The sequence below is a fragment of the Siniperca chuatsi genome, linkage group LG4, assembly GCF_020085105.1.
Source record: "Siniperca chuatsi isolate FFG_IHB_CAS linkage group LG4, ASM2008510v1, whole genome shotgun sequence".
NCBI lineage: Eukaryota > Metazoa > Chordata > Actinopteri > Centrarchiformes > Sinipercidae > Siniperca > Siniperca chuatsi.
Window position 1 is genome coordinate 17446995 of NC_058045.1, and position 112657 is coordinate 17559651.

At 40.3% G+C, this 112657-nt stretch overlaps 4 protein-coding genes across 6 annotated transcripts; 2 read left to right on the plus strand and 2 right to left on the minus strand.

The window, feature by feature from the left end:
* The first annotated feature begins 2356 nt into the window (after positions 1–2356).
* cd44b (CD44 molecule (Indian blood group) b) lies at positions 2357–17062 on the plus strand. The gene is made up of 8 exons (XM_044193308.1): positions 2357–2781; positions 10774–10939; positions 11586–11728; positions 11899–11949; positions 13198–13620; positions 14582–14671; positions 14839–14917; positions 15103–17062. The coding sequence occupies exons 1-8, from the start codon at positions 2715–2717 to the stop codon at positions 15314–15316; spliced, it is 1233 nt and encodes a 410-aa protein (XP_044049243.1). The 5' UTR covers positions 2357–2714; the 3' UTR covers positions 15317–17062.
* Positions 17063–18403: 1341 nt separating this feature from the next.
* slc1a2b (solute carrier family 1 member 2b) lies at positions 18404–49577 on the minus strand. 3 transcript variants are annotated; one of them, XM_044193306.1, is made up of 11 exons: positions 49327–49577; positions 30930–31069; positions 28790–28942; positions 28102–28352; positions 27812–27959; positions 26870–26996; positions 26414–26647; positions 26130–26324; positions 25145–25279; positions 24708–24978; positions 18404–22790 (listed from the first exon to the last, which is right to left on the minus strand). In XM_044193306.1, exons 2-11 carry the CDS (start codon positions 31057–31059, stop codon positions 22719–22721), a joined length of 1716 nt encoding a protein of 571 aa, XP_044049241.1. In that variant the 5' UTR covers positions 31060–31069; positions 49327–49577; the 3' UTR covers positions 18404–22718. The 3 variants fall into 3 exon arrangements, with proteins under 3 accessions (XP_044049241.1, XP_044049240.1, XP_044049242.1); XM_044193305.1 differs by lacking the exon at positions 49327–49577 and adding an exon at positions 33876–34151; XM_044193307.1 differs by lacking the exon at positions 49327–49577 and adding an exon at positions 33876–34149 and having other exon boundaries at positions 24790–24978.
* Positions 49578–62518: 12941 nt separating this feature from the next.
* pamr1b (peptidase domain containing associated with muscle regeneration 1b) lies at positions 62519–86198 on the minus strand. Its single transcript, XM_044193842.1, has 15 exons — positions 85966–86198; positions 78416–78592; positions 77386–77511; positions 75447–75561; positions 72287–72504; positions 71507–71614; positions 68905–69075; positions 68535–68726; positions 67521–68293; positions 67425–67479; positions 67158–67334; positions 65928–65994; positions 65499–65728; positions 63669–64027; positions 62519–63589 (listed from the first exon to the last, which is right to left on the minus strand). The coding sequence occupies exons 1-15, from the start codon at positions 86117–86119 to the stop codon at positions 63008–63010; spliced, it is 3504 nt and encodes a 1167-aa protein (XP_044049777.1). The 5' UTR covers positions 86120–86198; the 3' UTR covers positions 62519–63007.
* A 15824-nt stretch (positions 86199–102022) lies between these two features.
* Positions 102023–104388, plus strand: fjx1 (four-jointed box kinase 1). Its single transcript, XM_044194229.1, has one exon. It carries the CDS (start codon positions 102467–102469, stop codon positions 103748–103750), a length of 1284 nt encoding a protein of 427 aa, XP_044050164.1. The 5' UTR covers positions 102023–102466; the 3' UTR covers positions 103751–104388.
* The last annotated feature ends 8269 nt before the right edge of the window (positions 104389–112657 follow it).

A 112657-nucleotide genomic window follows, 5' to 3' on the forward strand; every position in this document is an offset into this window, starting at 1 on the left:
GAGTAACCATCAAGGAAATGTTTTTTCTTTGTTGGATGCGTATTGGCTGACTCAGCTGTCTGATGTTTAATTTAGAGTTCAGTCATGCCCAGTATACAGCTGTTCTCCTCCGGTGTTTTTCTTTTTTGTGCTGCTGTAACTTCATAAAGAAAAGATAACAACAACCAGATAACAACCCTGTAGTTTTGGTTAACTGTTAACACTTCACACTTAAATGAGAAATACTTAGGTCACGTTCATGTTCACACAAGCTCCTAAACATGATGAGTTCAACTAAGGTGAACAAGTTTATTTAACTTCTATAGACTGACATTGATTGAGAGTTTTGTGCATTCCATCATGCTCAAGTGTTGACCAAGATACTCACAGCAAATGTTACACATTGACCCAACTATTCATTAAAGGAGTGTATCGTCTTTGCAGTTTGTGTGTTGTTTCTCCAGAGAGAGAAACTAGGACAGACATTGTTCTGGGAGGGAAACAAACATTTGTCTTTAGAGTCTCTCTGTCACTCTTTCTCTTACACTATTTTTCATTATCTTATCTGTCTAGATTTCCCTGTCATTGTTTTACTGTTTTTTTTCCACTTGTACCTTATTAGATTGGAAATCACTTTTAATTTAGACATATTTACACATTAGTTTTCATATCACAGAAAAGTATTTATCATAGTAAACTTTATTTATGTAGCTCATGTCATACAATTAGGAAAAATTCAATGTGGTTTACATGAAAAAAACAAAACTATGAACCAAGTACAATCTCACATGGTTTTTCTTATATGATGTAAATATGTTGTTTTTACTTCAGATGAACTATAAACAAGTGTCACTACGGCAACAGCTAAAACAGGAAGTGGCTTGTATCTGTAAGGTATACGTGTGAATCGTTCACTGATGCTTTTCTTTTTGACCTTTATTTCTTGGGTGAAATCATGGGTGGGTGTGAAGTCATCAGAAAAGATAAATGTGTTTCAATCTGTGTGAGAAATCAAAGCCAACAATAATGATTAACTGCATCTGTTGTATGTTCTCCAAACAAAATCTAAACATTTGCCAATTAAATTAGTCTTTGCATTTACCCAAAGACCATCAATATATCAGTAAAGGCTGGAGGAAGTCTAGGGGCTTGTCCTAGTGATCCATTGGGAGTACATTGTTATCATTGTTCCACTTATTCTTTTTCTTGCATGTTTATTTATGGATTGTTATTAGCTGTGTGATGGGGATTATGTTTGGAGCTCTGATGGCAGTCTTTGTCTTCAGGTTTATTCTGGTATTTTTTGCCATGCTAGGGATGGCAATGTCGCTCTGCTGGTCAGTCGGTTGGTCCACCACTTTGGTCCAGACTGAAATATCTCAACAACTATTTAATGGATTGCCATGAAATTTTGTACAGACATTAATGGTTCCCAGATGATGTATCCTAACGATATTGGTGATCCCCTGACTCCAGCGCCACAATGAAGTTGACATTTGTGGTTTCGAGTGAAATAGCCACTCTCTGAATTGTAATCATTTTAGTGATCCAATTTTGAGCATGTTAGCATGTTGATGTAAGCATGGCTGTAGATGCTCTGTCTGTAAAGTCTAATTTACACTTCCTGTGCTTCACAGCTGTAGCTTGTAAGAAGTTTCCGGTTGAGAAGCACATCTATGTTTAAGTAGCTATTGCAAGTTATCTGTGTTTATGAGGTCTTTAGTTTTACCCCAAATTTGTTTGTCATGCTTACTGGCCATGCCAAGGAAGTCACAGAATTACAGACCAACAGTTATGCATTCTTATCAGTGTTGGGTTTATTTGAGATATTGCACAATCACATGCAATAGTAGACAGAGGTTTAAATAAGTAGCGCTCTACTATTTTTGTATGTTGGCCAATCAGTGCAATGAGGTCATGGTAGGTAAAAGCAGATGCAACAGCAGAGTTTTCTATCACTGTTTTGGATCTATAAAAACTTAAAGGTGAGGTGTGCCGCTGTGAAATGGATGTGACCTCTTTCAATGCAAGACATACAGCCAGAGAGAGAGACAGAGAGTGCAAGGGAATGGAGACAAGAAAAGCAGATGAATTGAAAATGGAGTGAGGACTGAACAAAAGACCAGATGGGCTCTCAGAAACTGTTGCTGTCAGGAACATGAAAAGAGGAAGGGGGGAGTGGGAGAGTAGGGAAGGAGGGAGACAAGGATAAGCAGCCAGACAGAAGAAGAAATCACCTTCATCTTATCCATTACAAACTGTAGAGGCAGGAAGAGGGGAGAGAGAGAGAGAAAAAGAGAGGCTGTGCGAGGTGGGGCGGGAGGGGAGGTGGGGCAAGTGTGGGAGAGGCAGAAGGGTGTGTGCTCACATGAACCACTCTTCCCCTTCTGAGTGTGCCACTAGCCTCTGTGTCTGTCGGCAGAGAATAGAAAAGTTGGGGCAAAGTCTGAGTCAGCTCCAGCAGCTACCAGACACTCACAGCAACTCCCACAGTGACAGGTTTCTTCTCTCTCTCTCTCTCTCTCTCTCTCTCTCTCTCTCTCTCTGTACTGCTCTCTCACTCATTCACTCTCTCTCTCTTTCACACACACACACACACACACACACACACATACACATACACACACACAAATCATCCGTCACTCCTGGCAGAGGGAAGACAGGACCACAGGAGAACTGTTACACACCTTTCCTCCCAGTTACTCACCCAGCCATCGCCAGACACTTTACCCAGGATGTGGACGCTTGTCTTGGGGGTCACCTTTGGATTACTGGCCTCCTCTAGGTCAGAACAACTTAAAGGTGAGGGGACAGTGCCTTCGCCCAGCGGATGGCTCTTTGTTTGGGGATTATTATTATTAGTTGTTTTGTTTTTTTTACCTTATTCTGCCTAAATTGTGTCTGGCTGACTGGCTTGCTTTGTTGCCAGATTTTAGGACCAGACAGTAGTGTTATTGTTTCCCTTCTTGAGCCTTGTTGAGAATTTGAGTGAGTGTTCATGTAAAGAGAAGACAGTGAAAGAAAGAGGCTATGCTCTGCTGCTGCTGCTTGTCGAATGGATGAGTGAATGCCGGTGTTGCTGGCAAGAGCGTGTGCTACACCAGCACAGACAAGCGTACGTCTGGCAGTCTGAGACTCCTGATAGACACAAAGGAGACAGGCGCACTTGCTCACTCTCTGTCTCGCACACATTCACACGCTGGAAAGTTAACCTCATTCATCAGGGTTTTGGATGATCAATGTTCTTCTTTTCAGGTAGAAGCAGAAATAGAGGGGTTTTTTTCTTGTTTGCTGTGTTGCTACAGCTGGAGTCTGTGCTGCCAACCTTAATGCTTTATTGTCTGACACAAAGGATGTTCAGCAATCGCTCTAGCCCCTACCCCCACCCCACCGTGTCTCCCTCTTTTCTCTTTGTCTCTTTCTCACATGTGCTTTCTGTGTAAGGTTTTGATTGGATTTGTTGCTCGGAGCGATATATCTCTGTAGGTGAAGTTGGTACTGAATCAAACAGGTCTGTGTTGTTTTATCTTGTTCCTTGAGGAGATGGTGGTGGGGTTGTTCACAAAGACTCCCTCTGGCACTGCACCAGTGAACAATCAGCATCAAGTTATAAATCTGACCAGCATTTAAAGCCAAATAAGAGACTACCTAGACAGCTTTTATGTGCACTGTATGTGGGAAGAGGGAAGTGGGTGGACCCACCTTCCCCTTGTGCTTCAACCCAGTACTGGGTGTTTTTTTATGCTGTCTGTATGCCCACCAATAGCATCTATGGGCATGCATGATCCCTCCAGTGATTAATTGAGTTAGTTTCATCCATTTAAATTCATATGTAACTATATGACATCTGCAAGGAATGTAATAAAAACCCAATTTAGGATAATTCAAATTTATTAAGGCACTTCAATAATTTAGATGATCATGAGATTGTAAAGAGTTATATTATCTGTGAGACCTTCCAAATTTGACAATTTGTCAATTTCTGGTCTCTAACACCAAGTAAGTGATGATCTGATGATCAGAATGAAGACATATGCAGAGCTTTCAACACACTTTATCTAACTTTATCTGATGTGTGAGCTTAGTGCTCTTGTATCTTTTGAGTTTCCTATATAGACAGCAAGTGCAGATAGTCCACTTACAGCAATTAAAGACGGACCGTATTCCGTCTTTTGAGTCCTGCTTCTTCTATGCAAAGGACTAGTCTCAATTGAATTCACTAAAATTCAACTGGGCTTTATTGGCATGGGAAACAGATGTTAACAAAGCTTGTGTAAAATAAAGACATAAATAAACAGAAGAATCGTGGTATTAAAATATATACAGATAGGATAGGATAGGATAATAATAATAATAATATGCAACATTTTTTTATGAGTGTGTGCGTGTATGTGTGTGTGTGTGTGTAGGTCATTCATTGTCCCTCAGGTTGTGGCATGTTGATATATGTTGGGCAGCAAGATCTGCCCTGTCTCCTTCTCCTAGAAGTATTTTTTAATTTTGAGAGCTCATTTAACTCTTTGAAATCTGAGATTATAGAGTTGAACTTTGAACTTCTCTCTCTCTCTCTCTCTCTCTCTCTCTCTCTCTCTCTCTCTCTCTCACACACACACACACACACACACACACACACACACACACACACACACACACACACACACACACACAAAAAACATACAAAAGTACAAAAATGTACTTGGGCCAACCTGACCGCTGGACTTCCTGCAAATGTGGCTGTATTTGCCTCCATGGCATAACGACCCCTCCTGCATGTACCCGTGTCATGTTTCAAGGTGAGGGGTGGTCAGGGGCCCCGTGGACTGGGACTGGGCCCTGACAAAGAGGGCTTGTGCCTGTACAGGCTCTGAGTACCATCTCCTGCCACCTGAGACTCTCAGACACGTGTTTGCCTTCTCTACCAATGTACCCTCCTCTACATATCAACCTCCCTGAAGCATGGCCCTGCACCAATATCTTAGTATAACTTCTCTCCTCTGCCTTTGACACTGATTGAACTGGTCTTAAATGGTACATGGGTCCTCATATTGCAGGTTTCTTCTGTCTCTTTGTATGCTTTTAAACCTTCTAATTACTTTTTTAAACCTTTTTTGTGAGTTTCAAGCTCCCTATCCACACTCCCCCCTGTCTGCTTTCCCTCCACATATACACTAAAGTCTTTGTGTCCTTGGGAAAACTGCTCAGAAAGAGCTCTGTAATGTACACACATGATCCTGCATGAGGCAGTCATTCCTAACTCACTGTATCATCAGACATAACAGCAGATTATACTGGATCTATACGTTGATTACAAGCACAGGAATGTGCATGTTAGGACAAAAACGAATAGGTTCCTTATTCCATAGTTTTGCAAACAAGACGCTAATAGGCTAAATGTAATAGATAAAAACAACACTACTGTTGCTTTAGATGAATAGTTTGACATTTTGGGAAATGTAATGTAATGTAAGTAATTTGTTTTCTTTCCGAGAATTAGATGAGAAGATCGATACCACTCTTGTTTCGGTACCTTAAGTGCAGACCTAGAGCAAGGGGGATGATTAGCTTAGCCCTAGCATAATGACTGGAAAGAGCTAACCTGACAATGCCCAAAATGTTGTTTTTGCATTTCTGGATTAAACAAACAAGATTCTGTATGTGTTAATAGTTAGCTTCAGATGTGCTGTTTAGCATATTTTCAGAGCTAGAGTAGATGTTTCCACCTGTTTCAAGTCTGTGTGCTAAGCTAACCGCCTCCCTGTTGTTAGCAAGAAAGTGAATAAGTGTAGGCCTATTTCCCAAAATGTCAAACTATTTTTTGAAACGAAATAGTCATAGAAAACCTTAATTTAAACCATTTAATAAAGTACGACAACAAACAGAAGGCAGGTATTCATGAAAATATGTGCACAGTATCGTGCAAAACTGCTTTTGTTTGGTTAATAGTGCTTTAACAAAAACAACCAGTGAAAGACTTTTGCAGTGCAACGAATGCTTTAAATTGTGGAATTTCCACTAAAGTCTCCTTTATCTTCAAATCCGAGTTTTTGAAAATAATGTTGGAGGTCAAGTTTCTCATCACAGATCATCTATTCAGATTCATTGAAACCTTTTTAATTTAGAGGAGAACGTTAAGGCTCTCATTTACAAAAGAAAAAAAGTGCATCTGCCCCTGTTCTGTTTGAAAGAAAGCTGGGCTGCTCTCAAAGTGTATACAATGGGTGGAGGTGTAGGGAGACAGAAGGTGTGACAAGAAATGGCCCATTAGAGATGAAAACTGTGAGAGTGACCTTCTTGTGACCATCAGGTAATGTTGTCTGTCTGTCTGTCTGTCTGTGTGTGTGTGTGTGTGTGTGTGTGTGTGTGTGTGTAACCTATTTGCACCATATCTCATGTTTCACCTGTCCCAATGGCCAGTGGACCTGTGACCAGTGGAGGGAAAGACATGGCTGCTGACAGAGCAAATTCATTCAAGTGTGATAATGCAGGACACTGTTGCATTGTGGGGGTGTTGGTAATAAGGTCTCTCTCCAAACCAGCTGATCAACTATGGTTTAAAGGATGTTACAGTAGTAGTGGGACATATACAGTAGATTCTCTGTTCAAGCATGGGATTCCTGCACTCAGAAAAATGCAGATAAGAGGACAAAAAATAAGCCAATGTTGTGTGTGTTATTGATCTTGACATCAAGATACTGAGAATATTGGCTCTCTCGCTGTGCTCCATTTCATGGCTCTGCAATGTTATAACTTAAGAAATTATCAACAAACGTTCAAGTGTGTTTGTGTGCATGCGTATCTGTTATCTTCCTGTGTGTTTGTGCACCTGCATGTAGGGGGTAATTTGTACTTTATTGCTGGCATAGAAAAGACAAACAGAGGGTAATGAGAGAAAACAAGAGAAAAGGAGAGACAGGGGGTAAAGAAAGTGAAGTGAGAGTGGAGAGTCAGGCTTGTCTATTACTTCTAGAGCAGCTGGAGGTTTTGGCAAGACTGTGTTAAAGCTCCCTTTCTCTCAGGTTCTGTACACCCAGACTTGCAGTCTCCTTGGTTTCAACTCTATTAGGTGACAATGGAGCCTTTGGGAGAGTCAGTGACTTGGCATAGCAGGCTTCTGGACTGTATAAAGACACCCATGACCGTTCCTTGTGCATACTAATGATTATGCATCAGATTCATGTCTTCCCCCTTTTCAGCTCACTGATGGTAAGCTGTGCTCCCTTTGATCTTTCTGGGCATGTTTGCAAGGCCAGGGCCTGTTTTTCACCCCTTTACTTTCAGGGACACTGTGTCATGTGGCAGCATGTGTTGAGGTTCTTTCAAGTGTGTGTGTGTGTGTGTGTGTGTAAGAGAGAGGGAGAGAGTGAGAAGCAAAAAACTGAAAATGCCTTGCAAAACAAGTGTTGGCACTAACTCTTGTTGCCCAACTGCCACTAACAGCAGAGAGCTCAACTTCCTGGTGCTGCTAGTGCTTCTGTTGACTCATAACAGCCAGTGGAAAAATGGGGGGACTTTTTTTATCTAGTCTTTTAGAAGCTTTCTCCACAGGAAAGTGATAAACATGGACCCAAAATAATAAATCGCAATTTTGCAAATTTATTTAAAAGTTGAGGCAAATCTAATATCTCCAGTTTGGATATAAATATCTGTAGTTGAGATAACTTTAACATGCAGGATTTTTTTATTAAGGCAAAACCAATATATTGTCTTATGTTATCTCAATGTTTTGGCATTTTCTTGGTTTTCTTTCTTGCATTGACATGCCATAATGCAGGAGTCAAGTTCAGGATGCAGCTTGAGAAATAACATGCAACACATGCATGTCCCTCTTTACTGAGGCCAGCTGAATGATTTGTCATTACAGAACATGTGATTACTATGTGAGCACATACTGTACCATTAAATGCAATCCAATCTATAAGGTCTCTGACACTGTCTCAGTAAAGCTTCACAAATGTTGTATATTGTAATTGTATAAGAATACATTATATTATACAGGCATTGTTCTAAATTGGTATGTTGTTAAGTAGTTATATTATTGTGAGGGAGCAAGTTTTGACGAGTCTAAGGTTCTTTAACTAAAGATGAAAAGGAAGTATATTTTAATTTCATGCTCCAGCATGATATCTTCTTCTAACTTTAGTCTTCTTCCAATTTGTTTACTTTCTGTTTTTCCCTGAAACTGTGAGCAACATCATCCTGGTGAGAAAACATCTCAAGTCTTTCAACACATTTCTTACAAATCCTAAACACTACAGCTGCTGGCTTTAGTTGCATCCTGTAACAGCCTACAGGACACTTGTGAATCTATGAGAATTCCAGTTAGTGGAAGATGTTAACTGAAATAAGTCATTTTAATATTATTTGTTCAAAAACTGTGCTCCAGATGTGACTGCAGGTTAGAATTTTGTCTTCTTATTTACCAGGCTTCATGAAGCTCAGCCATCAAAAATTATGTTATGTGTTTTGTGTGGTGTTTTCCTGTCTTGTGTTGTTGCTGAGTGACTTTCACAACCCGTGCATCTGTCACCATGGTAGCACATTTAAACAAGCACCAAACAGATGCAGATATGATAACATAACAGATTTCGGTTCATCTTCAATAACATCCATAGTGTTTGTGGTAAAGGATCCTATTTTTGCTTTCTCTTGTGTTAATTTTTCTTGCCTTTAACCAACATAGGATATGAAACCCACAGGCACTGTTCAGTTTACTACACTGAAATTTTTATTTTGTGAGTTTGAGTCTTGCTGCACAAAATGTTGTCAGAATGCCTGTTCTCAGCACTTTAGTCAGCACTATCTGTTTAAGCCTCCACAGAATTAACAGGAAATCAGTTTCCTGATCAAATTTTCAGGTTGACAAGCTGATAATGAATTTTCGGCCTTCAAAATAGAAGAAGAATCAAAATAGCTTTCACAGAAATTCTCATGCAATTTTTCTTGTTTATCTGTGTGGGAGGGGGAGGGAACCATGCAAAGATCACTATAGAAACAAAGTCATGGGTAAATATTCAGCGTGAGGGCTGTGTGTTATAGCACAAGACTCTTCAGGTGGTGTCTCTCTCTTTTATTCTCAATGTAAATGATCACCTGCTCATATCAGGAAAATCCCTAGGTGTGAATGGTGTGATCTACATGTGTACACATATACATTCTGCCTGTTCGTCTACTCATTTGCGAGGCCTAGTTTGCATTTTTGTTTTCATTTCCCCAACGTTTCTCCTTTAGTCCCGCAAACTTAAGCAAATAGAGTGAGCATCAGAAACCAGACACGCTGTGCACCAGTGACTAGATTTTGTTGAACAAACTTTCCCTGATCTAAATTGATTTTGTACAGAGAGCAGGTTTTGAGGATTACCACCTAAAGCCCATAAATTCATGGGGATCATCTTGTAGTCTTGAGTTAATATTGACTATATAATGCTTTTATGAAGACTAATTACAGTGAAAGTTTGGGTACCACCCTCTAGTAAGGCATACTTAATTAAGAGTAAGTTAAACAGAATAAGACTAGTTAGAGGTAGATATACTGCACATCAGATAATAGGATTTTTCACAACCTGGCAACCCAAATGTTGCTCTTATTAATGGTTTATTACTGATCTATTAAGTATTTCTAAATGACGTGAAAATATGTCTTAATGGAAAGGGTTATTGAAGTTTGTTCAACAGGCAGGTTTGCTTTGTTAGCTTATTTCACCTTAACAAAGTAAATTGTATACAGTGGATACTTTCAGCTATCAAATGCCACAGTGCAATGTTTGGTAGCAATTTGTTTGGACTAAACCTCTGTCTTTTAGAGAAAGAGGTCACTTAGTGTAGTGAAAAGTATAGCGAAACCTTTTTCTGTGATGGTATGAGGTGATATTTCTTTGCCAGGCATCTAAACAACAGCATAGTGTATGTGTGTGTGTGTTTGTCTATCCGTCCTTGTCTGTAAGTGTAACACTTCCTTTCACACTTTGTTTAGAACAAAAACGGAAATGAAATCTTAGCTAAGCCTGGGGGCGAAACACTGTCCATGCTGCCTGTCTCATGATGCTGAAGTGCTTCTCTCCCAAAACTCGTCTGAACAAACCAGTTAACTCACATGACTCACACTTGAATACTGACACAAAACACACCGCACATATTTAAATCAAGATTTTACTTATTCTACAGGTTATGGTTGTGAAAGTGCGCCATCAAAGTGTCTTATAGAAATCAGTAACCGAAACGTCTGAATAGATATGGTAGCTGAAGTGAGTGAATAGCTGTGTTTTTCCTCTGTCTGGAAAAAAAGCTACAAGGATGCCCAAGACAATGTAAATCCCACCCTCCAGCTGGTGTGTTGTTTCTCTCATATTTCCAGTTATGTAGCTGACAGCATCTGGATATTTACTGTTGTATATTATTTCAAAAGCAACCTGGGTCTTAATCATATATGATCTGTCTCACTATCTGCTTGTTGTAAATATAGTTTTGAGCTATTAAGTTTTAAAGACATAAACAAAATTAAATGACATGTTGATATTCCATGTATTTAAAAACTTTGAAGTGTCATTCAGTTACTACACTTGTTCCTTTCTGACTGATAATTAGTTTCTTTCACTGAAGCCCTTTACCTGCACTGTGGTTCCCTTTTACTGACTGGAAAATAATTGGACTTAACATTACAAGGGCTACAGTTAAAAAACATAAGCAATGGCGGACTCTGTAACCTGCAGGCTACTCCCACCCCCGTATACTGTATCTAAATGGTGATGAATCCTGTAAGACACTGAACCAGTTTTTTTCTCCTCTCTTTCCTTGCAGTGAATTCTCGCAGCTGCAGCTTTGCCAGGGTATTTCTGGTGGAGGGAGCAAGCCGTCACTCCCTGAACTTTGAGATGGCTCAAAAGGTGTGTGAGCAGCTGCAGACCACCTTGGCAAGTCCAAAAGAAATCCAGGAGGCCTATAATGAAAGCATGGAAACGTGCAGGTGAAACCACAAGCCTTTGTTTAATAATTATGTGTATGAATTGTTGGGAACAAGACTTTTTTGTTATTTAGTGAAGACGTTTTTTTTTTATCATTTGTGTTTTTATGTGTGTTGAATAAAATGTAGTTTTTAAGCTGTAAGACATGTAAAAAATGTAGATTTAACATTTGTGATGGAACATTTCTGGACCCCAAATTCTCAAGATCTTGCCATGAGTTTGGCCTTCTCACATCTTTCAACGTTTGATCTTTTGGATCTTCTTAAGTTCTAAAATGCCACAGGAAATGCTTTTACTCAAAACATCCCACAATTTAGCATCAACTTTAAATTTGGTTACTGTCATTCAGAAAGAGATACCAGAAACCAGAAAAGAGGAAGAAGGTCTTCCAGTTTTTTAACACAGATATGCTACGTTTGTGGTGTGGTAGACACCACATAAACTTCCAGTGAATGAAACCACTATCTGTTCCTCAACTGTGTTTGTCTTAACTTCTCTGAGCAATGCAAATCACTTCCGTTTTTAGTTATGTGTTTAGACGTGGCTGCTTGGATACAGATTGCATTCTGTATCAACAAATGTCTCAACATTTGCTCCAAATTGTGTCAAAATATATCTTCTAATAATAATATTGTTGTGTCCATTCAGGAACGGCTGGACCAACAATGTGAGCATTGCCATCCTCAGACACAGTCACCATGAAAACTGTGCAAAGAACATGACTGGGTTAATTTTTAATTCACGTGTAAATGCTGAAGATCTCTTTGATGCCTACTGCTATGATGACAAAGGTGACTATATCCACAGGAAATAGTCAGTTACACTTTATGTGCAGTCCAAGACTGATACTCAAATTACATTGTCATGTAAATTTTCAGTCTGCTTCACAAAGACTTTGTTGTTAGTTGTTATTTGCTTTTCCATTTTGGTAACGTCTACTTCCTTTTCCCCCATGTGCCAGTCGGGCCTGAGAAGAACTGCGAGAAATACATTCCACACTCAGATGCATCAGGTTAGCTTGCCCATTCACCCTCACCTTATTGTAATACATGTAGTACACATTTGTCACCATATATCCAAAATTTTAACACTAATATAGAGTAAACTGAAACCAAAGCTTTTATATTATATTTATATAATACAAGCAGTTTTAATCTGTGTCTATCATTAGACCCACTGAAATATTGTCATGAATTTACAGTTGTTAGGATGTCAACATTTAAAAACATGCCAGCTTATGAAACTCAGTTGATTATGTATTCATATTTGGCAGAAAACAACATTTAGAATTAATTATTTGAGCAATTGTAAGCAAAGAAAACAGAATGAGACCTTGCTCTAATTACCAAATGATCACATCTCTAATTGTCAACACCAACATCCTCTCAGTTCCTAGCCATGCTACCTGAGGTGGGACATACAGTTAACCAATAGGAGACAGTGAGGTTACTTTTTATGACCGCCTTGAGTGCTAATGAGGGATCAGTTTCCCCAACACCAGGTTACGTTTTTCCCTTCTTCTTTTTTTTTTAAATTGCACAACCAAGACCACACATTTACACTTTACATGACCTCATTGCAGGTTTTCAAGCTGTGTATTATCCTATGGAGAAATATTTAAATTACAGATTAATGAATAGTGAATGCATACTAAAAATAGCTCTTACATGTTAAGCATTTCCATGGATTTGACAACAATAACACAGTGGGCTGAAATAAAAACTGTCTGAAAAGGCCCTTCTCAGGGAAGAAGACTCCAACTGAGTCTTGCTTTCACAAAAAGAGGATGCCCTATCAGTTTACATGAATTTTAAGAAACATAACAAAATCAAAACTATGCTTTTAATGTTTAAAATCCAGAGACAAGAGAGCGGAATGACACATTGGTGCAGTCAAGCAGAATATGACTCAGTCTGTACTGTATATTTATATAGCACCTGTAGCATGCCATTTGTCTGAGCACAAGATTCTAAGAAACTCAACTGCACGGAGAAAGTCAACCATGCATGTTAATATGCATGTGTTTTGTATTGTAATGTATTGTTATTGTAACATAAATGTTGGCATGATAAGATGAACTGAAAAGTGAAAAGTGAAAAAAAGTGTAAATCCCAGAAGAGAATGTAATCAGGCTTTACAACACTATAAAATTATATCCAGATAGATACGGTCATATTGCTAAGAAATGTTGTTCTTACAAAACATATCAAAAGTTATGTGTGACTGTAACCATTCATGACTCTATCTATTCTCCAATCAGCTGAACCCACACCCCAGCCTCAAGCCCCAACAGCAACACAAGGCCAGGAAGTGACCACTCCAAACACACAATCTGACGATGCTTCTGATAGTGAGGGTGGAGTAGCCCCTGCGAAAGATGCTCCTGGGGTAGCCACTACTACTCCCACAGAACTGAGTCCAGAGGAGCCAAAGGCTTTCACAGAGGGTCCTGTCGTGGAAGAAAACCCCTCTCGAGGGAGTGAGAATAGCAGTGTGGGGTTCACTTTCACTCCTGGAGAGTTCGACCAGCCCACTGGATCTGGGATGCTGCCATCCGTCTCTGAGGAAGAGGGAGCCTCTCCAATGGCCCCTGTTGGAGAGCCAGAGGAAACACAACCTCCCACTGACAATGAGCGACAGAACGAGAGAATAGAGCCTGATGGAGATGATGCCACAACAGAGTGTAAGAAAAATAAGCAAAAATCAGCCACCACTTAAATGCTATAAATCAAAGCACAAGTAGAGTTGTGTATATGATTACAGCTCATTGAAGTATTCAGGATTTGGGTGAAATAACAACACCTGACAGTGTAATGCATTTCTGTACAATAGCCTTGCAACAGAAAGCATCTACAGTATGTGGTGCTAATAACGTTCAGTTTTTGTGGTGATTGTATCAGAGAGAATGAGTGCTGGTTCAGCTCGATAGTAATTTTTGGATTGCATTATATTGCAGTATATATATATATTCCTGTTATTTGGTCTAATCTCTGTACATCCAAAAGTGTAATCCTAAAAAATGGCAATACTAGAGTTAATTTCTATTTAAAATGCATGGAAACGTTCTTAAAAAACAGCTTACACTGACATTAGATGCAACAGGTTTTGGGAGGACTGAAATAACTTAAAGAACACATGACGCCCCCTTGTGTTGGGCTGAGCTGTAGAGTGGATTTGTTGCAAAACAGGCCTCAGTGCTTTTGTCTCTGTGTCCCTAAGAGGAATTAAATCAGGCTTATCATATTCAACAAACACCAAATGCACAAAAGTGTATATTGAAGGCACTGAATTAATTTGCTGTACAAGTGTATTCAAATCAAATCCATAAATCAAATGAGTTTCATTTTCAGACAAATAACAGGACTAGAAATAACAGTTTTGTACAGGCCATGTGAAGGGAAAAACAACTTTCTTATCATATAAATTGTGGTATCTGGTGCCACAAAGCCTGCAGCCTTACAAAGAGATGAAAATGCATATATGATTTAAGGCAATTTAAAGTTAAAGACATCCTCTGTGATCTGGTTTTATGTTTTAAATATGCTTATTCTTGTGAGACTTGGTACTTCTGAGTTTAATATGTCAGCGAAACCTATCAGAGTACATGATTTAAATGTTTACCTTTTGTTTTACTGGCACTGCAGCTCCACAACCACAACAACCTAATGGCAAGGGGAAGGTCCTGGGTCCTGTTGTGCCTGAGCCTGATCTACAGGAGAGCAGCAGTTCATCTAGTGAGCAGCCATGTTACTTCACATAGACCTCTAACACCCTGAAGTCCACAGTGATTACTGTCAAATAAGAGCCCTACTTGGATCTGCTCTTTATTGACAGTGATTTTTATCTCTTACTGACTCAGCTTTAATACTGCAGTCTCATGGCATGTTATTTCTCCCTCCAGACTGGCTGGTAATCATTGGGGTGATTGCAGCAGTTGCTGCTATTCTTCTTGTGTGTGCAGTTGTTGCCAAAAGAAACAGGTATGATTTTGATTGCTATTTTATTTTCTATCTTACACTAATACAGCTGTTATGTAATGTTTTTTTTGACATTACTATGCACAGTAGTCAATAGTCAGTGTTCCAATATTCACATATTTTGCTGCAGACTGAGGGATGGCAAAAAAAATAATACTAATTAAATGTGTCTGAATGTGCTCTTGCAGCTTGTGCGGCAAACAGCAGACCCTAATGATCACACCCAAAGATGGCGGCGAGGGGAACGGGGCGACAGCATCAGCATCCAGCTCCCACGCCCAGGAGAGAGAGCAGGAAATGGTGACCCTCATGAACAAGGAGAAGATCCAGGAGAACGGCAACACAGAGGAGTTCACCGTCATCACGCTAGAGGAGTCACCAGATAAAGAACAGCTGGCGTGAGAGAGGAGTGTAGAGGTAGACAGAGAAGAGTAGGTGAGGACAGGAGGGATAGAGTGAGGAGATTGTTGGGTGGGGGTTGGGGCTCCAAACACTGGGGGTAAAAACTGCTTTGGTTGCCAGCACTGAATTGACACTGAGTAAGGGTGTATGTGTGTGTTATTTAGAAAGATTGTCCAACTGAGGGACAAAGTATTGTACTGGATCTGAAGCTGTTGCCTCTCAGTGGGACCAAGTATTTCAAACCAGCATGTGCAGCATTTTGTTTGTCTATTATGCCAGGTTAGGTAGGACAGAATGGCAGTCAAAGAGTGTCATGCATGGTAGGGTATCATGCATCGTGCGTAGCAGGGTGTGTGAATGTGTTTTGTGTCTGTTTGTATGCTTTGTTGATGATGGGGCTGGATAGACATGGCTTTTAAAGGGAGGCGGTGGTGAGGGTCTAATTTGTGAAGAACACATTGATGACAAATTATTTTCTTTTTTATAGAATTGGTGGATCCTAAATTGTAGGGCATTTCATCCTAAATGGGAAATAATAAATCAGTGATGCGAGCTGGGTTATTTTATTTGAGATTTTAAAAAAATCATTTTGAACAAAACAACCCTTGCTGTTTTCTATGTGTTTCATTTTTTTGTTTTGTTTGCTTGTTGCTGTACCCTTGTGTATATTTCAGACATTGCCTGTGGACTGGAGTTTGATTTTTCAATTTTCAAGAAAAATGGGGATGTCACTACCTTAATTTATGCAGCTTCGATTCCCTTTTTTTTGGTCTCTGTATATAAAGTATATGTTTTGGGAATGCCTTAGCAATAGCTGCCAGTGCTTTTTGTTGTTTGGTAGAAAGGGGTTTTCTATCCCTTTTAAATAAAGGAATGTGTCGTTTTTTGAGAGTTATTTAATTAGGAGCAGTACCTCTGAAGTAAACAATTGTGAATGGATTTTGCAATAGTCAAAGTAGAGTGGATATTGTATGAATCAACATGATGTATAGCATCCGATTGCAATTAATGCGCCATTGAAGTCAGTTATACATTTATATTGAGTAGGGGATATGATGATATGAAGTCCCTAATGTTATCCTGAGGATAAGCAGAATGATAATAGTAATGATGTATAAAGTATAATGACGTATACATACTATATACACAGTGTGTACGATAAAAGAGCAAAAGAAAGAATTGGATATAGCAGATTAACCATTTTTTTTTAATCCAATATTTAAGTGAGTGACAGCTGCCTAGCTTTAGATGGCACATATAATAATGGGGTGGGGAGTATGTGCCATAAACGCATAGCAATGTAAAGGCTTCTTCATAAGAAAGAGGCTGTGACAACGTTGTGCTCCAGAGGGGGAGGGGTGTGATGAATGAAGCATGTGTGCTTGCCCAGGCCTCACTGTGACAGTCACTCTGTATTCTCACTCATTCACACATGTAAACAAAATGCTCCAGTTTTTCTACTGACCTTCTCATTGGTGAAATATATTATACATTGTGTCATATCAATATTATTCCCTGTGTGACAGCTAATTTTCAGTATAACGCTGAATTATATACAGCGATCGCAAGCTGATTTTTGTTTCTGACTTGTTTCGTTTTTTTTGCCCTGCTTTTGCTCTTATATGATTCCTTTTGAGGAGAAGTAGCAAATGTAGTAGTGTAGGCAGGTTTTATGACAAATTAACAAAAGATGTTGCTGAAAAGATTTGTAAAGTCATGAATGAAATAAATGTGTAAAGAAAGAGATGTGCAGGAATGTGGTGTTCACTCACTCATTACTCTGTGTGTGTGAAGACAAAAGAGAGCGAGTGAATGGCATGACAGGGGATGCGAGTAGTTACATTGCCCCCACACACGAGGAAGTGAGGTTTCCATGGCACTGGGGTCCTGATGTGAGAACATGTTAACACAGGAAACAAAGACTGAGATAAAGACAGCCATTTTGAAAGATAGAGATGGCATCGTTCCATGCATGTAGTAGTAGTAGTCAAACTGTCTTCATTGACTAACACTGAAAAGAACACAATTACTGCTTATTTAGCATGCATTTATTATACAGTGCGCTCAGTGATTAAATACTGTTCTAAAGCTGCTCAGACGTAATGTTGCCATCACAAATGACTTATATGTAGTAAATTAGTCCGATCTTCGGAAAAAGATGCATTCTCTGTGCTACTCACTTCATCAGTTTGGAATATATTTCTCCATTTGTCATGAGCTTTTGTGTTGTGCTGGGTATATATCAACAAGCAGAAAACATGGTTGTATATCAAAAAATACAATCTATTTTGTTTTTATTTTGCTCTGATGAGGCCAACATTTTCAATGATCACTTTGCTTTATCATTTTTTCCAAATAAGGTGTACTGATCGTAGCTAAAATGATGCTTGACAAGTGCATTTTTATTCAAGTATCTAAACACATAAGTAAAAAGTCTTTTTTACTCTCTTTATTGCCAAATTATCTATTGAATATCCAGTTTCACTTTTTTCATCCTGGTAATAGTACAGTGTCATACTAACTCTTGCTTACATTCACCTGGACCACCACTTCTACAATGCACACATTTCTATTTTTATACTTAACACTCCTCTATGTAATATTTGATGTTTTTTTGTACATCTCCCAGTTAGTGTTGGACACGTCATGGATCGGAGTGTTTTGAGTGGAGTTCATAAACATCAGGTGGTCTGAATGATTGCAAATTATTGATGATTACTCATTTCCTCAGTGGCTCTGGGGATAGAGCATAAATGACAAGGCAGACTGGAGACGCTTAAAAATAGTCAATGAAGAGTTCATTGTCTATTTCATCCTATTTAGTCCCTAACTTAGTAATCAAAATAATTGTAGACAACATTTGCTTGTGTTCCAATAAGCATGGAATAATAATGTTTTTAGAAAAAATACATCAGTAAAAACTAGATTGTCTGTCTGGGAGTCATAATTACACCAATTGACTGAAACAGACATGAAAAATGTATTTGTGTGTGTGTGTGTGTGTGTGTGTGTGTGTGCATGTGTGACGGTTATGTGACAAGATGTAAAAATTCATACAGTCAGAAAATCTCAAAAGAGCAGCCAATATTTAGTTATGAATCAACATTTATTAGTTATATTTGTATATGTACACCAAAGGTACAACACTTATTGATATGTAGAAACAGACTTTTTATGTATGCCATAGACCGAGGAAAGAATTCATGTTTTTTTTTTTTTTTTTTTGTCTTATTTTCTCGATAGAGTAATCTCCCCCACACATACACTCTGCCTTTACATCAAAATTACAACAGCTTTACAAAGAGGGAAGGCCTAGAAAAGTAAGATCAGGAAAGCAAGTTGTAGGCAGGAGTGAGACAGGTTATCAGCTCTGTTTAGGAGTTTCTTCAAAAGGACACAGAAAAGGACAAGATTGAAGATATCCTGGCTCTTTGTTGAAATACTGTGTCAGTCAATTTCCATTTAATATACCATTTAGCTCAGCAAGTTCTAGGTGTTTGTGCGTGCATATAGTTTCTGTGTAGAAAGCAAAAAAGGCAAGTGGAGTAAAGGCAGTTTACCAAGTGGTATTTCTATAAACCTCCATGATGTTGATGGCAGATCAGAAGTCAAATGTGTGAAGTTGTGGCATGTAGACAGGGAAACACAGAATCTAGATATCCATGTCTTGCAGCTTTAAATGCACATGTACCAAGTAAACAAAGATGCCTGAGACTAAAGCCAGTTTTCTCCATTAAAAAGACAAAATGGTTCAGATGAGTCACCTGAGGAATGTTGCTCTATATTGGAACAGGCATTTGAATACATTTGATGTTGTTTGTTCTTTCACTCAAATCAACTACTAGGCTGTGTTTGATTCCTCACTCTATCCTACATACAGGGCAAATTTGACCTTTTTCTTTATTTGTCTCTCTTTTCGGCAACCTTTTTCACAGTAATTCCCACCAAAATAACTCATGTTGGCCCCCTTTGTCAAACCAGAAACTTTCCCTCGCTCTCTTTCTCTCTCTTTTTTCTTCCCTCTCTTTCTCTCTCTTCTTCATGCAAACAGTGTTTGCTTCAGGATCACTGTAATTTCCGGAAAATTCTGCAGTGCCACTGAACAGAACAATTATATATTTATTTATGTACAATGAAAATGAATGCACACTGCTTATATCTTCATGGAACAAACATTCAAAATGCTTACATTAGATTTAAAAAAAAGATATTTATATATTGGTGTGTGACAGGTAAGTAAAACAACTAGTTAACAGCTATTAGAGAATAAAAAAACAAGCAATTTATTACACAATATCCTCTCTATACATTTTGTCTAGTTTAATTTTACTCAGGACATAGATGATATTTTTTTTCTAGAGGATTACATTAAAAATGTCACAGCAATGAACCTATATTCCTACCATTTCAATGCCCCCCAAAAGAAAACAAAAGGAACAAAACAAACAAAAAAAACATCTGTTACCTACAATATATACACAAAGTGCAAGGAGGCACTTCAAAATATCATGCTTTTAAGATAGTGTTGAAAAAAATAATTATCATTGTATTTTATTCATGCTTCTAAAACCGTGAGTTTGAACATAATAGTGGTCCAACACTCAATCCCCATCGATGACACTATGGTCTGCTATATCTCCTTACTGGAGAGATTTTTTTTTTCTCCTGAAGATCACAAGGTCAAAAGATCAGGTTCAAAGGGCCCGTTAGGGTGTCAGTGCTGTGCTCTGCGGCTAGCTGATTACAGTTATAAAAGTGACCTTCGAGGTTTAAGAGTGTTTGCGCGTGTGTTTATACGTGTGCGTTTGAAAGAAAAAAATCAGGTGAATGTGTGTGAGTGTGTCTGCATGCTTGTTTTCGTGTGTATGGTGTGCATCAGTCTGCGCAGTGTGTACCGCAGAAAACTAAGTGTGCTCTGTGTTGTATCAGAGCATACTTTTGTTAGCCGAGCTTAAAAAAGCAAAGTGAAAGACGTCTTCTGAGAATGTGTTTCAGGAACTAAAAGACAGAGTGTCGTACTACGTGTTTTGTTAAGTTCCCTAGTGTTACTTTAATTGGCATTTGTTTGAAGGGAACATCTTCAAGGCAAGGTTGTCATTAAGCACAAATGAAAAGAAACAAGACAGGAGAGAAGGACACAATACTGATAAAGAAATCAAATCCACACCCACGTCACAGAAGTCTCACCTCTCACTCACACAGGCTAAAAAAGATTAACAGCCAGTAGTCCAGCTTTGTTTGTGTCTTTGTCTTTTTTTAAGCCATTTGGTTTTATGAGAGGAATATATTTTTATTACCTGATAGTTGGAAACATTCTGGCATAATGCATGTGAAGTGTCCATTGTCCTGTTCTGAGTTTCCTAAAACGTCTTTGCACCAATATGGACACACAGCTGCAGCATCTAGGGTTTGTAGAAACAGTCTTGAGCTCTGGTGGCTAAAATATATTGTTGTTTACCTTTTTAGGTCTGGCTAAACAAAAAGCTGGCAAGCCTCCCCGAAGAGTGTAATATCAATTATGTTTGTGCAAGCCAAGAATCCATCTGACAGCCGAGCACTGCGCTACTTCTTCCTTCGTTTTGTTTTTAAAATTCTTCTGGTGGTTCACCTTGTGTACTCTGTCAGTGTTCAGTAATAACCGCGCATGTGCTTTCAGAGAGTACATAGGTTGAAGGATCACTCAGCCACTGGAATGTCGTCTGAAATATGTGTGTGTGCTTCCTGTATGTTCCAGGGAACTTCCCTTCCCAACTTATTATCATATTATAAAATTACTCTCTTTCAACAAATACCTTAGCAGTACACTGTCTCCATCTTTGGAGTCAACACTTTCAAAGGTTGTGCTGTTAAGAGGCCATTTTCTTGAAGCTCTAGTGAGCAAGTAAACATTTTAGGATTACAACATTTTTTTTTACCTGTAAAAGAGTAAACATACAAGCCTGAGAATCTTTTGCTGTCCCTTATTGTGTTTTTAAAATAATTTTTTAAACTTGTAATACGATCAGTGTCGACAAGGAACAATAATGTGCTTGACTTTGATTATGCCACTGACTGAAAATGATTCACATTGGGATTTGGGCTTTATTTGTGCTCTACCACTTGGTTTGTGCTCTATATAATCTCTTTTTTGTGCTACAATTTCAGATTTGTCAATTCCTTATTATTGTTTGTTTTTACAATCATTTTGACGCTAATTTAATTTTAATTTCATTGGCATCACAAAGTTATTTTTGGGGAAAGGGAAAGTATTATATAAAGTTTCATATTCAGGGCAGTGATTTTTTTTTTTTAGGTTTCATCAGAAAAAGTGGTAATATCAACTGCTGTGCCAGCCAGTTATTAATGGACATCGATGTAAGATACTGAAAAAATGTGTTGAGAATGACATCTTGGAGGCAGTTCAAAGGCCTCTGTGAGTTGATTGATTTTCCCTATAATTGACCTGGTCATGTTCTTAACCCCAGCTCTCTCTCTCTATCACACACGCAGACACACACATGCACAAACAAGTTTTATAGCTCACTCAAGAGGTGACACAAACAAAAAAGTCCCTTTTCTTTACAGTAAACCAAAAAAAAAAGGAAAACAAAAGGGGGGTTAAAAAAAATAGGATCCATGGTATGATTTGTGCTTTCTAATTCCACTGTGACTGTGCTTGTAGCTTAAGAGGCTCAGTGTGGTTTTCCTGTTCATTATAGTTCTCCTTGCCTCCTACCCTTTCATCAGTTTGCTGGACCTCAGGGATAGTGAGTAATATTGGACAAATGCAGTCAGATCCAATTTAAAAGCTCTGACAGTTTAAGAATCAAAAGTGATGTTCTTAGATGAGAGACTGAGCTGGAGAGGAAAATGCCTTATGCACACATTGTGATGGAACTGACAGGAATGTAAAGCAAGCAAGTTCAGTACAAACATTACATTGGTTGTCATGATTAATGCTCTAACTCCCACTCATCTTCTGGCATTAGAATAATGAATCTTCATATGAAACATAGAAGATGAGCTCAGTGCATCCCATGTTAAACAGTCACATCTTCTCTCATCTCATAAATGTAGAACCAAGATGTATTGCAAGGAATAGCTTATCTAACTCTTTTTTCTCTTCCTTCCCTCCCCAAGCCTTGAAGTATGTTGTGCAAGTATCTGCTATATAGGATATAATTGTGCTCTAACAGGTAAAGTATACCTCTGTTATCATTTCACGGTTAAGTGAATTAGTATCAGTTAGATAGACAGTTACAAAAACCTTTAAAGGGACTAATAAAAAAGAAAAGAAAAGAAAACTAAACTACATAAAAAAACAATTAGTAGTTCTGTTCGTGTGACTTTTTTTCATTCACTCTTTTTATCACCAGGTAGGAAAGCTTGTGGAGCCTGGGAGCAGGGGATCTCTGTGCTGCCATTATTCATGTTTCCATGGTTCCTCCTCAACAAGCGTGCACTCCGCAGCAGAGCCATTAGTAGCTGAGGTTACCTGCAAGCAGTTAGCAGGGAGATCTAAACAGTGGATCCAAGGCACAGACAAAAACACATTTTATTTCTTATAAATCTTTGGATCAAAGAGATTATAATAAGTAATTATTGATTCAATGATCCCACGTATGAGATAATATTACTATGCAAGCAATCAATCAGGCTTCCAAAGCTTATAAAGCATGAATGAGTTATTTGTTATTCCATCAAAAAAGCATCTTTACTGATCAATCCTGCTATGTCCTGGTTTTAAAAGTCATATGTTGAGGTAAACCTTTCAGAGAATACACATGACTGTAAACATTTTATACCTGTAAAGCCAGGATACAATTTAGGTTTAGCTTTGGCAATAAAAACACAGCCTCTTAGGTATCATAGCTACTTTGCAACATGCAAAAACTATGGAGGAATACTGGAACTCCTGTACGACCACTGATGATCATGCTTATGGTAATCCTAAGAGTGGAGTTTCTTTTACTGACCTGGGAACAAACCACAAATGTATGATGAACAAAAACTCTACTCAACAGGCAGTAAAATAAATAAAAAAATACAAGTGACTAAATTATGAAACAATAGACAGATTACATAGAAAACAAGGTACAAACACTACAGAATGCATTGTTACGTTTTAGCTATTTTGCAAGCACTCTACAGTGGTTTTTGAAAAAAGTGTTAGAAATGTGAGTCATACGATTTACAGGCAAAACAGACCAGAAAACAGAAAAAAAATTTGTCATGGTGGATACTGGAAATAGCAAGCATTTGTGTTATATTTATATGTAAATGTCCGTTAATAATTAGAGATTCAGAAAGGAGGATATAACTTTTCACTATGGACAGATTACTTGTGTGACAGGTTGCCAGCGTTGCTAGGCAACACCTTTCATCCTTTAATAAATGAAAAGGCTCATCAGCAGACCTTTTCCGCCAGGGTGTGTGTGTGTGTGTGTGTGTGTGTGTGTGTGTGTGTGTGTGTGTGTGTGTGTGTGTGTGTGTGTGTGTGTGTGTGTGTGTGTGTGTGTCAGGGAACAAGCACTCTGAACTCCTATATATTATTCTAAAAGCCTGGAATTCATTCAAAGACGAGATTTAAAGTGCATTATGTGTTACATTATGGGAGCTACTTTACAGCTTTCCGATTTCACAACACAGTTCTCACAATGTGCAGAAATAGCTGGTGTCAAAATGCAAAAACCCTAACTGGAAATGACTCAGTGACAGCGTGGTAGATGTGTGTCTATGTAGGGAATATATGAACTGCTAATTAACTGTAACACTTTCCCTCTCTGCATTTAAAATTCTACAGGAAAGGTTGACTGTTTGGAAATAAGCCTGTTAAACAATTAAAATCAGCTACATTTTAAGATAAAGCAGAATGAACCACACTGGACATTAAGCGGAACAAAAGGAAAACGAGAACTAAAGTGATTACAGAAAAGGGAAAACATAGAGATGGTTTTTTTTGGTGGGTGGGGGGTGGGTGGGGTTGGGTGGGGGTGAACTTTTGATAAATGGGAGGGCTGCTAAATAATTCTTCAGGGTCATAATGAGGATTATCTGGCTCTGCCTTTTGAGTTAGAGCCAATCCCCAACAGGTTAGAGTCATCAGATTAGGCTAATTGTAGAGCGAGAGCTAATTTATCCCTCATTTTTTAATTTGTTTAATTTTGGAAACCTTTTGGCAAGAGCGCTTAAAATTTTTGGACATTCATTCAACACAAAAGCTGCTATTCCAGAAGAATTACATACACACGCACACATGCATATGTTGTTCTATTCACTTCTGTCATAAAATAACAGTGTGTCTATATACATTATTATGTACAAAGAGAGAGTCAAGCAAAGCTGCAGAGTGAGCATGCAAGAACAGAGAGGGTTATATACAAGTCTCTATGTCCGTAAGCATTAATTGTACCTTGCATTCATCTACTACAACAGAATTGTTAGGAGTGGCGGTAGCGGTTGTGGTAGCGGTAGCGGTAGCGGTTAAGACGCACTGGTTGGAATTGTTTTCATGGTGGTTCTTCATGTCATCGTAATAAGACTGGGTCTTCGTCATCATTTCAATGTCGTCTGATTTAGCCGCATGCGCGTCCAGCTCATCAAGCTCTGCCTTGGACATGTGGTACACGATGCCTGCTCCGTAGGAGTCACCCACCACGTTCACTGAGGTCCTGAATCGATCCCTGAGGAGAGAGAAACCAGGCAAAAAAGATGGTTTTCCATACTTTATTAAATGAGGAAAATACAAGGTGGGATTTCCAGCTGCACGAAAAACAAAAACCTAATTTAGAAGCAAAGGGAAGAATCAATGTGCAACCACAAAATATATATTTGTCTTGTCAGACTCACAGCAGCCAGTCAACAGCAACCAGCAGACTGATGTCTTGGGTTGGCAGGCCTACAGCAGTCAGGATCAAGAGCATAGTCACCAGGCCGGCACTGGGAATACTGGCTGCTCCAACACTGGCCAGGGTGGCTGTCAGACTGGATGAAGACACAGCAAAGCTGCACTCAGTCACATTCTCCAAGCCCACTACGCCTAACCACATCCTCCATAACCAACCCTACACCCTGCCACAACTCATCAGACACCGATAAACGCGAAATGAAGAGAGGTTCAAATGTGAGAGATGGGATGTTTAATTTGAGGGTTTGTGGATTGGTATGTCATAAAAATGTCAGACTGAAGGTCGTCCATCCTTGACTCACTCTATTAACAGAATTTATTTAGAAAAGATAGGTACAGATACTTGGTTGGTGTTTGTCTTCCTGCTTAGCATGAGACATGGCACTAGTACTTATTGTTGCTTCCTCCTGGTGGTTTATTTGCTCCACTGTAAATTTCTTTAAAGTTGCTGCTTTGAGTCACAGAGGCATTTCTGTTCACTAAATGCCTCTACACTGCTGCTGTGTTTGTCCTTATTTCTTAAAAGCAAACTGTGTTTGCTGAAATGCATCCTCAGGGCTCCATTTAACCCTTTTAATAGTGGGAATTACAATTCTTACTGTTATGAGTAAAAATAGTTTTTCTTGAACCACAGAGCAGTCAAATTAGAGTTCATTTAAGAAGCCTAATTTCAAACAGAGATTTCTGAAATATCATGGAGGGTTTCATACAACATTTCATACAACACAGATGATCACATCACACAGGATATCCAGGTCTTTTATCTATCCAGAGGCAATTGTAAATTTGTGCAATGATACTTACAGTTTTCACCACATAATTTCAACTTAGATCAAACTGTAAACATGGGCTTTTAACAGTGCAAATGACTTAATACAATCTGATATGTTTGAAGTCAAAGATAAACTATCATGAGTGTCTCCTGACCTGACAGTGACAATCTGACCAGGGTCGAGGTAGATGCCGTTCATTTGGGCAATGAAGATGGCTGCAACAGCCTCGTACAGAGCAGTTCCATCCATGTTGATGGTGGCACCGACTGGGAGCACAAAACGAGTGACTCTTTTGTCAATACCCAAGTTCTCCTCCAGACAACGGAAGGTGACAGGCAATGTACCAGCACTGGAGGAAAAAGGAGGAGATTGTAGGTTAAACTTTGTATCAATTGCATAAATATCAAGAAATAAATATCCATTCATTTTAATGCTGACCTGGAGGCTGTCCCCAGGGCAGTGATCCAGGCCTGGAAGATGCCCAGGAAGAAGGTATAGGGGTTTTTCCTGACGATAACAAAGTAGATGCTGGGCAGGAAGATTGCTCCGTGGATAATGAGGCCAATAATCACAGTCACCATATACATGCCCAGCTGCCTGGCCACCACCTCCAGGTCCTTGATGGAGATGATCTTACCACAAATGAGACAGGCAATACCGAAGGGAGAGTACCTGACAAGACGGAAAAGTTTGTGTTATTACTTTAAAATTAGCTTTAAATACAGAAGACAAGGAATTTGTCAGGACATTCTGACAAATTCTGCTTCACATAGCTTTAATCTTTTAAAATGTTGTAATGATTCGAGAAATAACGTGGCATAAACAGTTATTTCTGACTCGAAATAATTAAATGAGTTTCAAAATGAGTCAATGAGATCCTTAAGTGATACTAACCACATGATCAAGATGACAAGTTTCATCACAATCTCATTGAGGATGTTGAAGAATTCAATCATGAGCCTTGCCTTCTCTCCCATCTTGCCCATGCAGATGCCAAATGCAATAAAGAAACCAATCAGACCTGTGACAGAAAGTCATAAATGCATCAAACTTTGAATACCAGTGTGGACAGGTGAGATGACTAACACATGAGAGAAGTATCATTAGGAGATGAGAAGTTTTACATTTACAGCCAAAAAACATTAGGTTTGTCCAGATGTTTGCTTCTGTGAAATTCTGTAAATGTAATACGGTAAATATTGCTTCTACATTTAGCCATGCTAGCAGCATGGCTCTAGGGATGGCGGTGTTGGTTGGTCGGTCCACTCCTTTGGTTCAGACTGAAATATCTCAACAACTATTAGATGAATTGCCATGAAATTTGGTGGTGCCCAGAAAAGGAATCCTAATGACTTAGGTGATCCCCTGACCTTTCCTGTAGCGCCACCAGCAGGTCAAAATTTTCATGTATCCTGAGAAACATTCATACAGACATTGATGGTTCCTACTATGGGGATCCCTTTACTTTTCCTGTAGCACCACCATGAGGTTCACATGTATGGTTTTGAGGAAAATGTCTTAACAACTACTGGATGTATTGCCATGACATTTAAAAAGGACACTCATGTCCCCCCTCAGGATGAATTGTAATAACTTAATAACTAATGACATTCCCATCTGCATCATCTAAACTAAGATGGTGAATGTGCCGAAAAGTATACCTGCTAAGCATCAGCATGTTATCATTATCATGCTGATGGTAGCGTTTAGCTTAAAGCACCGCTGTGCCTAAGTACTCCTCTCAGAGCTGCTTGCATGTCTGTGTACTCTTAGTCACTTAGTCTTGTTTACTGTTAATTGTCCCTATACTGTGAGTGTTTTCGGTTGGTTACATACCCAGAACATTCATGCCACTTTTGAACTGTAGGGACTTTTTGATGGTGTACTGGGGCTCCTTGGTAATGTTAGCCAACAGGCCCTCCACGGTGGTGGCATTGACATCCTCCTCAATAACCACCTCTACCTTCTTTGTGACGGTCTGAATCTGAGTTAAAGGAGGAAAAGATAGTGATGAGTTTGATGACCAATACTGGAATCAGATATGATGTTCCTTACTACACAAGGCATCTAGCACCTACACTGACAATCAAACTGTGTCTCATCTTTTTCTCATCATCCTCCATTACCTGTTCGAAACAAGCCTGCACCAGGTTCTCTGGGAACAGGTTCCTGATCAGATCAAAGAAGGCGTCCAAGCTGGACACATCATCATTTTTCTCGCCCTCGCCCAGATTCTCCTTCAGTTTGGGGTTGCCAGGGTGGATGACTAACACCAGGATGACTCCCAGGATAGCAGCAATAATAGTGGTGCTCATGTAGTAGACCATAGCTCTGGTGCCCAAGCGACCGCTAGATTTGGCATCCAAACCGGCCAGACCTGCAGCCAAAACAAACAAGAATGTGTTTACCTGGTAATTACTTGGACTTATTGAATGGAAATGTTGACTTAATACTTCGGGGCATGCAGGCTGGATGCAAAGACCATCAGGGGATTACATAATGGATCATGTGCATGATGCATGGCATGATATATTACATGAAATATTGTTAATTATAATTTCAGAATCAGGATTACAGTAATAACATGGCTTTATCCTTGTGTCTGTCTTAAGCAGTCTCACAGCAGTGAAAGGCATGAAGGCAGATGAAGGATTTAGAGTTTATTTGCCTTGTAATCAAATTCAACTGTACATGAGCTGTATCAAATGTGTAAAGATACAATGCAATCACACCAGTAAAATGTCTAATTTATGCAATATTCTTAATAATTTATATTCTAATAATATAGTGTATAAGTGATCAATCACACTGCACCTGTGATTAAACTGGAGATGATGAGTGGCAGGATCAACATCTTCAGCATCCTCATCAGGATATCTCCAGGAAAAGCAATCACCATGATAATATCTGGGTGGATCGGGGAGGCAACACGAAGCAACATCCCTGATACAGCTCCCAAGATCACACCTGGAGTGCAAAGAGTGAGTGAGTGAAACTGTAAGAGTGTATAATGGCAAAATAGAAGAGAATAGGGAATGAAGTCAGATATCGAGAAGTGAGAGAAAAGAAAATCAGATATTACATTGGAATAAAATATTTTTTTAAATGAAAGCCATTTCTTATGGGTGTATTCTGTGCTAATGGGAAAAGCTTAGATATAATCTATGAAATAACAAATGAGCAATGATTTTCTCCTTAAAGAAGCCTTAATAACTGACCTCTACCTCTTATCAAATCAGTTGTTTGGAGCTGTACAACAGGCTGTCTGTTACATGCTTAAAGAGGATAGTGGGTTGAGCAGATAAAATGGAAACCTGTTAAGAGAGAGTAAAGCTCATGGAGGATTAAGATCTCTCTGAAGCAGAAGTGAGGAGGCAGCATGTCAGATTCCCTGGTGAAGCATCTGTAATCTCTGCAAACCCAAAATGTTTTCGAGGGTTTTTTTTCACTTTGTGGCAGGGCAAGTAGAGGAGGATAATACTAGGATTCAATAAAAGGAGAAAGAAAAAGTAGTTGACCCTAATCTCAGGTTTACCTTGTGCCTCACTGGGATATTTCTGCTATTCATTGGGTTCTCCTTACCTATCCTCTGGCCTCCATTCACTCTCTAGAAGCCTGAAAACAGTTGCATTTGAAAGATCAGGCCGCAAACAAAGCCGCTGTTGACCCTTGACATGTGTCTCTTCCAGTTAACAGTTCTTTTCCTGCCACACAGTGTTCCTGAAAGTAAAGATGACCTCTGTGTGCTCTATCCGCCATGCAGCCCAGCCTACCAGGCCCGGTAGTTGGCCTCTGTGTCTGTCCATCTCAGGCCAGACAAAACTCCAGCATCCCCCCCTGGGGCTGCACTTCCTCTGCTACCACACCACTGCCAAAGATCACACAGCCTCAGACGTTGTTTAATAACACACACTGGAATCAAAAGCCCTCCAGCATTTTGGTTTTTTTTTTGTTTTTTTGATAAATGTAAGCTGTGCTCTGTGCTTCAATCTATCCTCCAGTCTAGCAGCATCCTGTGGATTCTGCACACCCAATGCTTTTGGATGGCACTTGATTTCCTGTGCCTTCTCTTTGGCCTATTCGCAAGTTCCCATTCAGCCTCTTATCTGCCAAGTGACAGATGATCAATGATCATGCTGGCTCACTTGCTTTGCGAGAGTCCTGCCAAGTGGGGTGAGATGTACACATTACACATGCTCACACAAACACACATCCATGTAAGCAGGATACAGACAGACATGCACACCACATACATGGCTAAATAAAATATAAGCACACATATCTATAGATAGATAGATAGATAGATAGATAGATAGATAGATAGATAGATAGATAGATAGATAGATAGATAGATAGATAGATAGATAGATAGATAGATAGATAGATAGATAGATAGATAGATAGATAGATAGATAGATAGATAGATAGATAGATAGATAGATATGCATTTATACAATTTCACAGTCTAGGCTTAAAAAATGGTAAGGGGCCACATAGCTGTCAGACACAACGAAGTATAAAAGATATGTGTTGGTTAAACACAAATCTGATTTAAGACCTATAACCAGAAATTGCATCACTACTTTCGTGCCCTTTCCTCTTTTCATTAAATCTCCCCCTATGGTGCAGTGAGCCACTGCTATAATCACGATATTTTTCATGCACCACCAGAGGCTGTTTGGGTGTCCAGTGCTGCAGAGAGCTTTTGATAGCAACAGGTGGCATGGAGCTGGGGAAGGTCAGGACACCCAGTCATCCTACTGTCTGGTACACTGAGCAAGCACAGATGGCATCTCCTCTTCACATTACGAGCAAGCTGCATAATCGAGCTCTGAGTTAACACAACACTGAGCTCAGTGGTGGTCGGTGCCCATCTTTAGCACGCCCCGCTATTTATTAGGTCCTTAAGGAAGGAAGAAAGAAAGAAAAACACACCACTGATGAGGTGACTTACCGAGGACGGTGAGTGTGAGCAGAAGGTTCTTGAACAGCTTGGAGCAGATTTTGGCACATTTGGACTGAGGCCTGGCCTCAATTGGCTCCAGGTGACTCTCGTGCATCCTCACCTCAACTTGTTTAGGCATATTGTTGGCACTGTGACAGAGTGAAACAACAAATGAAACTGTTATTTATAAAGTGTAAAACCATCAAGCTGAACCCCTTCAAAAACACATACTTGGCCGCACAGCATTATATATATATATATATATATATAACTAGTAAATAATGAAACATGTTAAGCATTCAAGTGTGCTGCCATGCTGTCACTCCAACACTGTTCATGGTTACTAAAGCATCCAACAGATGGAAGCTGACTACAAGCTGCTGCTTGTAAAATTGCAGTCCTTTGGGGCAATACTTCAGACACATAGCATCTCAAGTCAGTTTATTAAAAACTCATACTGTGTACCTCTTAAGTATAGCATTTTGTTAGAGATTTATGTAAGTTCTGTCTTTTGATAAAATAGTAATTGTCTGTGGTTTTGTAAGAATTTACAGGCATGTCTACATTATGTAATTTGACTGACTGTAATAACTTTCAGGATAGGCTTATCATGCATAAAGAAATGGCATGAATGAAATATTCTGAACAAGTACTGTTACATGCACCACATTAACATACACAAAACAAGAAGCAGATTGGATTTCGAATACAAGCTACAAACACAGTTAAATTACGGATGCATTACGATTCATGTGTATGTTTTTTTAATGAATTACTGTATGAGGTGGTTCAGAGTGTAGACAACCAGACACAAAAATCCCCTTATGAGTGTCTATAGATATGCATTTAAGACAGCGATGAAAAAGTGAAGCAGATGCCAACTTGACGCTACAAAAGTTTGATGAATTACAGAGAGGAGGAGCAAACATATTGACTGTTAGGACACCCACTTATACATTCTCTCTCTCAGTTAAGATTGTGTGAGAGTAAATTTAGAAACATACAAAGCCTCAAATACAATTGTAGGAAGTGGAGGCTCAGTCACCCAGCCTAATTAATTGAATGAAAAGTGATTTCCCATTACAGACAGCACAGAGCAGTTTCCTGTCCCATCAAGGTGTGAATGAGTTTGTTAGTGAGAAGAGAGTCAGCTGTGTCTGTCATATGCCAGTTAGACCGGTTTTCAATAACTCAGAAAAAAGTGACTGAGAATGAGAAAGAAGAGGTGCAGTGGCTTTGTATTCATCGTCTCCTCAACAAGTTGCAGGAGTAATCTATCAAATTGTCTTGCTCGGTTTGACATTTTTTTTGTCTATGAGGAAAGAGTCTCTATGTTGCTATTCATCTCCAGTAAGCCCATGAAAATGTCTGCTGTGATGAATTACAAAGAAAAGCAAAGAAGAAATAATGTAACTCTGACCTTTCACCTCACCCCTGGGGTTCATGGCCAAAAACTCAGAAATGGAAGCCTCAGTGGGAAAGTAATTAATAGTCCACTATGAAGTCAGAACACCTCATAGATATTAATCGTGTTGGCTGTCAAGTCTTTTTCAAAGCTGACACTTGATCAAAGTCAAGACAGAGAGCTCAAATCAATAGGCTGCATCTAAAAGTTCCTCGCAACCAAAAGACTCTTTATGGTGTTATTGTTATTGTCACTAATAATTCCACATGAACGCACATACAGACTCACACATTTACACACACCTCCCCCAGCTTTGTGTACTGCTGCGTTGTAAACTTGGCTATAGGAAGACCACCTGGTCAGCTTCCAGGCACACAGATGGACAAGTCCTATCTCCTCTTATTAATTTCAAAGTGAAGTGTAAAATACAGAAAATGCATGCAAACAGCAGGCAAACAGTAGCCACCATTACACTCTAGCTCTGCGTTACTTCATGCATAGATAAAAGCTGGATGAATAAATAAGCCCAGAAATAAAATGCTGAAAAATTAGCATCACCATGTAATCCCATTCCAGTGATGAGTGCTGTTAATTGAATTTTCACCCTTTCCTCTCCCTTTCATTATTTTTAGCTCTAAGAGAGAGAGAGGAAGCAGACGTTGGACGTCACCGAGGTCGGATATTATTCTGCCATGATCCTCTCATTAGCGCTCTCTCACCAAGTCGGAGACAGATGAGAGAGAGGGCTTGTGCGACCCAATGATAGATGAAAATGAAAATGTATAGCAATGAGTAATCAATTACAGTGGAGAACTATCATTTCACAACAATAGGAAATAACAATGTGTCATTAATGTTACAGAAACATTTTCCTGGATGAAAAATTCTGGGTAACTGCTGTACATAATTTTAGCTTTCATTAACATGACATGAGCATAGAATTAATTCTCTCTGCCCTACAGACAAATTCTGAGATATTAAGCTTCAACGTTTTCAGCATCCATTGACTTAAATGGATCTGAGCTGCTTCTTTTAGAAACTGTTAAGCGCCACTCATAAAGTAGGTTTCTATGAGCAAAAAGTCCAACAGAAAATCCTAATTCAAAAGTCATGGCATTCACATACGCACGCACACATACACACTTTCTTCTCCTCAGCCTCTAAGAGGATCATTTTATGAACCGGTTAATCTTGGCCGAGGGCCTAGTCAGATTAATTGCATTACAAGACCGTAAAGCCATGAAGAATTAATCAAGGTTTTACTAAAACAACACCAGATGTCAACCCAGGTGTCATACAATCTAAACTGAAAGATATTCAAATTCTCCAAAATTATAATTCCTATTGATTTATGCACTACAGAAATTAGAGAAGTTTCCTCATATTTTCTGCTGATGCACTTTAAAAAACAACTTTTAACTTCGACAAAAAAAAAATCAATTGCTTGAGTGTTACTGACTCATTAAGTGACTAAAGTGAATGAGCAAAGAAAGTACATGGAGTAGAACTATATTATTCCCATAACTTTATATGGGATGCATAGTACTTACTTCATTTCTGGTGGAGTTGAGGTAAGTGCTATATACATTGACCAAGATCAAACCTCCAGCCTTTGGTATTTAAGGGTGTAGGATCACAACTGCTCCATCCAAAAATTTTGCCAAATGTCAGTAGATAAGGTCCCAGATGCAGCCGGCGGCTGAAAACACCAGAGCTCTGCTGACAGCTAGCAGCTCTCAGCTGTCCACCAGTTCTTCCAAAGCATCCAGAGAGGAGCAAGTCAACACAGCCCAGACGACAGACCCAGTCACAGCCACAGTAACCTGAATTGCCCCATCCTGATGTCTGCAAACCCCCCTCAGCCCCCACCCCCTGACTCCACCACCTCCACCACCTACAGCCAGCTACACACCAAGACACACACACAGAGCATGTACACATACAACAAACCTAGAAATAAATAAATAAATAAATAAAAAGAAGAAGTGGAGGGAGGAGTCAATATCTGAGTTTAAGAGTCAAATCCCTGAGGGAACCACCATTACTTGGACGCTGTAATCTCCCCAGGCATGCTCGCAGACTCATCCAGCTACATGGGATAGCGAGGAAAAGGCCAGGCTGCTAGAGATGAGCATGATGATGCCTGCTAAAGGCACGCTGCAGACAATAGTGCTTTGTGAGTAGCCCTTTTGCTGAGAGGGGAATAAACGACATAGGAATGACAGATGGAAGATTTAATGTCCATAATGTTGCCATTTTGGGGCTTTGAGGTCATCCTGATGGACAGCAGATGAGAGGTTAATATATAGTTACACTACAACTTAATATGTCACTGTGTGTTGAGCCACAGTTGTCCAAGAGCATATACGATGAGGTATACTTAGAGCTCTGTAAATGGTTATGTACACAAACCATTACACAAATCAAATCATTAGATTCAAAGATATAATAGATATATATAATGTCCTCAATAACCTAAAAAAAACGTATTTAAAAAGGGAAGATAGCCACAAAATATCTATCTTTAAAGATACTGGCAAAATAAAGTCCACACATTCAAGTCACACACACTCCAACTTATAGATTTACATATCCTCACTATTTAATAAAAACTCAAAAGCGCTGAACTCCAAAGCACAAATGACCAACATGATTCATGTGAGGATGGTGTCATGCTGATTTCCCTCTAGTCTCCCAGCAGCATGGGACTTCACATCGTATTGAGCAGTATCACATTATTCTAATTAGGGAAATGTGTTGGAAAGCTTTTTCCTCTTCAAACAAATGACCAACTGCACAACAAAGCCAGAGGAAACCCATCTCTATCGGCAAAGGTTGTGTCATGAGAAATCACTCATCCTAAATCCCTTGACATGTCATACTCATTCAAAGGGCCCTCTCAGGGAAGAGGGAGCATTTTTTTGGATGGGAGAGAGAGAGTAGGACAGAGATGAAGGGGTTACAGGGGGGAGTAAGAGGGACACTAGGGGAGAAGGGGGTACTGGGGTCACACCAGCACCTCTCAGCCAAAAGAGGGGCCTGTGAGGGGAAGGCTGAGGCAGCCATCCCTGCTCTTGGCTGGTACCATGTGAAGCTCTCTGCTTCCTCTCTCTTCCTTCTAAGGGGCTTTGTTTCACACGCAAACAGTGTGGCCCCAACTCGCCCGGCCAAGCACTGCATCCAAACTGGCAGGGTCGAGAAAAGAAGGGAGGGGGTGTAAGGGTATAGCGTGGGGGGGGGGTGCCAGTTCTTTCAGGCCACTGATGTCATGCCTGTGCCCACCGTGGGAGAGCAGCGGAGGGACCAAGGCGCCCCTTTCTCTTTCCCCCTCCACAGTCTCTTTTTCCAGGATGAATGAATCTTTCAGAAGTGGCAGCCCATTGTGTCCCATAATCGACGGCGATTATCCCAATTTTATGCTGCCTTCCCAGTGCGAGGAGGTTCCCTGAGTGCTGGCATTGAGGACCGCTGCGATGCAGCAAAGACCACGAGGGGTTGTCCTAGCAACACTCTGTAGCTTAGAGAAAAGGGGATGAAGGGAAAGAGGAAGCTCACAGCCACACACACGCACCCAGCATACAAACACATAGCCTGGACACATATAACCATATAAACATGAGGTACGGCTTGAAAGATCAGCAAATGCATAGACACATTATATCTTTACCTCACCAAAGAAAATTTCATTTCATAGACAAAGAAGCAATGAAGTATTCAATCACTTTTAAAAACGTCACAGGACATTTTTAAATAGAGCCTCTTTGGTATCCGTGCTGCATAATTAATGAGCTACTGTCACACACTTTGCCATACAATGCCACATCCACAACATGTGCTTACATAATAATTAAGTTTGCACTAGTGGCCGGTTGTGTGGTTATACTTGTCTAACTCAGGTTGTTGGGATCCATGTGATAGCACAGCGGAAGATCTAAATGAGAATACAAGTTTCCCACTGCTCTCTCGGGGGGCCCGATGCCCATTCTCATGACTGGAGCATCACAATATACTGTGAGGTAAAGACAACTGGAGCTGGGCCAGGCTCCGGATATATCTGGCCCCTCTGGGCCTCACAGCCACTTGCCATGCAGTGGGAAGAAATGGGCTCACACATACTAGCTGCCTAGGAGCTGTGAAAAGTCCCCCCCCCCCCAAAATGAAGCTTTCAGCAAACACTTCAGGTTGTGCTGTGCATAGGAAGTGGGAGATAAATTCCAGCATCTGTAGAAAGGGAAGCTTTGTCACTCTCAATTATGTATCCCTAGATGGTTGTTGGGATGAATGCATTCATTGATAGACAGTGATAGAGAAATGTCTGGACTGTCATGCAAATTCCATTAGCAGTGTAATCTACTGTTCTTCAGTACCTCTACAAAACACAAAATACCCTCTACGCGTGCTGCTTGCTAGGAAACAATATCTCCTATAAGTAGTCCCTGGAGTGAGAATACAGTGTGATCAAAGCTGCACATTGAATGAAGCAGATTTTTGTTGATATTCACTCAAGTCAATCCCATGCTGTCAGTCACTGTCTTTGGACTGATGAAATAGCTAATCAATGAATGGAGAGCAAATAACATACTACCAAACAATGTGCCCATTTACAGTTCACTTTTATTAGAATGAATGAGTAAATTTGTAATGTTTTACTTAACTAGTGTAGATCAGATTTTTTGCTTTAATAGAGCAGAACAAAGGAAATATTAACAGTTATTAATGCATATTGTTAGTAATATATTGTATATATTGGAGTTTGGTTATTTTATGGGAATGAAAAACACTCTGTTATGATATTATGATATGTCTACAGAATCAGGCCACTTACAGCCATCAACAACAATTTAACAAAAACTAATGCTTTTTGCTACAAGATAGTATTTTGAATTGATAGGTAAAATTGCTTATATGGGTGAAGATACTTACAGAGTGTGCAGCTTACTTTCTTACAAATTGTGCCATTCAATTCTACATTTCATATTTGTATTTTAGTTGCTGTTGGAAATACTTTATTCTAACTATGCATTATGTACTATTGACCTGTTCAATACCTCATTTTTTTAGTGATTATTAATGGCTACCATGAATGTGTTTGGGCAGTGTCGTCTTGAAGGGTTAACCCTTCCAAACAGATATGGGGTAGCAGGGCAGGCATTCAGTACCATGGTCAGTGACACAGCCTCAGGCCTCAGCTCAGGTTGACCTAAGGCTGTAGTGCTGAAGAAGCTGTTTTTACCACAACTGATCCTAGGTGATAGTATGCAGCATTCCAGCATTGAAGCTACCAATAGCCCTCACAAGTCATACATACCACTTGTGTCAAATGATTAGCATGTAACACTATGCTACAAACTATATGGAGATTTCACAGGAATCCACACACATACATCGACCTCTGGGAGCAAAATCTTCCTTATTTGGCAGATTTCTGGGTTTTTCTATAACAGTTCTACTAAAGAAAACAAATCACTGTCCATCATGCTAAGCAATTTGCAAACTGCTTCATACATTGTATGCAACAGCTGTAACACTGTTACTCCTGTTCTTATGCTTTCATCACAATTTACATTTTTACCATTCTATTTTGCAATCAGGGTGCATCAGCATCCTGGCAATGCATGATTGAACCGTACTGTACGTGCCTGTCCCTCAGCATCCTCTAAGGTTTCCCTTTGTTTGGCACAACTCTTTGTGTCCATAATGAGGCAGTCATCAGAGAGAGCCTCTGGGAATCCTGAGGCTAATGTTGTAGTTTGCACAAGTCTCTCAGATGTGGTCAGTGCCACTGTATTTATGTGCTGATAGCCCGTTAAGGTGGGGAGTGGTGGGACTGAATCGGGTGATTCCCATTCATCTGAATAAAATCTGCAGAGAGACTTAGTTTGATGGCATCTAATCCAACCACAACCCAACCACACAGCCGGATCTACAGTTGGGCACTCAAAAATAATCAAATATTTGTCCCCACATTTCTTTCCCTCTCCACCTCTGTCTTTGGGTCTCATTTCTCTTTTGTTTTTGTTGAATTCAAAGTGAACAACTTCCAAACTCTCTGGCATTCGTCTTACATGTCTCAGCTTATGTAACTCTTATGTAAATCTTTCCTCATCATGTTCTAGGAGTCTTAACTGTGATAATATGTTTTTAGTGGTGTCCTTCAAAGCTGCAACCAAACAGATTGTGTTACTGCCCGTCCAGTATCCCCAATCCCCAGCCCCCGTCTTTTGCCTGAAGCTGCACAGATCAGCGGAGAAAAGAAGATCATCCATAGTCATGTGAGATTTTCATGCTGTACTTCCCCACAACCTCCTCTATCAGATGAGGGGTTACACACCTATTGCAGACACACTCATCTCACATCTCTTTCCTCCTATATAGCTGCTCCTGTGTTCATGCCGGCTGCATATGGAGCGATGCTACTATTATTAGCAAAGGCGCATCTGTTTAACAGAGCTGGCAATATAGCACCATGCAGCTTTTGATGGCCTTCGTCCGATCCCCACAGGAGCTCATTAAATTCGCCAGTAAGGCAGGACCACCCCACCCCCTACTACAACCACCGCTATGGTATACCCGCTACATTGCTGAGAGGGAGATGACAGAGGCGGAGAAAGAGAGAGAGAGCGAGGCATATAGTAGAGAGAGGGAAGGGTGGGAGGGGTGCCATATAAAGATAGATGTGTAACAATGTATGGGGGAAGGGTGAAGGAAAAAGGGGGAGGGTGGAAAAGAGAAGGTGTGGCTGGTGAAGGTAAGTATGGAGACAAAGGAATGGAATTGCAAACAGATGAGAAAATAAGTGAAATTGGTGAGGAAGAGTTGGACGAAGGTCAGATTAAAGCAATCAATTGAAGTGGAGGATGAGATGGAGCATGTTTCTACATATACAGTTTAGGAAGGGCTTCTGTGTTATCAGGTTATCTGTGGATACATGAAGAGCTGACATCTGTGCTGGGCAGCTGTCCCTGTGAAATGGGATTACTGCACAAATCACGTTTCATACATCACTAGACTCACCTGCCACACTTGCACTTTAAATATATGTAGACGATACTTACACTTACTCTCACTGTCTAACCTCCCTTTCGCTCACATTTGTGGGAGTACAACATGTAAACATGTGTACATGTAAATGCAAGCACGCACACACAAAATATTGCACTGTTGTCTGTGGTCATAAGTCTCAGTTGGTCCAGTCCTGTGGTATCCGAAACGAGGTGAGGGGGTTACAGTCTCACTCAGGATTTGCCAATAAGAGGACTAAGGAGGATGGATGTTCTCTCACTAATTAAACACATGAGTCTAAAGGGACTAAGCACAGCCTGCAGCAGTGGCCATGCCCCGCTCTCCTCACACCACCCTGCAGTGATGACAGAAAGGGCATTCCTGCACACACACACGCACACACACACACGTTTGTTTCACTATCCCTGTGTTTGTAACCTGTACCCTAAAAAGTCCCCATGGGTTAATGTGCATTCAGGTTAAAGTCCTCAGCAGGATATAAGAACCTGAAATACAAACACACACACACACAGCTCATTATATCAACCAGCTAGGCTGTACTATCACACACATACACGCACACGCACACACACACACACACACACACACGCACGCACACAATTCTAGCACATGACTCAACAAATCCTAAAGGCTGATATTTTGGCTGGAGGCCAAGTTAGGTCATGTCTAGAGCAAGATAAGCGAAATCTCATATGGTTAATAAAATGCTAAAGTCAATCAAATGAACTTAAAATGTACTAATAAGATAATTCTTACTTCTAAGGGTAGCCAAATAAATTCATGGGAAAGCCACCTTTTAGAGTTTTCAGGTTCATACTTGCAGGTAACCATTTAAGTATCATGCCAACAAATGTGCCATATTCAGTACACTTCATCTTAAACAAAAGCACTAAAAGTATGGTAGCTGTATACTGTAGGTCTAATTGCACTGGCTGCTCTCTATACAACCAACAGAAATTCCTAGACATACATTAGAACTAATGTCACACAGTATTGCTTGGTTTAAATGGCTCTAGTGCTTTTGGGATATGTGCCATATGGTATCTACTGGCTGGATGTCATGCTATGCTTATTACTGTAAACAGAAGTTGAAACACATGTAGACATGGGCTACGAAGATGTTATTGTACACATGATGATTATCTAGTATGATCATTATCTAGTTGAAAAGAGGTTTTTGATACAAATACTCCCTATATGTATTGTGTTATTTTTCTAATTGCAACACTGTATGTCTGTGTATCTGTAAGGATAACCAGAATACAACGGGGAAGCATATCAGGAAAGCAGGGAAGTGTGATGGAGCTGTCAGTCTCTCACCCTCTCTGTCTCATTATGTGTGTGTGCCTTATCTTCAGTATGTATCTCTCTTCATCACACTCTCTTTCACTGTCTCTCCCTCCTTTTGTTTTTCTTTCTCCTTCTCTTTAACACACACATATATAACAAAATCATTGTTATCACAGCATACTGTGTCAACTAAAAGAGTGCCTTCATCTGCTATGCATGTCTGACAGACAACATATTTTCAGCAGAGGTAGATATCTGGAACCGTACACTTGTTTCTAGTCACCAAAGTACATAGTATACTAAATACATGTGCCGTAAGAAAACCTGGTGTGAACCTGAGTGTTTTAGTGCAGCAAACAGAATTTTAATCAACAAATTCAATGATGCGTTACATGAAAATATCATAAAATAAATTGGCTGAAAGGGATCCAAGAAGGTTTGTCTTTAAACAGAAAAGCAAAACTTCAGTCTGTGCTGTAAGTTTAAGTGTGACTTCAGGCCTCTAACACTGCAAGCCTGCTTTCCTTTCAGGACCACTTCACTGACACTGTTCTTTAAGATCCACACCTATACATCTGAACCGGGAGTGATTTTCTCATATCTCTTAAATACTGTGAAAATGAGAGCTAACCATTGCCTATTACTGACTGGTGTTACACATGAAAAGCCACAAAGGGATCCCTGCTGCAGTCAGTTAATTGTTTTTCTTTCCACATCATTATTCGCTGCATACTTTGTCAAACTATGTAAATATTTCTTTAGTCACACGTAGCAATGGAATGCCATTGAGAATGAATGTGCTGGCTTGGGATTTTTCCACCGCCTAATTATGACAGCCTGCCTATAGTCACAAACAATCATTATCAGAACCTCTGGGCAAAAGGATTTTTAACATATTTCCACTGTTTGATCCCAGTCACAGTCAAATCCCAAGAGCCTGCTCAGAGGACGATAAACCCCCTTCAGTCGAGATTTAAGGAATACAACACACATTCCCCCAAAATCCTGGTTCACTGTAATCCTCATACTATAAGAGGAACCAGGATTCCCAGTGATGTTGGATTCAGTACAGTGTGTAGTATGTAAAACTTAATACTTTAATATACTTTAATTATACTTTTTAACTTTATTATACAAGATAGTTCTAAATTAATTTAACTTGACATTTAAGCTGGACAAGATTAATGATATTTTCAGACAGACAGATAGATAGATAGATAGATAGATAGATAGATAGATAGATAGATAGATAGATAGATAGATAGATAGATAGATAGATAGATAGATAGATAGATAGATAGATAGATAGATAGATAGATAGATAGATACAGCTCCTAATTAACCAGTGCATAATGTGGTGAGCCAAAACCCTCTAACAAAACCCTCTCTGTGTTCATCAGCCATTGAGGCAAGCCGCTCTTGGAACACGCCACCCCTACTAAAATAATTGGCCACTTTACAGGCCTCCAAGTTAGTTCACAGAATCTAGAGCTGGGAAACCGCTAGCACAGGGTTCATGGGGAGGAGGGGCAATTTAATTGTTTCCTTCGTTTTTGTTTTTGTAAACCCCCCCCTCCTCTTTTAGTTCTGAAAAGGGGGCTAACAAACATGCAATGAAGGGGATTGTTGTGTGTTCCGTTGGACAAGTGGGTGAGGTAAACAAAACTAGACTGTACGGTCTATCAGCTGGGCTCGTCGGGATGGGATAGGCTGAGCAGTGGGGAGCAGCACACATATGCAGAGGGAGGATTGGTCGGGGATCTGTGGAGTAGGAAGGGTGAGGGCCATTTTGGGAGAGAGGGGGGTAGAAGGGGTGAGGGTAAAGGGTCCTGTGGAAGAGAGAGCAAAAGGGGTTTATTCCGGAAGAGGTGTTGGGAGGTGGACATGTGTGCTGGGCATTGTATTTGGTGCTGAAGTTCTCATGCATGTCCGGTTTTGGCTCCCTAAAATGTCCAAAAGTGATGGAGCTCTCCGCGATTAAGCGGACAAGTGGAAGCTCTGCTCTGCGCTCCCACAGCTCAGGCTATTTACACACTCAAGAGGAACATTAATGCCAGCCGATCCCCCAGAGCTGAACAAAGAAGCACACAGACCTGCCTCAGACGCCCATTACGCACTTAATTGAGGATTTGTGGAATATTAAAAAGGGCAAAGGAAGAGGAAGGTGGGTGAGAAGGGGAGGTGTAGAGTGTGAAGTGGGAAATGAGACTAATTTTACTTAAATTTGAACATTATTTTTAGTTTCTTGTTATATTTTTGTGTGTTCCCGGTCACATCAGACCTCGGCTGATGGCAGGAGGATCAAATGTGAAAATGATATCTAGCTATATTTTTGTCACCATATGGAAACTTTAGGCATCATCAAATCCTTTTTTTTCTATTCATCCTCTTTATTCCCCATTCGCTGATCCTCCCATTATCCTCATTATGAAACTGTCATAAAAACTTTAAGAGGGATATGAAGAGAAAAGTAGCTAGAGCAACTCCTACAGGATACAAGTGATTTTTCAAAAAGCTCGAAAGAAGTTAAACTATTTATATTAACATATTTTGAATGCTCTTTTGATTCTATAAGGTCACATGGTCCAGTATTTGAAACTTTGAAAACTTAAGTCAAACACTTAACACATAATATATTGAATCTCTCTCTTAAATTCAAGTGAAAGTAAACTAACTTACTGCTGTTTTAGCTTATATTGAAATATTATTGTCTGTGTGTTGAGGCATAAGGTTCACAGAGCAATGGCATAAACAAAGGTAGCTCCATCTGATAACCAGTGTGAATCTGTCAGACTGCATCTGATGACAATTGTTCAGATGAAGTCTTCTATTTGTTTTGAACAAATCAATTTATGTGCTTTAATTCTGATTCTTTTGTTGCCGCACAATGGAATGATTGTTCTCAGTAGCATGGTCTTTGGTGCCAAGAGAAAAACAAAACTAGACCCCCCTCTGTTCACCCCCTCTTCCCTTTACCAATCACTCTCAGAGCAATTTTCGTGACTCCCCCTGCTGACCTGAATTCCGATGTAGCAGGTGCCAATGGGATGTGGGTAGTTTGGAGTTTTTGGGGAGGAGGACAGTGGCAGTGGTGAAGTTGTGGGTGGGATGAGGCCTTCACTTTACCACAGTAAACACTGACTCAATCCCCTCTGGGGCCCCTCACCCAGTATGTAAATGTTAATGTGCGATGTTAATTCTGTTGAATCCGAGCCCTTTTGAAAAGAAGGAATGAAAACTACAGATTTAATCATTTAAATTGGAGCGGATACAGCCACTATTGACCAGATCCAGTCAGTCCACTTGTGAGAGGAACTTGTATGCATATTGACTATGTATTTAAGGATGTGTTGGCCTAAACTTCTAACCTTAGTTATCAACTTTGGTGGAACTTTCTTCACCTTGTGGACTTGGTAGGCTATTAGTAAACATGTGTGGGCTACTCTGACCATGACTTTTGACCTGTGTCTACCAGGTGAGACCAAACGAAAAATGTCCACATGGTCTTTGTATTGGCTACACAGCCATTTGTAATCTCTAAATGTTTTACTTTTTTACACACAGTGCACTAAAAATTACCAGAAAGTTGAAATTACATCTAATTACAATAAGATTTAAATTCAGAATCAGATATTTGAAGTCGCAACAAATGTAAAGCAATCTGACTGCTTGCAAAGCACAGAGATGATAAATCACAACAGAAAATTATGTATATTTTGTTTTTGGCTCATTGTTGTCTTTCTAATTATTTACCATATTTTAATATATAGAGGTTATTTGGCTCTTGAATTGTAAATCTTTGACACTTTAGGGTAGGCTATATTTTGCAATTAAGTTAATTGCACTATTTGTTGTAATGGTAATAGAGTTAACTCAACTCTTCATCTGTATTCACTGTATTTTTGCCACATGACAATATACATGCGTGATCATTCTCAGACCAAATACAAGCTGTATGGAACTGAAAATGTAATTAATCTTTTCTACATACAAGGTTTATGAATGAGCAGCTACTAAAAGGCAGCTCCCTAGGAGAGAATTGTTTAAGTGTTCATTAATTGATAAACACACATAGTTCCACTTTTGGAGGTTGTGTTCCATCCCTTACACATCGACACACATTATACAGGCAGTTTAATGATCGCTCCTGTCTCATAGCGAAACTGAAGAAATGCCTTGACCAAGGCAAGTGGAGATGTATAGTTTTGCCGCCCAGCACCAGACTCGCTAGCGAATGCCTCTGTTTCTGTTCCTGTGCAGTCATACAGAAGTGACGGGAACCAGGCTGTTTGTTTGGTCAACCCATGAGAAAGGCCTCATTCTGTTCTGCTCTCTGAGAACTGAAACGCTGATTCTATAGTCAAGACTGCAAGAGCCAAAGAAAAAGAAAAGGAGCATGAATCCCACATATTAGGAAGATTCATGATGAGGCGATGAATCACAATTCAAAGCTCGAAAAGCAAAGAGCGGGCAAAGGACTACAGGGAAAATCAAGTGCAGAAACAAATGAAACTGGATGATATTAACGTAATTAGGAAGGACTGAAATGAAAGAAACAGCTAAGGGAGGAGAAAGAGGAGTATTGAGAAAGTGAGAAAAAGAGAGACAGAGATAGACGAGCATGAGGGTGGTAAAGAATGAAAAGGATGGATGGTACTTTGGCAGCTTCAGCGTGTTCCCAGGAGGATTACTCAAGCACTAGATGCCAGAGACTACCAGCTAGACAACATAGAAGCTCCATGACTGGGCACACAACCACACACATACACAACTTGGTGGATGCCCCCTCCCGCCCTGTATACTGGTGTCTATTTCACCTGTTTCCTCTCCTCCCTCTTTTTTCCAGTTCTACCGACCTTTTCTCTTTCTTTTTCTTTCATTCCTCTACTCTTCCCAGCTTGTTCCCCGCCTCCCTTTTCTCACTCTCTATCTTTCTCACTCTTTCTCCCTCACTCTCTCTGCAGCCTTTCCAAGCAGCAGTGAGAGGAGTGGAGAGGTTTGACTTGGCCAGCCACAGACAGGTAAGATATGCTCCATCTTCAAGCTGCTTGTGCAGCCCTTTAACATCCTCATGCATGGGGCAGAGCTTTCTGTCTAGGAGGAGAAACAACCCCACCTTCTACTCACTCCATCCTTTGGCCATTTATCAACCAAAGAAAGAGTACTATATTTTACTGTCTGTCCTCCCCATCTTTTTCTCTTTCTGTCACGCCCACATATTAAAGCTATTCTCCCACTCTATCTAACACTTCTGGCAGTGTAAAATCTCAGTTTGTCTGGCAGAAAAAAAAGTTTTTTCTCATTGTTCTTGGGTTTTATTGTTTTTCTCAGGTGCTAAACTGCACTAAAGAACGTTATGGAGCAGTGTACAAAATATGAAGGCAGCAAGGAAAATAGGCCAGCATATCTGCTACCTGCTTGCTTTCTAAATTGTCAGGCGTTATATAAAAATCTAACTAATTCTCACTGTGAAAACAAGACCATATTTTCACATTCTATCCACTACATGTGAACATCCTATAGGATTCAATTAATCTTTCAGCTTACTCTGCAGTGTCAATGCAATTTTCTTTTAATCATGCCTGCTTACTGGTGATGGCTCATTTGTCATCTTGTCTACCATTCCCAGTCATCAATGAGTATTCCAGATAAATCCATCCAGTGGATTCTTCTTTTAATAATTCTCAAGCACAGCCGACAACTTGAATCAATCCATAAAACGGTTGAGATTAATTGGTAAAATTTAATTTTCACAGTAAAGCACAGACAATGAAGAAGCAATCAGTTAGTATATTGGTTTTTTTTACCAGTGTGATGTTACATCCTTACTTTTCCTTTCCATATTATTTAATTGGCTATTTATATTCATTTATATATTCATTCATTCATATATTTATTTATGGCTTGCATATCTCCACAACTACCCTCCCCCTGTGTGTGTGTGTGTGTGTGTGTGTTTGTGTACCTCACATTAGAACAGCCTATATTAAACAAAAAGGCACACTCATAAACGCACATGTTCATGTAAACATCTACTCTACCCTGAGTACCCTGAGCGACGCCTACCCTAATTAAAGGAACATCTTCACAGATGGTTAACATAACAGATTCTGAGAAATATGATTTGGACACGTTTCACTTTCAGTGGCAGATCACCGACACTGCAGCGTTTTGTCTGGGAGTGTGAGTGCCTCTGTATGTTATCTGTGTGCGTGTATGCGTGCATGATTTCTTGGATGCATTTACGCTCAGAGGGGTTGATACTTTCACGATTCCATGTTGGACTTATGATCATTAACTTTCGTTAACGGTCACTTTCAAAAAACAGTTTGTTATTAACATTAATTGTTACTATAACAAACACATCTAAATATTGATGTCACACAATTGAGATGCAGATTTGGTTTTTGTCCACCAGTGGCCATATCGAAGAGGTGTTTCCTTAATGACAGACTTAGATGTTTTTATATCTAAAAAGGAATTTCAAGTAATCCAGATATAATTCTATATAATCTTGCATTTATTTTGATTCTTCCAGTCTAGTATGAATCTGAAAATGTCTATGAGCTGATAACATAAAAGAAAAAAAGAATATTAAATAGAATATTGTTCCTAGAACAGCATATAGCAAAACATAAACACCTAGGAAATAATTTGTTTTCTATTATTTTCTGACAAATGCAAATTAATGGTGCACTCCCAGACAAAAGTCGCTGCATAAATTCCCTTTCACTAATGATGTTTATCTCTTTAAACAAATGCTAAATATCTGCATAATGTGCAACATGTGCCCAAACAGACTCCCATTGATGTGGATGTGAATTCTCATTTATGTGAATTTGTTGTTCTGGCTGCATTCGCAGCATGTGACCCTCTCACATGATAAACACATACACTTGCTTATAAAGAGAATCCACCCCCATACAGATTCAGAATATACATCTATATATTAAATGGCTCATCCTGCCTTTGAGCATATGTGAGCTTGCCTTCAATGTCTGTTGTGCTCATTGATGTAAGACACCAAATGTCACAGTGCAGTAGTTTAGAGAGCAGGCTCTGGGAAAAGGACAAAACGCATTAGCTGCATGGACACTTTCCTTTACAGATTCTCCCAGCAATTACACTGAAGGAGGAGGCCTCTTCAGATCCCAGCCCTGCCACACAATGCACATGGTACAGCCAATTCCGCTCACCAGGACCACCAGTGGAAGATAACATTCCTATTAAAAACCCAGCATATACATGTATCTCTAGTCACAAGAAGCACCACCTCCTCCCCAGGTTTACAGATGCATCCACAAACACACCCTGTACACGTGTTCAAGTGACAAGCCAAGAGTGATGCTGAAGGCAACTGAGGGTGCCAAGAGAGTTGGTTTCCATGGTGACATTGATAGTCCTATTGGATAACTGTGTTTGTCTATAGTTGTGTGTGTGTGTGTGTGTGTGTGTGTGTGTGCGTGCGCAAAGGAGTGCATGCGTTTTAATATGAAAGAGGGAAAGGGCGGCAACGATTGGCTCAAGAGGTGGGTGGCGAAAGTAAGGTAATAAGCATTGAGTGTTTCCTTCCAGCAGCATTTCCTTGCTCTTGAACCTGAACTAATGCTTTCATCTTGAAAAATATATATATATTTTTTTAAAAACAGTGAGTTAGGGAATGCCATGCACTACTCCACTGCTTGTCCATTTGGCAAATACAATATGCTGCAAACATTTCATTTTCAAGGAAAGATAAACTATAGAAAACACTGCAAATCACAATGCAGCCGGTTGTCCTTCATGTCATACCTAATTATTTTCTTAGTGGTTCTGTCAGAGGAAGCCTAAACAAATTGAATGTATTACAGCAATGTCACTTTAAGAACTCAAGCTACAACTCTTGAGTAATTTATCATAACTATATGCAAAAGGACAGGTGACTGTCAGTAATTAACATAGTCCCACTTAGTGTCTTGACCAAGATTTAATGCACCCTTGAAGTTGCCAAGAAATGTCACAGGATCTTGTGATGACGGCTTTACTGTTTGTATATAGTAAATGCTTAGGATAATTCAGTTCAAAGCAACTTTCTTTGCTGGTTTGTCCCAGATGTTATCTCTGCCACCAAAGTGCTGCCTATGGCTGCTGCCTCAACAAACGTTACAGGTATTTTGATTGTTCCCTGTGATGGTAACTGACAGGGCATACACGTTAACTTAGATCATTTATCTGCAGTAAATCAATTTGACTTTGATTTGATGCATGTACGTCTATTTGTGAAACCCGAAGAAAGAAGTGGGTGCAACTCCTTTGTTCGCCCGTGTAATGTAATGTGCAGTGCGAGTTTATTGTTGACGGTCTGCGCTCCGGGACTTTTCACTGCAGACTGTCACTTCTTAATCTATGAGTATCTATGGAATATGAATATTGTGCACAGGCAAAAACAACTAAATTGTTAATTTAAGGGAGATTTGCAAACTGGTATTTTCTTGTATTTCTAAATGTTTTGCCTACAAATATGAACCATCGGTGCACCTGTAGTAATTTCTCGATTAAAGCAATTATTTCAATTTTCCTGTGACTTGATGCGATGACAGACAACATGTTAAGCTACAAGTCACGATCAAGCATCTCCTCATCATCGCCACCGTCGCGCGTTTATTGATCCTGTTTTCAAGTTAAAATAAAAAGAAAACAGCATCCTACCTTTGTTGAAAACCGGGATGAAAAAAGTTTTTGGTCTTGTCCCCTTGCAGGGTCTTGTCTCATCCACTTCAGATGGGGTCAGCCACAGCGAGCTGCAGAGCGCACAGCGGTCCAGGGCAGGAGCGCTTCACAGACCAAACGGAGGGATTTTCTGTCAGTAAATTCCGAGGAGCTCCGCAGCTCAACGATCCCACTGAATGAGCTCTGCCTCACCTCACTCTTCGGCGCTTTACTCTCCCACCCACCTCCGCCCGTTACCCCCCTCTTTGTTTCTTCAGCATGGGAATGCCAACTCCCGTTGGTTGAACATGTAGCCGATACCGTTCCTATCTCTCTTTCTTTCTCCCTGTCACCCACTCTTTCTCACACACACACCCAGATCTGCAAACACGGTCAAAGTTGATGAGAAACCTGTTCATAAGGAGGTGTAGCTAGTGCAGAGAGCTAGAGAAAGTATCCTAATTAAATCATGCATTAACATGCAGAGGGTGTGCTGCAGGTTCTCTGAGCCTCTCTGCCCCATTGCCCTTATTGGCACGTTTTTCTGTCCTTTTGTTTTGTTTTGTTTTTTTTGCACTGGCTTGAGATTGAAGGCTAAAAGTCATTAAAGCCAGAAAAATCATTAGGCTAGAACAGCATCCTATAACTAATCTTTTACAGTATATTATGTACAGCACTTCTGACTTGCATGACTACAATTCAGCATAAAATTATCTTACTTACACAACTTAAACTTAAGTAAACATTTCATTGAGAACTGATGCATTTAATTTTAGCCTTTGTGGATTCCTGTAAAACGGGTTAAAAGCACAAAATATATGACCAATGTGAGTCGACACCATGGAGAGGGGCTTGGGAACATTTTTGGCTAATGTCAGGTCAATATATGTACTGACTTGGTGTTACTCCGTTTTTGCCTCTCTAATGACTCTAGTGACAAAATGTGGCAGACATACAGTATACCTTTTGTGGTCTGCAAGGAGTCAAGGATGAGGTTGAGCAAAAAGAGGACAAGAAGAAACAGTCAAGGGAATGAAAATGGAAAAACTTTGGAAATATTACTGAAATATGTTTGTGATTCAAGCTGTGAAAACAAATCATATTAGGTTATCTAAATAATGCTGATTAAATGCTCAGTTTTGTCTACAAAATGACAGAAAATTATGAATGTCCATTACTATTTCACAGATGGTGCCATGGTGACATATGTGTTTATATATTGTTTTCAATAGTCCAAAACCCAAAGAATTCAGTTTGCTATCATATGACAAAGAAAAGTAGAAAATCCTCTCAATGGAGAAGGTGGAACCTGAAATGTTTATTATTTTCTGATACAGTTAATTCAAAATAGTGTCCATTTGATGTTCTGTCAACTGATATGTTTGACATTTATGTTCATTAGGTGGTGAGAGAACCTTTTTTTTAAGCAACAGAGACACAAGTTCAAAGTTCAGAGATACGAATGTAAAACACCAAAATACATAACAACTGAAATTTAGATTCATGCACATGCTTTGAACTTCTCTCTCAAGTTCTTTTTTAATTCTTCACACAACTACCATGTTTTTTCATATCAACACCATGAATGAAGAGACAGTCCAAAACCCTGTACTGTTATTCCCATGCCAACAATTATCACCCCTATCTATGACAGCAAGCTTTTCACTCGTCCTTCAAATGTGGCCATTATGAACAGCTACAAACACTTTTGCCTTCAGACATGGTCGGACCACACTTTGTACGAATTAGATCATTTCGAGCATTCACCGACCTGTTCGCGTAATGTTGTAATAGAGCCACAAAATCTCACAGAGAGGAGGTCAGGGTGGATGGATTGGTCATCAAAGCATGTGACTTTGACATTGGAGGCCACTGTTCGCATCCTGTTCCACAAAAAAAACAATGTTAATTGTCGGTCAAACCTACTAAAATCTGATCTGTTAGGAAAGAGCTCTTCTGTGAGGTCCCCAGATGGTAATGTACAGGCACTCAAGGTCATCCGCATATTGCTCGTCAGACTTTTCACGAGAGTAGGAAAAACTGAATGGTTATTACAATTATGTTTGGGTCAGTGCTCTGTATAACTTCAAAGCTTATTGGGCAGCAAATTAGAGCAGGTGGAGTAATAAGAGCAAATCCCCACAACTGCTCAAAGAAATAGAGCCAGAGTCAGACGCTGACTAAGCCATGCAAGTTGACATTCCACTTCTGCACAAGTGACTAAATACAAAGTTTGCAGTTTTGGATCAGACCCAACTGTTAATATTTGGCTCAGCCTTTCTGTATGTATCCAAGCTGCACTGGCTGCTGTGTGGCAGTATGTGTGGGCATTCGATTCAATATTTGCTATAGATTTTTGTTTGCTTTTTTAAGACTAGACCATGGGAAAAGGTTGAACCATACACTTACCATCAGTCATATTTCCAAAAACAATGCACATCACATCACATGTCAGTCAGTTTTATCTCAGCAGCATCATTGCTATACTGTGTATAAAAGTGGTAAATAAAATACGTTTTGAAGTGAACTGCTACATTTAGCTGTTCCTACATTTAAAGATCCAGTGTGTAACATTTAGGAGGAGCTATTGGCAGAAATGGAATATAATATTTATAGTGTATGTTTTGTTTTGTTTAGTGTAAAATCACCAGAAAATAAGAATCGTTGTGTTTTCATTACCTTAGAATAAGGCCTTTATATCTACATAGGGAGTGGGTCCCCTTCCACGGAGGCCGCCATGTTGCACCGGCATGTTTCTACAGTAGCCTAGATTGGACAAACCAAACACTGGCTCTAGATAGGGCCTTTTGCGTTTTTCGTGGGTTTCACCGCCACTGTAGTTTCTCCGACACGCATGTAAGGGGAAGGTGAGGCGAGCAGTATTCAAATGGGTGCAAATTGCAATTTCACTGCTAGATGACACTAAATCCTACACACTGCTCCTTTAAATGTTCCATCCAGGGTCCGTTGGCTTGCTGCTGCTATAGGTCGTTTGCCTAACTCCACATTTAGCTCTGGATGGTGTCGAGCAAGATGGTCACTCATGTTGGTCGAATTACCACGATACGATACCTGTCCCTGAAACAGTTTGCATACAGATTTTGTCATGTCTAGCTCTGCATTTCCTGGTAATGTGTGAAACCCAAAGTGTTTCCATACTTTGGATTTAAAACATGAGGGTGCAGGTTGTATCCCTGCAGATCTTGGACCGTCCGCCATTTTTTGCTTTCTCGCGACCGCTTTGTTTTTCTAGAACGGATATGACCTCACGTAATAATCAGAGATTACAACAAATACATTTTGCCATCTTCTGGATAAAAGCAGTAACTTTCCACCTCGTCTAATAAGCATAGACTAAAATGAAGCAATTTAATTTGAATTATCTCGATTCAGGATCAAAAAATCAATTTACAAATCGTAAATAATAAAGAATCACCATACTTGATTAATTGATTTTTTTCCCACCCCTAGTCTTTACTGGTTTTAGTTGCAGCCTTGCCACCATCGATGAGGAAAAGGAGAAAGTAAAGGTTATAATTGCAGATATGGAAGGAACATGACAAAATAATGTTATTCTTAGTAATGAATTAATTTGTTTAAATGAACAATTTTAGTGCTTAAAATGTGCAGTGAAAAACTTAAATTATCTTGTAGCAAATACAGCATACTTCAGAAAACTATTAAACATTTAGCAACCCCAACAGAAGTTTTATCCCCAGAAGATACATGAATCATTTTTCCAGAGTTACCCACATCTCTGTCTGATACAGAGATACTGCGAGACATTACATGGTCAAGGAATGAGCAGACAACCAAGGGAAAATGCTTACATGGGGCAGTGACTGAGCAGGGGTGTTGGCAGGAGCAGAATGAGTACGCATGGGCAGGGTGATAAATAAGCTGGCCTATTAGGGAGCAACTCCCCCTGAGAAGAAATACATCACCTGGGAAAGTTATATTGCTTCTTATGTTGTCTGCCTAAAATAGCTTGCAGCTGTCATTTCATTTATCATTATTTTAGTTTAGTTTTTTATACCGTCACTATATGATTTTATTAGGACCTTCAAATACCATTTTTTTGTATGTGTAAATAATATACATGTTCAGCAGTTTCAAGAACAACTAATCACTTGTTTCATGCCCTTCTGTCTTTTACTGGTTCAAAATACTATCCTTTGCCTGCAATCCCAGAAAAGCTATCCTTCACCTTCTGCTCCCTTGTCTACTGTACTGCATGAAGGTTCTCTGTCATCTGGAAGCATGGGTTCAAAGGTAACTGTTGTTTTGCACCTTGTGTACACTAGCTGTACCTCTAGGGCAAAAAAAGACATAAAGATGAAAAAGACACTTTGGGTTGCAGTTCCACGCATGGAGTGAGAATTACAGGGGTGGTATAGACAGCTATGTTGGTTAAAAAAGGAAGTGTATCTGTTCAGTCAGATGGACAACTGCAAAACATGGCATAAATGTAGGTACCCAGTGTAGACAGGCTATAAGACACTGTTTTCCCAAAAGTCAGTAACACAGTAAAGTTTCCATCCATATTTAGTGCAAATTTTAAAAAAAGAAATGCAAATTAATGCGCTTTTTTAGCCACTACTGTTACGCAAAAATTAGGTGTTGGGTGCATCGAGATAAACATTTGGTGGCATGAATTCTCAAGTCGGGTGCCATTAAATTGTTGCAGAAGAAGACGGTGCAACTAGATGGTGTTACTAAAAGAGCGCCAATCAAACCTCAAATGACAACGATGTGGAAAACAGGATGGAAATGTGGCATTTATGTTTTTTTCATATATTAATTTGAGGAATGTTACAGTCATCAGTCCCTGACTAGGGTCATGGTCAAGGTAGGGGAAAGATCATCTTCAGAAGAAATCAACATTGACTGCTGGTAGGAGACAAGACGCTAGTCTCCAATATCAAAGTGCATCTCATAGTCTTCATCAGCAAATGGATTAAATTGAGTTGTCATCATGCGACTTAAGTATGAAACTTCGGTCCCATGATAACAGAGATATAAATGATGTCCTTGAAGTTTCTCCAGCTGTCCACTGACTCCAGGTCAATAACTTTGACCTCTTCCCAGTCAATGCTGTGACTGGTTTTGGTCTGGTATTCACAGCCATCTGATGTTGTCTGTTTCTGGTGTTCAATCTGTCTTTTGTCCAGGGTCCTTGCCGTTTCACCTAGTGATGGGAAGTTCTCTTTTCAGAGAGCCGGCTCTTTTGGCTCAGCTCCCAAAGAAGAGCCGGCTCTTTCAACTCCTGAACGGCTCTTAATTTAGGATTTTTTGTATGCCTTTATTTTACCATAACTTTGCAAAAATTAATTGTTTGTGTGTTGAAAACCCTTTCATGTGCATTGTTTTTATGAGAATCCTTATAATTGCCTAATTTTGTGCATTTATTCTGTAACCCTAACCCTAACTAACCACGGAGTGAAGCTCCGCTCCACTTCTCAGCACCCCCCTCTCTGTTTTTACATAATGGTATGATCCCATATCCTCACATCTGATTGGCCGCGATGCCATTGCTGACCAATCAAAACAAAGTTCTGCCTTGTGCAGAGCTCAGGCTGAGCAGTGAGGTAAGCAGCAAAAGGAAAAAAACTGGGAGCCAGCTCTCACTCGATGCAAGCCGGCTCTTTTGATTCACTACAAAGCATCGGCTCTCAGAGCCACATAGTGACACATCACTAGTTTCACCTATATAATTATATAATTGTAATTGTTCCCTACAGCTGTCATATGTGATGTCATACACTACTCCAGTTATCCTCTCAAGAGGGTTCCTGTCTTTAGGCTGTCGCAATAGAGACCTTATGGTGTTGAAAGAGTTCTGGTAAGTGCTAACTCTTTGGGATTTGAAGTGGCCCATGGTGTAGCATGGGCCAAGGAAGAACCCATTCAATTTTGTAGTGGATCCAAATCAAGGGGCAGATACACAAATTATTTTTCACTTTCGTTAACATTTCAAGATTGTAACCCTGGTGTCTATGGCAAAATGAACTAATTAAAGTGAATGGTGTGCAGCGACTAAGCATACATCAAAACATAACAGCCACCTCAAACATCACTGTAGAAACAAATGCAGCAGGTATGTAAGAAATAATCAATCAGTGATGTGGTTTTTCCAGATTAATCTGGAATTCCGGATTTTCTGGCCTGCACGAAGTATATAATAAATGCACAGCTGAGATGATGAGGCTTCAGCTAGGCACAACTATATTTTGACATACTGTTAGTTCTAATAGTTTTGGAAATATATCAAGACATATATAGTGGTCGAGCTTGCAGATTTGCAAGCATTACTCAATATTCATTGTAATATTTGTTAACTATATATGATTAGTTAGCAAATTGCTACAGTTTGCTTGGTAGCAAAATAAAACTGATGTATGACTGCCCTGTTGCTCCAGGTCATTGGCTCCATGCTGTAGCAATTAAACCCTCCATGGAATTTCAGGGAATAGCCAACCTTCCCCTGGGTTTGGCTTGCCCATGAGAAAAAAAGACAATGATCTGGGCCTCCAACATTTGGATGTACCAGACTGCACTGTGAAGGATAGTCAATATGTGAATGCCAGGATTCTCTTCTGTATGCAAATCCTATTTGCCACTCACGTTTCTCAGCAATTGATAAGAAACAAATGACAATGGATGATATTGTACTTGTTTTGACTACAAGAAGTGGAACTTTTTGACTCCAGACGGTGGGCTCCCTTGAGAAGTCTGTGTCCAACTTACAGTATATGGAGCAGCAAGTTACTTCACCTTTACCAAGGTTCGTTGGCCAGTTAACTTCAGTCTTTTCTTCTATGAATTTGCAGGTTTCTAATGTTTAATCTCAGCCTTTCACTGGCTGTTCCCTACCAGCAAAACCAAAAGCTACAGATAAAAACAGGACAGCAAATGGCCCATTTCAGTTGGTCTCCAATGTGTTGAGTGCCATTCATGGGATTTAAGAATTGTAACAATTCAGGCCCATGTACACTTAAGTATGTCCTACTCTCTGTACAGATACTGGCATGGTTTATTTGGGAACTGTGTTATCACAAGCACAAAGCGATGAGTACCATCATGTATCACAGATGACATTTTAAGGAAATATTGTACTAATGGTGGACATTTGAAGATTTCATGAATCTATAGTGTCCATTGATACAATACTACTTTTCCCCTTTTTAAACTGGATTTATTTTTTACAATAGGACATGTTTAATGTATTTTAATAAGTTGTTTAGGCGAGAAACCATGATATACAGCTACCATTTGCACCTGCCCCAGAATAAAGGGTACATAAACCCTAAAGGGCTTTGGCCAGTGTTGATGGCCTCTCAGGAGCAATAAGAAAACCTAAAAAAGTGTTACGAGGATGTTCGAGAGTAATAAAGCTGGGAAGTCCTCAGAAATACCTCAGGGAGGTCGTGAGGTTTCCTTGGGGGAGGAGATTAATGCATGTACCGTATGCTAAGCCTTGTATATTTCAAAAATCGGCTTCAGTGCTTGTGAATGGAACAAATGTTTACAAGAACAGCTAAACCAAGATTATGTTATTGGAACCCAAAACAAAACATATTTCCTGCTGTCTCTTTCATTCATTCCCTCTCTATCTTGCTATCTCTGTATTCACTTTCTTCGGTTCCTTATCTCTGTCTCACACACACTTTCTCTCTTCCTCAGTTCAGTAGCAGCAGCCAGAATTCATGCAGGCTTTCTGCAGCTGCTGTAGGAGTCACACACAGCTATAATATATCATATTGCTACTTCTGTGCAATTCAGTCACAGGCCTGCATATGGATGAACACACAACTGGGGCTTTAAATCAATACAGCAAAATTGCTTTGTGTGTTGAAACATGAGTGTGTTGTAGATTCATTCAAAGCTGTGTGGAAGTACATAAATGGCTATCTTCCATTTTATATAGCCACATATGGCAGGTAATGACTGACTAATACTCTGATGGGGCTGGAATAGGAATAGCATGATGGGTATAAAATGGGGGGAGGGATGATACCAATAGGCAGTAAACACATTACTCCTCAAAGAATAAGGCTAGCAATACTCTATAATTTTCTTATTCTTCTACAACAAATCCCACCTAAAGACCAAAACCAACAATGAATGGATCCTTCCAACAAGTATTGCCCATGTAACCAAAGCCTGACATGCAGTATTTTATTCCTCTGTGCCATAGACCTCCATTAAAAACACATAAATGAGCCGCATCATTACACTGGGTGACAAGTTATTTCATTACAACAAATGTGGGGGCATGGTAATTTATTTTTAGTCAATGCCAGATACAACAAATGTGTATCAGCTGAAAATAGTCCCCAAAAGGCACTATTTACTACCATTTTAGTGTTTGCTAAAAACTACAGTGCCCAATTTTGCCTTAAACATTTGTGACCAATTTTTAAAGACTTACATCTTCAGTAGAAACTAGAGCAAGAAAAAATAACACCAGACTGTTTCAGTAAATGTTTCAGGACATCATCCTAGCAGTCCCACATTGTTATATCGGACCAGAATACTAACAACGGAGCTGTGTGTGGATCCTTTGTGCCAAAATGTTTTAGTTCAAAGGATTCTTCTCCTCACACTCAGAACAAAGCACTGAGAGCCCATCAGCTTAACTGGGAAACTGGACTGAAACCTAAATATTTTGTGCAAGTCTGGTGTTAAGTATTTTGCCCCTCTGCCTCTCCAGTGTTAACTATGGGGTTCTCATGGTGGCATTTTCTCATTATTATCCAGGTATTTTGCTCAGGGTAACATCTCTGTTCCCAGGACTTGGTTAAGTGTTGCCCAATGCCCATGTTTCTATGGATGATGCCCTGTGAGCTAACCAGGGCCTGTGAACAGACAGTCTCCCAGCCCAAATGGACAGGACTCTCCTCTGGGAAACATGGGACTAAGCTTTTGTTCAACTTCAGTAAATGGGTGAAGGAAAGACAGAAAGTCTTTGACACAGTGCATCCGAAAAGTATTCACAGCGCTTCACTTTTTCCACATTTTGATATGTTACAGCCTTATTCCAAAATTGATTAAATTCAGTATTTTCCTCAAAATTCTGCAAACAATACCCCATAATGACAACCTGAAAGAAGTTTTGCAAATTTATTAAAAATAAAAAACGAAAAAATCACATGTACATTAGTATTCACAGCCTTTGTCATGACACTCAAAATTGAGCTCAGGTGCATCCTGTTTCCACTGATCATACTTGAGATCTTTCTACAACTTGATTGGAGTCCACCTGTGGTAAATTCAGTTGATTGGACATGATTTGGAAAGGCACACACCTGTCTATATAAGGTCCCACAGTTAGCAGTGCATGTCAGAGCACAAACCAAGCCATGAAGTCCAAGGAATTGTCTGTAGACCTCCAAGACAAGATTGTATCAAGGCACAGATCTGGGGAAGGGTACAGAAAAATTTCTGCAGCATTAAAGGTCCCAATGAGCATAGTGGCCTCCATCATCCGTAAATGAAAGAAGTTTGAAACCACCAGGACTCTTCCTAGAGCTGGCCGCCCGGCCAAACTGAGTGATTGGGGGAGAAGGGCCTTAGTCAGGGAGGTGACCAAGAACTATCACTCTGACAGAGCGCCAGCATTTCTGTGGAGAAAGTAGAACCTTCCAGAACAACAACCATCTCTGCAGCACTCCACCAATCAGGCCTGTATGGTAGAGTGGCCAGACGGAAGCCACTCCTCAGTAAAAGGCCCATGACGGTCTGCCTGGAGTTTGCCAAAAGGCACCTGAAGGACTCTCAGACCATGAGAAACAAAATTATCTGGTCTGATGAAACAAAGATTGAACTCAGAGAGACTAGTCAGGATCGAGGGAAAGCTGAATGCAGCAATGTACAGAGACATCTTTGATGAAAGCTTGCTCCAGAGCGCTCTGGACCTGAGACTGGGGCGAAAGTTCATCTTCCAACAGGACAACGACCCTAAGCACACAGCCAAGATAACAAATAAGGAGTGGCTATGGGACAAGTCTGTGAATGTCCTTGAGTGGCCCAGCTAGAGCCCAGACTTTAACCTGATTGAACATCTCTGGAGAGATCTGAAAATGGCACAGATGCTCCCCATCCAACCTGATGGAGCTTGAGAGGTCCTGCAAAGAAGAATGGGAGAAACTGCCCAAAAATAGGTGTGCCAAGCTTGTAGCATCATATTCAGAAATACTCGAGGCTGTAATTGGTGCCAAAGGTGCTTCAACAAAGTAGTGAGCAAAGACTGTGAATACTTATGTACATGTGATTTTTTTTTTTCATGTTTTATTTTTAATAAATTTACAGAGATTTCAAAGATTTCAAACAGGCTGTAACATAACAAAATGTGGAAAAGTGAAGCGCTGTGAATACTTTCTGGATGCACTGTATTAGCTATCTTAGCTTAGTGTTCGAACCCATTAATTATAACCCATATAATTACAGTTCTGCATATTTAAACAAAATAAACAACTACTGGCAGTCATAGTCCTCAAAACCTTAACTAATGTGTTGTCACCAGTTAGATTGTCAAAATTTGAAAAATAACAGCTTCAATCCCTGAGGAGCTATGTTAGCATTAGTGACAGTTGCGTCCAGTTACCTAACATTATAGTTCCCTCAACAAATGTGCATTATAACAAAGATGCCTAACAGAGGAGATTTAGAAGTGGGCCAGGGTCAGACATAACCGATGGCCTGGGGCCAGTACAAGTTTATGCAGGGCAAGATGATGACAAGTCGGGCCAGAGACGGACTGGTCCGCTTATGAAAAGACAGTCACTCTTCTCTAAGAACGAAGTGGACATGGGATCCCAATATATTACCAATATGTCATGTCGAAAGTAAATTAAAGTCCAAACTACTGTAAATCTGCTCATCAGTGTTTAGACCCAAAACGTGACTTTGATTGAGGGTGTCATCTCATATAGCACATATAACGTTAGCCCTATTATGAGACACTTTGCTGAGGTACTTGTGGCTAGCCAGCCATGTAGCCAGCTGTGTTGAGCTCAACAGCTATGGTACTCACATTAATATAAAAATCTGAAAATACTGACATGATAATACAGTCGTCCTTTCTCCCTGTAGCCACTGTTGCAGCGTGGCACTCATCAGCTGTATTTTTATAATCCGCTATGACATTTGTTTTCAATAAGAAAACACTTTGACTTTAGGTCAACACCACACTAACACTAACGCTAGCTAATGTCAATTTTTACTGTAGCTGTCTGTCTAAAGTCACTGTCACTGTGGGTTTTAATAGCATCACTGCAATGTACTGTACTGTACTCGTTGATTGGATTAAAATGTAAAGGGGGAAGAGGGAGTGTGTCATCTAGTGGCTGGATGTTATCAATGTTATCAATAGCACCTTTAAAGCATTGACAAATGATAAGAAAAATATAAGTTTTAAAGAAATTGATAACAGCTAATGGGGGAGAGCAAAATTAAAACAAATAAAACTTTACAAAACCACATCCAAAAAATTGAATCTTAAAAAAACTCCCCTGCATTCCAGACATGGTCCTGACAGTGCAGATCACCTCTGGTAAGGAAATTAGACCTGGGCAAAATTTCTCTGTGGACCTCAAGCTTTGCTCAGGCTCATATGGTTTTAGAAATCTATTATATATTCTGGGCCCAGTCCTGCTGTAATAAAAATAAATTATAAATTGATTGGAGTGAAATATGACCAAGACAGGTGTTATGCGATTCCTTTTTTAGCACGTCTTTTCAGAAGTCTGGCAGCCATATCATACACCAGCTGGTTGGGCAGGAAAGGAAAGACTAACAAAAGTAACAAGTAACAAAATGTGTGACTTTGTCTTCTGATTGAGGAGCATCTCAAAAATCTGGTCTTTCCCTGTTTTTCAAATTACTATATGTATGTGTGTGAAAGGGGTCATTGCAGATCTTCTATTTCTTTGTTTTTGGCTTTCTTGTCCGCAACTCCACTCTCATCAACCTCATTTCCAGCCATAGCAGGAAGCTGTTGTCAGTGAAAAATCTCTGATAAACACACTGTACACTACCTGCATAGCGCCAAATTACAGACAGTTAGCAACTAGCAGCTAATAAACATGATGGAGTATTTAGCAGCAAAAGAGACAGATATTTCTTAAGAGTTGGTGGAGACTAAAAATTACCTAAAAAAAAGAGTGAATTTTGGACTAATTTGTCACGACTCCAAATTAGTGATAACGTTGCTCAATGTCAGCTGGATATGTTTGCAACTGTTTGCTAACACGTTCACCAAAACAACATTGTAAGGTGATAATAAGTCAGTGTTGTGTTTCATCCAAGTGGATAAAAGATCAATAAATGCAGGATTAAGATTTTACTTATCAAATTTAAAGCACTTCACGGGCTGGCTCCTAGTTTTATTTCTGTTTTTTTATGCCCTTTAAGCTGGGGCGCAGCTCAAGCAGGGTTCCTCAAAAGGGACCATGCTTAAGGATCCCTCACCTTAGAAAGCTCCCTGTCAGAGGCTTGCAGATTTAGTAATATATTTTATATAATTTCTCTTAAAAAAAACAACTGCCTTTTATTAATATTGGCCATAATTTTATTTACCCAGCTCTAATATGTCTTGTGGATTTAATTCTGTTTCATGTTGTTTTATTGTATTGAGTATATATGTTATTTAATTTTGTACTTTTAATTGCCTGATTTTACCAGTCTCATTGTTATGGTATGATTATGTAATGCTGAAACGTTTTAACCTTGATGGACTCATGTAAAGCAGCTTGTAACTTTAATTATAATTATTTTGAAATCACAAAATTAAGAATAAATGAATCAACAACCAGTTCCCAGCTCCTCTACTGACGCCCCTGAGTAGTAGTGTATTCTATAAGCTGCAGCTTCTCTATCTATATAAACTCACTTGTGAATAATTGAGGAAGGTCAGAATGGAAGTAATTGATTTAATTTGAGCACAGAAGAGGGAATTGATCTGTGAATAACATGTTCCGTTTACTGTTGTGAAAATGGTGCTGCTCTGACCTGGATTAATTTGCTTCACGGCGCAAGCCCACACTGTGTGCTTCATGGAGCAAATATGAGTTGTTTCTATTCATATTGTCTCAATATGATTTAATTCTGTACTTAGTCATTAGAATATATTTGTGCATGCATACATACTGAGTTTTATACTGTGATGAAAAACAATCACACTCTGACAAGCTTTATCACACCCACATTTTCTTTAATTAAAAACATGATTTTTATGTCTTTCAATACAATATGTACATCTCATGGGTCATATGAATTGATAGAATATTTCAGTACATTACAACATATATACATACCAATGAGTACAATACAAACCATCATCAGCCAGAGGCTTGAAATGGTTTTCTGTCATTTTCGGTCATTTTCAAGTCTGTGACCTCAGGTTGATGGACCTGAATACTCAAGTCTTGATGGCCAGCATATCCAATGTGTTAGCACCCCCTTCAGTTAGAGCACTGTGTTGCCCTGTGTCTCCAGTGCTTCTGCATTGTATAAGAAAATGCCCTTGTTTATAAGAACAAGAAAAAAAGATGAGAGAGAATGAATAGACTGAAAAACATGACAACAAATGACAAACATAAGGGAGAGGACTGTAAGATATGAGGGCATTTAAATATTTTAGAAGCAAGGGGGGAACAAGTTGAGTCACACAGTAGGATTTTTATTTCATATTGTTCTCTATCCAGTCTTTGAAGTTGGCTACATGTGTGTACACTGTGTAGAGGTCAGGATCACACTCCCCTTTGTCATAGCCAAAGCTCACCAGTCCCAGGAGTCTCCACAGCCCTTTGCTCTCCCCCTGCACCTGTGTGAAGCTGAGAGAGGGCTTCTGGTTGTCGCTGGCTTGGTTCTCAGAGAGGGCAGGGAGGATAAGGATTCCCCCAGTGTCAGAGGGACATATGTTAGAGGGCCTATAGTCAGGCTTCTGGCTGGCACAGAGCATATTGTCAGTGACACTGACTGGCAGGCCGTTATGAGCATACTGCTGCTCACATGGGACTACATCAGCAAGGTGAACAAGCCCAACCCTTGCCTTCTCATCAGGACCTAAACTTGAATCAGGCAGTGGAGACCAGCCTGTCACAAGCCCTTGTCCAGAGGTCACCTCTTCTCCCTGGCTGTCTGAGAGGCAGAGGGGCAGGACCTTCTCCCCAATTCTTGCTTTGTCCAGTAACTTGACCACAGCCATGTCAGAGTCGAGAATATGGGGGTCATAGTTTGGATGAACAACAATGGAGGCCACCTAAAGGAGAAAGAGATGGACTTACTGTGCAAGTTTGGTGAAAAAGGATCATTAGAAAACAAAATATCCTAAAGCTTACCCTCAGGTGTTGAAGACCTTTACTTTCCCTGTGGTCATCACGGTAGTGCTTTCCTACTACCACCTTGAGCTTAGCTGTATCCAGTGGATACACCTTCCCCAGCTCTGTCACACAGTGGGCTGCAACCACCACACTTCTTTGGTTCACCAGAGCCCCGCTGCACACCAGCTGCCAGTCAGAAGCCTGATTGTGGTTGCCAGTTCCTGCTCCAACATCCTTCTTCAGGGACCCTGCCTGGCTGTCTGCCTTGGTCACCTTGGCCTCAGCTCCGTTGGTGGAGCGACGGTAGATGGCTGCCAGCCAAGGCCAGTGAGCCTCTGCCGGCCTCTCTGAGTCAAAGGTTGGATGCTTCCCACACACTGCCAAAGAGGAGGTGACAGCATGAGAGGACAGAGAGGGGAAAGAACATAATCAAGAGGAGGGGAGGGAAAAGGAAGACAGGGGAAAATTAGACTTACATTGAGACTGTGTCAACACTTCGTGCTGTGAGGCTGTCTTTGAATTGTCTTTCCCTTCTGAGAGCTTTTATTTTAAATGTGCACATAAGCTTGCTGTTTTAAAGATTGTCTGCCAAAATGCAAAGCAGTGGCATAAATGGAGCAACATATAAAATACTTAAAAGCCACACAGTCTTGTGAAATATGAGAGCCCCTAACTCATGAAAGAAGCCTGAGTGCTTGGAAATCTTTTTTTCTTTTAGAGAGAATCTCTACATTGTCCATTAACATAGATGGATATCTGTTTTACAGAGCCTGTACAAAATGTTCATAAAATGCACTACAGGGGATTCAAACATCTTATTCCAGTTATCATCAACCAAGTAACAAATATACAGACTTAAGACACAGACATGACAAGCATAACAAGCATACTTTTTTAGACTTTTGCACTGCTTTTGCTACTTTGTTTCACAATATCATGATGAGCACCGTACAAAAAATTAATCTACCTCCAGTGTTTGTTGACATTGTTATAGATGTGTGCAGACCTCTTTTATTAAAGTTGAACACAGCTCACAGTCCTAACACCTTTCCAGGTTGGTATTAAGGCAGGCTGTCCATGAAGTCTGTCAGTTTTGTGACTGCTACACTGCTTACTTGACTTAAACCTCTTTACCGCATTTAGGGGCATAGGGCATCCATCACATCAGCAAGAGAGCTGAAACCAGGTCTTCAGTATCCAAATGGACGCACACAGTCTGCTGCTTTGGGGGCTGGTCAGACTTCCAACTAAACTCAACCTGTCTATCTGGGTTCCCCAACAAGGATGTCCTGCATTGTTTGCACAATTATCTTGTGCAAATTACTAAGACCTTGCCATACATGAATGGAAAGGTATACAAGAGCCTTTATAATAAAACTGTTGGGTCCCCTGTGAGAAATGTGTCCCCTTTATCACAGCATTGTCCCAACTAACTGTTTTTACACAAGATGTTATTGTTGCTATCAGCTGTAAATGTCAAATTGGCTTTTCATCTTAGTAACTTAGGGAAGTTTCACTGAGTAGTAATGAGAGGACTACAGCTGGCAGGAATGCCCAAAATATAGGTGAAGAAGCTGACAACGTATTGCTCAATTTCAGAAATTACAAGCAGTGATAATATTTTTAGAAAGTGCTGCTGCCCATAGTGGACTTTGTTAATATTGCCTCGTTAGAAAAATGTCTGTAAAGACACAGTGTCTGAGTGACCACATAATAATTTTGTATCCCCATATTATTGTTGATGTGTGGGTGTAAATCACTGTATCAAAATATGTGTCAGTGTGTTCTGTGGAAGTGTGGTGGTTATTTCTAGTGGTCAGACAACTAGTGGTCCTCTGCTGCCCTCACCTGGTGAACAGGACACATGACGCCCACTCCATTTCCCAGTCTTCAAGCAAGTGCGGCGGGAACTGCCAGTGTGTTGGTAGAACGGAGAGGAACACTCATACTCTATATGTGTGTAAAGGTGGTGGAAGCCCTGGGGCAACTGGGAAAACACTGGAGGGCCTTTAGTGGGGCCGGCAGACTGGAGCTGTCGGCCCACCCCAGAGGAGTAGAGCTTGTGCACAGGTGTCTTTCTGAGGGGAGAAGAGGCCAAGGGTATGTCATAGACATACCCCTTAGGTTGAGTAAATGCTTTTAAATGTGCAGAAAAATGTGCTGTTTGACGGTGACGCTGTATTAGAGTTATTGCTTGTAATTCTTCCGTCACTAAATAGCAAAATAATATGTACTAATGGATGCTTGTTATATAACATAGTGCATTGGTAAACATACCTGAAGGGTGCCTGAGGTGGCAGAAGTCTTTGTCTAACCAGTTCTGATACTTTAGGCTCCCGACATGCTGCAAATAAACACACATATACAAACACACACCAAAGTCGCATTAACATCTGCTGTGATTTGAATGGAGCTAATGGAACTGGAACAGTGAGTGGACTGTGGGGAATTGTAAACTGCAAGAAGTGCCGTATCTTTATCGGTACCACTGTCTAATATGGCATACTTTGTGAGAGGTTTAGAAGCTGTAAGTAATGAGTTTAAAAACAGTTAAAGGAAAAGTTCGATATTTTGGAAACACTTGAGAAGATTGATACACTCATGTATGTACTTTAAACGTGACCCAGTTAGCTTAGCCTAGCATAAAGACTGGAAACAGCTAGCCTGGCTCTGTTCGAAGGGGGAAAAAAATCACCCTACCAGCACCTCTAAAGTTCACTAATTAACATGTTATATTTTGTTATAGTTTGTTTAATCCATACAAAAACTGAAATGAAAAAACATCAACTCGTGTTTTGGAGCTTTACAGGTCCAGGTGGATTTTGTACCCTCCAGACAGGGCCAGACTAGCTGTTTTGCCCTGTTTCAGTCTTTATGTTAAGCTACATGTAAGCTAATCGGCTGCTTGCTGTAGTTTCATATTTAACAGACAGGTACGAGAGTGGCATCAATCTTCTCGTCTATCTCTCAGCAAGAAAGAGAAAAAGAATATTTTCCAAAACGTCAAACCTGGTGCAACCAGGTTGAAAGAAAAAAATCCTTTGGCTGCTGTATATCCTCCAACATCGTAAGTTGTTTTGTCTTTTATTCTTAGCGTTTTAATTCATCAGGAAAGTCGAGCCAATGGATATTTTGACCACTTACCCTTTGGCAAAGAGCTGAAGAGCAGCCAGCAAACCATTAAGAACTAATTAACATTTACAGCTCCAGACTTGATGGAGTATTGTACTGCAAGAATCTTTTACCCACTAGCATTTAATGTTAGCATTTGTTTAGCATTTTAGAACCCTTTACTTACCTACCTTACTCATTTTCTAATAAAACATTGAGTCTGCAGTACTGTCTGTACTTAAAAACCCTTTAGATGGTGTACCTTATATTAACTATCAATGCAGTGACCATCAGAAAAAAATGCTGTAGCCTATGTACATCGCTACTGTATATCTCCCACAACCAACCAACATCATTATCAGTAATTAAACAAATTTAAAAAACAGATGACAGTACCTCTGACACAGATGGGTTGTTTGCCACTCCAGGTACCATTTGGCTGGCAGGTACGTCGGGGATCACCACTGAGAGCATAGGAGTGGTTACAGAAGAAGTCCACTGTTTCAGGCTCCAACCTGGGCACCAGCTGGTGGTAGCCATGGTAGAGGCGAGGGAGAGGTGGGCAGCTTGTCTCTGCAAGAGAGGAACGGAACAGTAGGTGAGGGTGAAGGCCAAGGAGAAGGGGATAATATGTATTTATATTTTTCTCAATGAATGTCTTACCGGTGAAGCTTTGGTTGACTTCTTTCTCCTTTTCTTTTTCCTTCTCCTCCTCTCCCTCTCCCTCTCCCTCTCCAACTCGTCTTTTGTTTTCTCAGCAGAATCCTTCTCTGTCTTGTCCTCTTTAATTGTTGGTTTTTCCTTTGGATTCCCACTTCCCTCACCTCCTGCTCTGTACGTGGTGTACTGTGTAATGCTGACTGTAGTGGGGATGATTTTCCTCCCTAGCTCTGCAGAACCTATGGTATTATTTTCTTTGTTTGTTTCCTTTGTATCATATATAACTGTGTTGTTCTTTGTCATTTCCAGTTCAAATATCTCCACTCTGTTTTCACCCTCAGCTATGACCGTCCTCAGTTTGGTATCATTAGGGCCCACTTTGTCCGGATCTTTTTTTCCATTCACCTGCTCCTCTTTCCTTTCCTTCTCTTCTTGCCCTTTGTCTTTTATCACAATGTCTGTCTTTCCTGTCTCTTTGTTTGTGTCTGGACTGTCTTCTTTTTTCTCCGGTAGCTTTCCTACCCCAGGTTCTTCCATTTCAACTGTATTCAGGCTATTATCTGGGCCTTTACTATCCACTTTATCTTTGCTGCCTCCAGTGGGTTTCTCTGACCCAGTATTTCCTCCTTCATTTCTACCCTCAGCCACAGTTTTCTCAGGAATGGTATCAGTATATTTATCTTCTCTGTCGACTGCTGTTGTATTCCCGTGCCCAGTGTTTATATCTTTCCCTCCAACACTTTCTTTTTCTCCAGTTGGGCTCTCTTGACCTTTCTCTTTAGTTTTGCTGATATATTTGTCACTGTATGTATCTGTTTCTGTGTCTTTTGCCTTGTCTTTGTCTTTTTCTGCTTCAGTGAGAGTGTTATTCACTGTGGATAAAGAACATAAATAAGATAATTACTGAATTGTTCAATTGTCAGTTAGCAGCTGATTGCAAATCTTTTTGTTCAAAGTTGGCTCGTCATACTGAATGGCTCTAGGCACTGACTCATTTTCCTGATCCATTAAAGACTAAAAATAAAGTAAAATAAACTGTATGTCCTTTGCGCTATTTGCACTGACTCATCCACTTTATCTCTAATCCCCATTATTTAAAACACTTTGTCTGACCTTGGGTGCAAACAGGAGGAGTCCCACTCCAGGTGTTGTTAGGGAGACAGGTTCTCTGGGAGCTCCCACTGAGTTCATAGGGCTGGTAGCACAGGTACTGGAGAGCAATGAGGACATCATTGGGTCCATAAACCAAGAAGTGGTCCCCATGTGTTGGCTTGGGTGGTAAAGTACAGACTCTTTCCACTGGCACTGGAGACGGGAAAGAAAATCAGGCTTTTAGAAGCTGCAAATTGCCCTTTTTCCACAATCTGCACCATCTCTGGGGCAGTATCTATGGCATCCAGAGACAAGTAAATAGCACACATATGACTTTCCCAGATCCCAAATTATATTTATTTAGCAGAAAAAATAATTCATGTTATCTTACCACACTCTGGGGCTGGCGCACTCCAGGTGCCATCACTCAGGCAGATGGCAGTACGAAACCCCCGCAGCTCAAAGCCAGGATCACAACGGAAAGTGATGCGTGCCCCTGAGAGATGAAACAAACCCTCTGTAGATCCATGGGTGGGCACTGGAGGCCTGTGGCATCCCACCACTGAGTGGAAATATAAGCATGCCCATATTCATGAACACATGTTTTGTTTCTTAACTGAATGTTGGATCATCAAAATTGTAAACAAACATTAGTTTACTGCACCTCCCTGCTGTAAAAGACCACACAAGTGAGCTCATTGCCTTCTGGTGTTTGCAGTTCAGACAGGTAGCCCCAAAATCTCAGCTCTCAGACTCATTGCTCTTAATTTAAATATGTCCAGAGCTTTAAAAGCATAGCCTGCTAACTTAGAGGCTCATTAATGAATTATTTCACCCATCGTAGTAAAGTGTGGACAGTTCACAGCAAGACTTTAACACATGGCTTGTAAATACGGAAGAAATAGATGCAATAAAAGAGCTTAAGTCAAACTGTTCAATTTTCCAGTGTTGTAAAAGTGGATTTTATGAAGTGGGGCAGTAGAGATTGGTATTGTGGTGGTGGAATACTGTGTGTAACTCCATTATGTGACAACCTACGGCAAAATAAAAGTATCCATGTCATAAATGGGGAAATTATTGTGTAATTCTTTTTGTATTTTGTCATGTGCTGTTTCTTGGTGAATATAAGGCAAACTGCAAATGTGCACACAAACATTATGGTAGAACTGCCCCACCCACAACTTGAGTTCACAAAAACCCAAACACACATGTTAATACTAAGGTTATCATGCCATTACAGCACTCTCTGTGAGAGTTTTCCTGTGTTATTGACTTCAAGTTGGGTCAGATCCATGAAATGCACTGTCTGTGGTTTTATTGCTCCAAACCAAGGAACCCTCCCAATACTCTGGGCGTTTTTTTCCTTATGACATTTCCAACCTTCAATCCCTTAGGGGAAGGAGAATGCTGTTGGTCGACCAAAAGTGGAAAAGTAAACTGTAGTTGACCTCCTTTGAATGTGTTTTTAAACAAAAAAGCTGAAGCACCCTGAGGTGTATTGTTGTATTGCGCTTAAGTGATCCATATTCCATGTCGAATTTTGTCCACAGACACAATAAGATGAGTCTGGAGTTACTGGAGTGGAATGCTAACATACTATGCATAACGACACATACTCTAAGTAAATCGTCATTCCTTTCGTTAATGCCTTGGATGCTATGTTGAATGCTGCACTCCAAAACAGATTAGACTCAAGAATACATTAAACTGTGCCAGAGAGAGAAAAGAAAAGAGGAAATAAGTTATTTCCTATCTTAAGTTTCTACTATAACGTGACACGATTCTCTCATACAGAATGACTTTTAGCTCAGGCTTATAACAGATTACAGGTTGATCAATGGAGACTTAAAATACAGCTGATGTCAGGTTCATACTTAAAATTCTCCATCTGACTCCGGGGCAGAAATGTAGACTTCATTTCCTCTACAAAATGTCAGACATTAGCGTTATTCCAGCTCTCTTCCATTAAAACTAACAGCTGAGGATCCTCATGGGGAAACAGACGAATGCACACTATGTGGGATGAAACTCCTGCCCGTTTTACGGGTGCCTCCTCCAATGGAAAAGCTGGCTCGTGTTATTGAAGTAGAATTGTTTCACCATTCGTTTTATAGACTCGAATTTAGCCCTGAAAATGACACCACAGGAAAAAAGTGAGTGGGGATCTTTAGGGAGGTGTATTGGATATAAAAAACAAGTTAGGGCCCAGACACCCATAAATAAAAGGCCTTGAAGGCCAACCACACCCTGATTGAGCAGTACCCCACATGACGAAGTGGAGCTCTGCCAGCTGGTGCTAAATGACCACACAGATTTAAGGTGGCATATAGTTGGTATATTATTTTCTTTTATTTTCTTCTCCTCATTCTTGAATTCTATATATTTGGTTGGAGCATTTTTCCCTTTTAAATTCAGTATCTTTGCCACTCACCTTATCTATCTGCCTACAGCAGTATGACTTCATGCATCAGTTGGTTGCATCTTAATTTCTTGCAAACATAATTGTTAGATGGTCATTTGTATTTGCAGCCCATCTGTTGAAACTTATTTTATATGTCTTGAAAAGCCGACTGACCAAAACCATAGATGGGCCTGCATGGATGGGGAAGGCAGCTGGCCTGAGCCTAATCCAAACCACAGACTTCTCCCTTGTGAGAGTGAATCACCGCCTGACTGTGGGCAGCAACAACAACAGCCCAAAAAAAAAGGCTTTCAGGAAGAGGTCAATGCTCGATAAGTTTGTTGTAACTAGGTGTGTCTGATTTCAGCCGAAAATTACTAAAATAATTCTGAGATTTCGTAACCGTCAATACAGTAAGACACATGTCTTTCAAATGCCTTGAGAGATGGAAAATTCAAGTCATGCCTACAGTATGTCATAAAGACTGGTTTATTCTTCACTGTGATTAGAACCTGCAGGCATTTTTTCTTTCCCCACTTCCATTTTTCCCCAAAAACATCAAATTAAATATTTAGTTAGGTTACAGACTTACCATTCTCACATCTCTTGCCTGTGTAGCCAGCCAGACAGGCACAGTGGTAAGTGTAAGAACTGTCCAGGATACAAGTCCCATCATGCAGGCAAGGAGTGGAGCTGCAAGCTGTAAACATAGTGTGTGACATTAGGGTACACGAAGAAATGTTGTATTTATTAGCAGTATAATGATACAATCTTTATGCCAAAAGGAATGGCTGTCTGGCACCATTTAAATGTAATTTTTTCTTTCAATTTCTAAATGTGTGTGGGGATTTCTACACAGAAAGCCTGTTTGCTTTTATTTGATCTAGCTTAGCCTATGGTAACTTACGTGTGTGTCTGAGTTTTAAATGAAAATGAAAATGAAAATGAGGACATTGCTGGAAAGTGAAGACATTCTGATCGGTCCTCAATTTCTCAACGGGCTGTTAGCAGGCTCAACACCCTGACGAAGGCTCTTGCCGAAACATGTAGGCGTCAGTCATGCACTATTAAAGGCCTTTTATTATACACTGGACTGAGAGTTCCTTGGAAATTTTCCTTCTTGTTAGCATTTGTTGTGGCCCATGACTCTAAAGAGCCCCTTTGTTCATTGAGTATGACTTGGTCTGGGGTTTAAGGTTAAAATTGCCCTTAGGCTATGGTCAGAGCAAGGAGTTAGGATTTGGGGTAGGGAATGCATTATGTCACCAAGGGTCCTCAAAAATATAGAAGTAAATTATTAGCAGCAAATAAATATAAATAGCGTAGTGGTATTTTTGTTGTTGTTGATAAATGACACTTGTATTTGACCTGCCTGAACTCTCCAGGAAAGTGGCAAAGAATCCATCAAAATTCTTGTAACCATCAGACACAAAGAGTATGTGCAGACTGTTGCCAGAGCTCTGAACTGGGGCAGGTCTGTTGTTCCCACAGAATCGAGCGATGACACGTGAGTTGATGCTGTCACCATCTCGGACCTCCACGTAGTCATAACGACAAGAAGGGTGAAACTCCAGACTCAGCATCATGAACCTAATAGCAAATGGATGAGTATAAAAAAGGTGTCTGAAAAAACAAACGCAGTAGTGCTGTTGAGACATTTTCAAAATAAAATGGTACAAACTAAACTTTCCATCATTGGAAATGTTACTAAACCATAACACATTTTATGGACATGATGAAGCAAACTGACTGAACTTTTTGGTGTAAACGTTTTCTGCTGTATTCGTGTTTTCCTGGATTATGAGAGCACCTGTGTTCCCTGGCAGTGCCACACAAGCTGGCATCATGGTACTGATGCTTTAAAATCTTCAGCCAGCAAACAAGTAATGAACAGTAATGATAGCCACTGAATACATTAACAGCTGCTGAAGGTGATTTGCCCCACTATTACATGGCCTACTGCTCTTAATGGTGTGTGAAATGTGTCTCCTTTAACCAGGTGCCACTACAGTTAAAGATTTAGATTCATGTTTTTTGTTGTTTTGTTTTTTTAAATATAACAAAGGTTAGTGGGAGTAAAGTTGTTTGCAGCAGGGAAGGTTAAAGGAAAGAAGTAACCTGAGATCATGACTAAGACAGGTATAGGCAAGTAAGACCACATTATTACTGTATGCACCAACTTTGCACCAATATTATATGAGCTAAAATGAAATATTTTACATAAAGCACAATAATTATTGACACTTGGCAACAACAATAAAACAGTAAGCACATTAAGAAACCAAAAACAGATGCCTATCTTTAGCTTTGTGGCTTTGGCAGGCTTTAGAGACTTCTTAAGAATTTTTTCACCCCTATTTAATAGATAATTTATCGTTAACTATGTGCCTATTTAACAGTTTTAAGGTCACATATAAATGCCATTACATTTATATAACTGGTAATACGAACTGCTGCTAAACAGCATTACCCATCCCAGTCTAAATAAGCATCTTGTTATTTCAGATCAGCAGCTGTTAAATGTCTATAAAATATATCCTTGAAAGCTGAATAAACATGTTGATTATACAACATTATTTCCAAAACAAGTAGCACGACTGGTGATTACTGGTATGAAATTTCTAAGTGATGTGTGTTAACATTTCCAAAACATTCTAAGTGTGCTTTAATACAGTCAGGACATCCAGATGGAATGGCTGTAGGGCCTGTTTCAATGTGAAATTAAGTGAGTATAATAAGTGTTTAGAGAAATTTACATACACTTTCAATTCATGAGCTGTTTGGTTCAACTGCAGTCAGAGTGTGACATTGTGAGGATTGCCAGCTGGATTAGGAAAAACACAAAGGAGTCTCCTTTTTCCCTTCTCTGTGATTTCAGATGTAATCTCCTTGGACTTATATTGGAACAGACATGAAGGACTGATGAACTTTATACAAGACACTGGCATGCTCCCAAATCCTCTACCTTTTTACGCTTTATCACAGACCCTTGGGTCAGGGAAGCTTAGACTGATAAGATACAGTGGAAGCATACAGTAATGCTAAATGTTAGCCTGCAGCAGCAGCAATTCATGCCAGTTGTAATTCGGTAAATATGTTGCCTGTGATGTGAATCTACTGCAAGCCACTGTAGTTAAAGACAGAAATACAGGAAAATCCTGCCAGTAATATATAACTTCCCATTAGTCGATCTCTGAGCACAGCCGCTCGTTTTCATTTAGGGGTTTTGCTGGATTTATGTCACAAAGGACGTAAAAATATGACACGTAAATATTAGTCATCTCGATATTGATGTTTGTTGTCACAGAATGGATTCAGTCTAGCAATCCATGCATGTCACAGTTCATGGTTGTTAAGTTTCACGCAAAGCTTTATATGTAGCAGAAAAAATACTTGGAATAATTAAATGTTTTTTTATGCACACAACAAACCACTTCCATATGCACTGCACACTCAGCCTGTATCTAACTGTATAGAGTTTTTGTTCTGCTATAACTCTGCACAAATGCTAGCCTGTAAAATGATGTATGCGTAATGGAGAAAATGACAGAAATAGAAAGTTATCACAGGACTGAAAAGTAATAACATTCCTGAAAAAAGGGTGTTGTGGTTTCCAAACTTTGCTGTTTTCCATCCGTCCGTGACATACATCTTGCAGAAATATCTGAACTGAGTGGAAATTTGACTTAAGCAGGCCAGCCATTAATAACTATTACAGATGGACAATGAAGATCCCAAAAACTGATGCTTTAATGCCAGATGAAACAGCGGCGGTTTTTAACTTCATTGACACAAAGGTTTACAATATTCTTCAGTATGGTCATTATATCCACATCAATTATTATTTGTTCACTTGTTGGCTATGCAACCGAACAGACTTCTCCATGGTTTTATATTCTTCAGTTGAAAGTAGCTCCAGCGAAGCAAGTGGATTATTTTGAATAACTAGAGCACTGTTTCTGAAGACACTTTGCTGCTGAATCTTTTAAAGTGGAATGGAAATGTTGGAAATGTTTGATTGACTGTCAGTTGGTCCGCCACTTTGGCCCAGACTGAAATATCTCAACAGCTATTAAAATTGGTCCAACTCTTTGGTTTATGACGAAATACCTCAGCTGTACTTTGTGTTTAGTGGTAATATTAGCATGCTAACACCCTAAACTATGATTGTGAACATGGTAAACATTATACCTGCTAAACATCAGCATGTTAGCATTGTCACTGTGAGCATGTTAGCATGTTAAAGTTATCATTTACGTAGCTGAAGTGAAGCCCCACAGAGCTGTTAGCATGGCTGTAGACTCTTAGCCTTGTTTGAAATTGCAGCTAATGGAAAAAACAAACAATCTAATTTTTAATGATTTTACCCATCATGCTTTATGATAGGCAAAATAGACCATTATCAGTAAATATTATCCCTAACCTTCCTGATGTAACGTAACTGGTATTACCTCCAAAATTTGCTCGGATGACACAGTCAGGTATATGAGGACCAGTGAACAACTATAGAAGCACAATGTTTATAGTCTGACCTGAGTTCTATGGTAAAGGGACGCTCCACCTGTATGGTCCACTCACACCGAGCATTGTTGGGGTAACTCTCCAGCACCAAGTGGCCCTGTTGTTTACGGATCACTCCCCCACACTCTGAAAAACACATGGGAAAGAATTCCATTTTGGAAAGTTGTGCAGAAACTGGTGTAGCCCAGTGGTAAATTCGGGTATTATAGTGTAAGGGAAACTGGGTGGGTTATGATTGATCCCTCTTATTCTCAAAACCCAGTGACATGACTATTAAAATGTAAACGTTTATTTACTTTAAGTAAATAAGTGACAACTGATTTTCAAGTAAGTAAATACTAATTTATTTTACATGATTAAAGGGAGATCAATAATTTGTTATTTTATTTCATGACAGTGATTAAAACTAAACTACTAAACTACTACTTTATCCTTCCTGTGTTTATGTGACCGCTTTTTATTGGTCATTTGAGTATTCACGCTGAAGCAGTTTTTCCCTCGCTCGTTTTTTTTGGCTCGCTCTCTCTTGCTGGACCCGTGGGGAGCACGGGACGCTCGCACGTTTAGAGAGAAGGAAAAAGACGCTAAAAAGAGCCACTAAAGTCGACGAAACTGAGAGGGAGGTTCAGAGAAGGGGACCGTTTGTGACTGAGAAACGAGGCCGGCGACCCGTCTGACGGAGCGGACGCCGCGATCGGAGGTAGCCGAGCTAGCTAGCCACGGCGGGCGCACACGAGGCAGAGCTGTTGGTTCATCGCACCGCACCTGCGTATCCGACCAGTCTTTTCGACGCTCTCAATGTTTTGTAAGTGTCAGTTCAGCGCACTCAATGTTTTGCGAGACCAAAACAGGCCTGCAACGTTGTTTTTCTCTTTTTCTTCCTTCACTCGGTACCGTGGTGAGTAAACTGGAACATGTGAGCATGTATGTGTGACTGGGCCCAACACTGCATTAGCTAACACTTGTTACAGGACACTTGACACGTTTTTGTAAAGTTCTCTGTGCATTCTCAATATTTAGGAAAGATATAAGGGAGGAAGATTTTTACACCCCTTATTTTGGTATAAAACGTGTGATTTAAAGGGATTAAGATTATTATTTAATTGTTTGGGATATCTTTTGGTTATTTATTTTTGTACATTTTGTCATAATTAGGGACTTTTATATTGTGTTTTAGGGGAAGTTTTATATTTCATTTGCCAAATCCTTTTGATTCATTAAACAAGGGTTTTACCCATTTATTTTCTAAACTAAAAACCATCTCTGGGTCTCATTATTGTTAAATATTCCTGTCAAAAGGTTTTACAATTGAGTAGAAACTCATTAGGTGCACCTTTGTGGTATCCACCTGAACTACAACGAACCCAAGCACCCTCATTCTCACGTATGTAACCTACAGAGTGGTAGTATGGGTGCTACACTGGGGTACTATTTAAATTTCAGAGGCTGTTTACAGCTTAATTATTATTTTGAGGGTCTACATTCAGCTGCTGTGGTTACCGTTCAAACCAAACGCAATTACATTCGAGTTTCCAAAGCCACTGTAAAAGCTCTATATTGTGCTCAACAATATGAAGTAGCATAAACATAACATGCACAGGAGCAACAAAGGCTTTCAGCAGCCTTTCCAGGTTCTGCTTATAATTAAATGTATGCTTGTTATGACACTTGGCAGAATATTTGCATGTTGAGAAAGCTATAGTCAGCGTCCAAATGTTAATATTAAATTGTTTTATGGCATTCCTGATTGTTGACTCTGACTTGTCATTCAGCTCCTCGTGGAAAACCTCCTGGGCATATGGCAGCCTTCCAAGCTGGCATAGTTGTCCCAGATGAAGATAAAATCGGCAGGGAAGTGATATATAGTGCATGGTATTCATTTCACTTGTAGAAAAAAATATTTATAGTAAAGCCATGTAGGATCCGCTAATTGGGAGGATGAAGACTTACTCATGCAGTCTCCACCAGACCAGCCTGGCCGACACTCAGCGCAGTATTTGCCACTAATGAAGAAGTCATCCCTGGGCCCCCATGTCCCATTGTTACAGCGCTTACAGTTCTCAAATATACTGCAACCTGAAAGAAAGAGAGCCAGAAACAAAATGACAGTAAAGCAGGAGTCAGGCTGGATACAAGCAATTCACATCAAGTCTTTCAAAAGAGCTGTTATTGTTTGTCAGAATTGGAAACACTTTCCCCAAACAGCTAGGGCTGTGTCACCCACCTTCACCAGACCCCTGCCATGTTTCCTATAAATCAGCTCTGCTAAACTCATTAAGCTCATCTTTCATTACAACAAAATGTACAAACATATTGCTCCTTCACCCTTCAACCCCTGAAATGGCTTCCTGGGAGGATGGATTTTCACTTAAGAGACTGCCCCAGAGAAACATAAGTACATTCAAGCTGTGAAGAAAACACGACATACTTCAGTAGGCAGATGGCATGTAGGAAAATAACATAAAGAAAGCAAGACTCTGGATGTGTGAGCTGCAGCACGTGTGCAGACATCCCCAGCTGATTATGTTCTTATGTATATACACGCCTGTACTTCTTACGCAGAAAATGATGCGCTCATCTCTGAGCATAAACACATACAGGTTTACAGTGTGATCATTCACTCCCGCACTCATTCAAGAGGATTCTGCCAGTAACTCAAGAGAAGTTGGCCTGGAAACAAATCTGATCAGACACAAATACTGAAGTTGTTTTCAGGCTTTCTGTCATACTATTTGTAATGCTACAATGCAAACAGCTCTTCTGTTGATAGAGAGCACTTGGTCTTGCATAAACTGAATTGCAGATAGACCAATTTCAAGGATGGAGATTTATGGGCTGACTAGAATCAACAGATGTATACTTCATAAAGAGAATGCTCAGTTCTGCCAATTTTTTTTTATTCTGTTCAAGGTAATGAAGTTTGCAGTATCTCGTCAAATTGAAGCACTCATTAAAATATGAATATTTGCAGAGGTTCTACCTGGATGGATGATGCAGGGGTCACACTCATTGATGGCGTTGCGGCAGCAGGGCACCGCGTAGCCCACCGGAGTCCCCTGTAGGGGGCATTTACAGCGGATCACATCATACTCGCAGCAGCCTCTGCACATAACGTTCCACTCCGGGCCCGGGCAGTGGTTGTACAAATACCTGTAATCTAAACAAGACAATATGTCAGTGTCAGCAACTCAAATCACTCAAACAGCAAGCAGGGAAAAATTTGTTTATGTAACCATCATTTCGTATATGTACAGAAATAGATAGAAATAGAAATAGAGGATGAGTCAGTTGGAGAAAATATGACAAATATAATGATTGGCCTTGTGAGGAAATGAGCGCAGACGTAGGTTATGGTCAGCAGAAGCCTGAGCAGCAGTGGAAGGATTCTGGTGAGTTTACCTAAGTTGCTGCTCTGCACTAGCTTTCAGGTTATTTCCACTGCCATATGGTTACACGCTCCTTTTTAGATGGCCGCAAGTCTCCCAGTAGTTTATCTTCTCTGTGTGTTCTCATACTAACTATATTACATCAGACAACATGCCACAATGGTAAAGTCACTGTCATGGAAAACACAATAAATCATAAAAGTGCTTTATCAATCTGAGTGTAAACACTGACCTTCTTCTTTGTAAAGTTTTTACCCAATAAATGTAATGTTTAATTGGATTGGAAACCAGTGATTCAAGGACCTTTGAGCCTCAGTGGTTATGATTATGTAACAGTGGATTTAAAAGCTGAAACAGACAAGTGGAAATTCTCTTGTGGCAGATGTGGACGGAGAACTAACAGAAGCTGCACTTTAAACTTGGCACAATGTCGGTGCAGCATTTTGTACGTACCCTCCTCCCAGCCCGGAAATCATAATAACTTCTCTGCCCTCAACCCTAGACTCCCACCATTTATTCTTCCTAATACCTTCCCACCTTAAAACACACAGACACACTTGCAGACTGGTTTTATTTGGAAAGCCATAGTGCACACTAGGTCTATTTGTGTTTTATATGAGTTTTGTGAAACCTAGAATCTAAGACACAGAAACAAAAATGCACTGGCACACAAAAGCAACAACCACAAGTGATTAATCTCTTAGTGGTTGTGTGCAGATGGTCAACTAGAGAGGAGAAGCACAGATGTCTTTGAATGCTATTAGTCCTCCCTGCTGCCCTTCCACATTAATGATATCATAAATTGTATCTCAGTCCAGCTACAATCTGGCTCTTTCTCCTAGAAGACACAGTGAGGCATGACATACACACTGATATTAATCAAACAGAAAGTAACTTGTGCAATGCCACTAGGTCAACTTTAATGTGGGTTTATTAAGGACAGATTTTGTGCTTCATAAAGCTGTTGCAGTCATTTTTATGCTTCCTGTCTGTTCCTAGGGTCATTTATTGTTTTGATAACGTGGGCTCAGCTGGATTTGTGTATTAACCTTAAAGCATGTTCAGCAAGCCAGTGACAACATGGGGTCAGTCCACTCTTTGTGGCATGGCGTGTGATAGATCTCAGAACTATAATTTAATGTCACTCAAACGTTTTTGGACCATGGCGCCCGTACACGCCAGCCCCTTACACAATGCCCATGCTGTCATACTTACCACCAGTAATGGTTTCTTGTGGTTTAAATGAATGTAAACTTACCACCCCTAAGCTTTGTTTTTTAATCAAAGCTGACATTCTTGAATTGTCTTCTATTGTTTAGCTCGGTCTGCCTCCCTGAGACAAAAACAGAGAAGCTCATGATTTCAGATCAGATTGTCATTTTTGTGGCTTTCTTTTGACCAAGTGTGAGAACCACAAACATCCATGGCATGGGTATGGCGTGTTTAGAAAGCTGTCTGTTGAGACAAGAACAAGACCCAGTGCAAAGGGTGGGATTGGTTTGCACCGTACTGTGAGTCATGTACAAATACGTATTATGACAATGACACAGTCTTACTTAAATCTGTTATTCTCCTCAATGTATTTTGGTCAAATCAATTTAAAAGTCCAGCCAATGCTTTTAAAAGAGTGCTCCATGATGGGCAGTTTAAAAAAAAAAGATCAAAAGATAGTTATATTGTTTTTTTTATTCCACATATCTTCCTTATCAAAACCTGGCATCTACATTACCCATAATGCAACTTGACCTCCAACGGTTCGGTCTGAGATTTGGGTGTGTTATGCTAGTAGTGGCTAATGTAGCCTCGGGCCACTAGCTTCAAGCAGAGATGTGAAGTAGTGACTTCACTTGAGACAATTTATCAGATTTCATGTAGCTCTCTCACAAAAGGCTTTATTTTTTCACATGAAGGAGTACTCCCTCCCTTATAACCCCCACACACACACACACACACACACACACACACACACACACACACACTACATGTTTAGGAAGAAATTATGTACTGAAGCTGCTAATTGCTAGATTATAGTAGCTTGACTTTTTTCCAGTGTTGGCACACCAGGAGTCCATCCAAACTCTGGTCTGCTTTCACTCACATACATTAAAAACAACCATGACTGTTGTTATGACTGCAATAAGACCCAAATTACAGAAGCCTGACTCTGGGTATTGTCAAACAAGAGAGGATGGAGTAAAGCTATTATCGACTGTGTTACTGGCCAATTTGACTATTTAGTCTATAAACCACTACCATTAGCTGCCTTGCTATGCATAACAGTGCTGGATGTAAACAGTGTTTAAACGGTGTGATTCCTGCCACATGGGGATTGAGGTGCTGACACCATCTCCTCTCCTTATGGGACAGCTTTTCCGCTTCCTCACTGTGAAACCTGTTTTATAGGACATAAACATGAAAGGGTCAAAAGACTTTATGAGCTAGCCTGGTAATGTCATTACATGCATCACTGCTGTGTGTCTTGTCCTTAGAGAAATGACTTCCTGTGCTTGTAACTGCTCTCAGTACACTTATAGAGAAGACCCTGATTTACAGTAGAATTGAATAGATCTTTATTCGTTTAACTAGGGCGGGAAATTCATCTTCTGTCTCACCTCAGACAGTCAGTGACATGAAAGAGCATGCATTTATGATAGGATTAGTTTCCCACAAGCTGTTTTCTTAATGTTCCTCCTTAAGATAAATAAACACAGGCAGCAGCATTTTCAGTGTTTATTCACTGTGAAAGGATTTAGTTGGCTGACCTCCAGCTCTGTTGATAAGGCTGTTATGGTTTTCTCTTAAGGTTTCTCCCCCAGTGCTGGACCCATGCTGGAATGCATCTTTATTTTTCTGGACGGCTATCCCCTCTCCTTAATAAGTGTTTACTGATTTGCAGCACTGAACATTATTTTTCCACAACTTTACTTTAGCTTGCACCCCGGCAATTTTAATGTATTCATTTCAGCGATAAGCTTACTGCCTTGTAAAAACACATTTGTAAGGCTTCCAGGTCAACACCTGCAGGTAACTACAGACTGGACTGTAACAATTTCATGTGGGCTTGTACAGCAGTTTAGGAAGGTCTGAACAGGTGTGGAAGTGCACGTGTAAGGGAGTAAGACTACAAGCGAGTGGGTGTTTGTGCAAGCATTACAATATGCATGAGTTGGCCTTCAGTGTTTGACCGTTAAGCCTATCAACAGCAATATTTATTTTGGAATTGCTTTTGGACACAATGCTAACAGACAATGAGAAAACATATTTGAGCGTGTGAAAACAATGGCATCAACAAGCAAATTTTGCTCTGTTTATCATTGCATTCTGTTCCCCACACCTGTAATTTAACCCAAGACTGTGGTTATGCTGTGTGCCCCTGGCTAATTTGTATTTAATCACAAACTGGGAGTGTTGACAGTTGTCAGAGAGGTACTGTAACTAGGAAGAAATTCATCTGCTAACAAAGTTTGCTTCCTTATTGAGCCTCTTGGCCGTCCATCCAACCTGTCTGATATATATGTGTTTTGGTATTTGTAACAGTGTCTACACAGTTTAACAGCAGATCACAAATGTTTTTTTTCCACTCAGTCCTGCAGCTAAGCGTGCAGATTTTTGTGTGGGTTGTTTGGTTTTTCTGGTATTATGTAAGTGGTATCTGCTTTTTTCCATTCCAGATGTTGAGCTACTAAATGTACTACTCAACATGCACGTCAAGAAGCCATAGAAATTAAAATAGCTGTAACACAGGAATCAAAACAGGCGTCCCGTCGTCTGGTGGAGACCTATGTGTGTCACAAAGCAGTTCCACCCAGTCAGAAGCTCTACAGGCCCAGGTTGTTAGCCAGCATGTCTCAGCTGCACACCTTTGATGTGGATCCAGAGACTGACATCATTATTACTGGGGGAAGAAAAGTGGTAAACAGAAATTCACTTCAATTCCTGTGACCTTGCAGCTGACCTCAGTGCCCTGCTGGCCCACTAACCTGTAGGACAGCCACCGCAAACCCTGACTTCTGCCAAGAACAAACTATAACATTTTCACATTATTGTTCAGTTTTGAATCATTTTTATTACCTTAAAAATGTATTCTGTGCAAATATAAAGCTCACAGATACACACAACTGTTCCACAAGCCCTGGAAAACCAGCACTATTGATAAATGGATACATTGCATTCAAAATGTGCTGCAGGTGATGAATTTAACCTTATGACTCATAAGCCTGCATCAGCTGCAAAACTATGCCATCATATTCTTCTGTACTCAGCTAGAATAAAATCCAAAGTCAGCCTCTGCTTTTTTATTTGTTGTAATTGTGCATCAGCATCAACTTTTGCCCCAGTTCGCTTTTACAGCTAAGCACTGCCTCCAGAGTCTTAGATAACTTGTATAATTAAGCTTTAATTTGATATCCAAATGTTATCAGAAATGCAGCTGGGCACACTGCTTTCTTTGGCATTGTAATTTATATTGTCTAGTTTGTCTTTTTCTTGCTCACTGCTCAGAAACTTATCAGCTTGAGTCGTGTCTTGCTACACACCACTATCATAGCTAAGCTATTTTTAACTCCAAACAAAGCTAAAGAGTACAATGCAGAGAAGGAGCAGAGCCCAGTGAGAACTTTAAGATGAGTTCAAGTTTTGCAGTCATCAAATACAGCACAGTGCTGTGGCTGTGTCACCTATGTTGGAGATGTAGTACCCCTATTCTGCACATTTAACTTAAGTTATCTAATAGTTCAACATTTTGGGAAATATTCGCTTTCTTGGTGAGAGTTAGGAGAGAAGACTGATACCACTCTCCTGTCTGTATGGTAAAGATGAAGCTACTATGAGCGGTTGATTAGCTTAGTTTAGCACAAAGATTGGAAACAGAGGGAAACAGCTAGCCTGGCTTTGAATTGTAAAACTGAAGTGAAAAAACAATATGTTTTTAGGTTTTACAGGGGGTTATGTGCTATTTCTATTTCTTGGCTGGTCACTTCCTTGAATCTTGTCGTTCCTGTGAGGCTGCCAGGCAACCAGCAGAGACTTCAGGGAGTTACCGCGTCAGGCCTAGAAATAGTCCGACATAACCCTCCATCATCTTCACTTTTTGTACAGATTACTTACATGTATAGAATGTTAATTAGTGAGCTTTAGAGGTGCTGGTAGGCAGATTTTGTCACCACTGGACACAGTCAGGCTAGCTGTTGCCAACTATTTCCAGTCTTTCTGCTAAGCTAAGCTAATTGGCAGTAGTGTCATATTTAACAGACGGACATGAGAGTCGTATCAACCTTCTCATCTAGCTCTTGGGAAGAAAGCGAATTGTAACAAATTCCAAAATGTCGCACTATTGTTTTAACGTTTAGTTCACCCAAATTACAAAAAACATATTTTCTCACTTACCCCTAGTGGCATCTAGCAATGCAGACAGTGTCGTTGACCATACTGCTTCACATAATCCTTACCACATCATTAAGTCATACTTGTTCTCTGCCATAATTAAGTGAGAACTCATATCAGAAAAAACATCCCTGTGAATAGAATGACAGGTTACATTATATATCCACCACTGAATAAAAAGTTTCCTCCAGACAAAATGGTGCTCATTTCATGCTGATGTATCATGGAAAAATTGCTGTTTTTACAGCAGCTTGGCATGCACGTGCTATGCATGTATGTGTGAGTGTATAATTCCTTTTGTCTACTTCCGACAGCAGCTGTCTGGTATTTTGAGATTGGAGTGATTTTGCTACCATGGAACAGGGAAACTCCCAAGGGAGCTCTGTGGGCATATCTGAATGTAGCCCGATCCCAAGCACTGATCCCAGTGGTCATCCTGTAGATTGCTTTAAATAAACTTCCCTCCACTAGGAAACCACAAACCCAATGAAATACCCTATCACTCAATTATCCACTTGAGAGAACCATGGAGAGAAATGGTATGTACACACACCAATATGTAGGTCAAATAAGAGTCTGAGATGTCCACATTTGTTTTCAACATTTAGCTCCTCAACTTGGAATAAACTCTTGAGACTGATATGACAAAAATATGATATTTTTTCAAATCCAAAACATGCATAAATGGGCATAAATACAGTTACACACACACATAAAACAGATATGTCCACAAAGTCAGGATTTGCATGTAAACACCGCTGTTCTGCTTTAAAAAAAGGAAACTATTTTAGGTTGCTCAATAGAAAACATCTATCATCAGCTGATAATGCATGATTATGAAACAAGCCCTGTTGAGAGTGACTCAGCTGACAACAACATAAGTAGGTAAAGCTGCCAGAGGGAACTCTCTTAATCACTGCAGCTTAACAGAGCTGTGTTCTACCCAGCCCTTTGCCACATTCACCAACATTACTAATTGAAGGTATTATTTTGCTGCGTAGTAACCGTGTGAAGAGGAATCAAACAGAGGGCAGATGTTTGGTTAGGGTTAAAGTCTTGGAGACGGTGGATGGTATACACATTACCACAGCCAGCGTGATTGACTCAAACGTGACTCATGTCTTCCCGCAGCAGTTCAAGTGGTCACCCAGGGTAAACAGGCAGAGACAATCTCAATCTCAGGGAGAACTCATCCACAACACACTTCAGCATTTAAAGAGCAGCTCTGACACAAAAGGGGTTTGAGTGCCAAGATTCAACAGCCCTATTAGGACTCCAACCGCCTCACTGTACCTCAAGGAATGTATGGCTACATCCAACTCTTGCTTCTTTTATTTAAGAGCAGAAAAACACTTTCATTTCATACAAAGAACAACTGCAATGAGTAGAAAGGAGTATGAAGATCACAGAGCATTTCTTAATGGGACAATAAAACAAACCCACACAGGACAATCCCTAACTCTGTATTTCAGAGCAGGAGTTGTAAAGATGAAGACTGCACAAACTTGTCAGTGCTGTTTTCTTTGTTGCCTCTGTAAAAAGCTGAATTTTACATCACTGTCTCACTGTGGGTCTTCTTTTACAAGCCTTGCTGAGTGCTGCTGTGCTCTTAAAGGATAGAAGGGAAGAGGGGATGGAGAGAGTGCTGATGCCGGCTTTTTGAGAACAAAGAACAACTAACCAGGAGGTTGTGCCAAACATAGAGACAGGGAGAGGGAAAGAAAGAAGAGCAGTGAAGGTAAAGTCTTTGCCAGTCTCTTACCGTAGGGCCAGGCTGTCCCTTGGGGTAAGGAGATGAAGAAGGAGATGAGGAGGAACCAGCCCTCCTTCCCCGAGATAATGGTGCTGGTCCAGGGGATTGTGGGGGTCGCCCTGTGGGTTTGCCCCAGCTGCAGTCCCCGTCCCGCAGACAGCATGCTGCAGTCTGGAACTCTGTTTACTTTCTGAACTCAGCTGACATCACCTTCTCTCGGCCCTTCAGTCCTTCCCTCCCCCTCCCTCCATTTCTCCCTCTCTCTCTCTTTCCTCTTTCTCTCGCAGTCTCTCTCTCTCTCTCTCTCTCTCTCTCTCTCTCTCTCTCTCACTTCTTTGGCTTCAGGTTACAACCCAGCCTCGCAAGGAGTTCCACTTGCAGTGGTCTCCCAAAACCTCCCCTCGCTCCGCTCAGAAAACGACGTCACTGCACTTGAATGAATGCAGGATTCAGTGTGTTATGCTTAACTCATTATGGTGTCATACACACACACACACACACAGACACACACACACAGTCGTGTTTCCATCACTTCAGAGGACATTACATTGACTTACATTCATTTCCTGGAGACTTACCCTAACCCTAAACCAAGTCTTCACCCTAAATTGAATGATTTACATTATGGGGACTTTTTTGTTTTGTCCCCATAATGAAGGTGAGTCCCCACCATGTGACTGTGTAAACAGATTTATGTCCCCACAACATAAGTAATACACATGTGTGCTTCACTGCTTGTGTGTGTTCATGTCTAAAAAATCTTTAGGTCAGTGTGGTTCAAGTTCACACCTCAGAAAGTTTGAAAACAGCAGCTGTGTAGTCTCAGAAAGCAGTGTGTGTTAAGCAATAGCATTCAGTCTGCAATTATTTTAAGATTAAAGGAATAGTTTGGTATAGTTTGATTTTGGCATCTTACACGTTTTTTTGCTTTACAGTTAGATGAGAAGATTGATATCACTCTCATGTCTGTAAGCTACAGCCAGCAGACTGTTAGCTTAACTTAGCATAAAGACTGGAAACAGGGAGAAACAGCTAGCTTGGCTCTGTCCAAAGGTAACAAAATGCATCTACCAGCACCTCTAAAGATAAATTATTAATACTTTATATCTCTTTTGTTTAATCCATAAAAAAACAAAGCGTAAAACTAACAAAAACAGTTTTCTGTCTTTATGCTAAGCTAGGCTAACCAGATCTGGCTCCCACTACATATTTACCATATAGATGTCACACTGGTATCAATCTTCTCATCTAACTTTCTGCAAGACTGTGAATAAGTGTCTGTATAACAATATACACAAACACTGTATTGTCAAAAGACTATGTTTTCCTGATGAGCCTTTTCCAGTAACTATCATAAGGTTGTATTTTGCACTATATGCATTATATATTCATACTTACTGTACATATACATACCAATAGTATGAAATTACATAATTAAGTTTCTTCTTATACTGAAAATGTGGTTAATACTATTCTGCAAATCAAATGGTGGAGAAATTAATTAAATTAATTAATTCATTTAATTTAGATAGTTTTACCCTTGTTTGTACAGCTGTTTTCATCTTGAAGACTTTAACAACAGAAAGGTAGTCAGTGAAAACACAGTTGCTCAAGATTCATGTTTTTACAACGGTTGTTATTTTATTTGATCTCCTGGGTGTGTTTTATTTCAGCTGGATACAGCACTGGAATTAATTCATTTGTTGTTCTTTGCCCACTGGGACTCCTAGCTGCATGCAAGAGCTAACAGGGAATAAAGATCAAAAGACTCAGAGCAGGAGAATCAAATATCCCTGGCAGTTTTCTAAAACAGCAGGATTTAGACCCTAGAAGGAACACATGAGCAGTGCTCCAGTCAGTGTATGTGTTTAGTAAGGAAACTGAAAAACAGACTGAAATCAAGAGAATTTATGAAGAAAGTGCAATGAAGACAGGGGGATGGAGATGGCAGGAAATAAGGAAAAGGAAGGGAGGGGGAAAGTAAATATTGTCTGCCTCACTGCACTTTCTATCCACCTTTCACCACCTAATATGTGTCCAGATGCCAAATGGTTTATTATGTCAAGCCAGAGGCTTTCAGGTTAATCTGGACACTGGCTTGGTATTTTCAGAGACAGCTGCAGTCTACTCTGTCAGAAGAATACAAAGTAGATTGTATACATCTTTTTTTGTATTAAATACATAGAAAAAGTGTACAACATTTACACACTGTCTCACTATTTGGTTTAAATATATTGTATATAAAATGTTAGTCTAACATTTGTTGATTTTGTACACAAAACACATGAGTTACTAAATATTCAGCAATCAAAGAACTGTGACACTCATTTTAGTATACGGAGGTGACTAAGATAATATTAGATATTACATTTAGGTTTTGTGGGATTTTATTCAAATGTATTAGTTTTCCTACATTCAGAGTTTACAATACTGGAGTACTGGAGGTGACTACAACTTCCAGGAAGGAAATGTCTCTATCCTGTGAAAACCATGTATCTCTAAAATGTCATTTCATGACCTAAGAAAAATAGTTTTGTGGCAATGCTTTTTCAGATAATGCAATCAGTTTTAAATAGATTATTTAGCTTCAAGGGACAGTTCACCCTAAATCAAAAATACATATTTTTCCTCTTATCTGTAGTACTATTTATCCATATAGATTGTTTTGGTGTGAATTATTGGCCCTAGAGATGTCTGCATTTTTTGAATATAATGGGACTATATGGCACTCGGCTTGTGTTGCTCAAAGCTCCAAAAAACTACATTTGAAAAACTCAACAGCAATCTCTCTTTCCAGAAATCATGACCCAGTTACGCAAGATAATCCACAGATTTGTTGTGAGCAGTTTCATGTAGGAACTACATGAAACTGCTCACAACAAGACAACACATTAACATTGTTAATTATGTTGTAGTTCATAGTATCCGTGTTAGATGATTTGTAAGATCACGTGCTGCTTTTTATTTTGTGTACTACCTCGTGAAAACTGTTGGTGCTTGAGCATTTGGTCTGAAACCGCTGTTACACATTTGAAATGACCAATAATAACTCAATAATACCCTGATGTATAGTTCTGTCTTTATTCTTATATTTTGTTTATTTTCACTCTATATTTTGCACTCTTTCCTACTTTGTACTGCAACTGCTGCACAACAATTTCTGTCGGGATAAATAAAGTACTATCTTATCATGTCATTAGTATCTGTTTTGCACACTTGACTATAGAAGACTATAATTTTGGTCACCTTGCCAGACAAACAGCCCTGCTGATACCTTCTTTCATCATTACTGTAGTAGAGACATGCTCATGAAGGAAAACATTTTCTCATGACCCACAGATCAACAGCTCATCCTGGGCTGCATTATAGAAACTTCTCAGTTGGGTCACTGTGGTTGGTCAAAGTGAATGGGCCCCCTGCCCACAGTAAAATCTCATTACCAAGTACACGAAGGAAGTGGTGCAGTAGGGCCACAACGAATTACCTAGAAGCCATTTCACTTAATGACAACTTCTATTGACTACACATTCGTTACAGAAGGTTATACAAAGGCTATTTGTAAAAGTAAGTACGGTCCCAAAATGTTGATGTCTGATGACTTCATTATTAATAGCTTTATCTTGTTTGTGTTGTGTTTGAGCTCCCAGAGTTCTCACAGGGTCAGACAAAATGAAGGTGTCGGACTATGGAGCCATGTGGTTTTAATATGAAGGAATCTAATCATGGCATCACATTCATCCCATTTCTATGGTTACACAGTGGACACAGAGTAAACACAAGCGCCTTTTTTCCCCCAACAGTTAATGGTCTCACTTTATCATGGCACAACCTGCTGTCTCCATTAGATGCGGTGGATGGAAACTAGGCCGTCTGCTTCACAGGTAAGACAGATGCCTGCAGCAGCTTTTTAGCAAAGCCGGCGACAACTGTTGCCAGGAGCACAGTGCCATGACGAGGTGCAGTTTAGTAACTTAATAGTGCAGGACAGCGTCAAAGTGGACGCCAAATGCTCGCATTTATGTGCTGCACTCTAAAGAGAACTCTCCATTTATGAAGACAGCTTGTTTTTATGAACTCTTTTAAGGTTAACTACTCTCTCTGCACAGCCACTGTGTTTATGTATAATTATCATTCCCTAAAGAGGAGCAGGGCTCTGTCTGTCCTTTTATCTCACCAGTTTTTATCCATCATTACACGCATGCAGTTAAAGAGGAGGAGGGAACAAAGAGAGGTCAGACAGATGGTGATAATGATACGATATTAAGTGACATAATATGAAGGAGAGGCCAAATTAGCCTGACTATAATGGAAGAACATATACAGTACACATTTGCATGTGCATTAGGATATGTGCCTGAATTTACTGACTCTGTTTACATGAAGCCCATTACCACTGCATGCTTATAATCCTCATTTTGATATTTCATATATGCCTATAGGTATGTCATGCTAGATTAAGTGAGATTCAGTGCCTGAAGAATTACATTTCACATTACTGCCACTGGCCATCAGATTCCAGATAATAAAGCATTCTAAGCGCTTGAAACACATATTTTATTCAAGTAAACTAGCCAGAAACATCTAATATAGTTTTGGCTCACATGTACCCACTCTTTGTTTTTAAGTCACGCACGCAGTGACAAATTGTCGCTGCTTGCTTTGATTTAACTCAGTCTCTAAGTCAGGTCAAATGTATTTGCACGTTACTTTGTATGAAGCTCTAAATCTGTCCTCCTGATTCTCCACCCAGCGAAGCTATGCATCTATGGCTGCCCTGGCTGGAAATGACAAAGACTTGGATTTCACATCCCATTACATCCAGTTAATCCCACAGCAAGAGGTCCATCTGCAGGAGATTGCAACAGCAGGGAACCACATTAAAGTAAAGATCATCATAGCACCCTCAAGGGCGTCTATAGATAGGATGCTAGAGATACGGTGCACATATCAATGTGTGACCTGGTGAGCTCTGCACCCATATAATATCCAACATGCAGTATGAACTCTTCCATATGTACCTCCAGGAACATGCTATACAGTCGAGTCAGTGTCCATTGCATGTAGTCACAGTTTGAGTTTAATGTAAACCTTCTGACAACCTGTAATCAGGCACTTTGAAGTGAAATGTGGGCTTTTTGTCTAAATCAGAACATAGCTGATCCTTACAAGAAAAAAAGGCTTAATAGGAAACAACTTATTCTAATAGGAAACAACTTCATCCACTTACAGCATATGCAAAATATGCATGCAAATCCATCCACAGCCAAATGTAAAACCAGCCAGTATTTGCAAACTTCAGAAAACATTATTACACATATTCATTTGATCTTTAACTGTTTAATTAAGATTTAAAAGCTTGAACCCAGAGAACTTAGTTACTTATTTTAAATATTGTCCAATAAAACAAGGGCTCTCCCCTTGAAAATAAATTGGAGAGTGACTATGTTTCAACAAGGTCACCTTCTCTTTCACTACTGTGAGTGGGATTTGAATAGTCTCACGCCATCATCCAAACGGCTCTCAACATCACAAAATCTTGTCTAGCCCATCCAAGTTTCTAGGGAGACTCAAAACAGGGTCTTATGAGCATAAAAATCTGAAAATGAAATTGTTGAATGGCAAAGAATGACTGGAGCTGGTAGCAGTAGCACTGGAGGTTCCGTGAGTAATTGACCAAGCTCCTTACTTAGATGGAACAACACTGGGATAAAAAAAAACGTCACTCTTCTAATGGAAACCTCAGAAGGACATGGAAGGAGACAGAGAGGGAAAGTATGGTATGCAGGAGGAAGGAGGAGACATTCACTCTGCTCTGGGTTCCGACAGGGAGTCATGAGGTTTCTGACATGGTACATAGTGTCCTACAGACCTGACTCTGCTTTTGTTTAGTGGACAATTGCATTTCCTTCCCTTGATCTGTGTTTATCACTAGGTGACCCTTGTCATGTCATTGGTACTAAAGAATAGCCACGCGGGCAATGAACCAGACAGCTGTCTCACACTACAGAGTTTGTTTTGGTGTTCCATGGCAACTAGCTTTCTGTTTTGGTCATCTTTTTTTTCATCCCCTTCCTGTCACTGTATGCAGTGGAGCAACAAGGCTGTGCCATTGTGGTGGAAATAATTTGGTCAGGATAGATAAAGAGGTGGGAGAAAGAAAGAAAAAGTGAGGTCAGTGTGAGAGACCAGAATTGGAACCACTAAGTTACTTTAAAGTGGAAAACAGCCACCCAAAGCTCATTAACAGAAACCTAACATTTTACAGCACATCACCTCAGTGCTCCAATTCTCCTACTCCTCTCCAACTATGCTGCTTTGAGAGCAGTTTCTCCTCTCTCAGCACTCTGTGTTTTGTTTCTGTTGGTTATAGCTCTTGGGGAGTCTCCAGACAGGAGCTTGTGATCTCAACATATTCTCAGTGACATAAGTGGCATTTTGTGTGAGGAACACTTGCCAGGAGGAATTGACAATTTTATAGGACAGAGCCCCTTAATGAGGCTTAACATGGAAAACAAATATGAGAGGGTTCATGCTCATTGTGCAGGATGTCATGATGGAGGGTGTGGACGTGGAGCTCCACCCTCTTGATACTTGATCGGTTGTGTGTATTTATAGTCACATTAATGTTGGATTTAGTGTCATGGGTGGGTTTGGTGCTCCACAGCCATCATAGTACCAGTGGATCCAGGGTGGTATCCTTTTCAGCCGTGCCAAATATTAAGCCTGTTCATGTAGCATGCCTTAGTGCAATTAAATGGGATATGGTACAGGGGGAAAAAAGTCAAATATTGAGATCATGTGTACTATATAAATAATAACATGGACTGTGTATTAGTGAATGGAACTACAGTATATTATAATTATGGCATTAAAATCACAAATGATATGAGTATGAGTCATTGGAACTCAAGCCATGCTATTGCTTGCAAATGGTGTTTTTTGTAACTGAGCTAGCACATCATGTGAATAAAATACTTCCATAAAATTCTCTGAGCTAAACTCATGCCCTGCATGACCATGGTTACGAGAAACTCAAATATACTGGTGTAAGTCTAACATATGCTGTAAAGTTATGTGTTGGTTTCACTATTTGCATTAGCTGGGTCCATGTGATCCTGTTCAGATAATTACTTTCATTCACACACAGAAAGATGATAAAAGCTTGCTGTAAAAGTCAATACTTTTTCAGCTGTTGCTGTTTCAGTGGCTGACCAAAAATTATGAAATGATGTACCTCCCTATTTCTATTAGATTATGTAAATCCATCGATAACATTGATAATGAAACACTTAAAAAACACTTTTACCTATGACGTTTACTCATTGGCTTTTGACTATTTCTGTCCTGTGTTCACTGTGTGTATGGCTGCCCTGGCTGGAAATGACAGACTTGGTTTTCACATCCCATTATACCCAGTTAATCCCACAGCAAGAGGTCCAACAGCAGGGAACCACATTAAAGTAAAGATCATTATAGCACCCTCAAGGGCGTCTATAGATAGGATGCTAGAGATACGGTGCACATATCAATGTGTGACCTGGTGAGCTCTGCACCCATATAATATCCAACATGCAGTATGAACTCTTCCATATGTACCTCCAGGAACATGCTATACAGTCGAGTCAGTGTCCATTGCATGTAGTCACAGATTACAAATTACAGCATATGCAAAATATCCACAGACCCCAATTTTCCATGCAAATCCATCCACAGCCAAATGTAAAACCAGCCAGTATTTGCAAACTTCAGAAAACATTATTACACATATTCATTTGATCTTTAACTGTTTAATTAAGATTTAAAAGCTTGAACCCAGAGAACTTAGTTACTTATTTTAAATATTGTCCAATAAAACAAGGGCTCTCCCCTTGAAAATAAATTGGAGAGTGACTATATTTCAACAAGGTCACCTTCTCTTTCACTACTGTGAGTGGGATTTGAATAGTCTCACGCCATCATCCAAACGGATGTCATATGTCATATCTTTCTTTTTTTCCCCTTCAAATTAAAGCATTTTATTTTGTTTCACACTATCATGTAAAGCACTTTGGATCAACAGTGTTATGTTTAAGGGGCAGATAAATTAAGTTGACCAGCATATGATAACAATGTATAATATAATATACAGTACAATGTGTGCAAATAGACACATTCACTGTCAGTTCCTGTTGTTGTAGCCTAGAGTCTTTCTTTTTCTTCCCTTTTGCCTACTTTCTGCCTTTTCAGCACTATGTCTGGTACTTTATCTTTGCTCAGACTAGAGCACAAACAGCAGACTACATAAACCAGTTTAAGTACAGTGCTCTATAAGCCAAACTTCTACAAGAGAGATGATATGTGCACAGCAGCCTCTTGTGGCCAAAGTGGGCAAAGGTCCTTACCGCATCAGTAAACCGCATAGCCATAGCATATGCCATGGCAGTCTCAGTAAATAGGACGTTTAAGGCACCCTAGACCTCTTGGGTATATTGTGACAATTTGCTTGTGGTGGAGAAGGAATGTCTGTGTACATTCTATATAATGTAAAAAAATTTTTACTGTGACCCCTTCAGATATTACAGTAAGTAAAACTGACATGTCTAAGATTTCAACATTTCTCAAATAAGGCAAGACATTTTGCACAGCAGTATGTATAAATTCAGTGTAAATCAAAATCTATAAACATGCAGCAGCCTTTGAGATATATATGTGTCCCTGTTCTGAAATAGGTGCATTTAGAGTGTCTGGATTTGTAATAGAATTTAGAAGCTGTGTGTTGGTGTGTGTGCGTGTGTGTGCGTGTGCGTGTGTGATGTGTGTAAGAGAGAGAGTGACATAGCGAGAACAAGTGAGAAATTAATTAAAAAACACCCGAAAATTAAACTAAACAAGAACAGAGAGAGTGGAAGCTCTTTTAAATTGCACTTGTAAATTTTTTTGGCATTTCACGACTTTGTCAAAGATAAGTTAATTTCAAAAACCCTTTGATCTTCTTCAAAGATTCATGACTCTCATTCCAAACCTTCCTGAGTAAAAGCCATGATGTTGAAAGCCCTGGACTAAATTAATAGAATGTCAAAGAGAAGATCAGTTATCAAGTAACATAACCATAAACTTAAAAAAAAACATCTGATCTTAGATCAAAACATGTTATTCCAGGATACATAAGACATTCGCCAGAAATAGCACCCTGATCTCAAGTAATTGATAAATCCACCTGATAGCTGAGGATGTGTTTCTGTCTCTAAGAAATGTACCCTTATGGAGCGGCCACATCATGTATTGCTCATACTGATGTCTAACCCCCTACAACGTAGGCAGCTGAAGATAGAACACGCAACAGTATGTAGCATCAACTGTGGTGTGACTGTGGAGACTTTAGATGTATATAACCCTCCCATCTGTGAGTCCAATGTTCTTGTGAGAGTAAATGGGCACATTTGCCACAAAAACTCTCTAAGCATGTCCATTTCAGATGGCATGGAATGTTTGCTGTTGTAATCCTGCAAACTGAATCACAAATGTGAAAATTGGTGTAAGCTAGGAATTCGAAAGTATACTGTATATTTTAAGTGAGTGGGACTGTTTATGGGAACAGGCATGTTGTTGTTAATCCTGGGTTCTTAATCTTTACTACCTCTAGAGGGAGTCAGAGCCTACAAATCCATGAAATATCTTTCAAGGGAGACATGCGATGAATCTAAAGTAGCCTTTAAAGACTTATAAACGGGCCTGATGTGGAAGAGATGCTATGTCTTTTTTATTGGAATTTCTGAAGGCGAGTCACAAAAACCTGTACAGACCAAAATAAAACGAACAAAAAAGGAACCCTGTACCACAGCACTTCATTTCACGTGAAGTACATCCCATGGTTCCCACTTTCATCTGCTATGAAAAATATTGATTTGCCATTGCAAGCAGCAAAGTGGAATCAAGATGTCCACAGCGAGAATCTCAGTGGGAGAGGAATGTAAGAAGTAGGTACCGGACTGGAACAGGGCACCATAACTAATCACTCTGATCTCATTTTAATATTTATATTTCCACAGCTGTTTGAGGGCTGGCTGTTTGATCAATTTCCCATCCTTTCTTTTATCAGCAACGAGCCACCACCACTACCCCACTACGTTAAATTATTCAATTGGGCCTGCTTTGTTGTTAATAGCAGTGATCATTCTTGCTTAAACGGCATAATGTATGTGTTGACAGCAAACAGTGATACAAACCTGTCCCGAGGGACATAAATCTATCAGTGGTGAGCATCTATCAGCCACATTAGCGATTCCAGGCACCAGTGAAGCATAAGAAAGTAAAATACACTCAACAATCAGGCCTATGGAAAAGGCCCATTCCACAAGGCCACAGCCATAAATAATCAAGCCTCCGCTCACTTACTTCCAGTGAAATAAAGCCGATATCAAATGGCCAGAGTGTTGAGTCTCCTCTCTGGGATTTTAAATGATAGAAAAGCCTATGTTATATACTGATTTTAGGCTAAGAAAGACAAGCAGGATGTTGTTATTTATGCAGCACAGTTCAGAGAAATGAACAAAGATTAAAAGATAAGAGGGTAAAGTAAAGGGATTATTCCTGATTTAGACACGCTGCGCCAAGAACACGAAAAGTTCTACAAAACTAGACAATTCTTTGACTCAAGTTGCACTATTTTTATATTTAACAAGATTCAGCTAACTCAAACAGTCTATATTGCATGCTAATTTGGAGTGAGAGACTGAGTGAGTACTGAGCAAGGTATTTTTTTGTCTTACTTGCAGCAGTTGCAGAGTTCTTTTCCATGTGGCTCGTTTGTTTACCCTTCCCTCACCAGGGTCCTATCAACACTACCAGCCTCGTGGGTAGGAAAAGGTCAAAATGCCAAGGGGTCATTCTTGTGTCCAGGATTCTGGCCTTTTCCCTGGCATATTGCATTTCTTTTTTCAACTAATGTCCAGCTTACATCTAAGCAACATTTAAGGCTTTGAAGTGTCAGAACCAAATGAAAGTACAAAGAAGAACACTGGTACTACAGTTTCTCGTCAAATGGCACATGTTTACAGTATGCCCCATATGGCAATTAAATATTAATACGGTACTGCACAGGCCTGTTCATTTGAATTTAGACTATAAATTTAGCCATATGAAATACGGACTTCATTCTTAACACTAGCTTTATGATCCACAGAGCAAAATGCCCCCAAGTCAATTGGTAGTTCACAACACTGTACAATAGCTGATCATGGTGCAGAAAAAAGAAAGAATGTCTTATCTGGATATGCACATCTCCATATATCTGTTCAAAAGAATGCGACTGAATTCCCTCTAATCTCTGTGTAAGCTACTGCCATATGCTGAAAAGGCTAAATGTTTTTTATTAGTGGTTGCTTCGAATGGTTTGAAATCTGGAGGAGTTGAGAGAGAAGATGCATGTAAACCACAGCACTCTTCCCTCCCACACGGCGAAGATTCATTCCAGTGTGATATGATGAGAGCAAGCACTTCACGCTGTTCGCCCATTAAATTTGAAGCTGCTAAATGTTTCGCTGAAACGTTAGGAGGACATTCAACCACCATCTCTAATCTTAACTGACCGTGTGACCCCCACAAGAGCTGGGGCAAAACCATATCACACGGTTCACTTCATCTGAAAAAATAAATAAAATACACCAAGGCTTTGAATGTCATGACTTTCCTAATAATGATCAGATGTTATTAAGCGCTCCCTTTAGCCAATTTAAAGGCGAGCCTTGCCACAAAGCACTGAGCACACTTGAGTCAGTTAGCAGAAGGGAAAGTAAAAAGAATTCAATTCTTGACTTATTTAATAGGGGTTTTGGCGTGGCAGGTCAGGGGGTGTAATCCAGGAGATTGGACACTGATTCTTTAATCGAGTGGCTTGACAGTACATCTCCTTCCTCCCCTCCTGATTTCACTCTTGTAAGAGGGTCTCCCTTGTTTAGCACCGAATTTCAATGGCCCACTCCTCCGCTGGTTCGACCCACCACCCCCTCTTTTAATTCCAGCTGCATGGAAACCAGATGGAGATAGGGAGTACAGTACATCAATAAGCCATGCCTCCTGTTTTTCCTCCGTGGCTGAGAGAGTAATTCAGCAGTCATGAACAATAACTCATTCATTAGCAAATAGCAATGGACCAGTCAGTGCTAAAAACCTTGAGCCTGTATATCAGGAAACTGGCAAAGGCAGGCTAATGAAACCGGTGGAAAAAAGGCAGCAGTTTGGTGGCTGTGTGCCATACTCAGGTCTCAGCGGTGCAGCGGAACTCTCAATGTAGCAACAGTTTCGGTTTGTTTCTGCATAGGCTGCTTGTTTCTGCCTGCTGCCTCTGAGACCCCGGTTTCTGTCTAGATAAAGCCAGGAGTGGAGACTGCTGTTGCTTTTAAAAAACTGCATCATCCTAGAAACACTGTGGTTGAGAATTAAACTGTGTAACCTCTCACATTCAACACCAGCAACAGCTGCCTGCTAAAAGAAGCCAAGAAAGTAGTGTGCTGACTATAAGGTCCATTTTGTGCAATTTATGCACTATTCCAAAGCGTTACTTCAGATAAGTGCTGACAATCGTGTCACCAGTAGTTAAAAGAAACATCTTATCTGTCTCTGGAGTATTTATTGTAATGGTACACCCTCAACTGCAAGTTTACCGCAGCCAAATTCTAGCGTTCTGAGAAGAGAGAAGCACATGCTGGGCTTCTTGAACAGATGGCAATATCCTGGATTCAAGGCAGGTATTGACAGTTCAGTGCGCATATGTACTCACCACTAGAATACTAAATCAAATTACCATACCTCCTTCTTATTATCTGCTCCACTCACTTTTTTTAGAATAAACACAATTGAGGAGAGACATGTCCAAACAACACATGCTCTTGCAGATATCTTCATCACAGACTACACATAAACCAGGAGACAATAAATTAATTCCCCATGAATCTGCCCCACCCTGTCCCTGAATCCCTGAGCATGAGTAATTGTCAGGCCCTCTGAAATAATCGTAGCTTTCAACGCTAATGGAAGCCCTGCACATTAATTATTCAGTCCAGGAAACAGAGTGCTTCAAAGTGTCATGGGACCTATGAGTTATTGCTCAGCATGAACTAACCTTAGACTATGAAGAAAGTGACAGAAGCTCACTGCACTTTCTCCTCCTCTGTCCCCATCCCTTTATGTCTCCTTTGCCTCCCTCTGTCCCTCTGCACACGCAGACAGGCACCACACAGAGAACCCAAGATCGTATCACAGCTGTGGCGTGGTCAGCCGGTGATGAGTGTACTGCGTGGCTGCGGACAGAATGACAGACGGTCTGGGCTCTCTTGTGTCACTGCAGCCTTTGACCACGGACAGCCATGACTGGTGGGGAAAGGCTTTCCCTGTGTTACGGCCCTCCTGGGACTACTGCGGGATTTATGAGGAAAGCAGAAGGAGGAATGCAGCGGGAGGGGGGCTCAGAGGCTCGCTGACCTGTAGCTAACACATGGCAAGAAACAGATAGGTTTGATATGAGAACGTGTCCACACTTGTGCTTGGGGGAAAAGGACACCGCGAGCCATGCTGCCACAGACTGAGCCAGTGAATACAGTTACTCCATACTCCGAAAAAGCAACACATATCAGACAGAATTCCAGCAATGCTCTTAAGCCTTCTTCATTTCCTATGTGTAGACCTTGGAAGTCTTGCTGTTACACAGCTTTAAAGTGAAAGTGAAGGGAAGCAGCTAGACCAAGGTGAAGCAGGGTTTTTATATCTGGACTAGAGAACAAGCAGAGAGATAACATGCCATACTGATGTACAGCACACATGAATTCAAACTTAAAATACTTGAAAGTATCCTTTCTATATCCGTCTATACTTGAATGTAGTTTAGATATATTTAACCCACCTCCACAAAGATGTACCCACTCTTTTGTCTACCATGTTAGAAAAACATGCTCAGACATGCACCACTACATTTCTTGAGAATCTAGGACTTGTAAATGCTTCTCTACTCATGCACAACCCAGGGATTTTTCGTTCCCTCTGCACTGCCACCGCTGTCAATCAGCATTGCAGAATCAAACACAGGCTGAGAATTGAACAAATTATTCCGCTGATGGCAAAAAACCAAAACATCCAACTTGGCAAAGCAGAAGTGAATGCTACATGAGCAATATGACCACATCAGAGTTATTGTCTATTCCTGCATGTTGTTGGATATTAAAAGATATACTAGTGTAGATGGGTTTTGTGTAGTCCAGTATGTCTCTCTTCAAGCTAGGAAATAACACAAATATCAGCATGAAGATAACAGCTTCAGAGTTCCAGCCGTTTAAAGCATACATTAATGGACCTCTAGTTTACTGGGTGTAATTGAGTATTCTTGTCTCTGGCTGTCTTTTCTACTCAGGCAATTTAGCATGCCTGCATGTTGCTATAAAAATGACCCAATTAATATGATTAAGAAACTAAGGTTCAAGATACAGAGTGCGAAAACATGAGTTGAATGTGAAAGAGTGTGGGGGGATGCTAATGAGAAATCATTTAATGAGGGAGACATGTATAAAGGAATTTGTGTGCATGCATGTTACATTTGGTTTAACAAAAGCCCGGAACAAGGATGAAACAAGCAGGAGATGACTTTATTGTACCCCAGGTGTTCATAGGAAAATTATCAAATTAGCAGCAGAAAATGAAATAATGGTGGTCTTTAAGAATACAAAACTGGAGCGTAAACTATTGCTTCTGAAACAAGGCATTTGAATCAAGTATGTTATGAGTGAGCAAACTCCATCCACTGCTGAAGAAGGTGAAATATGGTTGAAAACTCTGTAAAAAGCCAGGATGTGGACCTTGTGTTAAGATTTTCTGTCAAAATGTCATATACTATGCTCATTTTGAATATAATTGGGAATATACAAGAAATTGAGGGACGTGTACATGCAGCTCTAAATGACATTCATTTAAAATCAAGGCTAATTTTAAAAATATACTCAAATTATTATTTACATGCACAAAATGTACTTAAGGTCACATTGTAGGCTAGATTATTTGGAATGTCTCAAAATATTCTTTCATCCTTAGAAACTATTTTGTGTTATGTGACAAATCAGATCATTGCAAGGTCTGAAGCTGCTGTACAGTGCTGTCTATAGCCTAAGTCTTAGGACAGTCACATTTTTAGACACATTTTTGTTTGATCTGTACTCCAGCACATTTTAAAAGAAATAGATTAAATTTGAGGGTCTTTAACATAAACCTAAATAAAGTAATCACATATTATTTAACATTTGGTTGCATTCAATGAGTAGCTGAGGTCTACAACTCACATAGGCTTGCATCCTTTGCCAGGCCTTTACTGCAGCTATCTCCATCTCTTGCTTGTTTCAGGAGCCTTCAGTCTGGTTATCAGCAGTGAAACATATGATCAGTTGAATAGATGTCAGGTGACTACCTGGGCTAGTCAGGAACATTCCATTATTGGGGCATAAATGGTGGCCTGTCTGTATGTTTGTATATCATTGTCCTAAAATTCGGAGTGTAACGAGGGCAATGAGTCCAACACTGTCCACCCAATAGGGATGTGAACACCCTCCAACAGCCTCAGCTGAAAGTCAGCACTTTAACCCCACAGATATATTTTCATTTCAAATCTAATGTGCTGGAGTACAGAGCCAAAACAATGAAAGAAATTGTGCTGATACTACTAAGTGCTTTCTGTGATCCACAATGACCTCATGGCGATAATAAATTAGAAATAAAAAGGTGGGCGAATGTTTTGCACAAGACAGGCTTACCCTCCACTCCCTGCCTGCCTTTGTCTCATTGTCACATATATTCCGCTGGTAAGCCTGCACAGGCAAGAAATATCATTTGTTGTAAAATGGTGACATAATTTCCAAAGTATTTCTACCCTAGGTATCAATTATCATAATGGCTACCTTGACCAATACCGCACAATCCTCTCACATCGTACGCACACACGCACACACACACAAACGCAGCGCGGTGCACTTGCTTCGCTCCTCTCTTAACCCTCCTTCCCACGATCCGCCCACCATCTCGGGACTGGAGTCACGTGTCTCACCGCCTAGTGTCTCTGTGCGAGCCGACACCACTACAAATCAAACTCACCCAGCGCCCAGCGGAGAGAGAAAGGAACATGAGAAACGGAGAGGTGTAAAGGGACAGAAATCGCCATATCCGACGCCAGTGGGCTATAATGGAGCACGCTGAATAGAGGACATCCGCTGTGGTGATCCGAAATGCTGTCTCTGTTTCCCGCAGAGGAGGGATATGACAAGGCAACTGGCCAGGACGGGAGATGAGAGTCACACTGTTTCGGAGACCCTCTTCTTCCTGTGATCTGACTGAGCAGTCCGCCTGTGAGCCGCGGGGCTTGAGGGGTGTACGGGGCACGGGGCGCACAGCTCACAGCGGCTCCAGCTCAACTGTGGATTGAAGAAAACTGGTTCTTTCTGTATCTTATTTAAACCTGCTGGAGCTCTGTGGGTCTCCGAAGGGAAGGGTGGTCTTCGCCATGAGGGCTGTTTCAGCAAACTTATTCGCTCTTCTTTTCCTGTGCGCCCTTGCAAGTGTTTTCTACGTCTGGAGCGCACTGGAGAACCGTTTGGAGCGACACAAACGGAGGTTCTCAGTACCGGGCGGAGGGTCTTTTCACCAAGGTCTCCCAGTAGACCTCTCCGCCAAAACTTTCCGGGTATTGCTCGCTGTCCCAGCGGCACAGAGACCGCACTTGGGGGGCAGACTTGAGGCTCACAACCTCACTGATCCAACTGTCTCTGCAGGAAATCGAGATTACCATGTGAATGGGGATAACAAGAGGTCAGCGCGGCGGGAGGGCCCGGTCAAGTTAGGCTCCCCGGTGGAGGATGGGATATTTTGGAGTGAATGGCTGGAAGATCTCCACCCTGTGGGCTTCAAGGAGGAATATGCTCGGGCTTGGCGAGAGAGAGCCAGGACATACCGGATAGTGAAGCTGGAGCCTGGATGCGGCAGGGTATCTAATCAGCTCGCCACTTTTGCAGATGGGACCAAAGCGTGTGTGCGTTACGGGATAAACGCGGATCAGGTGCAAGGAGAAACTTTGACATATTACCTTGCCAGTTTGCTAGGCATCACAAACCTGCCGCCTCTGATACTGTCCCAGCTGAGCGGTGACAGTGAACAATGGGCGGCTGTGAGGAAGAGGATAGATAGTTTACAGTGGAGTGATCGAGCCGTGGTTTCTCTCACTGAGTGGGTCTCCAACCTGACCGGGGTAGTCACACCCGCGCCGCTCAGACAGGAGAGCAGCGGGCTGCATCCTGTGCTCGAGGAGCTCTGGAACAAGACGACAGCGGAGCTGCTGGAACTAATGCAGTGGACCGACCTGATCATATTCGACTACCTCACTGCAAACTTCGACAGACTCGTCAGCAATCTGTTCAGCCTGCAGTGGGATTCGCGCGTAATGGAGAGAGACACCAACAACCTCCTCAAAACACCCCGTGGTGACCTTGTATTTATAGACAACGAGGCCGGACTCGTGCACGGGTTTCGGGTGTTAAACATGTGGGAGAAATATCACAATACAGTATTGAGTTCCGTGTGTGTGTTCAGAAAAAGGACCACGCAGCGCGTGGCGGAGCTGCACAGGCGCAGAGACTCCAGGAAAAGGCTGCTGGAGCTCTACAGAGACAGCGAGCCCTTGTCTCTGGAATTGGGATTTCTCTCAGACGAGCACGCTGGTGTTCTCCAGGACAGGATAGACAGATTATACAAACACATTTTGCATTGCAAGGGAAAGTACGGCCAGCTGTGAGCATTCTGCACGCACAGGTGATGGATTTGTTGCCAGCACAGTATAATGAGCTCTGCAACTGCGACTGGCACACCTGTGATAAACTGATGCGCATTACACAAAACTGTCTTGAATACCCAGCTGAACTACCTCTTGTGAATAGAATATGTTGCCTACTTTATAAATAAGTAAAATTGACACATGTCTATAAGCTCCCAGCTTAGATTTCCAGTGTATGCCTCACATAGACGAATAATTAAGGCGAGGGTAGGTTATATATGTGACTAGGGTATCATAATGCAGTCCTTCATATGTGTGTTTTGATTCTTGATCCTTGTGTTCAGTAATCCTAATGATAAACTCCTAAGCCTTAACATAAATTGACTCTTGAATACTTTCTGTTGACATCTGGCTTGCTTTTTATAGAAAATAATTTGCACAGTACATTGTCATAGCAGCACCTGCACTCTTGTAATTGTGTTTGGATTGCACATTCAGCCTTAAAGTCACAGGTGTATCATAGCCACTGTACATGTAAGTATGTTGTAAATATTGTCTGCCAACCTGTTTTGGAAAGTTGATGCTCCACTAATTTAAGTGAATTGTAACATTCCAAAATCTCTTGTCCTTTTTGATAAATACACTGTAATTTAACTGTTGTCGGACTATGCTTTGTTTGCAGTTTGCACATAACTACCTTATTAGATTGCATCAAATATTTACCCAGTCTGCATGGAGCGCTGGGACTTCTCAAGTCTCTGTACTTGCCCATTACAGTGCTCTCATTGTGCTGTAGAAATATCTTGCACTGGCACACTGTTCCCCAGGAGCCATGCTGTCAGCCACAGGCACGCTACAACAGGAATCTCTAATGCCCTATATAATCACACCCAGAGTGATGAACTGAAGGAGACAACTGACATTTGACATCCTTTGAAAAGGGCTTTACTGTTCCCTAACTATATAAAAACTGGCTCCTTTTCAGAACCAGAAGACAGATTACAGAATATTCGTCACTCACACAGTAATATAAACGGTCAACCTATACGGCCAAGGCTGGATGGCTTATTGGTTCAATCTGTTCAGCTCAAAAGTAAGAAAACTTGGCTTCTCACCAGCACATGCACCCACAAAGGGTTGTGGGTGCATGTGCTGGTGAGAAGCCAAGCCCACAATTAATGAACACTTTGCTCTCAGAGGACAGCCTTGTTTACAGTTTTTCAAAGGTTGAATTTGTAACTGTGAAAGTTATTCAATAGAAATAATAACATGTAGAGAATGTATAATGCCTGGAGGTCATGTATTATTTTGCCCTATACCGTATGCTTTCGCTTAAAATAATCACATCCGTCTTTAATTTGACCCTTTTGAAAGCATCTTCTCCTTATTATTTCCTCTGTGGGCCCAGCTCTGTGTCTGATTTCTGGTTCTAGACTTACGAGCACATCAGAGGGAAAGTCAACGATCAAACTTTTGAATGCCTAATTCTTTCCAGCCTCTCACCATTCCGAACCTCATCTGGTTTCTTTTACAACTTTTTTTTAATATATGGCCAACTCCAGGGCACACCATGCCTGTTTGTACATCTCCATAGAGTGAGATGAGTGTGTCTTGGTCAAATAGCGGCACGATTTGTACTCGCACTTCATTTCAGGGCTTACAGCACGTGTGTCAGTATTAGTTATTTATGCATCTTCCTGCAACTACAGTTACTACATAGTGGCAGAGAAGCAGCAGAGGTTTAAGAAGGTGTAACTGGGGGCTTTTTCTAGACTAACTGCCTGCTGCAGCTCTAATAGGGATTTAGGGATCAATATATGCACTGACTGTTGTATAGGGGAAAGCAGGTCATGTTAAAGTGCTGGGTGTAGGGTTAGTATGTGAACATGTGTGTTTCGGAGGGGGGGTGATGCAGCTGGGCATCGTGCTCTAAGCATGTCTGTTAATGGCAAACACTGCAAAGAGATATACAACAGGCTGCAGACTCCAGGGATTAAACACAAAGCTAAACTGAGGTCTGCAGGTCTAAACCAGACTCACAACCCTTCCTCCTCTCCTGCCTTGCACGATTTTCCTCCCTCTGTATTTATCCCACATCTCGCCCTTCCTGCCGTGCATCTGTCTTCACTGTTAAAATCACTGTCAACTTCATTTGTTAGCTAAATGGAAAATGAAAGTTTCATTTTCCTAATTAGTTTCTTTTTTTTGGGGGGGGGCATTTTTTCACCAGGGACCATGCCAGCTATAATCACACTAATGGTGGATAGCAAAGAGGTTGTTGAATCACCCTTTTAACTGTTCACACATGTTCCTTCCTCACTCTTTCAACTCATTCAACCCCCCCGCACTCTTTGAACCCAGAGGCAACAGAATCTCCATGCACATGACTTGCATGTGGTGGGTACCAGTGAGGTAGGTTATTATGCAGTATATGACAGTTAGTTATGTCCTTATACATGCCACCGTTGTGTGGTTCCTTCCAGATGTGCTTGTTTTCTGAGTAGGCTGGATCACAGGCTCAGACATTTATACAGCCAGGGGCCCACAGCAGGCCCGAGCATAGACCCCAGGTACTCAAGCTGATCTTCTTTGTGCACATTGCAAACATTCCAGAGGAGCTGAGGGAGGATCATCTCCATGGACACACAAATGCACACAGACACTTCTCAGGCAGGCAAGCAGAAGGAGTCCCAGCTGTGTACATAAACCGTTGTCAAAGTTGGCTGAGATCCTATTTCATCATTTTAAAAAACTACAATGAAATCAGGATTTTCAGTAGGTCATATTAAAAGAAAGTTATTCATATTAATGCAACATTTTAAAGAAACAGTATGAAATTTTAAGAAATGCTTATTACTGTGACTTTCTTGCTGATAATTAGATAAGAAGATCAATACCACTCTCATGTCTGTCCAATTAATACAAGGCTATTAAGATTAAAGATTGAAAACAGCTAGCCTGGCTCTGTCCAAAGGTAACAAAATCCACCTACCAGCACCTCTAAAGTTCACTAATGTTGTTTGTTTAATCCACACAAAAACCAAAGTGTTAAAACAACACGTGGTTTTATGGGGTTATAAGCCGGACTATCTCTTGGAGCAGTGACTTCCTGAAGTCTCTGCTAGTTGCCTGGCTATCTCACGGTGACAACAAGACTTCAGGAAGTCACTGCTCCCAGCCAAGAAAGAGTCTGGCACACAACCCCATGTAAAACCGCTTGTCATTTTTACGTTTTCAGTCTTTGTGCTGAAAACCAGAATACCATTATCAGCAACAAGTGACAAAGCCTATAACATTTGAGATACTCATGCATGCATGATTTAAAGTATAAAAGACTGAGTGTTTTGGACAAAAAAGTAAAACTGGGTGTTTGGCCAGACACCAGGTGACTAACTGACTTAGACTGTCCCTGCCATCCCATTCCTGGGCCTGCCATGTGTGAGTGGAGTTCACAGTGCAGGCAACTTCCTGCACATGACTGAATGATTTCATTATGAAACAAGGCACATACTAGGGGAGAGTTACTTAGTCACAGCTGAGTGGATATGGGCCATGAAGGGTAAACTGGGGGGTCTGGGCAACGACTGGAGGGGCTGGACAGCCAGGCTGTGGTGTGCCTGGAGAGCTGGCACAAAGCCTGGCTTTGTTCAAACCAGGGGTGAAAGCATAAGGTCAGGGCCTTTGGGCATTCTTTCCCAAGACAAAGTAGAAGGTAATGAGTAACAGAGACAGGCAAGAAAAGGGCTGCACATACCTCAGCTAATAAGGGGAGAAAAAACATGTTAAGTGTAGTAACTTCCTCTGTTTTCATCTCAGCATGTGTATGTCGTGACGTGTATATACAAATTCATTTAAGTCAAATCTAAAGATGTCTTCTTTGACTTTACCTATTATGTCGATTGGACATTTTTGTTTGGATTTGCGGTATGTAGTCACATTTCATCACAAACTGCAAGTTTATCAAGTGTGCGCACCTGGAAACATCACAAGGAACACCCAGCTTTGTTAATCTCTGCCATATGGATTTACTTTTAAAGTCAGCTGTGATAGCACACAAGTGTTTGATAAATCAGAGGGAATAAAAATATAAAAAATGAAGGTGAAAGAGATGGGTAATGTGTCAGGATGATAAGTCTGTGTGTGTGTGTGTGTGTGTGTGTGTGTGTGTAGACCATGTAGAACTCTGTGACAGATTTCCCTAAACTCTGATGGCCAATGTCTTCAGCCAATAAACTTGCATCCTTGGGTGGGGAATTGGTTTTTGCAAGTCTCTGTCACAGTAAAGCATACATAAGGGAGCAGACTAATACATCTGTCCAGCCTTTGTCCACTCTCTCAGGGCAGCGATGCTTGCAGATTATGGAAAATCACATACTTGTACTTTTCCTTCACAAAAGTCTGTTACTGTCATCGTGCTAGTTTATTTTTTCACTTTGTCATGACTACAAGTGAGTCAGGTCTTTGATGTAGTCTATGTTAACAGAAATATATCAGAAAACACAGACATATGACATTATTATATTCCTCATCAGCATTTTATGTTATAATTAGATTTGGAGCAATAATATAGCTTACAGTATACTGTACATACAAATAGACATATATCCGCATATAATCCATTAAACTGATTTTGAAACAAGAACTGTTTAACCTCAATTTGGATTCCCTCTATTTTCCCTTAATACGATTTGCTTCATGCCAGTCATAGCATACATAAAAATAAATCCTGAATAATTTCACCACTTAATTCCATCCTATTTGTTATGCTTCGTCCCTCAAGCTCTGTCTCCAAAATGTCAGACCAGATTCTGCAGAATGTCATAAGCTTCATTCAATTTCATGTAAATCATTTGCATTTTATATCATAAAGAGAATAGGTCTACTGTCATATTTCAAAATGTAAGGTTTGTAAAGGTAAACAAGGAATATGCTGTGATGTACTACTTAACTGAAATGCCACAAAGCATTTGATTGACATGCTTGATGAATTTTGATATTCCTCTGGGTATTGCCTGTTGATGCCTCAGTAAAGCCAGGGGACTTGTTTCAAGTACATGCCGTTTCACTCATTTGCATCTGGATTCATCTCTATGTAAATGTGAATTAGTATGCTTATGGAAAATACTTTTTTTTCTGTCTTTTTCTGGAAAGAATAACTGATTGCTTTCATGGAGAGATAATCGACCATTTTGCTGTTGGATGCGTCTCTCTCATGGCCACCTGCACCTAGCTGCGATTGTGGCCATAATTAAGATATTTCTATGCAAATGTTGTGAGGGGAGGTTATGAATCAGCCCCAATGCCAGACAATTGATTGGTCCAAATTAGCTGGCTGGACATATGGTTATGTCTGCCTAACAAGAATAAGGGGATGACTAATATAGCATCTAATTCTGAAAAGGTGTATGCAAATGCTGGAACACTTAGCAAACCCAACTTTTATATCTGACACATCTCATTATTTAGATTCTAAATTAGCATTTATAAAACATTACTCCTACTCAACAGCATGAAAATATCTGTTCATTTTTAGCATACTCGTTTGTCGGTGGAGTTTTGTTTTTTTTGCTTTTTACAATGTGCTGTGACTGTGTCATAAGGGCTTTGTCCTCTCCATGCCTGAAGTGCAAAGAGAATCGATACACAGAAGGGCAAGAGGACGTGTGATACTTGATGACAAAATATCTACAACCTGCTGAAACAGCACATTCCTTCCTGCTAGCTGACCACTTGTTCTCTGAATGTTAGTGTTGGCTGGAGGCTGTGCCCTGTCGGAGACCTGCGTGTGGTCACAGTAGTCGTTTTGAATTATAGCACCCATTGGTTGCGCTGTTGCTCAGTAATTTGGTCATTTCTATGTAAATTGAGCTTTGTGCCACCATAGTAGGCTGTTGTACCACACAAATGCTCCGGCTTGCCTCGTTCCATAATGGTACACTGTTAGACTGAAATGATTAAAGTTAACTGTGAGAAAATGTCATGACAGTCAATCAGTTAAGTAGATAGGTCGACAGCAGTATAGATAGAAGAGGAGGGTACTCAGGCATGCAGCAGGGAGGACAGGCATAAGAGGCAGGCAGTCGTTTTGGGTTGTGTCCAGGTGCTGGCCTCTCTTTAGAGGGGGGAAGAGGGAAGAGCTCACTAGAGACAAACATTAGGAGGTTTATGGCTGACTCTGCATCATTGTCATTTAAACAAGATTGGACATGCCTAAGTGAAGGTGAGATAGGACTACCTAGTATAGGACACAGCCGAATGGGGCAATGTATAAAGATTGTGACACAATTACGGTATATACATATAAGCTAATGAAGCTTATTTCACGGCTATCCTACTTCAGGATTTTATAAACTTAGGTTTGGGTACAAACCTTGACAGCATTGCGAGCCATGGCAATCTCAGCTCTCACAGACATTATTTCCCTTCTGTCCTTGACAACAATATCACTTGATGGCATTGCCAGCTTGAATTATCCTAATACAGTCAGTTACCTGTGTATAGCTGTTCTCAGAGAAATCTCTCATTTTTAAAGTTTAATTTAAAGCAAAAAGTGCAACTAATGCTTGGTAGTACAGAAAGCTTAGTTAAATGTACCCTGTAGAGTTTTTTTTACCACTAGTAGCACTATGGACCAATGTTTTATGAGTGAGTCCCTATTTTGTTCGATGAGCATAATGACTTGCATGTGCATGCATAAGCACACGGGCAAGGCATTATACATTCCTATCGCCTGTTTCACACTATTCTATTAATTGATAGTTTCTAATGCAAAAAAGTGGAGCAATGCACAACAACAAAGGCAGTAAAAAAGAAGACTGAGCTCACAAACAAGGATGTAAACAAAGCAAGATTTAAAATATTCCAAAAATTGGATTTACAATGTTTTATGTGGACAGAAATGCACTCAACACATTGTTTTTGTTGTTACTTTCGTGCCATTTATTTTTGTGTGGAGTTGGCCAGCTGAGATGGAGTACTTGAATGCCTGTGTTCTATGGGGGCAAATTGAAAAATATTTTTTTTTTCAGCCAGTCAAGTATCTTGGGGTCTTGTTCATGAATGAGGGTAGATTGGAGCGTGAGATGGACAGGCGGATTGGTGCGGCATTAGTGGTAATGCGGGTGTTGTACCTAACCATTGTGGTGAAGAGGGAGCTGAGCCAGAAGGCAAAGCTTGTGATTTACCGGTCGATCTACGTTCCAACCTTCACCTATGGTCACATGCTTAGGGTGGTGACCGAAAGAATGAGATCGCGGATAGTGGCCAAAATTAGTTTCCTCCGTAGGGTGACTGGGGTCACCCTTAGTAACAGTGTAAGCAGCTCAGACATCCATAGGGAGGGAGTTATAGAGCAGCTGCTTCTTTGTGTGAAAAGGAGCCAGTTGAGGTGGTTCGGCATCTGATCAGGATGCATCCTGAGCGCCTTCCTTTGGAGGTTTTTTGGGCACGTTCAACTGGTAGGAGACCCAGAACACGCTGGAGAGATTAGATATCTCATTTGTCTCAGGAACACCTCCGGATCCCCCAGTAGGAGCTGGAAAACGTTGCTGCGGGAAGGGATGTCTGGAGTACCTTGCTTAGGCCCTGATCAGACAGAGCGCTTTTTACAGGCTGGAAAATGCAAGGCGCACCGAGCTGCCTTTTTTGACGAAGCCTGCAATTTAAGCACCCAATCACCTGTCCTTAGCCTAACCATAATTTTGCTGTGAAGTAAACTCAGAAATCTGATCTGATTGGACAATGGGGGAAAAACACAAATGACGTTGGGCACTTCTGCTCTGACTTGAAGTTTTTTCAACTCGAGGCGTTCAAAGCACTCCTGCTAAAATGTGAGACGCCCAGGGTGCATGAGCAGCACGCATAACATTTACTGCCTATAGAAAACAGCTCGAAAAAGACGCCTCTCACTGCAAAAACTGCATCCTGTCTGATCAGGGAAGGATGGAACTTTTTCAGTATCCAGTTCTCTTTATACTTCTATGATCAATGGAGACATATTAGTTTTCATTCTTCCCAGGCCAACAACAATGGACTACAGACTATGGGAATCTGGAATTAGCAGTGACTAAACTGGGAAGAAAAAGTGGACAAAAACAACAAAAGGGATAATAAAAAATGCAGACATTTCATTTTCCTTGTCTTTTATAATAGAATTTTAATATGTTATTATGTATGTTTTAAAGTTATTGCCTCTCTCAGACATTCCTTTCCTTTCACACCTGTAACCTGACTCATCTCTCAAGTCTGAGACATCCAGGCCTCCCACGCCTGCAGCCACAGCAATTAAACTCTGACACGACAGCAGGATGAGGCTTAGTGTCTAGCACTTCATGACACCCTTACATTAGCCTAACCAAAGGGCAAACAATACAGGGTGTAGTGGTTCACTTCCTTCCACGATGAGTGGCCAAAGGATGCATAACACGCATCCTTTGACAACAGAATTGAAATGTTGAATGTGGGAGATTTCCATATCCTCTCAATAAAAAAGCACTTGACAGACAAGGTGGGGTTACAGGAAATTCAGAGGGCTATATAATTTGGTGAATCAGCAAGGCTGAATTCAAGAAAACAAAAAGGCTGTGATATAATGATGTGGCTACTGTTCTTGTCTTTGTTTTATAAGGTCTCCTCTCTTCTATTATTTCTCTCTCACCCTTTTCCCTTAATTCCCCTGCACTCTTTCCCATTCTATTTCTTCACATCTATTTGGCCAGTGCAAATATTGCCATTGTGAGATCCTATGAGCATTGATTGATTGCGGGTGGGGGCTAATCATCCGGGCTAGTTACAAAGACATCTTCCACAAAATCAATGCCACTGAAAGAAAAACTAAATCTTTTTAGGGTTCCACAATCCTTTGTAATATAGCACTGTCTACCACAAGGGGAATATCTAGTATTTTCTCTCATTTTGTCTCCTTTCATT

Excerpts from the sequence above, each read along its gene's own strand:
- cd44b (XM_044193308.1), top strand. The coding sequence starts at position 2,715 with ATGTGGACGCTTGTCTTGGGGGTCACCTTTGGATTACTGGCCTCCTCT. Across the intron at positions 10,940-11,585 it reads GAAAGCATGGAAACGTGCAG|GAACGGCTGGACCAACAATG; the intron begins GTGAAACCACAA and ends GTGTCCATTCAG. Across the intron at positions 14,918-15,102 it reads GTTGTTGCCAAAAGAAACAG|CTTGTGCGGCAAACAGCAGA; the intron begins GTATGATTTTGA and ends GTGCTCTTGCAG.
- slc1a2b (XM_044193305.1), bottom strand. The coding sequence starts at position 33,913 with ATGTATATAGCACTTACCTCAACTCCACCAGAAATGAA. Across the intron at positions 31,070-33,875 it reads TCAACTCCACCAGAAATGAA|TGCCAACAATATGCCTAAAC; the intron begins GTAAGTACTATG and ends ACTCTGTCACAG. Across the intron at positions 26,648-26,869 it reads CTTGTCATCTTGATCATGTG|GTACTCTCCCTTCGGTATTG; the intron begins GTTAGTATCACT and ends CCGTCTTGTCAG.
- pamr1b (XM_044193842.1), bottom strand. The coding sequence starts at position 86,119 with ATGCTGTCTGCGGGACGGGGACTGCAGCTGGGGCAAACCCACAGGGCG. Across the intron at positions 71,615-72,286 it reads CACTTTCCTGGAGAGTTCAG|CTTGCAGCTCCACTCCTTGC; the intron begins GCAGGTCAAATA and ends CTATGTTTACAG. Across the intron at positions 63,590-63,668 it reads AAGGTCTTCAACACCTGAGG|GTGGCCTCCATTGTTGTTCA; the intron begins GTAAGCTTTAGG and ends TTTCTCCTTTAG.
- fjx1 (XM_044194229.1), top strand. The coding sequence starts at position 102,467 with ATGAGGGCTGTTTCAGCAAACTTATTCGCTCTTCTTTTCCTGTGCGCC.